Raw genomic sequence first — 141441 nt, 5'->3', positions numbered from 1 at the left:
TAGCTTAGGGTTGAATTAAGGGGGTCCCGGGTGCTCCCTGAGCTGGGTGGTCTTCTTGTAGACGTTGCATGACCCAACTAGGTAGTATTATCAGTGCTGGAAGGGAGTGGGTTTTGGGAGGAGGAGGAGGAGGAGAAAGAAGAAGAAAAGGAAAGAGGAAGAGGAGGAGAAGGAGGAGGAAAATAAGGAGAAGGATGGGAGGGAGAGAGAGGGAGAGGGAGAAAGAAGAAGGGAGGAGAAAAAGGAGGAAGGGAGGAAGGAGAGAGGGAGAAGGAAGAAGGAAAAAGACAAAGAGGAGGAGAGGAAACTGAGAAGGATGGAGAGAGAGCAGGAGGAGGAAGATTCTGGGGGTCCTTGGTGCTCTCTGAGCATGGTTCTTTGCTTGCAGACGTTTCATGACCCAACTAGGTAACATTATCAGTGTTAGAAGGGAGGGGGGGTTTGCTCTCTAATTATATGCAAATGGCTTGCCTTGTTGCTGTTGGTGGCAGTATTCTTCTCCCACTAACACTGACAGGGCAAGCTACTAGTATATAATTAGAGAGCAAACCCCCACACTCCCTTCTAGCACTGATGATGTTCCCTAGTTGGGTCATGAAACGTCTGCAAGAAAACCACCCAGCTCAGAGAGCACCAAGCACCCCACAGTCTTCTTCTTCTTCTTCTTCTTCTTCTTCCTCCTCCTCCTCCTCTCTGCAAACCCACTCCCTTCTAGCACTGATGATGTTCCCTAGTTGGGTCATGAAACGTCTGCAAGAAAACAAGCAAGCGCAGAGAGCACCCAGGACTCCACAGTCCTCCTCCTCCTCCTCCTCTCTCCAAACCCCACTCCCTTCTAGCACTGGAGGACGTTACCTAACGGGGTCACGAAACGTCTGCCCGAAAACTACCAAGCTACCAGACGGCACCGACGGCCACACGGTCACCCGATTTCGGGCCTCGAAAAGAAATCACCCACCGCCTTTGCTGGCTGAGAAAAACCTTCATTATCGCAAAATATCACAGCCTCTGGAAGGCAAGGCTGCTTTCCAAGGTGAGGAGCAGAAAATAGCTGTGTGAGCGTGAAGCTTGCCAAATATAATTTTATTTTATTTTTGGGGGGAAAAAAAAAGGAAGGGGAGGAGAGGAGAGGAGAGGAGAGGGTGGAGAAATTTCTGAAGCCTTTTGGCCAAGTTGTAAGGAATCCCTGGTGGGCTTACTTCATGCACGGGGCTGCAAAGCTCACTGGAATGCGAGCCGGATCCAAGAAGTGACCGCAGGTTGTAAGAATCTGCCTCGCTGGCCGGATCAGCCCAGCCCTCTCTGACCTCGGGGGGGGGGGGGAGAGGGAATTCACCAGGGCTACGGAGAAGACACCTGACCCACTCCCGTTTGTCTAAGGCAGGGGTCTTCAAACGTGGCCCTTTTATGACTCGTGGACTTCAACTCCCAGAATTCCTGAGCCAGCCACGCTGAGGGGAAAGGGAGAGGTTTGCAAGCTGAGCCATGCTGGCTCAGGAATTCTGGGAGTTGAAGTCCATGAGTCATCAAAGAGCCAAAGTTGCCTACCCCTGGCCTAGGTCTGTCTGTCTGTCTGTCTGCCTGCCTGCCTGCCTATCATCTATGGCAGGACTGGGGAACCTTGGCTCTTTTATGACTGGTGGACTTCAACTCCCAGAATTCCTGAGCCAGCATGGGGGAACTATGGCCCCCTCATGACTTGTGGACTTCAACTCCCAGAATTCCTCAGCCAGCATGGGGGAAACTTTGGCCCCTTCATGACTCGTGGACTTCAACTCCCAGAGTTCCTGAGCCTGCCTGGCTCAGCTTGGAAACCTCTCCCTTTCCCCTCAGCCTGGCTGGCTCAGGAATTCTGGGAGTTGAAGTCCACGAGTCATGAAGGGGCCAAGGTTGCCTACCACTAGTCTATGGAGATGCGCCATCATCCAGGTCAGGGTTGTCCCAAAGGAGGCTTTCTTCAGGAGGCAACTGGACTTTCTTATTTTTCTTTGAAGTTGTTTCCCTTCTCCCCCAAGAAGCTTCTTCACCTCTGACTGGATGGTGAGGAATGGAAGGATTTATACTCTTTTGCAGACAGCTGGTCATTTGCATCCTTCTGAAGAGTCGTTGAGGACACTTGGAGGCTTATCTGTGTCCTCAGGGTCTCCTGAGTGGTGCAAATGGGTGTGGGGCCTTCTTGGAAGTGCTGAAAGGAACTGCTTCATAAGGAACTTCTTGGAACTGCTTCCTTTCAGCAGCTCCAAGGTGGCTCCACACCCATTTGCACCACTCAGGTGACTCTGAGGACACACATATACCTCCAAGTGGTCTCAACGACTCTCTAAAACAGCGGTTCTCAACCTATGGGTCGCGACCCCATTTGGGGTCGATCGCCCATTTTTCGGGGGTCGCCAAAGGCGGCGATCCGCCATTTTTCGCGGTGCTGTGGGGGGCCCGTCGCGCATGTGCGTCGCGCATGGGGGCGCTGCCGCGCATGCGTGCCGTGCGTGGGGGCCCCGCCCCCATGCGCGCGGCCCGGCGCATGCGCAGAACGTTTGTGTGACGGGGGTCGCCGTCACACAAACGTTGAGAAGCACTGCTCTAAAAGGAGGCAAATGACCGGCTGTCTGCAAGGAGTATAAATCCTTCCCTTCCCCACCATCCAGTCAGAACTGAAGAAGCTTTTTGGAGGAGAAGCGAAACGTCTTCAAGGAAAAACAAGAAAGTTCATTCTTTCTCTCTCTCTCTTTCTTCCTCCCTTTCTTTCTTCCTCCCTCCCTCACTTCTTTCTTTCTTTCCTTCCTTCCTCCCTCCCTTCCCTCCCTCCTTCCCCCTTCCTCCTTTCTTTCCTTCCCTCCCCTTCTTTCCTCCCTTCCCTCCCTCCTTCCTCCCTTCTTTCCTTCCCTCTCTTTCTTTCTTCCCTTCCTTCCTTCCTTCCCTCTTTTCCTTCCTTTCTTCCTCCCTTCCCTCCCTCCTTCTTTTCTTCCTCCTTTCCCTCCCTCCTTCCCCCCTCCCTTTCCTTCTTCCCTTCCTTCCTTTCTTCCTTCCTTCCCCTCTTTCTTTCCTTCCTTCCCTTCCCTCCCTCCTCCCTTCCCTGCCTCCTTCCTTCCTCCCTTTCTTTCTTCCTTCTTCCCTTCCCTCCCTCCTTCTTTTCTTCCTCCTTTCCCTCCCTCCTTCCCTCCCTCCCTCCTTCCCCCCTCCCTTTCCTTCTTCCTTCCTTCCTTTCTTCCTTCCTTCCTCCCTTCCCTTCCCTCCCTCCCTCCTCCCTCCTTCTTTCCTTCCTCCCTTCCCTGCCTTCCTTCCTCCCTCCTTTCTTTCTTCCTTCCTCCCTTCCCTCCCTCCTTCCTTCCCCCCTCCCTCCCTTTCCTTCTTGCCTAGCACTGAATAGTAACCAAGCGATGCATTTCTCACCCCCCCCCCCTTGAGAGGTTGTGAGATGTATTTTTAGTTTCCATGGGGAGCGTGGCCCAGGCAGGCTTCTCTCAACACAATCACAACAGAGGGAACACACTCGGCCTGTGGGAAAGGACGACGTAATTCTCACCAGGGTTAGGTTGAAGGTATTCCGTCGTTCGGGCCAAGATTTCCGTAACAGCCTTGCTGGTGAGGTCCACTTTCTGTTACAAATAAAAGTCAGGAGTTGACAAAACCACAAAAATGTGGGAAAAAGGGGGGTTCGTTATCGCTTCGTGTTTGGAGGCACAGATGGTCCCTGACTTACAACAGTTCATTTAGTGACCGTTCTAAGTTTCAACCGCACTGGAAAAACGGACTTATGACCGATTTTCACACTTACGGCCGTCACAGCGCCCCCAAGGTCACGTGATTGAAATTCAGACGCTTAGCGACCGACTCGTATTTATGACGGTCGCTGTGTCCCCGCGGGTCACGTGATCCCCTTCTGCGACCTTCCGACAAGCAAAGTCAACGGGGCAGCCAGATTCCCTTAACGACCGTATTACTCACTTAACGACTGCACTGATTCGCTTCACAATTGTGTTACTGACTTAACAATTTTAGTGATCCACTTCACAATTGTGTTACTAAATTAACAACTGCGGTGATTCACTTAAGAAGAGACACACATTTGTCTGAAATGGTATAGGGTTTCCCGCCTGAGCAGGGGGTTGGACTAGACTAGATGACCTCCAAGGTACCTTCCAACTTTATCATCATCATCATCATCATTTAAGAATTGTATTACTAAATTAACAACTGCGGTGATTCACTTAACAACTGTGTTATTAACAACTTTAGTATCCACTTAACAATTATGTTACTACCAACTGCAGTGATTCGCTTAACAATTGTGTTACTAACTTAACAACTTTAGTGATCCATTTCACAATTGTTACCAACAATTGCAGTGATTCACTTAACAATTATGTTACTAACTTAACAACTTTAGCGATCCACAATTGTGTTACTAGATTAATAACTGTGGTGATTCATGTAACAACTGGGTTACTAACAACTTTAGTGATCCACTTAACAATTGTGTTACTAACAATTGCGGTGATTCCCTTAACAATTGTGTTACTAATTTACCAACTTTAGTGATCCACTTAACAATTATGTTACTACCAGCTGCAGTGATCTGCTCATCAACTGCAGCAAGAAAGGTCATAAAATGGGTCATAAAACTCACTTAACAAATGTTTCGCTTAGCGACAGAAAATTTGGGCTCCACCGTGGTCGTAAGCTGAGACTACCTGTACATAATAGGTTTCTTTCTATATGTTTCTGGTTTAGATTAGTGATTTTCAAGAATTTTGCACATGTTCCTAGGGGGGGACCCTGTTCTGGAGTTGGCAAATGCATTTAAAAAAAAAAAAGACAAACTAAATTCAGTGAAGGGGTTTGGCAAACTCCTTAAGATAAAATAATTTTGAGGAATATGTCGTGTCTTTGAAGAGACCGGCAAGAAAATGCATTTTTTTAAAAAAGGACTTTTAAGATATGCAGTACGGGGGCCACAGTTGCATACATTATTTCAGTATTATTTGATGGACTGGTTTTGTCAGGGAACAGATGGATTCGTTTTCCCTGCTTGATCGGCAGATTAAATTGGGAACGTTTGATACACAAATAAGGGACTTATTTATGTAATGTAAACTTATGTCAAATAAACATAAATTTCTGCCTAGTCAACCTCTGCAGTTTTGTCGGCATGCAAAGGTAGTCTTGGCCCGGTGTTTCGACTTTGCAATTCAGACCAGAGGAAGTCCTGACCATACATGAGCCTGGCGATTATGGTCATAAAGCGGGTCACCATGGGACCGTAAGCCAAGGACAGGACATTATTGCCCTGCTTGTTCCTTGTGGTCTCCTTTTTAAGCTTTAACCATGTTTCACCGTGATAAATAAAATTGATCCAATGATGGAATGGTTAACTACAGACATTGTGGCTTCTCCAGTTTTGGAAATTTTTTAGGACAGGAGGTCTTCAGAAGGTTTAAATGAGTTTCCTGGCACATTTCGAAGGCTCAGCATGCCTGGCTGAGGAATTCTGGGAGTTGAAGTCCACAAGTCATAAAAGGGCCAGGTTTGAAGATCCCTGCTTTAGGATGTGGATCCTTATAGGAATTTTTTTAAAAAAAACTGTTATGGATTGTTCGTTTTTTTACATACGTCCATGTTTTTTGCTTTATCATTATTGCTTCTGGCTTTTAAAGGTGTAAGCTGTTCAGATTCGCCTGGAATTGTGCAGCCTCTAAATTGCAAACTTAAAATAAAATTTGATTTTTTTAAAAAATAATAATAATAATTTCAACTCCTATATTTCATGGCTCTGCTAGATTTTGGGGAACAGCCAAGGTCAGCTGAATGCTGTTATGAAGAATTGGAAATAGGTGCTAGAGCAGAGGTTTTCAAACTTGGCCCCTTCATGACTCGTGGACTTCAAATCCCAGAATTCCTCAGCCAGCATGGGGAAACTATGGCCCCTTTATGACTTGTGGACTTCAACTCCCAGAATTCCTCAGCCAGCATGGGGGAACTATGGCCCCTTTTATGACTTGTGGACTTCAATTCCCAGAATTCCTCAGCCAGCATGGGGAAACTATGGCCCCTTCATGACTTGTGGACTTCAACTCCCAGAATTGCTCAGCCAGCATGGGGGGACTATGGCCCCTTCATGACTTGTGGACTTCAACTCCCAGAATTCCTCAGCCAGCATGGGGGAACTATGGCCCCTTTTATGACTTGTGGACTTCAATTCCCAGAATTCCTCAGCCAGCATGGGGAAACTATGGCCCCTTCATGACTTGTGGACTTCAACTCCCAGAATTGCTCAGCCAGCATGGGGGGACTATGGCCCCTTCATGACTTGCGGACTTCAACTCCCAGAATTCCTCAGCCAGCATGGGGGAACTATGGCCCCTTCATGACTTGTGGACTTTAAATCCCAGGATTCCTAAGCCAGCATGGAGGAACTATGGCCCCTTCATGACTTGCGGACTTCAACTCCCAGAATTCCTCAGCCAGCATGCCTGGCTGAGGAATGCTGGGAGTTGAAGTCCACAAGTCATAAAAAGGCCGAGTCTGAAGACCCCTGTGCTAGAGAAAAGCAAAGATGTTGAAGACCATGAGTCTCCAAACTTGGCAACTTTAGGACTTGTGGACTTCAACTCCCAGAATTCCCAGGTTTTGGGGAAAAGTCAAAGTCAGCTAAATGTTATGAGGAACTGGAAATAGGTGCTAGAGAATACCAAAGATATTAGATATCTATTAGATATTAGATATTAGTCTCCAAACTTGCCAACTTTAGGACTTGTGGACTTCAATTCCCAGAATCTCCCAGGAAGCCATGGGAATTCTGGGAGTTGAAGTCCACAAGTCTTAAAGTTGCCATCTTTGGAGACCCCTGAGGTAGACATTGTCCATATCACACAAAACCACTTTTTCATGCATTCTTTTGTTATCCTTACCCACCTTCTCCATTTCTTTGAAGTCCTCATCCAGCTTGGTTCCTTCAGCCCCGCCGACCTTCTCGCTGACCAGCTATGAATCAAAAACAAAAGTTTATTTTTAAAAAGAAGAATGTTTATTTATTACAGCGGGGCCTCGTTTAGAGACTGCCTCAGAGACTGACCATTCGCAGGTTATGACAGTGATGATAAAAAAAGAAGGAACTTTACGATCAATCCTTCGATTTACAGCTATCGCAGGCCGGCCCAGCACAGGAAAGCTGAATTAAGATTGTACGGATGGGAGCAGCTTCAATTAGTGTCCGCTTTGCTTAATGACCTGGTCCAACTGTGGCTGACAAACGAGGACAACCTATACAGGCATGTATTTATTGCAGGTACTTTAAGACCACCCTAATCAATATTTGGCTTACGACAAATATAACAAACCTGCAACAATACGCTTAATACAAAGGATCATCCAGTCAAAAAAAGACCCACCCATCATTTACCCTAAATGCCTAATCAAACTGAATTGTAAATTCTCATATACAGGAAGTCCTTGACTTACAACGCATTTGTTTAGTGGCCGAAGTTACAATAGCACAGAAAAAGGTGAGTTATGACAGTTTGTCACACTTACGACCGTTGCAGCATCCCCACGGTCACGTGATCAAAATTTGGATGCTTGGCAATTCATATTTATGACGGTCGCAGTGTCCCAGGGTCATGTGAACCCCTTTTGCAACCTTCCAACCTGATTCACTTAGCAACCATGTTAATATTTATGGAGATGTTCAGTCATCCAGGTCAGGGTTGTCCCAAAGGTGCTTTTTTTAGGAGGCAACTGGACTTTCTTATTTTTCTTTAAAGACGTTTCCCTTCTCATCCCAGAAGCTTCTTCAGCTCTGACTGGATGGTGGGGAATGGAAGGATTTATACTCCTTGCAGACAGCTGGTCATTTGCATCCTTTTGGAGAGCCGTTGAGCCCACTTGGAGGCTTATGTGCATCCTCAGGATTAAATAGATGTGAAGCCTTCTTGGAGCTGCTGGAAGGAAGCCCAAGAAGCTCCTTATGAAGCAGTTTTTTTCAGCAGCTCCAAGAAGGCTCCACACCCATTTGCACCACTCAGTTGACCCTGAGGATACAGATAAACCTCCAAATGGCCTCAACGTCTCTCTAAAAGGATGCAAATGACCAGCTGTCTGCAAGGAGTATAAATCCTGCCATTCCCCACCAGCCAGTCAGAGCTGAAGAAGCTTCTTGGATGAGATGTGAAACGTCTCAGAGGCTGCCCCAAAGAAGAGGGAGTCAAGCCATTCTCCAAAGCACCTGAAGGCAGGACAAGAAGCAACGGATAGAAACTAAAAAAGAGAGAAGCAACCTGGAACTAAGGAAAACTTCCTGACACTGAGAACAATTAACCAGTGGAACAACCTGCCTCCAGAAGCGGTGAATGCTCCAACACTGGAAGGTTTTAAGAAGAGACTGGACAGCCATTTGTCTGAAATGGTATAGGGTTTCCTGCCTGAGCAGGGGGTTGGACTAGATGACTTCCAAGGTCCCTGATGGAAAGTGATCAAGGAGAGAAGCAACCTAGAACTAAGGAGAAACTTCCTGACAGTGAGGACAATTAATCAGTGGAACAACTTGCCTCCAGAAGCTGTGGGTGCTCCAACTTTGGAAGTTTTTAAGAAGAGACTTGGTCAGCCATTTGCCTGAAATGGTATAGGGTTTCCTGCCTGAGCAGGGGGTTGGACTAGAAGACCTCCAAGGTCCCTTCTAACTCTATTCTATTCTATTCTATTCTATTCTATTCTATTCTATTCTATTCTATTCTATTCTATTCTATTCTATTCTAAGGAAAAACAAGAAAGTCCAGTTGCCTCCTGAAAAAAGCACAACTGCAGTGATTCTCTTAACTGTAGCAAAAAATTGTAAAATTAAGACTATCTTGCTTTGCAACAGAGATCTTAGTCTCAACTGTGGTCGTAAGTTGAGGACTAGCAGTATTGGATACTAAAATAGAATTAAGTTGTTGTTTTTTAAAAATTACATAAGTGCATAAAATTTCAATATTTTAACAGCGGCAAATTTTCTGCTGCTGAGAATACAGACTGCACAACCACTGGTTCGTGTTTTGTTTTTAAGTATTTGAAAATGAGTATTTATGTAGCAACATTAATCCCCCATTAAAGCTTTTCTTTTTCGTTTCCATATCACGGTGCCAAGGGTTTCATCCAATTCTTCACTACCACACTGAGTTGTGAACCTTCAAATGTTTTTTACACTGCCTGTTAAAATACTCTCAGGACAGAGTACATAATAATATGAGACCCCTAATGCCCAACTTTTAATATTTATATGTAAGGGTGTAGGTCAGGGGCAGGCAACCTTGGCCCTTTTATGACTCGTGGACTTCAACTCCCAGAATTCCTGAGCCAGCCACGCTGAGGGGAAAGGGAGAGGTTTCCAACCTGAGCCATGCTGGCTCCGGAATTCTGGGAGTTGAAGTCGACGAGTCATAAAAGAGCCAAGGTTGTCTGCCCCTGCTCTAGAAGTTTCTACTAGACCAAGGGTAGGCAACCTTGGCCCTTTTATGGCTCGTGGACTTCAACTCCCAGAATTCCTGAGCCAGCCATGCTGAGGAGAAAGGGAGAGCTTTCCAAGCTGAGTCATGCTGGCTCAGGAATTCTGGGAGTTGAAGTCCACAAGTCATAAAAGAGCCAAGGGTGCCTACCCCCGCTCTAGAAGTTTCTACTAGACCAGGGGTAGGCAACCTTGGCTCTTTTATGACTCGTGGACTTCAATTCCCAGAATTCCTGAGCCAGCTACGCTGAGGGAAAAGGGAGAGGTTTCTAAGCTGAGCCATGCTGGCTCAGGAATTCTGGGAGTTGAAGTCCACGAGTCATAAAAGAGCCAAAGTAGCCTACCCCTGGGATAAACACAGGTCTAATATCAGATAAAAACCTGTTTTTAAAAAGAGAAATAAGTACAGGTACTCTTAGGCTTACAACAGTTCATTTAGTGACCGTTCAAAGTTACAGTGGCACTGAAAAAAGGTCACTTATGACCGTTTTTCACACTTAGGACCGTTGCAGCATCCTCCACGGTCATGGGATCGAAATTCAGATGCTTGAATTCAATTGACTCATATTTACGATGGTTACAGTGTCCCAGAGTCACATGACAGCCTTTTGTGACCTTCTGACAAGCCATGGGGGAGCCAGATTCCCTTAACAAACTGGGTTACTAATTTACCAGCGGCAGCGATTTATTTAACAACAAACAAAAAAACTCACAGGCCCAGTCTTGATGGACCGCTGGATCAATTTTCTCTGTTTTTAACAGAATAACGAAGTTGGAAGGGACCTTGGAGGTCTTCTAGTCCAGCCCCCTGCTCAAGCAGGAGACCCTCTAGCTACCTACCTACCTTCCTTTCCTTCCTTCCTTCTTTTCCTTCCCTCCCTCCATATATCTGCCTGCCTGCCTGCCTATCTAAATTAACAGAATAAAATAACTGGAAGGGACCCTGGAGGTCTTCTAGTCCAACCCCCTGCTCAGGCAGAAAACCCTATACTTTCCTTCCTTCCTTCCTTCCTTCCTTCCTTCCTTCCTTCCTTCCTTCCTTCCTTCCGTCCTCCCTCCCTCCCTCTATCTATCTAAATTAACAGAATAACATGGAAGGGACCTTGGAGGTCTTCTAGTCCAACCCCCTGCTCAGGCAGGAAACCCTGTACTTTCCTTCCTTCCTTCCTTCCTTCCTTCCTTCCTTCCTTCCTTCCTTCCTTCCTTCCTCCCTCCCTCCCTCCCTCCCTCCCTCCCTCCCTCCATCCATCCATCCATCCATCTATCTATCTATCTATCTATCTATCTATCTATCTATCTATCTTAACAGAATAACATGGAAGGGACCTTGGAGGTCTTCTAGTCCAACCCCCTGCTCAGGCAGAAAACCCTATACCTACCTACCTACCTACCTACCTACCTACCTCCCTCCCTCCCTCCGTCCGTCCATCCATCCATCCATCTATCTATCTATCTATCTATCTAGCTTTCTTTCTTAACAGAATAACATGGAAGGGACCTTGGAGGTCTTCTAGTCCAACCCCCTGCTCAGGCAGGAAAGCCTCTCCCGTTTCAGACAAGCGGCTGTCCATTTCTCTTAAAAACTTCCACAACTTCAATAATTAATTATTTCAACTGATTAAACTGGTAGGCTAGCTGATTCTCAACAACTCTGGCTGGCTATTAACCGTCAAACCGAGAAATTATCAATGTTTTCCTCGGCTCACTGTCACACCCAAGGAGCCTTGTTCCATGTGACTCCTCTAAAACACACACTGTACAGTACACAACCCCAACGTTATCACAAAGGACGTGTGTTATCGATGGTTTAATAAATGAATCATTTGTGCACACAGTGTGGAAGATAACTGGCCCACAAAATTCAGCTCAGCTGTGTGTAGATTATTATTATTATTATTATTTTAGCCTTGGGCTAAATATCCCGGCATTGGAAAAGGAGCAAAGTGGATGAAATACAGGAAGTCCTCAACTTACAACAGTTCGTTCAGTGACCGCTCAAAGTTGCAATGGCACTGAAAAATGTGACTTACGACTTTTTAAGTTTTTTTGGACAGCCATTTGTCTGGAACTAAGAAGAAACTTTCTGATAGTCGGAACAATTAACCAGTGGAACAACCTGCCTCCAGAAGTGGCAAATGCTCCAACGCTGGAAGTTTTTAAGAAGAGCCTGGACAGCCATTTGTCTGAAATGGTATAGGGTTTCTTGCCTGAGCAGGGGGTTGGACTAGATGACCTCCAAGGTCCCTTCCAACATTACTATTATTATTATTATTATTATTATTATTATTATTAAGTTATGACCGTTGCAGTATTTCCCCCCCCATAGTCACGTGATCAAAATTCGGATGCTGGGCAACTGCTTCGTACTTATGACCGTTGGAGTGTCCCCGAAGGTCACGTGATCCATGTTTGCAACCTTCTGACAACCAATGGAAGCCAGATTTGCTTAACAACCAAGTTACTCACTTATCAACTTCAATTTTTTTTTCGCTTAACAATTGTGGCAAGAAAGCTCGTAAAATGGGGGCAAAAGCTCACTTAACAAATGTCTCACTTAACAACATAAATTTTGGGCTCCATTGTGGTCGTAAGCCGAGGACCACCTGTATATTCAACATCTATGACTGAGTTCGCATCTTAAGCCATGATTTGCTGCACGAGACACAGGGGGCTGCTTTTGCACGTGCAGCTGAACTGATGAATGCTTGTTTCTAAGCCGGGTGTTTATGTAGCAACGTTAATCCCACCCAATAAATCTTAAGTTTTCATCGGTATTTCACACTGCCAAGAGTTTTACCCAATTTGTGAGTCAGAGCATCGGGTTTCCACAACGGTGCACATTCAGAGTTTATGACCCACAACTGGGAATCAGAGTTTCTGTGGCAAAATCCCTGTGGTCGCGTGATCAAAATTCGGCCACTTGGCAACCAGCAAGTATTTATGATGGCTGCGGGGTCCCCGGGGGTCCTGTGATCCCCTTTTGCAAACTTCTGACAAGCAAAGTCAATGCGGAAGTCAGATTCACTTAACAACCGTGTTCCTAACTTAACAACGGTGGCCACAAAATTGTCACAAAATGGGACAAAACTCAGTGGACCGTCGTGCTTAGCCACAGAAAATTTTAGCTCCATTGTAGTCGTAAGCTGAGATCTATAATTTAAGGTGGGCTAGAAAACATCAGACAAACTATTCATCTATCCATCCATTTATCTATCTACCTACCTATCAATCCATCCATCCATCCATTTATCTATCTACGTATTCCATCCATTCATCCACCTATCCATCTATTTATCTGTCTACCCATCCATCCATTTATCTATCTTTCATCCATCCATCCACCTACCTACCCATCCATCATTCACCCATCCATTTATCTATCCATCTATCCGTCCGTCTGTCTATCTATCTACCCATCCATCCATTTATCTATCCATGCATCCATCCACCTATCTATCTATTTATCTATCTACCCATCCTTCTATCTACCTACCCATCCATCCATCTATCTACCCATCCATCCATCCATTTATCTATCTACCCATCCATCCATCCATTTATCTATCTATCTATCCATCCACCCACCCACCTACCTACCCATCCATCCATCGCCCTAGTGGTTAGAATATAGTATTGCAGGCTAATTCTGCCCACAGCCAGGAGTTTGATCCTGACCGGCTCAAAGTTGACTCAGCTTTCCATCCTTCTGAGGTCTGTAAAATGAGAACCCAGATCATTGGGGGCCATAGGCTGACTCTGTAAACCACTTAGAGAGGACTGTAAAACACTGTGAAGCAATATATAAGTCTAAGTGCTATGGCTACTGCTAATTATTACATTTATTTGCCATCCATCTAGTTTCCTAACGTCACTGGGTAGCTTACGCCGTTAAAATCAAGCACAAAACACTATCCTAAATCAAGGAACCTTCAAGGACAGAACCACACCCCCACCGACACACACAGGACAAGCCACTTGTGTATAAACAGGGAGTGAACCACATACTCCCCCTTTCACTGATGATGTTACAAGGTTGGACAATGAAATGTCGGGGAGAAAACAACCCAGCCCAGAGAGCACCAGGGGTGCCCCAGCTGCATATATTCTCTATTAGAATATCACAGACGGGTAGTTCTTGACTTATGACCAGTCACTTAAGTCTTAAGAGACTATTTGAAGTGATGACCAATATCCCCAGGGATTATTTATGATCCAGTTCCAAGGGCCAGCCTCCTCCCATGATCACAGGCTGGGCATATGACAGCTGGCCCTGATTTATAGCCATTGGTGATGTCCCAAGGTGACCTGACCGTGTTTTATGAGGCTTTTGCTGAAAATTGGCATTTTCTTCCGATTTTAGGCAAAACCAGCCCACAGCAAACAATTGTTCAGTTAACAACCAATTTAAAAAAATGTCACTGAATGGGGCTGGTTTACATGGATGACCAATTTTACGACTGTCATGGCCAAGCCCCATAATTGGGCGTTAAGTTGAGGACTATATGTCTAATCAATTAATTGAGGGGTGCTTGGTGCTCTCTGAGCTTGTTTGTTTTCATGCAGACGTTTCATGACCCAGCCAGGTAACACCATCAGTGCTGGGGTTTGTGGAGAGGAGGAGGAGGAGGAGGAGGAGGAGGAGAACAATGACTGTGGGTTCCTGGATGCTCTCTGAGCTTGGTAGTTTTCTTGCAGACGTTTCATGACCCAACTAGGTAACGTCATCAGTGCTAGAAGGGAATGTGGCGTTTGTGAAGAGGAGGAGGAGAACTATGGGGTCCTTGGTGCTCTCTGAGCTTACTTGTTTTCTTGCAGACGTTTCATGACCCAACTAGGTAACGTAATCAGTGCTAGAGGGGAATGTGAGGTTTGTGGAGAGGAGGAGGAACGTGGGGTCCTTGGTGCTCTCTGAGCTTGCTTGTTTTCTTGCAGACGTTTCATGACCCAAACTAGGTAACATCACCACTTACACAGTCTTCCTCTTCCTCCCCCTTTTAGCACTGATGACATTAGCTAGTTGGGTCATGAGACGTCTGCAAGAAAACAAGGAAGCGCAGAGGGCACCAAGGTCGTTAAGTGAATCTGGCTTCCCCTGTGATGTTGCTTTTTAGAAGGTCGCAAAAGCGGATCACGTGATCCCCGAGACATGGCGACTGTCATAAATACGAGTTGGTTGCCAAGCATCTGAATTTTCATCACCTGGCCATGGGGAGGCTGCAATGGTCGTAAGAGTGAAAAACGGTCATAAGTCACTTTTTCCCGTGCCGTTGTAACTTTGAACGGTCACTAGATGAACTGTTGTAAATCGAGGACGTGTGTTTGTGTGTGTCTGTCTGTCTGTCTCTATTTATCTATCTATCCATCCATCCATCTACCCATCAGCTCTTTATCTCTCTATCATCTCTATCGTCTCTCTCTCTCTTTCTCTCTCTATATATGTATATCTATCTATTTATCTATTTATCTATTTATCTATTTATCTATCTATCTATCTATCTATCTATCTATCTATCTATCTATCTATCTATCTATCTCATATCTCTATCTGTATATCTATAACTATCTAAGTCTATCTATCTATTATCTATTATCTATTATCTCATATTTCTCTGTATGTATGTATGTATGTATGTATGTATGTATGTATGTATGTCTTATGTCTTGGCGATGTTTCGACGAAGTCCCATTCGTCATCTTCAGGCTGATGTTTTCAGCTTCGTGCTTCAAGCAGCAATGTGTGGTCTTAGCTGTTTCTTCCTTTTAACTGCCAGTGGGGGTATGAACTGATTGGGTGGGAGCTTGGCTGTGTTCTGATTGGGTGGAGGTGTGTTCTGATTGGTTAGGGGCTTGGCTGTGCTCTGATTGGCTGGGGGTTGGTTGTGCTGATTGGCTGGGGGATTGGCTGTGCTCTGATTGGCTGTATATCTATCTATCTATTTATCTATCTCATATCTATGTCTCTATCTGTATATCTATATCTATCTCTATCTATCTATTATCTCATATCTCTCTATCTAATCTATCTATCTCATCTCTCTCTCTATCTCATCTCTCTCTCTCTCTGTATATTTATATCTATCTATCTCTATCTCTATCTATCTATTATCTCATCTCATCTCTCTCTCTGTATATCTATATCTATCTATCTCTAACTATCTATTATCTCCTCTCTCTCTCTCTCTCTCTCTCTCTCTCTCTCTCTCTCTCTCTCTCTCTCTCTCTCTCTCTCTCTCTCTCTCTTATAAGGCTAAAGCAGGAGAAAGAAAGAGAAGAATGCTCTACATCAGGGGTCTCCAACCCCCAGTCCGTGGACCAGTACCGGACCGTGAGCATGCCAGCACAAACAAGCAAAGCCCCATCCGCGGGATGCAGGCAACACACAAAACCACGCACCCTTGGGTCCGTGCAAAAACCTCTCTCCACGGAACCGGTGGTCCCTGGCGCCCAAAAGGCCGGGGACCCCTCCTCTACATGGCTCAATCCACTTCACGTCTCTGAAAGCAGCTTTTCCTCTTCTTTCTCTCAGCCCTTTTACTGGCCTTGGAGTGAAAACAACAGAAACCACAAAGTGCCAAGTGTGGGTGCCGCCGAGATAGAGACAGACAGAGCTGCTGAAAAATCGACCAGGCAACACACAGGCCCTGGGATACGTGACACTGACGTGACATAAAAGGAGGCCGAGGCGCCACCGGTCCCCACCCAGTTTAACCACACGTCTGGAGGAGGAGAAGACCCAGCAATTTGGGAATCTCGGCTGTAAAGGATAACGAAAGAAAGAGAGAGAGAATGAAATGCCTGCAAGAGTCACGGCCGCGTTGCAACGGGTTGCAACACAATGCGTTGCGAAGCAAAGCTCCCACCCAGCCTTTGTGGGTTTTCTTTCTTGGCAACCTCTCCACATTCTCCCCGGCTCCCCGGGCTGGGGACGGGTCCAAGTGTGTCAAGGGGGAAACGCCTACGGACCCCTCTCCCCTGCCCCCCCCCCCCGCATTCCAGCCACTTCAGCTGGCAGAAGCCGGCTGTGTGTTTGCCAAGGACAATCCATTGCTGCTCTCTCTTGCAGAAGTTTGCACACACAATCCTTGGCTGAGCAGGTTTTGCTTGAGAGTCCAGGAATCGAGAAGGTCGCCAGGGATCAGCAGAGATCCCAGGAAGGGACCAGCCTCAAAGGGACCATCCAGGATCCCTCTGGAAATGAGCAATCAGTTGGAGAGAGGCACTTTTTAAGACTTGTGGACTTCAACTCCCAGAATTCCTCAGCCAGCCCGGAAGGCTGGCTGAGGAATTCTGGGAGTTGAAGCCCACAGGTCTTAAAGTTGCTAAGTTTTGTAGACCCCTGAGTTTTGTAGATCCCTGAGCTAGCAGGTTCTGCGGATCTGAAAGACAAGGCTGCGGAACAAACAATTGCTCAATGTGCCTTTCCTCTCCAGGGAACAAGGCAAGAAAACCCGGGGTTCACATTCTCACCCCATAATTTTAGCAAACCATCTTGCCAATACTGGCTCCGGGCCCTGCTTGTAGGAGAAAAAAAAAAGTGCTTTGCTCGTAATAGCAATAGCACTTAGATTTATATACCGCTTCACAGTGCTTTACAGCCCTCTCTAAAGCGGTTTTACAGCGTCAGCCTGTTGTCCCCCAACAATCTGGGTCCTCGTTTTCCTGACCCCCGGAAGGACGGAAGGCTGAGTCAACCTTGAGGCAGTCATGAATGAACTCCTGGAGTGAGTCACAGTGAGTCAATGGCTAACATCCGGCAGCAACTATCATCTTTATTGATTGGTTAGGTTTTTATTCTGCCTTTAATCCGTTGGAAGTGACTCCAAGTGGTGAACTAATACTCCTTCCTCTTTCTATTTTCCCCACAATCACAACATTAGAGGGGGGTTAGCCTGAAAGAGAAGTATTGGCTCCAAGTCACCTATGCCTAAAGCAGGACTAGAACTCATCATCTCCTGGTGATTGGCCCAAAGTCACCCAGCAGACTTTGATGCCTAAGGCGGGGCTAGAACTCACCATCTCCTGATGATTGGCGCAAGGCCACCTAGCAGGCTTTCATGCCTAAAGCGGGACTAGAACTCGCCATCTCCCGGTGATTGGCCCAAAGTCACCATACTTTCATGCCTAAGGCAGAACTAGAACTCACCATCTCCTGCTGATAGGCCCAAAGTCACCCAGCCGGCTTTCATGCCTAAGGCGGGACTAGAACTCACCATCTCCTGGTGATTGGCCCAAAGTCACCCAGCCGGCTTTCATGCCTAAGGCGGGATTAGAACTCACCATCCCCTGGCTATTGGCCCAAAGTCACCCAGCTGGCTTTCATACCTAAGGTAGGACTAGAACTCACCATCTCCTGGTGATTGGTGCAAGGCCACCCAGCTGGCTTTTATGCCTAAGGTGGGACTAGAACTCACCATCTCCTGGTGATTGGCCCAAAGTGACCCAGCTGGCTTTTATGCCTAAGGCGGGACTAGAACTCACCGTCTCCTGGCGATTGGCCCAAAGTCACCCAACTGGCTTTCATGAATTCTGGGAGTTGAAGTCCACAAGTCTTAAAGTGGACAAGTTTGAAGACCCCTGGTATAGTGGAAAACTGTTCTTTTTCCACCAGGGAGAATGACCCAGTGAGCTCAACCCAATTCTTTCAAGAGCTGCAGAGAACCTCCTTCCTCTCAAACTAACCAAGTTTGGAATGTGGGCTAATGCCTTCTTCCCCTTTGCCTCATTTTTTTCCCCCTCTCGTTCATCCAGATTGGAAAATCCTTGGAAAAACCACCCATTTCCCCCCCCCCCAACGGAGGAGAGCCCAGCAACACAAAAGCGGGCAGAGTGTACATAAATAATAGATTTTTCCTTGGTTTGGTCAAAAAAGTTGAGGCGATCGCACAAAGCCGCAGACCCACACAGCCACTGCCAAAACAGCTCAAGCAACGCGTTGCCTAGCAACGTCCCAGCGACTCGGGGGGGGGGGACCCTGGTTTTTGTAGGCCCGTTCTTGTTGCGCTCCTTGGCAGCCCGGCTGGGACGTTGGGCACGCCGAACGTGGTCATTTTAATACACTTAGCAACTGCACACAGGGGCAAAGACCTCGTGGGGGGCTTTTGTGCAACATTTAGCGGCCAATTTGGACGGAGGAGAGAACGGCAACCTTTGCGGTGCCGAGGAGAAAAAGGATTTTGTTCTTGTCTGTCCACCATTTTCTTTACTGAGATCGCAAGGCCACACACCCTGGGAAAAATACACAATACACTCAGCTCTTGGGCGAAGAGCACCTGAGGGAGCCCCACAATGATTACTCCTCAACTTCATTTAGTGACCGTTCTAGGTTACAAAGGCACCAAAGAAAGAGACTTATGACCGTTTTTCATTGTAGCTTCCTCCATGGTCACGGGATCAAAATTCGGACGCTTGGCAACTGACTCGTACTTATGACGGTTGCAGGGTCCCTGGGCTCACGTGATCCCCTTTTGCGACCTTCTGATAAGCGAAGTCCACCGGGAAGTCAGAGCCACTTAAAAATTGGGGGACTCGCTTAACGACCGCAGCGATTCACTTAACGACCGTGGCAAGGAAAGGTCAAAAATGGGGCAAAACCCGTTGAACAAATGCCTCAGTTAGCAACATACATTTTGGCCCCAAATTGTCATCGTACGTTGAGGACTATCTGTACTCAACTCTTGGGCAAATTCCACCGAATAGAGCCTCGCCGTAATTGTGTCTTCGACTTAACAACCATTCGTTTAGTGACCGTTCAAAATTACAACCATCGCAGCACCTCGGATGCTTGGCAAAATGGTTCATATTTATGACGGTTGCAGCATCCCGGGTGGGGTGACGTGATCCCCTTTTGTGACCTTCTGACAAGCAGAGTCCACGGGGGGAGGGGGGGAGCCAGATTCAGGGGTAGGCAACCTTGGCTCTTTTATGACTCGTGAACTTCAACTCCCAGAATTCCTGAGCCAGCAAGGCTCAGCTTGGAAACCTCTCCCTTTCCCCTCAGCGTGGCTGGCTCAGGAATTCTGGGAGTTGAAGTCCACAAGTCATAAAAGAGACAAGGTTGCCTACCTCTGGCCGGACACTATGCCACCTTATGGCTCGCTGAGACTTCAACTCCCAGAATTCATGAGCCAGCATGGTTCAGACTTGGAAACCATCTCCCTTCCCCTCAGCGTGGCTGAGCTCAGGAATTCTGCGTTGAAGTCAAGAGTCATAAAAGAGCCAAGGGTGCTACCTATGGAAAGGCCTAGGCCACTTTTATGAACTCGTGGACTTCATACTCCCAGAATTTCTGAGCCAGCATGGCTTAGATTGGAAACCTCTCCCTTCCTCAGATGGCGGCTCAGGAATTTCTGGAGTGAGTCAAAAGTCATATAAAAGAGCCAAGGTTGCTACCTCCTGGCCAGGCCTAGGCCACTTTATGACTCGTGGACTTCAACTCCCAGATTCCTGAGCCAGCAGGCTCAGCTGGAAAACCTCTCCTTTCCCCTCAGCGTGGCCGGCTCAGAATTCTGGGAGCTTGAAGTCCACAAAGTTAATAAAAGAGACAGGGTGCCTACCCCCCTGGCCTAGGCCTAGGCCACTCTAGGCCGTGGGACTTCAAACTCCCAGAATTCCGAGCCAGGCAGGCTCAGCGGGAAACTTCTCCCTTTTCCCCTCCAGCGTGGCTGCTCAGGAATCTGGTATTGGAAGTCCACAAGTCATAAAAAGAGCCAAGGTTGCCTAATCGGCCTAAGCCTAGGCCACTCTATGGCTCGTGGACTTCAACTCCCAGAATTCCTGAGCCAGCATGGCTCAGCTTGGAAACCTCTCCCGTTCACCTCAGAATGGCTGGGGCCTCCAGGAATTGGAGTTGAAGTCCACAAGTCATAAAAGTACGCCAAGGTTGGTCGCCTACCTCTGGCCTAGGGCCTAGGCCACTTTATGACCTTGGAACTTCAACTCCCAGAATTCCTGAGCCAGCAAGGCTCAGCTGGGAAACCTCTCCCTTTCCCCTCAGCGTGGCTGGCTCAGGAATTCTGGGACTTGAAGTCCACGAGTCATGAAAGGGCCAAAGTTGCCTACCCCTGCACTAACTGAACAACTGCAGTGATTCCCTTAACAACTGTAGAAAAAGAAAAAGTCACAAAATTAAAACTATCTTGCTTAGCAATGGAAATCTGGTGCTCAATTGTGGTCGTAAGTTGAGGACGACCAGTTTGCAGTCATTCTCTTAACAACTCCGGCTCGAAAGGTCGTAAAATGGGGCACGTCCTAACAAGTGTCTCGCTTAGCCACGGAAATTTGCTACTGCAGTCGTTACGTCGAGGACCTCCTGCCTGATCGATCGCGAGAGCCAACGGCGATGGTTATTTTACTGAATTGCAAGTTTCTGAGGGGATTCCAGCTGACTTTCCTGGCCTGAGATTTTAGGGATTAAAGGCCAAATCTCTTTCGCACAGCTCACATCCTTCCCATTTCCTTCCCTCCTTCCTGTCAACAAGAGACAATTTCAGAAAGCGATGAGTCTGCAATTTGAGTGGGATTCCTGGAAGGAAACCGGCTGGATCGAAAACCGGCTGTGCGAAATTAAGAGCCACCGGGGTTGATTTCTAGGAAGAAAAAGGGAATGAGTCATTTCGTCTGTTCAGCAGCTTTTGAATGCCATTTGTAGAGCCAGGAAATTTATTAGTTTACAACCCACTCGTTTAGCGACCGGTTCTCACACTTTCGACCGTCGCGGTAGCCCCACAATCGTGCGATCAAAAGTTCAGATGCTTGGAAAGAGACGTGTATTTATGATGGCTGTGGCACTCTGGGGGGTGGTGTGATTTTGGCTTGCGATCTTCCCAGCGGGTTTCCGAAGAGCAAACAATCAATGGGGGAAAGCAGGATTCGCTTAACGAGGGTATGACGAACTTCACTGCAGTGAAGTTTAACAACTGTTTTGCTTAGCAACGGATATTGAGGTCCCAAGCGGAAGGTCAGATCAGCAGGACCAAATAATGTTCGTGTCAACCCTTTTGCCTTCTGCAGATCTGGATCAGGCCCTCCCAGTTGACAACTCGCTTGTGTCAAAACTCACAGGAAGAATCAGTCTGGTGCAGTGGTTAAGATGTTGGCTTAGAAACCAGGAGACTGTGAATTCTAGTCCCGCCTTAATCATGAAAGCCAGCTGGGTGACTTTGGGCCATCACCAGGAGATGGTGAGTTCTAGTCCAGCCTTAGTCATGAAAGCCCACTGAATGTCTTTGGTCCAATCAACAGGAGACGGTGAGTTCTAGTCCCGCCTTAGACATGAAAATCAGCTGGGTGACTTTGGGCCAATCACCAGGAGATAGTGAGTTCTAGCCCTGCCTTAGGCTTGAAGGCTAAGTGGGTGACTTTGGTCCAATCACCAGGAGACGGTGAGTTCTAGTTCCGCCTTAATCATGAAAGCCCACTGGGTGACTTTGGTCCAATCAGCTGGGTTACTTTGACCCACCACCAGGAGATGGTGAGTTCTAGTCCAGCCTTAGTCATGAAAGCCCACTGGGTGTCTTTGGTCCAATCACCAGGAGATGGTGAGTTCTAGCACCACCTTAGTCATGAAAGCCGGCTGGGTGACTTTGATCCAATCAACAGGAGACTGGGAGTTCTAGTCCTGCCTTAGACATGAAAATCAGCTGCGTGACTTTGGGCCAATCACCAGGAGATAGTGAGTTCTAGCCCTGCCTTAGGCTTGAAGGCTAACTGGGTGACTTTGGTCCAATCACCAGGAGACGGTGAGTTCTAGTCCTGCCTTAGACATGAAAATCAGCTGGGTGACTTTGATCCAATCAGCATGAGACAGTAAGTTCTAATCCCACCTTAGACATGAAAATCAGCTGGGTGACTTTGGGCCAATCACCAGGAGACGGTGAGTTGTAGCCCTGCCTTAGGCTTGAAGGCTAACTGGGTGACTTTGGGCCAGTGGCTCTCTTTTTGCCCAACCCACTTCACAGGGTTGTTGAGGTGGGGAAAATAGCAGGAGGAAGGAGCATGTGGGAGGGGGTTGCTGCCATGAGTTACTTATAAAAAGCAATAAAAGCGAGATAAAAATCTGATAATTGGATGGAGACTTCCTTTTGTCCCCAAACTAACATGCCTACTTCGTCATTTCTAGATTCGTAAGATCATGAGGTGGCTTGTTGATCAGACTGAATCTTTGCAGGCGCCCCTGAGGGGGGGCAGCCTCCTGCCCCTCCCCCTCCATTGAGGTAGTCCTCAACTTTCCACAGTTCGTTTAGTGACCGTTCCCATTTACAACGCCAGTGAGAAAAATGACTTTTTCACGCTGAGGACCATCGCAGCACCCCTGTGGTCCCGCGATCAAAATTCAGATGCTTGGCAACTGATTCAGATTTATGACGGACGCAGTGTCCTGGAGGGGTCACGTGGTTCCCCTTTTGCGACCTTCTGACAAGCGAAGTCGATGGGGAAGCCAGATTCACTACAACAAGGCTGTAAAATGGGGCAAAACACACTTAACAACTGTCACGCTTAGTGACAGAAATTTTGCACTTAATCGGGGTCGTACGTCGAGCGCTACCTCCCCTTCTGAACGCAGAAAAAAACACGTCCAGGTTGAATTCACAGAGGTTAACCAGCTCGCTTTCTGTGGTTAATTTAGGGTGCGAACTAATCCAGGTTTGGATTAGCCTGGATCAAATCCAAGCAGCTGAGACTATGTAGTTGTGCAAATATTGGCGTGGCTTTCGTGGCGAGGAGATGCAAGTGACTCACAACTCCAATTGTGGCTAATCCCTTTTTAAAGCCATCCTTCCTTCACGTGAAGTGTTAATACCACTTTACAAGGCCTTGGTAAGGCCACACTTGGAATCCTGCATCCAGTTTTGGTCACCACGATGTAAAAAAAATGTTGAGACTCTAGAAAGAGTACAGAGAAGAGCAACAAAGATGATTAGGAGACTGGAGGCTAAAACATATAAGGAACGGTTGCTAGAATTGGGTATGTCTAGTTTAATGAAAAGAAGAACAAGGGGAGACATGATAGTAGCCTTCCAATATCTCAGGGGCTGCCCCAAAGAAGAGGGAGTCAAGCTATTCTCCAAAGTACCCGAAGGCAGGACAAGAAGCAACGGATGGAAACTGACCAAGGAGAGAAGCAACCTGCAGCTAAGGAGAAACTTCCTGATAGTTAGAACAATTCACCAATGGAACAACCTGCCTCCAGAAGCAGTGAATGCTCCAACACTGAAAGTTTTTAAGTTTTTAAGAAAAGACTGGACAGCCATTTGTCCAAAATGGTATAGGGTTTCCTGCGTGAGCAGGGGGTTGGACTAGAAGACCTCCAAGGTCCCTTCCAACTTTGTTATTCTATTCTATTCCAATTTCACAGGTAGGCAGGCAATGATGGCCCCTTTCACAACCTGTGGACTTCAATTCCCAGAATGCCAGAGCCAGCGATTAAGCGGCCCAGCATGCGACTGTGTCCGATTTTCCCACCTGTTTTGAAACAGTCCTTAAGTGAACACAGTGGTTATAAAGGGAATGCCACAGCCGTTAAGCGAATCCAATGGTCGCAACGGACTTTTTTTGGCGGGAAATTGGAATACTAGTTTCTGGGGAGGGAAATTAGAAATCAAGGTCACATGACTGAGAGCCAATGCAAATGCTGTAAATGCAGGCTGATTGTCAAAAATGTGATCAGGTGACTGAAAGGTAAGGAGGGAGGTGGGGGGGGGCTAGCCATCGTAACTTTGAATCCAGTCGTAACTTGTCGTAACTTCGGACTGTAAGCAACCAGTTGTAAGTTGAAGATTACCTGTATTTTGCCATTTTACAGTGTATCGGTTTTGAAAGGCTGGTTGGAACGAAGGAAAAAAGTCATTTGACCCGAGATGGACGGCAAATAAATATCAAAATAAATGATGAGAGAGAGAGAGAGAGAGAGAAGTGAGGGAGGAAGAAAGAAAGGAAGAAAGAGAGAGAGAGAGACAAAGAGAAAGAAAAAGGGAGGAAGGAAGGAAGGAAAAGGGGGGAAGGAAGAAAGAAAGAAAGAGGGAAGGAAGGAAGAAGAAAGAGGGAGGGAAGAAGAAAGAAAGAGAGAAAGGAAGAAAGAAAGAAAGGAAGAGAAGAAAGAAAGAAAGAAAGAAAGAAAGAAAGAAAGAAAGAAAGAAAGAAAGAAAGAAAGAAAGAGGAAGGGAGGGAGGGAGAGAGGAAAGGAAGGAAGATAAATGCAATATTTGACATGAGATGGCTGGTAGATGGATGGATGGATGGATGGATGGACGGATAGAATGTTCCAGCCCTTTGACTGGGAAACTAACTCCAATCAAGCCACCATTGTGAACAGAAGCTGTGATCTCCTTGCTACCTTGGAGGCAACATAGGCGGGTTATGAAAGCAACTGTGCCCTAGATGGTAAATGAGTCAACTATGAATAGATGTTGCACCTACACACCAGCTAGTTATGGTCAACTGACCGAGGCTCGGTGTATGTGGACACAGCCAATGTCTACACAACAACAACTTAGCCAATGGTGACTTGTTCAACAGAGAAGCCTCACCGTGTTGTGCAAGCCCGGCCTTCGTATTGACCAATACCAGAGGGTTCTATAAAAACAGGGCTTCTTTCTCAAAATCAAGAATCCTTTTCATGGAAAAAGCAGAGATGAGACATTTTCTGAGAACTGACCGCTTGGAACATATTCCACGCCACGTCACCGGACGTACAGATTTTTGAAAAGGCCAGAGCTAAACACGGCAACCAGAGGGAACCGATCAGGGCTAGAAATTGCGATCTGCAAAACGCGGTTTGTTGCCAACAAGTCAGTTCCTGCTTCAGCAGCGTTTCCTCAAGTGTTGCAATGACCCAGGGACTGCCAAAGGGAACATTCTGTGGCCCGCACACAAAACCATGATTGATTTATTTTTGCAAGCAACGTGAACATTTGCAAACGTTTTCCGGGTTGTTTTCTAGTTTGAAAAAGTTTGTGTCTTCCATGAGAGATCCAGACCATCAGCAAATTTAGAATAGAATAGAATAGGAATAGGAGCTGGAAGGGACCTTGGAGGTCTTCTAGTCCAGCCCCCTGCTCAAGCAGGAGAACTTATACTGTCTCAGACAGGTGATTGTCTAGTCTCTTCTTAAAGATCTCCAGTGATGGAGCGCCCACGATTTCTGGAGGCAAGCTGCTCCACTGGCTAATTGTCCTCCCTGTTAAGATGTTTCTCCTTAATTCCAGGTTGCTTCTCTCTTTGATCAGTTTCCAACCATTGTTTCTTGTTCTGCCCTCTGGTGCTTTGGTGGACAACCTGGTCCCCTCTGCCTTGGGGCAGCCCCCCAGATAACTGGAAGACTACTATCATGTCTCCCCTATTTCTTCTTTTCTTTAGATTGGCCTAACCCAAGTCCTGCAGCCGTTCTTCATATGTTTTAATCTCCAGGCCTTGGATCGTCTTAGTTGCTCTTCTCTGAATCTTCTCTGAATTACTTGCTTAGTTTCAGAAAAGTTACCGAATGTGAGTTTTACAGTGAGACCCCGAAGAGCGGGCGACACACCGGCAGAATCCAGAGCAATGAAGAACCAAGATGTTCCCCCTGGGCAGGGCTGTCGCGGTAGGGAAAAATGGAAGGAGGGAACATTATATGTGCTTCTTTGAGCTCCTGAACGTAAAAGCAGGATGTTAACTCCAGCAAACAAATGACGTTTCTTAAACCACACTTGACTGATTTCAGCAAAATTTCTCCCAGCCCAGCCCTGAAGTTGGAAAGAAGACGATGGGAGGGTCAATTTCCAATCTGGGAAGGATTCAGGATGCAGTTTTGCAGACTCAGTAAAAAAAAAAAGACCTGCCTGTTTGCCACTTCGCTGAAAAGCCATCAGAAAGAAAATATGAAAGTCTTTTAACAGAGTTTCCGTCTGTTATTTCTTGTCCTGCCTTCATATGCTTTGGAGCAGGGGTCTTCAAACCTGGCCCTTTTATGACTTGTGGACCTCAACTCCCAGAATTCCTCAGCCAGGCACACTGGCTAGGGAATTCTGGGAGTTGAAGTCCACTCCTCTTAAAGTCTCTATCCGGGGTCTTCAAACTTGGCCCTTTTATGACTTGTGGACTTCAACTCCCAGAATTCCTCAGCCAGGCACATTAAATTTACATTTTTATCATCATCCAGAAAGGAAAAACACAAGATAGTCAGGCAGATCCTGAGGTAAATCAAACAGTATACAGAACACACAGAGGAAAAAAGGTGGAAAAAGGGAAACGCCCCCTTCATGCCCACAGCAACCAATCAGAGTGTAGATTGCCTCATGCATGAGTCAGTACTCTCTAATTTAGGGGTCTTCAAACTTGGCCCTTTTATGACTTGTGGACTTCAACTCCCAGAATTCCTCAGCCAGGCACGCTGGCTGGGGAATTCTGGGAGTTGAAGTCCACTCCTCTTAAAGTCTATATCAGGGGTCTTCAAACTTGGCCATTTTATGACTTGTGGACTTCAACTCCCAGAATTCCTCAGCCAGGCACGCTGGCTGGGGAATTCTGGGAGTTGAAGTCCACTCCCCTTAAAGTCTATATCAGGAGTTTTCAAACTTGGCCCTTTTATGACTTGTGGACTTCAACTCCCAGAATTCCTCAGCCAGGCACGCTGGCTAGGGAATTCTGGGAGGTGAAGTCCGCTCCCCTTAAAGTCTCTATCAGGGGTCTTCAAACTTGGCCCTTTTATGACTTGTGGACTTCAATTCCCAGAATTCCTCAGCCAGGTACACGTGCCTGGCTGAGGAATTCTGGGAATTGAAGTCCACAAGTCATAAAGGGCCATGTTTGAAGACCCCTGCTTTGGAGAATAGGCCAATGTCTCTGTGGCAGCCTCTCAAGTAGTAGAAGACTGTTGTTATCTCTCCCTTGATACAACCTAATATTGTGTTGGCCTTTTTGGCAGCTGCCGCATATTTAAGAGATTGGGCTCCAAGATCCCTCTCTGCTGTTGTTACTGTTGTTGTTAAGTTAGTAACAAACACAGTTGTAAATTTGAATTGGAGTTCCCCACTGACAATTCAGATGGTCGCAAAAGGGGATCACACGATTTCGGGATACTGCAAGGGTCATAAATACATGCCAGTTAGCAAGCATCTGAATTTTGATCAGGGACCATGGGGATGTTGCAACGGTTGTTAAGTATGAAGAAATGGTCCCAGGTCCCCTTTTTCACTGCCAATGTCAGTTGGAACGGTCACTAACTGATTGATTGTGACTACCTGCAGTTTAGCTGCTGAAGCCCTTGTAAGATGATGCCATTCCCCTTTCATAAATCTTGTTAAGAAGAGTCTGCACAATTGGGAAAAGCATAACTTTGTGTTCAAGTCAACTGTGTGGGCCAGGGGTGGAGAACCATGTCCCTTTTATGACTTGGGGACTTCAAGTCCCAGAATTCCCAAGAATTCATAAAGGGAGGCCATTGTTCCCCCATGCTGACTCAGGAATCCTGGGAGTTTAAGTCCACAAGTCATAAAAGGGGCCATAGTTCCCTCATGCTGGCTCAGGAATCCTGGGAGTTGAAGTCCACGAGTCATAAAAGGGGCCATAGTTCCCTCATGCTGGCTGAGGAATCCTGGGAGTTGAAGTCCACAAGTCATAAAAGGGGCCATAGTTCCCTCATGCTGGCTGAGGAATTCTGGGAGTTGGAAGTCCACAAGTCATAAAGGGGGGCATAGTTCCCCAACGCTGGCTCAGGAATTCTGGGACGAAGTCCACAAGTCATAAAGTGGGCTATAGGTCCCCCATGCTGGCTCAGGAATCCTGGGAGTTGAAGTCCACAAGTCATAAAAGGGGCCATAGTTCCCTCCTGCTGGCTCAGGTATTCTGGAAGTTGAAGTCCACAAGTCATAAAGGGGGCCATAGTTCCCCAATGCTGGCTCAGGAATTCTGGGACTTGAAGTCCACAAGTCATAAAGTGGGCCATAATTCCCCCATGCTGGCTCAGGTATTCTGGAAGTTGAAGTCCACGAGTCATAAAGGGGGCCATAGTTCCCTCATGCTGGCTTAGGAATTCTGGATTTGAAGTCCACAAGTCATAAAGGGGGCCATAGTTCCCCCATGTTGGCTCAGGAATTCTGGGAGTTGAAGTCCACAAGTCATAAAAGAACGAAGGTTCCTCACCTCTGGTCTGGGCCCATGCCAAGATCTGGAAGGAGAAACCTGACGAGAAAGCTATGTTTTGCTTCCAGGCTGAAGGTTGAAGAACAGAAGAATCTTGCAAAACTTGTCGAGGAGTTTCAACTTTATGGCGAAACAAACAACTATGCACCCTTGTTTGCGCGGTACACACTCCACCGGGAGAGCTAACAGGCTCTGCAGCCCCGGTCAAGGTGATGTAGGCCGAAGCTGGCTAAGCTTGTTTCAAGGGTTGGACGCCTTTAAACACAACAATCCTCCTATTTTAATAATAGTTCTCTCCTTTTTCCAAGCACAAAACAGGTAGTCCTTGACTTACGACGGTTCATTTAGCGACCGTCCGAAGTTACAAGGCACTGAAAATAGTGACTTAAGACAGTTTTTCGCAGTTATGATTATCCCCATGGTCACGGGATCACAATTTGGATGCTTGACAACTGGCTCGCATGTATGACGGTTGGAATGTCCTGGGATCATGTGATTGCCTTCTGTGACCTTCTGACAAGCAGAATCATTTCTGATGATTCATTTAACAACCGTGTGAATAGAATAGAATAGAAAATGGAATGGAATAGAATAAGAGAATAGTAGAATAGAATAAGAATATAATATTTAATATATAATATAATATAAGAATAGAATAGAATAGAATATAGAATACAGAATAAAATAGAATAGAATAAGAATAAAATAGAATATAGAATATATTATAATAGAATAGAATAGAATACAGAATATAATATAGAATAGAATAGAATAGAAAATAGAATAGAAAATAGAATATAGTAGAATAGAATAGAGAATATAATGGAATGGAATGGAATGCAATGGAATGCAATGGAATAGAATAGAATGGAATGGAATAGAATAGAATAGAATAGAATAGAGCAGTGGTTACGACCTTACTTGCCATGGTTGTTAGGACAGCGGTTCTCAACCTGTGGGTCGGGACCCCATTTGGGGTCGAACGACCATTTCACGGAGGTCGCCAAACAACGCAGTCTGCCATTTTTTCTTCCCTTTTCCTTAGCTGTGCTCCTCCCTTTTATTCTATTGGCTTTTGAAAGCCAATAGAAGAGACTCTCTTGAATAGAGTCTAATTCTATTGGCTTTCAAAAGCCAGTAGGAATTGTCCAGGCTGTCTCTGCCCTGCTGAGCCCGCCAAAAGTCCCATTCTGCAAACGGTGCTGCACCAGTTGAGTAGTCCTCGACTTAAGACCGGTTGAGTAGTCCTCGACTTACGACCGGTTGGGAGTCGCGGCATTAAAAAGGTTGAGAACCACTGGAATAGAGAATAGAATAGAATACAGAATAGAATAGAATAAGAATAAAATAGAATATAGAATAGAATAGAATACAGAATATAATATAGAATAGAATAGAATATAGTAGAATAGAATAGAATAGAATAGAATACAGAATATAATATAGAATAGAATAGAATATAGTAGAATAGAATAATAATGGAACGGAATGGAATGGAATAGGATAGAAAATATAATAGGCAGCACCATCTAAAGGTCTCCAGGGCCCTGCCCAGGAGAAACAGAAGGTGTCTCCAGCCCACAGATGCTTTGACGAACACGGTAATTCAGCCCCATATAATTCTTCCCCACAAGTTTCAGTGCCGTTCAATTAATGGGTGAATCAAGTTTCGAAACCTCCCTCAAAAGCGGAAACACCAAAAAGAAGGACTAGGGGTGACATGATAGCAGTCTTCCAACATTTGAGGGGCTGCCACAAAGAAGAGGGGGTCAGGATCCAAAGAGGGGGTCAAGCTATTCTCCAAAGCAGCTGAAGGCAGAACAAGAAGCAATGGATGGAAACTAATCAAGGAGAGAAGCAACCAGGAAATTTCCTAACAATCAACCAGTGGAACAACTTGCCCCCAGAGGTTGTGAATGCTCCAACACTGGACGTTTTTAAGAAGAGATTGGAGAGCCATCTGTCAATTGTGGTCGTAAGTTGAGGACTTCCTGTAACGTGCCAATGACTGTTTTAAAACTGATTGCTGCCTTGTACAGAATAGAATAGAATAGAATAGAATAGAATAGAATAGAATAGAATAGAATAGAATAGAATAGAATAGAATAACAGAGTTGGAAGGGACCTTAAAGGTTTTCTAGTCCAACCCCCTGCTCAGGCAGGAAACCCTATACCATTTCGGACAAATGGCTGTCCAGTCTCTTCTTAAAAACTTCCAGTGTTGGAGCATTCACAGCTTCTGGAGGCAGGTTGTTCCACTGGTTAATTGTTCTCACTGTAAGGAAGTTTCTCCTTAGTTCTAGGTTGCTTCTCTCCTTGATCAGTTTCCATCCGTTGCTTCTTGTCCTGCCTTCAGGCACTTTGGAGAATAGTTTGACTGCCTCTTCTTTGTGGCAACCCCTAAGATATTTGAATACTGCTATCATGTCCCCCCTCGTCCTTCTCTTCATTAAGACTAGACATTCCCAATTCCAGCAGCCGTTCCTTATATGCTTTAGCCTCCAGTCCCCTAATCATCTTTGTTGCTCTTCTCTGTACTCTTCTAGCGTCTCAACGTCTTTTTGACATCGTGGTGACCAAAACTGGATGCAGGATTCCAAGTGACGCCTTACCAAGGCCTTGTAAAGTAGTATTAACACATCTTGACTATCTCTCTGTTCATGCAGCCAAGCCAATTTTGTGTCATCTGCCAAACTGGCCTTCACACACTGTGCTGGCCTTGACATGGTTTGTTTCGCACACTGTGCTCAGAACAGGAAACGGGGCCTCATCCCAGGAAGTCCCTTTTATCCTATCTGAATCTTGCTCCATAGGCATTTTTTAGTCAAACAAAAACATTAAGAGGATCAAAAAAATAATAATAATAACAAGAGTTAAAAGGCATCAACTCGCAAATGGATTCTGCCTTTTGATCAAAACTGCGAATTGAGGAAGGGGCTACCGGATTCCTCTGGATTTATTACCAACTCAGACCACCGTGGGCTTCCGACAACGGTTAAGACAGGATTCACACACTGCTGTAACTCCTAAGGAGATTTGCCTGTCAGTACTACGAGAGCCTAGTCAAGTGAGTTTCTCAGCTTTGGCCACTTTAAGACATCTGGACTTCAACTCCCAGAATTCCCTAGCTCAGGGTAGGCAACCTTGGCTCTTTTATGACTGGTGGACTTCAACTCCCAGAATTCCTGAGCCAGCCATGCTGAGGGGAAAGGGAGAGGTTTCCCAGCTGAGCCATGCTGGCTCAGGAATTCTTGGAGTTAGTCCACCAGTCATAAAAGGGCCAAGGTTGCCTATCCCTGGTCTAGATGATAGATAGATAGATAGATAGATAGATAGATAGATAGATAGATAGATAGATAGATAGATAGATAGATAGATAGATAGATAGATAGATAGATAGACCTAGATCAGAGGTAGGCAACGTTGGCTCTTTTATGACTCATGGACTTCAACTCCCAGAATTCCTGAGCCAGCCACGCTGAGGGGAAAGGAGAGGTTTCCAAGCTGAGCCATGCTGGCTGAAGGATTCTGGGAGTTGAAGTCCACCAGTCATAAAAGAGCCAAGATTGCCTGCCCCTGCACTAAATGAATAGTTAGGTTGAAGTTTACCTGTAGAGAATTATTTATTTATTTATTTATTTATGAGACTTATATACCGCTTTAAGTGCAAGCACTCTCTAAGCGGTGTACACCAGTAAGCAATGTATATATATATATATATTTACATTGCCCCCAACAATCTGGTCCTCAGATTAGGAACTCTACCGCACTTTTTAATTTTGCATGTTGGACACTTCCAAGTCACAGAAGGTTAAACTGTAAACCATAATCTCTGATTCTGCCTGATAAATTAAATCCTAGTTTTTCAATCTCGGCAACTTTTAAAGTGTACGGACTTCTTGAAGCCCGTACATCTTAAAAGCTGCTGAAGTTGAGAAACGCTGCACTAAATTGAAACAAACCCGATTAGGGATTAAGGCAGAGTCCAGACGTAGCCCACCACCCGGCCAGGATCAAGTGGCTCTTGAAATCTGATTTTCTCAGATTAATCCAAAGTTCTAATTGCTTCCCTCCATTATAACCCCTTGCCCTCTGCACGGATCTGACTCGCCTGCATGTATTTTTTGTTTTTTTTTAATCAGATCTGTTTTATTTGATAAGGAAAGCTCCTCCGCCCTCTCTTTCATCAATACTTCAAACAAACTCCAGGAAGAAGGGTGGAATGGACATTGCATAACTGTTTTTAAAATAAACCCAACTGCAAGTCCCATGCGAAAAATAAATAAATAAATGTGATCGGGGATCTCTCTGCAGGAAGCCAAGGGATTAAATGTCCCTGCTGCCTCAAGAGACTGCAAAAAAAAATTTAATTAATTAATTCTGAACTGAGATGCAAACAACGATAGCAACAAACTCCGCAAATACGTGCCATTGGCAAGCTCCCACTTCCTGTAATGTAGAAGAGGTGTAAGAAAATTGCAGCAAAGACACAACCAAGCGATTGCAGTCACACAGCGCTAGAAAAACCTGTTCCGTGTTTCTGGGGTGTTTGTAAACAGCATCTGTGGCTGTTCTTTTCCCCAACGCCCTGATTTTGCTCTTCCTGCACCATTAATTTTAAAATACGATTAAAATTGGGTTACGTGATCCTCGCCATTACCCTACCGAAAGCAGTTTGCTTTCTGCTCTTCGGCAATAAAGCTGATTCCCTGCCTGTGAGGTTTCATTCTGCAACGTAAATAGAGGCAAGGAGGCGGGGGGGGGGGAGAGGAAAGAACTGCACACTCTTTAAAGCAGGGCTTTTCAATCGGTGGTACGGGTACCACCTGTGGTACATTGGCACCTGGCAGGTGGTACGCGACCATCCTAGAAAAATGGTAGCAGGGGAGGGGAATGAGCTGAACCGGTGGCAGCACCGCACAAGCCTGAGCAAGAGACGGCTGGAGCTGCAGGGCTGTCAGGACTCAGCAGAAGCGCCAGGATTAGTGCCACTTTCCAGCTTATCGGCGCTTCTTTGGGGCTGTCAGGGCTCAGTGGAAGCACTAGGATCAGCGCCAGGCTCCAGCTGGAGCTCGGCACTGATCCTGGCGCTTCTGCTGAGCCCAGAAGAAGCGCCGATCAGCTGGAATGTTGCAGCATCTCCAGGGTCTTGTGATTTACATCCGGATGCTTGGCAACTGATTCATATTTATGACGGTCAGTGTCCCAGGGTCATGTGAAGTGACCAAAACCTGCTGCAACCACCCAGCAGACGGGGGGGGGGGGGAAATAAAAAGCAAACACCCCCCACCCCATCACACTCCCACTGCCAATCCTCAACAGAAATGCTCATAACAATGAAAACCTTGGACAGGAGGGCAAGTTTCTTGCCCCACTGTGGCTTGGGGGGGGGGCACTTTTTTCAGTGCCATTGTAACTTTGAACAGTTACTAAGCAAACTGTTGTAAGTCGACTACCTGTACTTCATTACTTTTTTCATTTTTTTTTTATGGGTCATCGCGTTTTTGACCCCTTGCTAGGCGACTGGTGGTACTCGGATGTCGCCATATCCTAAACGTGGTACAATGGGTGAAAAGGTTGAAAAGCCCTGCTTTAAAGGAGAGAGATATAATTGGAATTTCACAGCGAGGCGGCTGGCCCTAATCTTTACAACGGAATAAAAATGAGGTTTTCCTCAATTCTCCTTTCAACCTGGACCTGGTACTCTGTTTTGAACAAGGCTTTGCAAGAATCGCCAGCCTGCCTGACCGGTTTGTTACCTCAACATCATTGTTGCTTAACCAACCAATCCCTCAGGAATTTGTGATGGTGTGCGAAATGTTTTCCTTATTGCCAGATTAAATAAGCCGGCTACCTCTCCTTAAAAGGACAGGGAAGCACAGGGAATCCTTGACTTACAAACACCCGCTTAGCGACCGTTTGAAAGATTACAAGGCACTGGAAAAAAAAAGCAATTTATGGCCATTCTTCACACTTAGGACGGTGGCGGCATCCTCACATGGTCAAATCTGGACGCTTGGCAACTGGCTCATACTTATGACGGTTGCAGAGTCCTGGGGTCACGTGATGCCCTTTTGTGACCTTTTGACAAGCAAAGCCAAGGGGTAGGGGGTCACGTGACTGTAGGATGCAGTAAACGCCGCCATGTTGCCAAGGGACAGAAGTGTGTGTGTGTGTGTGTGTTGTGTGTGAGACCGTGAGAAGTTCGAATCATAAGTAGACCCAAGTCATAAGTAGACCCAAGGTAGGTCTGTCGTAACTCGAAGTGGTCACTAAAGGACCGGTCGTAAATCAAGGGCTGCCTGTACCAGGCTCAATCCATGACGAGTCTAGGAAGAACTTAAGCTATTGGAAGTCAACCTAAGGCAGTGGTTCTCAACCTTTTTAATGCCGTGACCCCCAACCGGTCGTAAGTCGAGGACTACTCAACTGGTGCAGCACCGTTTGCAGAATGGGACTTTTGGCGGGCTCAGCAGGGCAGAGACAGCCTGGACAATTCCTATTGGCTTTTGAAAGCCAATAGAATTAGACTCTATTCAAGAGAGTCTATTCTATTGGCTTTCAAAAGCCAATAGAATAAAAGGGAGTAGCACAGCTAAGGAAAAGGGGGGGGGGAAAATGGCGGACTGCGTTGTTTGGCGACCCCAGTGAAATGGTCGTTTGATCCCAAATGGGGTCCCGACCCACAGGTTGAGAACCACTGTCCTAAGGGATTCTAAAGAGATGGACCTTGTCCAGGCCAATGTCTCTCAACCTTAGCAAGCCAAAGAAACCATGGTTTAGCCCAGGGGTAGGCAACCTTGGCCCTTTTATGACTCGTGGACTTCAACTCCCAGAATTCCTGAGTCGAGGACCACCTGGGGTATAGGTTTCTGCCCAGAGTTGCACATCCATTATGCAACACACACCTCCTCAGACTTTTGTAAACCTGGGGGAACACAGACCCCCTTTTAATTTTCTGAAGTTAAGGGGGGGGAGAGAAATGCAAAGTTTAAATCTGCTCCAAACAACGTCCAGTTTCCACACCTACGTGATCAGCAGTTCCTAGCAGATAGAAAGGACAGATGGTTTAGTTCATTCATTCCTTCACACACACACACACACACACATAAACACACCCGTAGCAAAGCTGGAGATTCGCTCAGAGAGCAAAGGGAGAGGAGGAGGAGGAGGAGGAGGAGGAGGAGGAGGAGGAGGAGGAGGAGGAGGAGGAGGAGGAGGAGGAAAACAGCAAGTAAACAATTGGTAGCCATCTGCTCAAACGGGCACGGCCCACTCTCAAACCCAGGCAGCAGAAGCAAAGCTGGTTAAATTAGACTCTGCACAGGGGTCACAGAAGAGCCACGAAAGACTGATGGGGAGCATCTGTCATCACCAGCTTAAAGCCAACTGGCATCTGAGGTCTGGGGTCTCAGGTTTGGGGGGGGGATCTCCCTCCCCGTTGCAATTTGCAAGAAGCCAGGCAGCCCACATGGCACCAAAGCCAAGCTGGAAACAGGGAGAGTCAAGGCAGAATCTTCACATCAAGATTAACACTTAGAATAACAGAGTTGGGACCTTGGAGGTCTTCTAGTCCAGCCCCCTGCTCAAGCAGGAGACCCTATATGCCACCAGTTCAAAAGAAAGAAAAAAAGAAAGAAAAAATACTATGTTACTTGAGGGCCTCATCATCCCTCTTAAACTAACATTCATTTATATCCAAAATCTTTAACCGTATTCCAACAGATGTTTAATTTTTAAATATTCCCTCTGATAAATCCCATCATCTAATTGCTTAATTCTCACTTTAGCCTTTTTTTTTTTTTGGCCAAACATCTTTCCTGATCAATAGGCTCCGTTGAATCAAACAGTCTTCCCATAGTCTTGTAGATGTTGTAGGTACAAAAAGCAAATCAAGTAGGACGTTTTTATGGGAATAAAAATATTTTACCAAATATTAAGGTGATTAGGTTAAAAAAAATCAATAAAACATATTTTAAAAAAAATAAAATACTTCAAAAACAAGATTAAAAAATACAATACAATCCTGTAAAAAATACACCCAAATCACTCAGGAAGATGTCATCCCGTAATAATGTAACAAGGGTTGGAAACAGAGGTTGACTCTGAGTGAACCTGGTTAATAATATCTCTGCAATTAAGGCACGACTTAAATTATAGGGGTGGGCTGTCATCGCTTTTTCTTATGAATCAGATTCGAGACGAAAATAGCCGGGGACTTGCAGTTGCAGGAAAGAGGAACTGCAGATGGCAAAGTGTTGGGAGCAATGATATAATATAAAAACTAATCCAGAGGAAAGAGGGAGGCAGTACTGAAATGATATTAATTTTTTTCTTCTTTTCGCGAAATAACCGGAATTAAACAGGAAGCCATGATAGGCATTAAAACACGGGTGTCGAACTCGCCGCGTCACGTGACGTGTCCAACACTGGAAGTTTTCAAAAAGAGACTGAACAGCCATTTGTCTGAAATGGTATAGGGTTTCCTGCCTGAGCAGAGGGTTGGACTAGATGACCTCCAAGGTCCCTTCCAACTTTATATTATTATTATTATTATTATTATTTGAAACTCAACATTAAGAAAACCAAAATCATGGCATCCGGCCCTCTCAATTCCTGGCAAATAGATGGGGAAGAAATGGAGGTAGTGACAGATTTTATTTTTCTGGGCTCCAAGATCACCTCAGATGGGGGACTGCAGCCAAGAAATTAAAAGACGCTTGCTCTTGGGGAGGAAAGCTATGGCAAATCTAGACAGCATACTAAAAAGCATAGACATCTACCCTGCAACAAAAAGTACGTATAGTTCAATGCCTATTAGGTTTTCCCAGTTTCAATGTATGGCTGTGAAAGTTGGACCATAAGAAAGGCTGAGCGCCAAAGAATTGAGGCCTTTGAACTATGGTGCTGGAGAAGACTCCTGCGAGTCCCTTGGACTGCAAGGCATTCAAACCGGTCGTCCTAGAAGAGATCAACCCCGACTGTTCTTTAGAAGGCCAGATCCGAAGTTGAAACTCAAGTACTTGGCCACCTAATGAGAAGGAAGGACTCACTGGAGAAGAAGCCGCGTGCTGGAGAAAGATGGAGGGCAATAGAAGAAGGGACTACAGAGAATGAGACATGCTGGATGGAGTCACTGAGCAATATGCGTGAAGGCTTAATGGACTCCTATAAGATGGGAAGGACATAAGACCTGGAGGAATGTTGTCCATGGGGTCGCGATGGGTCGACACGACGTCGCAATTAGCAACACAACAAAATGTATTATTAGGATCATCGCACAGTCAAGCCAGAATGTCAGTACTGATTTGGCATTTTGTCTACCTATCGAGTCCTTACCCAGGACCTGGGATAGGCAGATGTTTGATGGTATTACAGATATCGTCGCAGGATGGAAGCAGTTCCTAATAAAGCTGCCTTTTGCAATTGACTAATAGCGAATTTGTCAATGCCAATGGTGTTCAAGTGGTGCTCCAGTTGTTTTGGGATTGCACCCAAGGAGCCTATTACGATTGGTACTACCCTTGCTTGCTTTTGCCACAGTCTTTCTATTTCTATTTGTAGGTCTTTGTATTTTGTTATCTTCTCCAGCTCTTTCTCTTCTATTATGCTGTCTCCAGGCACTGCCACATCCACTATCCAGACTTTTTTGTCTTTCTTATCGACAATTGTTAAGTCTGGGGTGTTATGTTGCAGGTGCTTGTCTGTTTGAATTCTGAAGTCCCAGAGCAGTTTAATTTTATCATTTTCTATGACTTTCTCTATTTTATGATCCACCAGTTTTTGCTTACAGGCAAATGATATTTTTTGCAGATCTTCCAATGCACCATTGTTGCTACTTTGTCATGCCGCTGCTTGTAATCAGTCTGTGCAATCTTCTTGCAACAGCTTACCAAGTGGTCCACTGTTTCTTCAGCTTCTTTGCATAGGCGGCACTTACTGTCTGTTGCTGTCTTCTCAATTTTGACTTTGTATGCATTTGTCTTTAAGGCTTGGTCTTGTGCAGCCAGAATTAGTCCTCGGTCTCTTTCTTCAATTTTCCTGCTCTTAGCCATTGCCAGGTTTTATTATTATCTGCTTTCCCAGCTATTTTTTTCATGTATTGGCCATGTAGTGCTTTGTCTTCCCATGCCTCTATTCTGTTCTTCATTTGGTCTTTCTTGTAGGCCAGTTTGGTCTCTCCAGTAGTTAGTAAGCCTTCCTGATATACTAATTTCAGTGCATCTTCATCATTGTTCTTCAGATATTCTTCCAAAGCCATTTTTTCTTCTTCAACCATCTGATGTACTTGTAGCATTCCACGCCCACCTATTTGCCTTGGTAGATAAAGTCTATCAATGTCACTGCGTGGATGAAGGGCATGATTCATTGTCATTATTTTTCTGGTCTGCCTATCCATTGCTTTTAGTTCTGCTTGAGTCCAGTCCACTATTCCAGCTGTGTACCTAATGACTGGGATTGCCCAGGTGTTGATTGCCTTTATGGTATTTCCTCCATTGAGTTTGGACTTTAAGATCTTCTTCACTCTCTTGATGTATCACCTCTAATCTTTTTCTTGACTTCAGGTGGTTTGATGTTGTCAGCTTGAAGGATACCCAAGTATTTTGTAGTACTCTTCCTCATCCAGACTCTTAATGTTATTTTCGTGGGGCATCTTGATTCCTTCAGTTTTCACTATTTTTCCTTGTTTGATAGTAAGTGTGGCACATTTGTCCAAGCCAAACTCCATTACAATATCTTGGCTATATATAAGGACAGTGTTGAGCAGCGATTCTATTTCAGATGATGTTTTCCATACAGCTTCAGATCATCCATGTAAAGGAGGTGGGATAGTCTGGCAGATGTTTTTGATGTTTGATAGCCATGTCCTGAGTTATTCAGTATTGTTGACAGAGGAAACAGTGCAATAACAAATAGTAATGGTGATAATGAATCTCCTTGAAATATTCCTCTTTTGATATTAACCTCTCCCAGCCTCTCACCATTGATCTGCAACTGTGTCTTCCATTGTGCCATCGATCTTTGCACAAATGTTCTGATGTTTCTACTGACTCCTGTTATTTCTAGGCACTTTATTATCCAATCATGTGGCAGAGAGTCAAATGCCTTTTTGTAGTCAATCCATGCCACATTCAGGTTGGTCTTCCTTCTATTATTATTATTATTATTATTATTATTATTATTATTATTATTATTATTATTATTGATCATCGCACAGTCAGCCAGATGTTCAGACTGGATTTGGCATTTTGTCTACCTATCGAGTTCTTACCATATTATTATTATTATATTATTATTATTATTAAATGCGAGTAGATCAATAGATACCACTTCAGTGGGAAGGTAACAGCATTCCATGTGCCTTTGGTATATAGCAGTGGTTCTCAACCTTTTTAATGCCGCGACCCCCAACCAGTCGTAAGTCGAGGACTACTCAACCGGTCGTAAGTCGAGGACTACTCAACTGGTGCAGCACCGTTTGCAGAATGGGACTTTTGGCGGGCTCAGCAGGGCAGAGACAGCCTGGACAATTCCTATTGGCCTTTGAAAGCCAATAAAATTAGACTCTATTCAAGAGAGTCTATTCTATTGGCTTTCGAAAGCCAATAGAATAAGAGGGAGTAGCACAGCTAAGGAAAAGTGGGAAAAAAATAGCGGACTGCGTTGTTTGGCGACCCCCGTGAAATGGTCGTTCGACCCCAAATGGGGTCCCGACCCACAGGTTGAGAACCACTGGTATATAGTCATGCTGGCCACATGACCACGGAAATTGTCTTCGGACAACGCTGGCTCCCTTGGGCACAACTGACAGAGAAACCTTTACCTTTTTAAAAAAATACGTATATATTCATATAAATACGTTTAAAAAACAGGAGCATGACGATTCTGGAACTTGTTACAGGTAGTCCTCAACTTCCGAACACAGCTGAGCCCAAAATTTGCCTTGCTAAGCCAGACAGTTGTGAAATGAGCCTTGTCCCGTTTTACGACCTCTCTTGCCACTGGTGTTAAGTGAATCGTCACATTGTTAAGTGAATCACAGGGTTGTTCAGCCAATCTGGCTCTCTCATTGGCATGTCGGACGGTCGCAAAAGGGGGAATCACGTGACCCCGGGATGCTGCAACCATCATAAACACATGCCAGTGGCCGAGCATGTGACTTTTGGTCACGGGGATGTTGCAACGGTCGTACGTGTGAAAAACAGTCGTAAGTCAATTTTTCAGTACCACTTTCACTTTGAACAGTCACTAAATGAACAGTTGTAAATCGAGGACTACCTGTATATATTAAAAGTAGGAACTTTTAATAGAGAGAAGTCTCTCATTACTTTCCAAAGTTACCAAAGAAAAGAGGGTTAAAATCAAATCTAGAGCTTCTACAGCAGGGATCTTCAAACTTGGCCCTTTTATGACTTGTGGACTTCAACTCCCAGAATTCCTCCGCCAGTGTGCCTGGCTGAGGAATTCTGGGAGTTGAAGTCCACAAGCTGGGGTCTTCAAACTTGGCCCTTTTATGACTTGTGGACTTCAATTCCCAGAATTCCTCAACCAGCATGCCTGGCTGAGGAATTCTGGGAGTTGAAGTCCACAAGTCATAAAAGGGCCAAGTTTGAAGATCCCTGTTATACAGCCTACAGCAGGGGTGTCAAACTCACAACATCACGTGATGTGTTGCGGGGTTTCAGCGGGACCCTCTGTAGGCCGGCAGTTTGACACCCCTGGCCTACAGGAAGAATTGTCACCTCATCCCCGCACGTGTGGGAGAATGAACTCGGATGGATTTATCAAAGGTGTGGGAAATAATTTAGCAGAGAAGGAATTGTGAGCTGTAAAGTCTAGCGCCTATCCTGAAAGAGCTGATCGCAAACCAAGAGAGACCACCAACTTAGACAAGCGTGTACTCCGGATTTGCAGGAGATTAAACCAGATTAAGCCACTCCGCAATCCGGCTACTTTCCCGAATACTTCCAGGGTTGGCATGAATGAAATTTAATTTTTGTTTCGATGCTAAGGCCTCCATATACTTTTGGGATTTCCTGATGACACACAAACATCCCGCCAAGCAACTTTGCATTTGTCTTCATTCTGTCGTTGCATAAGCCAATTTTAAGTTTCTAATGAAAACCTCACCCCTTGTTTTGCCACCTCAGCTCTGCTGGGTCCGATTTCTACCTACCTGCCTCCTTTCCCAAGACTAACCTACATGGGTAATCTCAAAAGTTAACTTGCTCATATCATCTTTGGCAGACAAAGCCAAAAGATGTTGGTCAAGAATTACCAACGGAGGAAGAGTTAATCAAAAAAAATTCTAGATTGTGCAGAAATGGACAGCCTGACACTGAAAATGAAAGAGAAAGAAGATTCAGAATACTTTAGAACAGTGTTTCTCAACCTTGACCATTTTAAGGCATGTGGACTTCAACTCCCAGAATTCCACAGCCAGCATTGCTGGCTGTGGAATTCTGGGAGTTGAAGTCCACATGCCTTAAAATGGTCAAGGTTGAGAAACACTGCTTTAGAACATGGGATACTTTTTATCCATGGTTAGAAAAACGAGGCAGAGAGAAAGGAACTTAATATATATTAGTAAGTTAAATATTGGAACCCAGACAATATGCTGACAAAGAATTAAAGAGAGACTAGTATAGCTATTTCGAGCTATTTAGCTCTCATCAGCTAGCCATACCCTTCTAACAAGCGGCCCAGGTTCAAATCTCAGAAGGGTATGGCTAGCTCAGGGGATAGGCAACCTTGGCTCTTTTATGACTGGTGGACTTCAACTCCCAGAATTCCTGAGCCAGCATGGCTCAGCTTGGAAACCTCTCCCTTTCCCCTCAGCATGGCTGACTCAGGAATTAGTAATAGTAATAGTAGTAAAGTTGGAAGGGACCTTGGAGGTCATCTAGTCCAACCCCCTGCTCGGGCAGGAAACCCTACACCATTTCGGACAAATGGCTGTCCAGTCTCTTCTTAAAAACTTCCAGTGTTGGAGCCTTTACTGCTTCTGGAGGCCAGCTGTTCCACTGATTAATTGTTCTCACTGTCAGGAAGTTTCTTCTTAGTTCTAGGTTGCTTCTCTGGGAGTTGAAGTCCACGAGTCATAAAAGAGCCAAGGTTGCCTACCCCTAGGCTAGCTGATGAGAGTTAAATAGCTCAAAATAGCTATACTAGTCTCCCTTTAACCCTTGTGAGCAAAATCTAAATTTATATATATAAATAATGAGTTAACTTATTTGGAAGGGGCCTGGCCAATGTGAATGCATTGACCCAAGGGTGGGCTACAACCATTTTTTTTCTCTTTACAACCCTGTAATCCCTTTCATCGGTGTGGAGTCGGAGCGACTGAATGGAACTGAGCATTTACTGGCTGGATGCCCTTCCTGATGCCTATACAGAGTTCGCAGCAAATATTTTCCCCTTGTTTCCTTGACAGAGAAACATCTGTCGCTGCCTAAGATCGAACTCTCGACCTCTCAAGTGTGAGGTGAGCAGTGTGAGGCCACCACACCGCTTGGTGGGCTACAACCAATACAGTGACTAAATCAGGCGTGTCTAACCCACAGCCGCATGAGGCCCTGGACAGCTAGTAATGCAGCCCCTCAAGAGAGTAAAAAATATGACAAAAATAAAGGAAGTTTGTTAATTGCATCCCATTAATTGTATTCAATATTTTATATGCAGCCCAAGACGATTCCACTTCACTCATTGTTGGCCCGGGCAAGCCAAAAGGTTGGACGACCGTGTTCTAAACTATCATTGTTATTTATTTTTATCCCGCCTTGATAATTATTTTTAGAAATAAATCAAGTTGACAAGCATAGCTGATACTCCTTCCTATTTTCCCCATAACATCAAGCCTGTTAGGTGGATTGAGCTGAGAGTGACTGGCCCAAAGTCACCCACCTGTCTTTCATGCCTAAGGCGGGACTAGAACTCACTGTCTCCTGGTGATTGGCCCAAAGTCACCCAGCCAGCTTTCATGCCTAAGGCGGGACTAGAATTCACAGTCTCCTGATGATTGGCTCAAAGTTACCCAGCCAGCTTTCATGCCTAAGGTGGGACTAGAACTCACCCTCTCCTGGTGATTGGCAAAAAGTAACCCAACTGGTTCTCATGCCTAAAGCAGGACTAGAATGCTTTGTCTCCTGGTTTAGTTCAAAGTCACCGAGCCAGCATTCATGCCTAAAGTAAGACTAGAATTCACAGTCTCCTGGTGACTGACAAAAAAGTCACCCAGCTGGCTTTCATGCCTAAGATGGAACTAGAACTCACCATCTCCTGGTGATTGGCCCAAAGTCACCCATCTGGCTTTCATGCCTAAGGTAAGACTAGAACTCTCCGTCTCCTGGTGACTGGCCCAAAGTCACCCACCTGACTTTCACGCCTAAGATGGAACTAGAACTCTCCGTCTCCTGGTGACTGGCCCAAAGTCACCCACCTGGCTTTCATGCCTAAGATAAGACTAGAACTCTCCGTCTCCTGGTGACTGGCCCAAAGTCACCCCAGCCTCTTTCATGTCTAAAGTGGGACTAGAACTCTCCATCTCTTGGTTTTGGTGCCTTAACTAGCAGACCAAACTGGCTCTCCAAGGCTTCAACTCTTAGAGCTCAGGATTAGCTGTGCAAAGAGCGAAAGGACCGTGAGGTATTGCGGAAAGAATTCAGAGAGACACGCTCTCTCCGGGGAATTAAAGCAAGAAAGCGGAAGGCTGCACTCAAGTTAATGGGTCAAAAGTCCTCCCCGTCGATTGACACCGCGTGTAGGAAAATCCTGCTTGCCGTTGGGGTAAAGGCAGAGAAAGCAGCAAAGAGGCTGGCAGACTTTGGCCTCGCCACGTGGACAAGCAGCGCGAGAGGGAGCAGGGTTTACCTCAGCCCAAGAACGCCATTTAAGGGACAACGGCACCATCTTCCCCCTGCCGTATTTCACACGGCGATCAAACAAGCCGGATCTGGACTGCGAAACTGCAATCCAAGAGGAAGGAGAGAGCCCCCCCACTCCTGGAGAAAGTCCCCCCACACACACACAAAAAGGAAAGAATTCCTGGGTGCAGAGAAAGGGAGAGCGCGCATGGTCTCGCACCCAGGCCTCCGCTTTAATTTGGAAACGCTGTCTGAAGCTTTGGCCCTGTCACTGACGTGGAGGGTGTGCTCCCTTGGATGAATTTGGAATGTTATTTGGCAAGGGGTGGGCTCCTAGGCTCTGAAAAGGATTTGGACAGTCGAAAGAGACAGATTTTTTCCGAAAGGAAAAAAAAAAAGAATCGGGGGGGAAAGGAGAGAGAGAGAAAGAGAGAGAGAATAAGAGAGAGGGAAAGAGAATGGGAGTGAGAACAACAGAGAGGAATGAGAAAGAGAGAGAATGAGAGAGACAGAATGAGGAAGAAAGAGAAAGAGAGAATGAAAATGAGAGGGAGAATGAGAGAGACAGAATAAAGAATTAGAGAGTAAGAGGGAGAAAAAGAAAGAAAGAAAGAAAGAAAGAAAGAAAGAAAGAAAGAATAGGAGAGAATGAAAAAGAGAGAGAGTGAGAGAGAGAGAATTAGGGAGAATATGAGACAGAATGAAAGAATTAGAGAGTAAGAGCGAGGGAGAAAGAGACAGAATAAGAATGAATGAATGAAAGAAAGAAAGAAAATAAAAGAGGAAAAATGATAGAATGAAAGAGAATGAAGAGAATAGGAGAGAGAATGAAAGAGAAAAAGAGAGAAAGAGTGAGGGAGAATGAGGGAGAAAGAGAGAGAATGAGAATAAAAAAAGAAAAGATGACAGAATGAGAGAGAAAATAAGAATGAGGGAGAGAAAAAGAGAGAAAGAGTGAGAGAGAATGAGGGAGAATGAGAGAGAATGAGAATGAAAAAGAGAAGATGACAGAATGAGAGAGAAAATGAGAATGAGGGAGAGAAAAAGAGAGAAAGAGTGAGAGAATGAGAGAGAATGAGAATAAAAAAAGAAAAGATGACAGAATGAGAGAGAAAATAAGAATGAGGGAGAGAAAAAGAGAGAAAGAGTGAGGGAGAATGAGGGAGAATGAGAGAGAATGAGAATGAAAAAGAGAAGATGACAGAATGAGAGAGAAAATGAGAATGAGGGAGAGAAAAAGAGAGAAAGAGTGAGAGAATGAGAGAGAATGAGAATAAAAAAAGAAAAGATGACAGAATGAGAGAGAAAATAAGAATGAGGGAGAGAAAAAGAGAGAAAGAGTGAGAGAGAATGAGGGAGAATGAGAGAGAATGAGAATGAAAAAGAGAAGATGACAGAATGAGAGAGAAAATGAGAATGAGGAAGAGAAAAAGAGAGAAAGAGTGAGGGAGAATGAGGGAGAAAGAGAGAGAATGAGAATAAAAAAAGAAAAGATGACAGAATGAGAGAGAAAATAAGAATGAGGGAGAGAAAAAGAGAGAAAGAGTGAGGGAGAATGAGGGAGAAAGAGAGAGAATGAGAATGAAAAAGAAAAGATGACAGAATGAGAGAGAAAATAAGAATGAGGGAGAGAAAAAGAGAGAAAGAGTGAGAGAGAATGAGGGAGAATGAGAGAGAATGAGAATGAAAAAGAGAAGATGACAGAATGAGAGAGAAAATGAGAAAGAGGGAGAGAAAAAGAGAGAAAGAGTGAGAGAGAATGAGAGAGAATGAGAATAAAAAAAAGAAAAGATGACAGAATGAGAGAGAATGAAAATGAGAGAGAGAAAAAGAGAGAAAGAGAGTAAGCTTTCATTAAAAAAAACAAACAATGAGTGTTTAAAGTAAGTTTATAATATTAAATATAACTGAACTTAGAGCTGCTGTGAAGAATACTGGAAGCCCTCTCTTTATATCATTCTCTCTCTTTTTTTGTGGCCTGGTTCTGTTTTCCTTCCTATTAGCTTTCCCTGCTATTTCTACTTTTTTTCATTTTTCCCTGTTTCTAACTCAGGGAAAAACAGACAAACCCAAAGTCGGAAATGACATTCCTTTTTCTTAGTGCTCTTAAAACTTCAAATAAAAATGGTATGCAAAAGAAAGAAAACGATCGTTATCGGGATTTTTTTAGAAAAAGCTGCAAAATATAACGGGAACCCCGTTTTTATTTATTAAACCTATTCAGTCATTGATTGATTGCTGGGGTCTCCTCACAATTCGCACACTTACACACCCATACACACACACACACAGAAACAGAGAGATACACAAATAACCCCTAGAGCAGTGGTTCTCAACCTGTGGGTTGGGACCCCATTTGGGGTTGAACGACCATTTCACGGGGGTCACCAAACAACGCAGTCCGCCATTTTTTTCCCCTTTTCCTTAGCTGTGCTACTCCCTTTTATTCCATTGGCTTTTGAAAGCCAATAGAATAGACTCTCTTGAATAGAGTCTAATTCTATTGGCTTTCAAAAGCCAATAGGAATTGTCCAGGCTGTCTCTGCCCTGCTGAGCCTGCCAAAAGTCCCATTCTGCAAACAGTGCTGCACCCGTTGAGTAGTCCTCGACTTACGACCGGTTGAGTAGTCCTTGACTTATGACCGGTTGGGGATCGCGGCATTAAAAAGGTTGAGAACCACTGCCCTAGAGCCACAATAAAAGCTGATAACAAAAGCAGTTAAGCTGATAACTAAATCCCTGCACTAAGTGGCCTGTTCCTTAAAAACACGTTCAAAAGCCAGAGACAGGATACAACCCAGCGGGGAACAGATTTTCAGAAAACCAGGAGCAATGCTAATCATGAGGAATTAATTAACATTGGGGAGCCCCTTCAGACAACGTCAAGGAAAAGGAGAGATTAAGGCAGTGGTTCACAATTTTTTTAATGCCGCACCCCCCAACTGGTCATAAGTCGAGGACTACTCAACCGGTCGTAAGTCGAGGACTACTCAACTGGTGCAGCCCCGTTTGCAGACTGGGACTTTTGGCAGGCTCAGCAGGGCAGAGACAGCCTGGACAATTCCTATTGGCTATTGAAAGCCAATAGAATTAGACTCTCTTGAATAGAGTCTATTCTACTGGCTTTCAAAAGCCAATAGAATAAAAGGAAGTAGCACAGCTAAGGAAAAGGGGGAAAAAATGGTGGACTGCGTTGTTTGGCGACCCCCGTGAAATGGTCGTTTGACCCCAAATGGGGTCCCGACCCACAGGTTGAGAACCACTGGATTAAGGAAAGGTAGAGAGAGAGAAAAAAAAAATCTCCAAAGTCATGCAGGCATAAATTGTGCTGGACTTTCAAATTATTCTTCAGGATTTGCCCTTCAGCTGGTGCCAAGCGTGTACTTCCAGTATAAGAGAACCCGTTTGGTTAAGAGGAACCAGGCTAGAAACTGGGAGACTGTGAGTTCTAATACCAGTCTAGGAAGGAAAGCCAGCTGGGAGATCTCGGGCCAATCACCAGGAGATGGTGAGTTCTAGTCCGGCCTTAGGGATGGAAGTCAGCTGGGAGACTTTGGACCAATCACCAGGAAACTGAGAATTCTAGTCCTACTTTAGGCATAAAAGCTGGCTGGGTGACCTTGGGCCAATCACCAGGAGAGGGTGAGTTCTAGTCCGGCCTTAGGCATGAAAGCCAGCTGGGAGACTTTGAACCAATCACCAGGAGACTGGGAATTCTAGTCCCTCCTTAGGCATGAAAGCCAGCTGGGTGACTTGGGGCCAATCACCAGGAGACAGGGAATTCTAGTCCCACGTTAGGCATAAAAGCTGGCTGGGTGACTTGGGGCCAATCATCAGGAGATGGTGAGTTCTAATCCCTCCTTAGGCATGAAAGCCGGCTGGGTGACTTGGGGCCAATCACCAGGAGACAGGGAATTCTAGTCCCACTTTAGGCATAAAAGGCGGCTGGGTGACTTGGGGCCAATCACTAGGAGATGGTGAGTTCTAGTCCCGCCTTAGGCATAAAAGCCAGCTGGGTGATTTTGGGCCAATCACCAGGAGACGGCAAGTTCTAATCCCTCCTTAGGCATGAAAACTTGCTGAGTGACTTTGGGCCAGTCCCTCCCTCTCAACCCAACCCACAGGGTTGTTGTTGTGGGGAAAACAGGAGTAGGAAAGTGTCTTGACTATGTCGGCCGCCTAGCGTTATTTGTAAAAAGGCCTGACACACACACACACACACACACACACACACACAACAACTAAATAAAAATCAACGCATAACATCCCCTCCTTTTTGAACTCTTCCAGAGACCAGCTTAGCTGCTGAGCTCGGTGCCAATCAAGGTCTCCGGTCTGGGCACAGGAGCGCAATTACTACACTGGAGGAATCAACTATGGAGGTCACCACTGCGAATAGAGCAGTGGTTCTCAACCTTTTTAATGCCGCGACCCCCAACCGGTCGTAAGTCGAGGACTACTCAACTGGTGCAGCACCGTTTGCAGAATGGGACTTTTGGCGGGCTCAGAAGGGCAGAGACAGCCTGGACAATTCCGATTGGCTCTTGAAAGCCAATAGAATTAGGCTCTATTCAAGAGAGTCTATTCTATTGGCTTTCAAAAGCCAATAGAATAAAAGGGAGTAGCACAGCTAAGGAAAAGGGGGAAAAAATGGCAGACTGCGTTGTTTGGCGACCCCGTGAAATGGTCGTTCGACCCCAAATGGGGTCCCGACCCACAGGTTGAGAACCACTGGAATAGAGGCACAGATCAACCCTCCCGTCTGGCACCCGACAGTGTGTTGTCGTCTCCGGTGGGAACTTTCGCCCTCTGCTGAATAATTGAAGACTCGAGAGAGCCCGCTTATTGATTGGGACGTGAAACAGAGACACCTGACAGAAGGTGCTTCCCCAGGGAGGGAGGAGAAAACAAATTTAGAAGAGACAAGACAGCAACAGGGGAAAAAAAAAAAAAAAAGGCTGGCGCAGACCGGCTCAGTTCAGCTTATAGATAGGAGGTCCTCGGCTTACGACCAGCTGGGAGCAGAATTTCCACGACTGAGCGAGGCAGTGGCCCAGCGAGCCCGGCCCGATTCGACGACCGTTTGGCCAGGCGTACTAAGCGAATCGCTGCAGACGTTAAATGAGCCACGGGGCCGTTAAGTGAATCTGGCTTTCCCCCTGCTCCCCCCCCCGTTGACTTTGCTTGTCGGAAGCCGACTGAGAAGGCCGCGAGCGACAATCACACAACCCTGGGATGCTGTAGCCGTCCTAAATGCAGGCCGGTTGGCAAGGGCCTGAATTTCGATCACCTGATCGTGGAGATGCTGCAAGGGGTGGTTAAGCGTGAGAATCGATTGCAAATCCCTTTCTTCACTGCCGTTGTAACTTTGAATGGGCATTAAACACATGGTTGTAAGTTGAGGACTACCTGTCGGAGGAGGAAGAGAAGGGGACTGTGGGGTCCTTGGTGCTCTCTGAGCTTGCTTGTTTTCTTGCAGACGTTTCATGACCCAACTAGGTAACATCATCCTTGCTAGAAGGGAGTAATGTTTGTGGGGAGGAGGAGGAGGAGGAGGAGGAGGAGGAGGAGGAGGAGATGACGACAATTCCCTGGAACTCTTTTCTGCACCTCCTACTTGGGGGTGCAAATATATGCAAGCAATTGTGTAAAGACCCGAGAAAAACCTTAATTTTGCCTTTTGGCGAATTAGGAATAATGACTCATATTATACAATGCATGCACTTTGGCATGGTCCAATCTCTTGCAGAATAAGATCTGTCCTCTTGTCCTCCCCTATCTGTAGCTTTGGAATAATTTGGACACAGGATGGAGGCAGGAGAGAGAAAAGGAAAGATTTGGGAAAACACTTTCACCACACGCGAAGCACCTGGCTAAGCACTACAAAATCCCGAGATGGCTTAGAAAATGCTACTATTGTGGTTACAGGGGAGGTGGATTTACAAAATATTGCAGTTCAGTATATCAAGACTTGTAGCAGCGAGCCCTGAGTTCAAAGCCACTGTAGCGACAGAGAATCTCAACCTACCGTGGGTAGTCTGCAAAACAGGAGACACAATCCAACATTTTATTTTGCCTTCGCAAAGATTTGGCATTATTTCTGCCAGTGTCCCAATGATTCATTTTTTAAAGTGTTGTTATATCACATGGTCAATAGTCAATAGTTCGGCAACTTTATGATGGGTGATGGGTGAACTTCAACTCCCAGAATCCCCCAGCCAGCATTTGTGGACTTCAACTCCCAGAATTCTGTATTCAGCATCTGTGGACTTCAACTGCCAGAATCCCCCAGCCAGCATCTGTGGACTTCAACTCCCAGAATCCCCCAGCCAGCATCTGTGGACTTCAACTCCCAGAATTCCCCAGCCAGCAGTTGCGAACTTCAATTCCCAGAATTCTCCATTCAGCCTCCACTCCCAGAAGTCCACCCATCTTAAAAGTTGCCGAAGTTGAGCAGCATTTTGAGGAAGTTTAGATATTTGCAGAAATCAACTTGCAAAGATGGCGAAAACTCTTTACTTGCCGAAAAGGGCTTCTGAGGAGAACAGGGCAGAAAGCAAGAGTTTAAAAGCGAGTGTCTGGAACGAGGACTATACACCACACGGTGCTCGTCCGTAAGCCCCACGTGGAGGGATGGCTCCTCTATTGCCTAATTTTTCTCTGGAAAGCAGAAGTTCATGGCTCTGGCAATGCGGCATTGTCGTATCTGCAGGCGGCACACGGGCTCTAAATGTCTACGTGCAGAACACCAACAACCGGAGGGGCGGGAATATTTTTAGATATTGATGGAAATGAATGTATTTTGCTTCAAAATAGCCCCCCCCCCCCGTCTGCCCTGTCGCTTCTTAAAAACACAGGGCCAAACCTCCATTGGAATGCCTTTGCACGCTCTCTCTCCCCCCCCCCGTCTTTCTCTCCCTCTCTCCCCCTCTCCTCTTTCTCTCTCCTTCTCTGTCTTTCTTTCTCCTCTCCCCCTTCCCTCTCCCTCCTCTCTCTCTCTCCTCCTTCACTCCTCTCCTCTCCCACTCCTTGTCTTTCTCTCCTCTTTCCCTCTTCCTCTCCTTCTTTCCCTTTCTCTCCCTCTTCCCTCTCTCCCTTTCTCTCCTCCTCTCCTCTCCCCCTCCTCTCCCCTCTCTCCTTTCCCCTCCTTCTCCTTCTTTCCCTCTTTCTCTTCCCCCTCTCCTCTCCTTTTCCCTCTCCTTCCCTCTCTCCCTCTTTCCCTCCCTCTCCTCTCCCCCTCACCTTCTTTCCCTCTCCCTCCCTCCCTCTCCTTTCCCCCTTCTTCTCCTTCTTTCCCTTTCTCTTCCCCTCTCCTCGCTCCTTCTTTCCCTCTCCCTCCCTCTCCTTCTCTCCCTCTCCCCTCCCTCTCCTTCTCCCCTCTCTCCTTTCCCCCTCTCCTTTTCTCCCTCCTTCTCCTTCTTTCCCTTTCTCTTCCCCCTCTCCTCTCCTTTTCCCTCTCCCTCCCTCTCTCCTTCCCTCTCTCCCTCCTTCTCTCCCTCCCTCTCCTCTCCCCCTCACCTTCTTCCCTCTCCCTCCCTCTCTCCTTTCCCTCTCCTTCTCTCCCTCCATCTCCTTCTTTCCCTCTTTCTCTTCCCCCTCTCCTCTCCTTTTCCCTCTCCTTCCCTCTCTCCCTCCTTTCCCTCCCTCTCCTCTCCCCCTCACCTTCTTCCCTCTCCCTCCCTCTCTCCTTTCCCCCTCCATCTCCTTCTTTCCCTCTTTCTCTTCCCCCTCTTCTCTCCTTTCCCTCTCCCTCCCTCTCTCCTTCCCTCTCTCCCTCCTTCTTTCCCTCCCTCTCCTCTCCCCCTCACCTTCTTTCCCTCTCCCTCTCCTTCTCCCCTCTCTCCTTTCCCCCTCTCCTTTCTCCTTCTTTCCCTCTTTCTCTTCCCCCTCTCCTCTCCTTTTCCCTCTCCTTCCCTCTCTCCCTCCTTTCCCTCCCTCTCCTCTCCCCCTCACCTTCTTTCCCTCTCCCTCCCTCTCCTTTCCCCCTCCATCTCCTTCTTTCCCTCTTTCTCTTCCCCCTCTTCTCTCCTTTCCCTCTCCCTCCCTCTCTCCCTCCTTCTTTCCCTCCCTCTCCTCTCCCCCTCACCTTCTTTCCCTCTCCCTCTCCTTCTCCCCTCTCTCCTTTCCCCCTCTCCTTTCTCCTTCTTTCCCTCTTTCTCTTCCCCCTCTCCTCTCCTTCTTTCCCTCTCCCTCCCTCTCTCCTTCCCTCCTTCTTTCCCTCCTTCTCCTCTCCCCTTCTCTCCTTTCCCCCTCTCCTTCTCTCCTTCCTCCTCCTTCTTTCCCTCTTTCTCTTCCCCCTCTCCTCTCCTTCTTTCCCTCTCCTTCCTTCTATCCTTCTCTCCCTTCTTTCCCTCCCTCTCCCTCACCTTCTTTCCCTCTCCCTCCCTCTCCTTTCCCCCTCTCCTTCTCTCCCTCCTCCTTCTTTCCCTCTTTCTTTCTCTTCCCCCTCTCCCTCCTCTCTCCCTCTCCTTCTTTCCCTGTCCCTCCTCTCCCCCCTCTCTCCCTCTCCTTCTCTCTCCACTGTTCTCTCTCCCCCTCTCCCCTCCTCCTCCTTCTCTCTCTCTCTCTCTCTCTCTCCCCCCACACACACAATTTTCAATGTAGAAATAATTATAGCAATCTTCCTCACAGGGCTGACAAAAGGATTACTGAGGTGTCTTGCAGAGAAGCTTCAAAGACTTTGCTGCACGTGATTAAAAAAACAAGCTTGCATTTCATGGGGGCCCTTTCAGACAAAATGGTAGGCTTGGCATCCTTGGGAGACCCAAAATCAGCAAATGGTGTTTTAAGCCTGCCCAGGGACGGCAGGGTGCGAAGAAGAAGAAGGAGGAGGCAGGGGAAGGAGTCCGTTTAGAGCCCATTTGCCACTGAGCATGTCGCGGGCGCACTCACAAAATGGTTGCCACGGGAGACTCGCCTGTTCAAAAAAAAAATAATAACCTCACCCTCCCAAAATACTTATTGGTTAGAAAGCGAATGACACGCCTTCCTTGGCATTCTTTCTACCCATCCGGAAGGAACTTCGGACAGCCTGAACTTATGGCTACAAATAAACACCACAAAGACTAGATGACCTCCAAGGTCCCTTCCAACTTTATTATTATTATTAAGACAGATGCCCCACATCACCCCAGCTTCCGATCCGTGTTTTCATCTCCATAACCTTCCCCAAAATAACGAAGGGCTACATTTATGATCCAGATGAGAACCAATCTGGTCTACTGGTTAAAGCACCAAGCTAGAAAGTGGGAGGCCGCGAGTTCTAGTTCCGCCTTAGGCAGGAAAGCCAGCTGGGTGACTTTTGGGCGAAACTCCAGGAGAGGGCCAGTTCTAGTCCTGTCTTAAGCATGAAAGATGACTGGGTGACTGTGCCAATCACCAGGAGACAGTGAATTCTAGTTCCATCTTAGGTATCAGTTGGGTGACTTTGGGCCAATCACCAGGGGACGGTGAGTTCTAGTCCCGCCTTAGGCATGAAAGCTGGCTGGGTGGGTCAATCACCAGGAGACGGTGAGTTCTAGTCCCGCCTTAGGCATGAAAGCCGGCTGGTTGACTTTGGGCCAATCACCAGGAGACGGTGAGTTCTAGTCCCGCCTTAGGCATGAAAGCCGGCTGGGTGACTTTGGGCCAATCATCAGGGGACGGTGAGTTCTAGTCCCGCCTTAAGCATGAAAGCCAGCTGGGTGACTTTGGGCCAATCACCAGGGGACGGTGAGTTCTAGTCCCGCCTTAGCCATGAAAGCCGGCTGGGTGACTTTGGGCCAATCATCAGGGGACAGTGAGTTCTAGTCCAGCCTTAAGCATGAAAGCCGGCTGGGTGACTTTGGGCCAATCACCAGGAGACGGTGAGTTCTAGTCCCGCCTTAGGCATGAAAGCCGGCTGGGTGACTTTGGGCCAATCACCAGGAGACGGTGAGTTCTAGGGTTAGGAATGCAAACCAGCTGGGTGACTTTGAGTCAACCCTTCTCTCTCTCAGCCCACTCCGCCCCAAAGTTGTGGTAGTTGTGATGAAAATAACAGGAAGAAACAGTGCTGGGATTCTTTAATCCCAACTAAAACTAGGGACGTTTGCCATCTTGAGTCATTTGTCGAAATAATAAAAGTCGGGATATAAACAAATAAATTCATCACAACAGAACTTTGGCGCATCGCTAATACCGCCCCAATTCTTAGAAAACTTGTCTCAAAAGAGCCATTTAGAGTTCACCGCTTAGACTTGGAAACACCATTTCACACAAGTGATTGTGGTTTCCCCCCCCCCTTTTGTGCAGAGAGGGTCCCAAATAATAATTCAGCTGCTTTGCAAAATGAACCGTGCCTAGCTGTCTCTCCTCTGCCCAAACAACCCCTTGTAAGCTTTACACAGCGCCGTGGAAAAATTTGAATTCTCACTGCCAAGTTACTGTTTGTGTCACAAATCACCAGCATTCCCTGACAGGAAACAGGTTGCAGGTGTATTGACAAACCTGTTTGAAAGCTGCACTGAGGCAATTCAGGATATTTATGGGGTTCAAGACACATTTCACCAAATATTTCACCCCATCCCCTCTTGGGCCCGACTGCAGCTACACAAAGACCACTGGCACACAGACACAACCAAACTTAACTTTTTTTTTTTTTTGCAAAACAAGAGCTTTAGATCCTGGTGGCCCATCCCAAGACCAGATTCTCCCCCCCCCACCCTCCCCATTCCAGCAAACCACGGTTTGGAAAAGTCACCCCGTCCGTCCAAACGAGCAAGAGGGCAATAGAGTCGAGTATGGGGTTTGTTTTTTTTTCAGGAAGAAAACAGCCGAACATCTGGAAAAAAAATCTCAGCCGCCACATCTGGAATGTCTCTTTTGCTCACCTGGCTGGCTTTGTAGAACTGCTTCTTCAACCCTGCCACAGACATGATGAGGAGGAAGAGGATGGTCCTCGGGATTTCCGCCGGAGTCTGCTGAGGAAGCTGGACCCCAATTTGGGGCAAGGCGATGGTGGGCTGGTGTGTGTGGGGGAGAAAAAGATCAGAGGGGGGCAGAAAAAGATCAGAGGGGGGCAGAAAAAGTGGGGCAGGAGGATCCCAGCACTGGCATGAAGGGGTCAGCAGCCAGGCAGGGCAGGGGTGGGGGGTGTCAGGCAGATCCTGGCCACCCAGGAGAGATACTCTAGCCTTGGGGAGAATACAGGGTGGCCCCCACAAAAGAGGCTGGGGTCTGGATCAGAGCAGCCCAGGAGCACCAAAGCAGCCCCTTCCCCAATGAACCAGCTCTCCCTGCTCAAGGGCAAAAAACAGCCAAAAAAACCCCCAATTTAAATGCCAAAAACCACGGAGAAGCTTCGAATGGGGGGGGGGCTCTGCCAAAGACAGAGGGAGACTGCCTGGCTGAGAGGGGCTGTTTTAAGAAGCCGAGAAAGGCAGCCACTGCCCCCAAATCAAAACTGGCTGGCGGTTTGAACCGGCTCAAGAGACTAGTCCTCAACGAGGCCAAAGGAGAGCAGAGCCCTCCGGCGGGCGGAGGAGCCGGCTTAAAGGCTTGAAAATGATGTTTTGAGCAGGGAGGGTGGGAGTTGTCCCTTTTTCCCCTTCTTCCTTTCCCCGAGAAGGGCAGCCGAAGAGAGGGAACGAGAAAGGGAAGCAGGAGGAGAGCAGACGGGGCGGAGGGAGGAGAAGGGAGGGCGGAGGGACACACAAAGTAGCTCCCGGAGCAGACGGACCAACGGGCGGGGACAAAGGGGAAGGAGGGAGACGAACGACGCCCTTCGGCTCCCGCGGAGCTCCGAGCTCAGCCCCGCTCGCCCTCCGCGCCCCTCGGGATGCTACACGGCCCGTTTGCCCAGTTCCGTCCCCCTCTGCGCCTGCGCAAAAACGCTCTTATGTCCCTCGGCGGAGGGATTCCATTTAAAAAAGCCAGAGCGGGAGGGAGGAGGAAAAAAAGAGGATCCGGTTCCACGCTTTCCACCATAGATAAATAAAGGATAGAGCGTTCGCGTCTATATTCGCGTCCCTTCGCGAGGGGCAGAGAGAGCATCAAGGAAAGCGCCAGAGCGCCCCCTAGCGCTTTTAACCCACAATGCACAGTTGGGGCGGTATTATTCTATTTGCAGTCCGCCCAGCCACGTGTTTTAGGACAGAATAACAGAATAAGCCAGTGGGAAGGGACTTCGGAGGTCTTCTAGTCCAACCCCCTGCTCAAGCAGGAAACCCTATACTGGTAGGCCTCGACTTACAATAGTTCGTTTAGTGACCGTTCAAAGTTACAACAGCAGTGGGAAAAAAAACTAACTTGTGACCATTTTTCACACTTACGACCTTTTTAGGCACCCCATGATCATGTGATCAAAATTGAGACACTGGACAACTGGCTCATACTTATGACCACTGTTGTGTCCCAAGGTCACGCAATCCCCATTTGCGACCCTTGGGCAAGCAAAATCAACGGGAAAGCCAGATTCACTTAACAACCGTGTTACTAACTTAACAACTGCAGGGATTCACTTAACAACTGGCAAGAAAGGTCATAAAATGGGGCAAAGCTCACTTAACTGTATCAGCAATGGAAATATTGGACTCGATTTTGTTCACCATGATGTAAAAAAGATGTTGAGACTCTAGAAAGAGGGCAGAGAAGAGCAACAAAGAGGATCAGGGAACTGGAGGCTAAAACATAGAAGGAACGGTTGCTGGAATTGGTTATGTCTCCTTTAACGAAGAGAAGGACGAGGGGGGACATGATAGCAGTCTTCCAATATCTCAGGGGCTGCCACAAAGAAGAGGGAGTCAAGCTATTCTCCAAAGCTCCTGAAGGCAGGACAAGAAGCAACGGATGAAAAAAAAGAAACAACGGATGGAATCTCATCAAGAAGAGAAGCAGCCTAAGAATTAAGGAGAAACTTCTTGACAGTGAGAACAATTAACCGGTGGAACAACTTGCTTCCAGAAGCAGTGAATGCTCCAACACTTTATATGTTACTTACATGTGAGGGTGTAGATCTATACATATGTTGTATACATAGCATGCTTTAAATGTGTGTTATGTATGTGCACTCTTGGAGAGCAAGCAACTAAATTTCATGTTTAATGTGTGCCCATCATAAAAAGTGGCAATAAAGGTTAAACTAAGAGACTGGACAGCCATTTGTCTGAAATGGTATAGGGTTTCCTGCCTGAGCAGGGGGTTGGACTAGATGACCTCTAAGGTCTCTTCCAACTTTATTATTATTATTATTATTATCATTAATCATTGCACAGTCAGCCAGATGTTCAGACTGGATTTGGCATTTTTGTCTACCTATCAAGTCCTTCCCAAGGACCTGGGATAGGCAGATGTGGATGTTTGATGGTATTACAGATATCGTCGCAGGATGGAAGCAGTTCCTAGTAAGGCTGCCTTTTGCCATTGACTAATGGCGAATTTGTCAATGCGGATGGTGTTCAATTGGTGCTCCAGTTGTGTTGGGATTGCACTCAAGCCGCCTATTACTATTGGTACTATTATTGGTACTATTATTATTATTATTATTATTACTATTAATCAAGGACTACTGTATGTGACACTTAAGAGTGCATGTTCATGAGATATTTGTATGTGTGTGTATCTGTGCATGCACCTTCAAGTCAGTGCTGTGTCCTGGGGACTGCCTAGACCAGGGGTGTCAAACTTGCAATGTCATGTGATGTATGTGACTTTTTTTCCATTGCCGGCAATGGGGTGGGCGTGGTTTCGCTATGATGCATCCGGCCCGCGGGCCAGCAGTTTAACACGCCTGACCTAAACAAATCCCTGCAGTTTCATTTTATGGATTTATTTGGGGGGCATGCAATAATGGGATGCACGAGACATCCGCACACAGTATCTTTCCGGTTTTCTGGAAGAGTGTGTCGTGCCCGATTCGGATCTGAGCCTGGTGCTGAGGCGGTTGAAGAACACCAGCGCTCCAAGAAAAGGGATCCTGGCCAAAATGCCAAGGAATCTCGAAGCAGAGAATTAAGAATTAACAGTGCTGCACCAGTTGAGTGGGTTGACTTACGACCAGTTGTGGGTCGCGGCATTAAAAAGGTTGAGAACCACTGCCCTATACCATTTCAGACAAATGGCTGTCCAGTTTCATCTTAAAAACTTCCAGTGTTGGAGCATTCACAACTTCTGGAGGCAGGTTGTTCCACTGATTAATTGTTCTAACTGTCAGGAAGTTTCTCCTTAGTTCCAGGTTGCTTCTCTCCTTGATGAGTTTCCATGTGTTGCTTGTCCTGCCTTCAGGCACTTTGGAGAATAGCTTGACTCCCTCTTCTTTGGGGCAGCCCCTGAGATACCGGAACACGGCTATCCTGTCTCCCCTCGTCCTTCTCTTCATTAAACTAGACAGACCCAATTCCAGCAACCATTCTTTCTATGTTTTAACCTCCAGTCCCCTGATCATCTTTGTTGCTCTTCTCTGTACTCTTTCTAGAGTCTCAACATCTTCACAGTCACAGAATGGATCCCACTGGATCAAAAGCATCCATGAAAGAGACCTTAAGCAAGATGGATCGATTGGGCATTACAAGCCCAATTGGCAAAAGGAAGCTCGGGATCGTCTAGATTGGCAGAAGAAGCCTTCATCCTGCTGTGGATAGACGGTGGCTAAATGATGGTGAAGAAAAGTAATCTTATCTTTATTATGTCAGTGTCAGCAAGACTTCTACAGAATGGCAGTCAACTGAAGAAGCCGATTTTGACAGGAAAAGGCAGCGACTTTAAAAAAGTATAGACCAAGCTAGAACTGTTTCTTTAGGCATAATAGGAGGAAACCATGAGAAAGATTGCATATACTTAATTTTACATGTATTAACTGCAGCAAGAATTGTATTTGCCCAATATTGAACTACGGTGCTGGAGAAGACTCCTGCGAGTCCCCTGGACTGCAAGGCGATCCAACCAGTCAGTCCTGGAGGAGATCAACCCCAACTGCTCTTTAGAAGGCCAGATCCTGAAGTGGAAACTCAAGTACTCTGGCCACCTAATGAGAAGGAAGGACTCACTGGAGAAGAGCCTGATGCTGGGAAAGATGGAGGGCAAGAGAAGAAGGGGACGACAGAGAAGGAGGTGGCTGGATGGAGTCACTGAAGCAGTAGGCGTGAGCTTCAATGGACTCCAGAAGATGGTAGAGGACGGGAAGGCCTGGAGGAATGTTGTCCATGGGGTCGCGATGGGTCGGACACAACTTTGCAACTAACAACAACAATATTGAAAAAATGAAAACTTACCAACTGAGGAAGAACTAATTAAGAAAATATTAGACTGTGCAGAAATGGACAGATTGACATTAAAGAGAAAAGAGAAAGAAGACTCAGTGTACTTTAGGATATGGGACAATTTTTACCAATGGCTAGAAAAGTAAATTAGAAAGAAAGGAACGTGATATGTACTATGTAACATTGAATATATACTAGTAAGAAGTAGATTATTGAGCGATTAACTAACATATTGATTATGATATTATAGAAATTAACCCTTATTTATCTTTTAAATACGTGAACCCAGATGCTGTTTGCTAACCATTAAGATATGTTATTTAAAAAAACCCTAACCCTAACCCTAGAATAATTAATAAAATATATACAAAAAAGACAGCGATTTCATGGGTGACTTTTAGATTTTTATTTGACTTTCACCAAATCCAGGCCATAAAAGACAGCCCTCAGCTCATGACATTACCTGCCTCCTCCAGGGGTACCCAGCAACATTAATTAAAAAATTGCAAACATGTATTAAACAGGATGCCCTGAAATTAAACCCATGAGTGAGTACCTTATTATCATATGTGGTGGACATGTGTTAAAGCAAGGAGATATGGGACAGTAATACATACTGATTAGAAAAAATGTTAAGAGAAATACATAGACTATAAATCTGATATTTTTTTTTAACTAGGTATAATGCCAGAAAAACTTGATAAGCAAAGTACATATTTGATTCTACGTGTGATAACAGTGGCGAGAATTATATTTGCACGATATTGGGAGAACGAAGAAATGCCACCAGAAGAAGAAATAATCAAAAAAATATTAGATTGTGCGGAAATGGACAGACTTACTTTAAGGTTGAAAGAAAAAAGAAGAGAAAGAATATTTTCAAACTTGGGACCTATTTTATCCATGGTTAGAGAAAAGATTTAGGGATTAGGAATTTAATTTGGATTAACGAATAAGATATTCAGACAAGACTTTTTTTGTTGAATGATTATTATTGAACTCTGTTTAAAAACAATAATAATAAAACTTAGAAATAAATAAATAAATCCATTAGTGAGACTTATTTCTCCCTAGAGCAGTGGTTCTCAACCTTTTTAATGCCGCGACCCCCAACTGGTCGTAAGTTGAGGACTACTCAATCGGTCGTAAGTCGAGGACTACTCAACTGGTGCAGCACCGTTTGCAGAATGGGACTTTTGGCGGGCTCAGCAGGGCAGAGACAGCCTGGACAATTCCTATTGGCTTTGGAAAGCCAATAGAATTAGACTCTATTCAAGAGAGTCTATTCTATTGGCTTTCAAAAGCCAATAGAATAAAAGGGAGTAGCACAGCTAAGGAAAAGGGTGGGGGGAAATGGCGGACTGCGTTGTTTGGCGACCCCCGTGAAATGGTCGTTCGACCCCAAATGGGGTCTCGACCCACAGGTTGAGAACCACTTCCCTAGAGTCTGCTTACCCTGACTCTCTTCATAGAGGAGCCTTTAAAACCTGGTTTATTTACACCCTGGTTTAGAATAAGTGGTTAGACTCCTTAGGTTTTTTTTTTTTTTTTTTAATACCAGTCTGAATTTTCATGAATGGTTACTTAAGACGCCCGGGTCGTAGCTCCTTCAAATCCTCAGTAGGCAACTTTTAAAACTTGTGGACTTCCACTCCCAGAATTCCTCAGCCACATGGCTAGCTAAGGAATTCTGGGAGTTGAAGTCCACAGGTCTTAAAAGTTTGAAGACCCCCCCCCCCCAGCCCTAAAATAAAATTTCTTTGGTTCCTCAGTAAGCACAATAAAGGATCCACGTGCAGACCATTCATTTAATCGGGAAATGAAACGTGGAGATTCCACTTTCTGGCTTCACTTTAGAAACTTTGCATTCCGACCAATCAGGAGCACGCGTCTCTGCGCTGGCCAATAGGAAGGCAGCAGATTTTGACCAATCAGATTTTGACCAATCAACTGTTTTGCCCTTTCAAGTTTCAGGCTGCGGACTGAGCCATAGAGGTAAAGTTAAAAAAGGAAGGATGGAAAGCCTTGGGCGCCGGAATTAAAGCGGCAAATTCATAAAATGGGGCAAACCTCATTTAACGACCGTTTTGCTTAGCAACGTAAATTTTGGGCTCGGTGGTGGTTTTCGTCAAGGATTACCTCCAGAAGTTGTGAAAGCTCCAACACTGGAAGTTTTTAAGAAGAGACTGCACAGCCATTTGTTCAAAATGGTATAGGGTTTCCTGCCTGAGCAGGGGGTTGGACTAGATGACCTCCAAGGTCCCTTCAACTTTATTATTTATTTTTATTATTATTATTATTATTATTATTATTTGTACAATATCAGAAAGGGAGAGGAAATTCTACAATGGCTACGTTTTCTCTTATAAGATAATCTTTATTGTCATTTATAAAATAAAATTATCTCTATTGTCATTTTTTACTGGGGTTGTTTTCTCAGGGGCTGCCCCAAAGAAGAGGGAGTCAAGCTATTCTCCAAAGTGCCTGAAGGCAGGAAAAGAAGCAACGGATGGAAACTAACCAAGGAGAGAAGCAACCTAGAACCAAGGAGAAACTTCCTGACAGTGAGAACAATTAACCAGTGGAACAACCTGCCTCCAGAAGCTGTGAATGCTCTATCACTGGAAGTTTTAAAGAAGAGATTGGACAACCATTTGTCTGAAATGGTATAGGGTTTCCTGCCTGAGCAGGGGGTTGGACTAGAAGACCTCCAAGGTCCCTTCCAATTTTATTACTACTACTACTACTGTGGGCACACTGGCACACATTAAAAATGAAATTGTTACCTGCTCTCAAAAGTGTGCTCATACATAACCCACGTTAACAAGCTATATACAACGTATGTATATACCTACACCCTTATATATAAATGTATATAAATATTAATCACTGTCCATCTTGAATACACAGCAGAAAGAGGAAGCTTGACAGTTCACAAAAGTAATACTATGAGAACTATCAAAAGGGAGAAACTTTCCAAAGAGTCTCAAAAGATGTTGAGTTCAGAGAAGAGCAACAAAGATGATCAGGGGACTGGAGGCTAAAACATACAAGGAACGGTTGCTGGAATTGGGTATGTCTAGTTTAATGAAGAGAAGGACAAGGGGGGACATGATAGCAGTCTTCCAATATCTCAGGGGCTGCCCCAAAGAAGAGGCAGTCAAGCTATTCTCCAAAGCCCCTGAAGGCAGGACAAGAAGCAACGGATGGAAACTCATCAAGGAGAGAAGCAACCTAGAACTAAGGAGAAACTTCCTGACAGAACAATTAACCAGTGGAACCACCTGCCTCCAGAATAGAATAGAGCTGGAAGGGACCTTAGAGGTCTTCTAGTCCAGCCCCTCGCTTAAGCAGGAGAACCCTATATCATCTCAGACAAGTGGCAGTCTAGCCTCTTCTTGAAGTTGTGAATGCTCCAGCACTGGAGATCTTTAAGAAGAGATTGGACAACCATTTGTCTGAAATAGTATATAGGGTCTCTTGCTTGAGCAGGGGGGTTGAACTAGAAGACCTCCAAGGTCCCTTCCAATTCTATTAGTCTGTTAAATGAAATGTGCCTTCAGCTTTCAGGGATGATAATAGTAGTAGTAGTAGTAATAATAATAAAATTGGAAGGGGTCTTGGAGATCATCTAGTCCAACCCCCTGCTCAGGCAGGAAACCCTATACCAGGGGTAGGCAACCTTGGCTCTTTTGTGATTCGTGTACTTCAACTCCCAGAATTCTGGGAGTCCACGAGTCATAAAAAAGCCAAGGTTGCGTACCTTGCCGTATACCATTTCAGACAAACGGCTGTCCTGTCTCTTCTTAAAAACTTGCAGCGGTGGATCATTCACAGCTTCTGGAGGCAGGTCGTTCCACTGGTTAATTGTCCCCCCCCCCCTTTCCCAAGTCTTGGAATACAACCCCTTTCTGGAAAATTTGGAAAGATCAAAGCAATCCAGCAGCGGGCGCCCGGCTTTCCCCCCCCCGCAACCTTTCATTCCCCCTCTCCAGAACCTGAAGTAGAGACGCGTCGCTTTTTCACCCGGATCTCTACAGCCTCCTGGGAGAGGTGGAGGCAGGCGGAGCGTCCCGTTCGGGGCTGTTCTCGCGAGATCTGGAGCCGCCGCTTCCCGCTCCCTCCGCGCGCCTCCCTCCCTCGCGCACAGCCGGCAGGGTCACGTGGGCGCGGCGTCCCGCCCTATCAGGGCGCCGGAGCGCGAAGGTCGGCCGAACTCCCGCCAAATACGAGCGAGCCGACGGGCGGTTGGGCGCAGGGCGAACCGGACGGGGCCGGCCGCGGCGGGGCTTCGCTGTTCCCGGGGATGTGACGGGGAGCGTCGGCTTCCCGCCGCCCGGCCGCTCTTCTCCTCGGGCAGGTGAGGGGCTAGAGCGAGCCGCGGGGGGGGGGAGCGGTGAGGGAGAGGGAAGGGGAGGGGAGGGGGAGGGGAAGAGGAAGGAACCCTGACGGGAAACTGAGGCAGAGAGGGAAGAAAAAGGAAAGGAGGGGTCTCTAAGCGGGTACTGAGGGGAAACTGAGGCAGGGCGAAGGGTCTCTCTGGGGGAAACTGAGGCAGGGAAGGGAGGGGTCTCTCTGGAGGAAACTGAGGCAGAGAGGGGAGGGGTCTGTAAGGGGAAAAAGGAGGGGTCTCTGAGGGAACTGAGACAGAAGGGAGGGGGGGTCTTTAATGGGTGAGACAGGAGGGGAGGGGGTCTTTCGGGGAAACTGAGGCAGGGAGGGGAGGGGGGGTCTCTAAAGGGAAAGGCAAGAGGGAGGGGTCTCTGGGGGAATCTGAGGCAGGGAGGAAAGGAAAGGAGGGGTCTCTAAGCGGGTACTGAGGGGAAACTGAGGCAGGGAGAAGGGTCTCTCCGGGGGAAACTGAGGCAGGGAGGAGAAAGGTCTCTGGGGGAAACTGAGGCAGGGAGGGGAGGGTCTGTAAGGGGAAACAGGCAGGAGAAAAAGGAGGGGTCTCTGAGGGAACTGAGACAGAAGGGAGAGGGTCTCTAATGGGAAACTGAGGCAGGGAGGGGAGGGGGTCTCTAAAGGGAAAGGCAAGAGGGGGGAGTCTCTGGGGGAAACTGAGGCAGGGAGGGGAGGGGTCTCTAAAGGGAAACAGGCAGGGAGGGGGAGGGGGTCTCCAAAGGGAATCTGAGGCAGGGAGGGGGGCCTCTAAAGGAAACAGGCAGGTCTCTCTGGGGGAAACTGAGGCAGGGAGGGGAGGGCTCTGAGGGGAAACAGGCAGGAGAAAAAGGATGGGTCTCTGAGGGAACTGAGACAGGAGGGAGGGAGGGAGAAGGCAAGGGATCTCTAAAGGGAAACTGAGGCAGGAGGGAGGGGCCTCTGAGGGGGAACTGAAGCAGGAGGGGAGGGGTCTCTTAGGGAACTGAAGTGGTAGGGAGAGGGGAGGGGTCTCTAAAAGGAAATTGAGGCAGGGGTCTCTTAGGGGGAACTGAGGTGGTGGGGAGAGGGGAGGGGTCTCTAAAGGAAACTCAGGGAGGGGAGGAGTCTCTAAGGGGGAACTAAGGCAGGAGGGAGGGGTCTCTAAGGGGGAACTGAGGTGGTAGGGAGAGGGGAGGGGTCTCTAAAGGGAAACTGAGGCAGGAGGGAGGGGTCTGTGAGGGAAAACCCAGGCAGGGAGGGAGGGGTTCTTTCAGGGGAAACGGAGGGAGGGGAGGAGTCTCTGAGGTGGGAGGGAGAGGGGGCTGGTTCTGTAAAGGGAAACTGAGGCAGGGAAGGAAGGACTCGTCAAGCAAAACTGAGGCAAGCAGGAGGGTCTCTGAGGGGCCACTGAGGCAGGAAGGAGGAGTTGCTGAGAGGAAATGGAAGTAGGAGGGGCAGGGACCTCTGAGGGGAAACTGAGGTAGGCAGGGGCCACAAGAGGGCAGAAGAGCCTTGTATCAGAGGCTTCACCAGCTTTGGGGGGCTTCACCTGTAGGTTTGAGACTGGGGTTCGAGGCATTGTGTGAACCCTGAGCAGGGCTTAAATCCTGGGACAGGTTAAAAGTATTGGGGGAAACCTCACTTGCATATCACACTGTTGGGGGAACTGAGCAAAGGAAGCAGCGATAGGCCCAGGGAGGGGAATGGTAGCCAAATCAGATGCTGGTGGGGGGGCTTCACTTATTGAAATGCTGCCACCCGGGGGTTCCTTCAGCGCTTTCAATCGGCTTGCAAATTTCAGTGGCTGGCTTCAACTAAATCCAACCAAGGTACAGTACTTGATATGTTAGGTGAATCAGAAACAGAAACTGTTAATAATGTGTGTGTGTGTGTGGTTTAATGATAAGGGGGATTTGGCATGGGGTGGCTAAAACTGAGTGATCACAAGAAGGATTGGGTGAAGGCCAGTATTAATCTGAGGTGAACAATATTACATTTGTTCTGAATATCTGCAGAAATTTAATGATTATCTGCCTTTGCTAGGCAACTATGGAGTGTCGAAATAAAACTGGAGTTCCAGCCCGGAAGCTAATCCAAGGTACCTTGTTTTCTCTTCAAATATGTAATCTGGTTCTTCAACTTTTTATCTTTTTCTTATTACTTGGATTTGTAATGCTATTTGCATTCAATTCTGTGTTTCGTACCTTTATCCTTTCACGGAGTTGCAGAAACTAGAATGCAAAGAGACCCAGAGGGAATGATGGTTCTTTTTATGCTATTCACTTTGTTGAATGGTGTGGCAAATATTAATTCATCTTGGTTTTGTTGAACTGCAGTCCTGAACAGCGCTGATCTAGTCAGTGACTTGAGAAGAGTCCCCATTAGTGCATCTGCAGTCAGGAGCCTAAGCCTCCTTTAAAACTGCATACAGGTAGTCCTCAACTTACAATCAAAATTGAGCCCAAAATTTCTGTTGCTAAGTGAGATGGTTAAGTGAATTTTGCCCCATTTTGTCATCTTTCTTGCCACAGTTATTGTGAATCTGGCTTCCTCATTGACTTTTCTTGTCAGACGTTTGCCAAAGGAGATCATATAGTCCCGGGACACTGCAACTGCCATAAATACATGCCAGTTTCCCAGTGTATAAATTTTGATCATGTGACCATGGAGATGCTGCAATGGTTGTAACTCTGAAAAATGGTCATAAATTAGTGCCGTTATAACTTTGGACACTAAACAAATGGTTGTAAGTCAAGGACTACCTGTAGTTGCTTGAGCTGTGGGATGGGTGATGATAGCTCACTGTATCTAAGAATCTAAGGACTCCTATTAACAGGTCAAACATTAACATTATATCATAATTTAAGTATGTGGAATAACTAGAGTAAGTTGGGTTCATTCCTGTCACTAAGCAGTATTAAATCATGGTTTCATAATGTCTGTGTCCTAGTTCATAGAACAGTCAAAAAAAAGCAATTACATTGCTTAATGTTATGTCTGAATTCAGCTATATTATTTGCCTCTGGTATGGAGAAATTATTGTGAATACAGAACCACCAAGCTCATGGCTGGTATTGATAGTTTTATGTTTTTGAATTTGTCAAAATTCCCCTTTGGAGCTAAATTAACAGCATTCTCTGTGTCTTATAGTAATAAATTTAATTGTCAATAACGCTTGGATATATTTGCATGGCTATTCATAGATTTCTGGGTGGCTTACAAAGCCAAAAGCCAAAATACAATGTAAACATTCAATAATATTTCCTCCTAACTGAAGACAGAATCAAACAATTATTCCAGAATGAGAAACTACAGTAAATTAGAATCTAGGCTTAGTTAAAATTTAAATTATGTTCTAAAAGGCTCTGGGGATTTGAAAGATACATGTGCTTTCAAAAAGGACGTCCTTTGTCTCCAATTTTCTGTGTTTCAGACCAAAAGCCTTTCTCATCCAGCATCTTCCCGCATTGTTCAGGCAGATGCTGTGGGAAGCCCAGTGTGATACGCACCCACTTGTGTTCCCTAGTTACTCCTACCAAGAAGCTTTAATGATAATATGCATCTGTCATCCTTAACAGCCTTCAACCTCTTCATTTTTCGTGAATTTGTCTCATCCCCCTTCAGAGTTATCCAATTGCCATTTTATAGTTTAAACCAGGGGTAGGCAACCTCGGCTCTTTTATGACTCATGGACTGACTAAGGAATTCTGGGAGTTGAAGTCCATGAGTCATAAAAGAGCCGAGGTTGCCTACCCCTGGTTTAAACCATGATTTAATTATGCCTTTTAAAAAAAAAGTACCTTTTCGGACTCTTCGTTTAATTATTTTGAATGACTCTAGTTTCTAATATTTTAAGAGAAAAAAGGTTGCCCATATTTGAACTGTGCGCCCCCCCCCTTAGCCTTATACTATAAATTTTTGTCAGAGATGTTCCACGTATTCAAATTTAGTTATCTGTAGTCTGTGGTCCATTGATGGGCTGCGAGAATACATTCATAAATATTGGTTGCCAGGCTGACAAAGAATCTGGAGGACTGTAATCTTAACAGCTACTGCAAGCTTCTCTGTTGTTAGTGAAGAAATCTTGATGGATTACAGGTAGAAAGAAGTCAGAAACTTTTGTCAGGTCCCACAAACCAAGAGCAACACCTGGGATAACTTCTGAGTAGTTTTGTTCGCCTACAGACAGAATCTTGTCAGACTAACACAACTATCTGCACAACTATAGATACATCTGTGAACTGTTAGGGAGGGTTCGTCTTTGCCCTCTTCCTAACAGACTTTCCAAGTTTTGCTGCCCTCTGGAAAGCAACCCTTCCCTCTGGGACTCCAGACCACATTTCACTACACACACACAAACACACACACACACACACACACACACACACACACACACACTGCCGTAATACACATGAAACTATATTGTTTTAAAAGGGAGACAGTTCTGTTGCTAGAATTTTTGCAGTCCCGTCTTTACTCCATAGATCTTGATTAATGAGAACCCTGTGAGAATTCTGCTTGGAAAAGAATCAGTTCCCCAAAAGCCTGACAATTTAAGTAGCCCCGAATATAAGTGTCAAGCAACCAAAATATTATTTGTCTAGGCGGGAACACAAAGACCTCTAGGGATTTGGCAACAACCACGTTAATTTACGGTCTTGAAAAATAAAACGTTTAATTTGAAACTTTGCACGAAGTTTGGATGTCAGCTGAAAAGGACGTACGTGTAATATCTGCAGGCTTTCTGTTGCTGATCTTTAGCTTGTGTGATAATCCTCTAAAGCTTTTGATCACATTGGTGATAGTCCAAGGTTGTGAATCTGTCTGGCACCATTTAGTTGCCTTATTTCGATAGTAGTCTTTTTATCAAGCATTTGTACAAGGGTAATAAATGTCGACAGCTTCCATTCAGGATCCCCAGTGTGGCATTTTCCTTTTTAAGAGGAGCTTGTACCATAAATGCCGGCGTACAAGGCGACCCGGCGTATAAGACGACCCCCGTCTTTATAGCCGGGCCGCATTCCTAGAACGTCGTCTTATACGCCGGAAACTACCAGTATTTCCGGCGTGTAAGACGACTCGGCGTATAAGACGACCCCCGTCTTTGGCGCCGATTTCAGCGCTCGCGGAAGTCGCCTTATACGCCGGCATTTACGGTAGCTTTTAGTAAACATTCTTTTTCCACTACAAGATTCCTTTCTTGATCAGATGTCAAGGGACTGTTCTGTGCCAGAAAGATATATATTTCGAAGTAAGAATTATTAACATCGTTACTTTTTTTATTCAGTCTTTTTGTGAAACTCAAGGTGGCAATATATAGCAATAGCACTTGGACTTATATCCGCTTCCCAGTGCTTTACAGAGTCAACATATTGGCCCCAGCAATCTGGGTCCTCATTTTACTGACTTTGGGAGGATGGAAGGCTGAGTCAACCTTCAGCGCGTGAGGATCGAACTCCTGGCAGTGAGCAGAGTTAGCCTGCAATGCTGCATTCTAACCACTGCATCACCACAGCTCATGAACATACTTAATACCTTATTTCCCCGAGAACAACAATCCTTTGAGGTGAGTTGAGCTGAGATAGAGAGAGAGACTGGCTCAAGGTCAGCTTTCATGTCCAAGGAATCAAGTTCTCTAATGTACGCAAAGCACACTAAGCCATATCAGAAATAGTGTGATGCCGGTGGTTTAATTTTCCATTTTTATAAAGGTGATGGACCTGCATGTTAACACACACATAATTTGAGATAGGAAATAGAAATCATTGCAAACCACCCCATGGATTGAGCTGATAAAATGCTGCTGCTGCTGATCGCAATTATTATTATTAATAATAATAAAGTTGGAAGGGATCTTGGAGGTCATCAAGTCCAACCCCTGCTCAGGCAGGTAACCCTATACCATTCCGGACAAATGGCTGTCCAGTCTCTTAAAAACTTCCAATGTTGGAGCATTTACCGCTTTTGGAGGCAGGTTGTTCCACTGGTTAATTGTTCCAACTGTCAGGAAGTTTCTCCTTAGTTCCAGGTTGCTTCTCTCCTTGATTAGTTTCCACCCGTTGCTTCTTGTCCTGCCTTCAGGCGCTTTGGAGAATAGCTTGACTCCCTCTTCTTTGGGGCAGCCCCTGAGATATTGGAACACTGTTATCATGTCCCCCCTCGTCCTTCTCTTCATTAAACTAGACATACCCAATTCCAGCAACCGTTCCTTGTATGTTTTAGCCTCCAGACCTCTAATCATCTTTGTTGCTCTTCTCTGCACTCTTTCCAGAGTCTCAACATCTTATTTACCTCATGATGACCAAAACTGGACGCCGTATTCCAAGTGTGGCCTTACCAAGGCCTTGTAAAGTGGTATTAACACTTCACGTGATCTTATTATTTTAAAATGAGTGTTGATCATTTTATATGTTTGCATATCGGTTTGTTTTATCGGATTGTTGCTTTTTTTTTTTGCGGTGAGCTGCTTAGATTAGAGGGGCAGCCGTACAAATTAAATAACGGTAATATTCATTTTGTTGATCTTGTTATTCCAGCTCGGCTGCCCTTCAAGCGCTTGAACCCCATACCAAAGGAGAAGCACGACACCGACCCCGAAGTCAAGAAAGCCAGGAGCGTGCAGCACCTCCTCAATCAAAACACACCCCACCCCGCCTCACCGCACCCATTATCGGACAATGTGGAAAACAGTTGTGAGGAAGAATCGGAATCCCACGTTCCAAAACTGGTTAACGGCAAGGGCCCTCTGGATAACTTTGTGCAGAAAAGTAAAAAAAAGGAGACGATTCCGTCTCCGTTCTTCATAGACTTGACGGACAACCCTCCTCACAGACCGAATGATAACATGGGTGGCACCAAGCCCAACGTCAAAATAGCATCTTCTGGGGAAACCTCGAAGGAGAAAGGAGGCCAGGCTGATCCCCCAAATTCCTCTTGTGACCCCCAAGGAGATCCCTGTTTAGAAACTGGCTTAGACGTAACAGATAAGGAACTTCCAAATGCGGGGTACGCTGGGATCCAAACCAATACCTCCAAAGAGGATAAACCTCCAAATGTCATATTTGAACGGAAAATGCCGGTCGTGGTTCTGGAGGACATCTTGGCCAGCAGGTCTCCTCCAGCTGCAGCTTTGGAAAGGAGCGTGACATCTGAAAACGAAACCATGGAGTCTTGTCCCGAAGAGGACGACACGCCTTGTACAAATTCCTCCTCCAGTTCTCTCTCTCTCACCAGCTCTCCTGAGTCTCGGGCGACCACGGAGCACGACGTCGCTCCGATAGCTGCTTCAACGCCGATTTGGCAGGTGGGTATCCGCTTCAGGAAAGCCACCTCAGGGTAAATATATCAAGTGGTCCTTTAGTGACCGTTTGAAGTTACAACGGCGCTGAACAAAAGTGACTTGTGACGGTTTTTCACACGAGCATTGCGGCACCAGTCACGTGATCAAAATTTAGACCAGTGGGGGCGAACCTGTGGCACGGGTGCCAGAGGCGGCACTCAGAGCCCTCTCGGTGGGCACGCGTGCTGTCGCCCCGGTCCTAGGCCTTCAGCTGGGTTTTATAAAACCTTTTCGCTTTAGGCCTCCGCCGCCATGAACAAAAAAAAAAAAGGTTCAATCAATCAGTCAGTTTCAACTTCTCGCGGGGAAAAAAAAGATCTCGCAAAGTTGGAATTGATTGATTGAACTTTTTAGTCCCATCCAGTCTACCGTTACTACCACAGCAGTGCCCACCCAATGGGCCACGCCCACCCAATGGGCCGCACCCACCCAGCACCCAACAATGCATAAGTGGGTTTTGGGTTGCAGTTTGGGCACTCGGTCTCTAAAAGGTTCGCCATCACTGATTTAGACGCTTGGCAACAGGCTCATATTTGTGATGGTTGCAGCGTCCTGGGGACACGTGATCCCCTTTTGCGACTTTTTAAAAAAAATATATTTTATTGATTTTTTTTTTTACAATAACAATCTTTAGTGCTTAGTAAACAGCGTGTTGTCTGGGTTCATATATTTAAAAAACAATCAATTAATTTCTTGTTAGTGGCGAAGTCGTGTCCGACCCCTTGCGACCCCATGGACAATGTTCCTCCAGGCCTTCCTGTCTTCTACCATCTTCTGGAGTCAATTTAAGCTCACGCCTACTGCTTCAGTGACTCCATCCAGCCACCTCCTTCTCTGTCGTCCCCTTCTTCTCTTGCCCTCAATCTTTCCCAGCATCAGGCTCTTCTCCAGTGAGTCCTTCCTTCTCATTAGGTGGCCAGAGTACTTGAGTTTCAACTTCAGGATCTGGCCTTCTAGAGAGCAGTCGGGGTTGATCTCCTCTAGGACTGACCAATTGGATCTTCTTCAGCACCATAGTTCAAAGGCCTCAATTCTTTGGCATTCAGCCTTTCTTATGGTCCAGCTTTCAAAGCCATGCATTGCAACTGGGAAAACCACAGCCTTGACTATACCTACTTTTGTTGGCAGGGTGATGTCTCTGCTTTTTAGTATGCTGTCTAATTAATTTCTATAATTCCATAATCAATGTATTAATGATATATTTCCTTGATCTTCTTCCAGTAGTATTCTCCTTTTGTCAACATTAAATAATAGTTCTTAATACTTTCAGTACATACAAGGTTAGATATAAACATTTTTCTTGTGTTTGTACAAATAATAGTAGCATCAGCATATATCTTTTCTGATTGGCTTATGTTTCAATTGTATTTGAAAAAGTCACCATTAAGTCACTATCCTGTTTTCAAGATTCTTATTTAAGTTTATTTTCCCTTCTGATTATTCTTATCAGTCATAATTTTTTCACAATTTAAATATCCAAACTTTTCATTCATTTCTACCATCCCAATATTTTTACATTTCATATAATAATAATTAATAATAATAAAGTTGGAAGGGACCTTGGAGGTCATCTGGTCCAACCCCCTGCTCAGGCAGGAAACCCTATACCATTTCAGACAAATGGCCGTCCAGTCTCTTCTTAAAAATTTCTAGTGTTGGAGCATTGAGAGCTTCTGGAGGCAGGTTGTTCCACAGGTTAAAAAATACTGTACTACTTGTATATCTTATCCCTCTTATTGTAGGGCTCCTTTATATCCATAATTTATCTATTCTTTTAACCATATTCAAAAAGTGCTTAATCATATAGTACTCGATCTGGTAAGTCGCATTAAATCTCTTGAATGTAACTCTAGCCTTCTTCTTTTGCCAAGTAGCTTTCCAAGTCAGTGTGTTCAGCTTGCCAGGGGATTTTTCCTGTATTTTTATAAATGTTGCTGGGAATTGGAAAGACAAATTAAGTAGGATGTGCGTTTTTTTGTCTCCCAAACTCTAATGATTCTCCTGGCTGCTCTATAATCCATTTTGTTAGATCTTCTTTCTTATCTTCAAGTTTGTTTTGAAGCCCTGCAAAATAAAATATCTTTTCCATTTCCATTGTTGTAGCAAAATCTTGTAAGTTTTCTTTCTCTTCTTAAAAAACCTGTTGCATAAAGTTCAGAAGCCTGCTAAGATACTATGAGATACGATGATGCTTTTTTTTTTTAAACTTGGAAATTGGTTTTGGTTTCTTGCTAAGTGTAATAAGGTGCTGACAGATCTTTTATGAAAGGGTTGCACTATTCTACACTTTTAAAAATTGAAAACATTTTGTGGATATTTCTGTGGGGGAAAAAGAACACGGAATGGAAATGTTTTCACAGGAACACATAGGATTAGAAAACCATCAAATCCGAGTGCCCCTTTGTAGAATAATAATTTATTAAATTTATACGCTGCCTGACTCCCAGCACCTAAAACGGCTCAAGAGTTTCTGAGCTGGCCTCAACCTGTCCCAATGATTGGATTTGATCTGGAGAATGAGAATGGAGTTTATGGCGCAAGAAGGAATACGGTTTGAGTGACATCTTGAAAATCTGCAGCGGAGGAGGTGTGCTGTGTTAACAAAGTGTTTGCGTGGGGACTCGCCTTCCAGTCAGTGTTGACTCTGCTTGGATAAGTCTCTGCCCTTTTTTTTTTTTTTTGCAAAATTTCAGAAGTGCCTCCTTACTAGGGCTGAGAGTGACTGGTCCAAGATCACCCACCTGGCTTTTTGTCCAGGTCAGGACTAGAACTTATGATCTTCTAATTTCCAGCCTGTTGTTTTAACTACTAAACTAAATTGACTGTCGATATAGCAGAGTGGTGGTGAACCTATGGCACGAGTGCCAGAGGCGGCACTCTGTGGGCACACATGCCGTCACCCCAGCCCCGCCTCCCCCCCGCAGCTCCCTCCTCATCAGCAGCCCCTCCCCGGAGGAGAGTCACCCCCAGGTGTGGCCCGGGCAGAGCAGCACAGCCAAATACATGGCAGCTGGGCAGCAGATGGAGGGCGTGACCCTCCTAACAATTACCAGAGCACTCCGAATTTCTTGGCGATGTCCATTTTGCTCTATGGGTTTATGGTGACCTAACCCTAACCCTTAATGGAATTTTCCTCCAATGGGATTTTCCCATGTATTTTGCCAGGAAACACGGAAAAGGCAGCCTAGAAAAGTCAGTACCCTCCTAACCATTCCCAAGCACTCAGAGTTTGTTGGCGATGTCCATTTTGATCTATGAGTTCATCATAACCTAACCCTAACCCTAAGTGGAATTTTCCTCCAATGGGATTTTCCCATGTCTTTTACTGGGAAACATAGGGCAGCCTAGAAAAGACAGTATCCTCCTAACCATAACCAAGCACTTTGAGTTTGTTGGCGATGTCCATTTTGATCTATGAGTTCATCGTAACCTAACCCTAACTGGAATTTTCCTCCAATGGGATTTTCCCATGTCTTTTACCAGGAAACATGGAAAAGGCAGCCTAGGAAAGTCAGTACCCTCCTAACCATTCCCAAACACTCAGAGTTTGTTGGCAATGTCCATTTTGATCTATGAGTTCATCGCAACCTAACCCTAAGTGGAATTTGCTCCAATGGGATTTTCCCAAGTCTTTTACCAGGAAACATGGAAAGGTCAGCCTGGAAATGTCAGTGCCCTCCTAACCATACCCAAGCACTCCGCGTTTGTTGGCGATGTCCATTTTGCTCTATGGGTTCATGGTGACCTAACCCTAACCCTAAGTGGAATTTTCCTCCAATGGGATTTTCCCATGTATTTTACCAGGAAACATAGATAGGGCAGCCTATAAAACACAGTCCCCTCCTAACCATAACTAAGCACTCTGAGTTTGTTGGCGGTGTCCATTTTGCTCTATGAGTTCATCGTAACCTAACCCTAACCCTAAGTGGAATTTTCCTCCAATGGGATTTTCCCATGTATTTTACCGGGAAACATAGATAAGGCAGCCTAGAAAAGACAGTATGCTCCTAACCATAACCAAGCACTTTGAGTTTGTTGGCGATGTCCATTTTGCTCTATGGGTTCATGGTGCCACCATGGCGCTGCGGGGCCACCTGGGCGATCTGCAGCGGGCCGCGGATGGCCCTGAGAGCAGGCAGGGTGAGGATGGAGCAGGGCGGGTGAAGCGGGGGCAGCCTGGGGGCGGGGGGGTTTTGGGCACTTGGTCTCTAAAAGGTTCGCCATTACTGATATAGCATTAATGTGTTCATAAAAGAAAAACTAACACAGCCAGTGTGCCCTGTTGAGAACAAAGCCTCAAAATCTTCCGTTTCCCTGGAGCAAAACCCCAGGGAGGTTTCCATAGAACTAGCTGTTCCACAAGAACAGATACCACGTCGGCGGGACAGGGAAGGAAACAGCCCCAAAGTGAGCAGGTGGTGGTGTGGAATTTCTCTTTTCAATCCCAAAGATTATGGCCATTAAATGCTATCTATAGATAACTTTCTAGTGGAATAATGTGACTCAGTGTTTTTTAAACACTGGGGGAAACAATTCGGACATTCTTTTGTAGGAATGTCTGAGCTACCAGCCAAAAATAATTTACTAGGTGAAGAGTAAGAAGATGGTATGCTACAAGCCAACTTGATAGTTTTGGGTTTTTAGGGCTTGTTTTCTTTAGAAAGGTCTATAGGGAACGTAGTTCTAAATCAACAGACGTACCCTCTATAACAGGGCTTTTCAACCAGTGGTATGGGTACCCCCTGTGGTACATTGGCACCTGGCAGGTGGTATGCGACCATCCTAGAAAAGTGGTAGCGGGGGAGGGGAATGTGCTGAACCGGTGGCAGCACCGCAGAAGCCTGAGCGAGAGACGGCTGAAGCTGCAGGGCGGTCAGGGCTCAGCGGAAGCGCCAGGATCAGCGCCAGGCTCCAGCTGGAGCTCGGCGCTGATCCTGGTGCTTCTGCTGAGCCCTGAAGAATAACCAATCAGCTGGAAAGCAGCACTGATCCTGACGCTTCTGCTGAGCCCCGAAGAAGCGCCGATCAGCTGGAACATTGCAGCATCTCCAGGGTCTTATGATTTACATTCAGATGCTTGGCAACTGATTCATATTTATGATGGTCCCAGTGTCCTAGGGTCATGTGAAGTGACCAAAACCTGCTGCAACCACCCAGCATACAGGGGGGAATAAAAACCAAACACCCCCCGCACCCCCCCCACTGCCAATCCTCAACAGAAATGCTCACAATAATGAAAACCTCGAACAGGAGGAAGAGTGCCGCCGGGCGGGCAGGCAGGTGTCTTGCTCGGCTCTGGCTTGGGGGGCACTTTTTTCAGTGCCGTTGTAACTTCGAACAGTCACTAAGCGAACTGTTGTAAGTCGAGGACTACCTGTACTTTATCAAGTTTTTGACCCCTTGCTAGGCGACTGGTGGTACTCGGATGTTGCCATATCCTAAAAGTGGTACAATGGATGAAAAGGTTAAAAAGCCCTACTCTATAAGATAAAGATAAGATAAGATAACCTTTATTGTCATTTTTATATTTATTTATTTATTTATTTATTTATTTTTATTTATTATTTTTACTATACAAGTAGTCCTTGGTTTTGTTGAAGGAGAAGTCTTCATCAGGGTTCAGTCCAAGCTGGGAATAAATAACATGGCGGCTGCTTTGGAAAGAAGGTGGCAGTTTATTGAAGAGGAGAGCCAGACAGAAAGATGGCTCTGGAAGAAAAGAGAGAGAGCACATGTAGGGAGTGGGTTTTTATACCCTCTGGAGCAGCAGTTCTCAACCTATGGGTCGCGACCCCATTTGGGGTCGATCGACCATTTCTCGGGGGTCGCCAAACAAGGCGATCCGCCATTTTTCCCCCTCGGGGAGGTGGCGCCGTGCATGGGGGTGCCGCCGCGCATGCGCACCGTGCATGGGGGGCGCCGCGCATGCGTGGCACGTTTGTGTGACGGGGGTCGCCGTCACACAAACGTTGAGAAGCACTGCTCTGGAGCCTTTTGTTTGGAATTGTTCCTGTGGCATGAACTTTGACCTGAGTCTGAGTTTGCCCTTTGGCGTCTGTGGGTTAATCTTATTACGTCCTGTCTTAAGAGTTTGGGTGGGGCGTGTAGATTGTAGGCGTCTTCATCTTCCTAAGCTTCTAGCTGGAGGGCTCTAACCTTCCTGAATGGATTATTACATCGGCATTTCTACACAGCTGGTTTCTGCTTGGGAGAGAGAGACTTGGGGGCGGGGTTGGTTTCTGCCTTTAAATCCTTTAGGGAAATATATTCTGTCTCTTATATTTCCAAAAATATTTATTTCTCGGGGGGGGGGGTTGACTTCCCACAGTTTACAACCACAATTCAGCCCAAAATTCCTGCCCAAAATTCAGCAAGGCAGTTCTTTAGCGAGATGTGCCTCATTTTACAACCTTTTTTTTTTGCAACAGTTAAGTGAATCACTGCAGTTGTTAATTGAATCGTGTGCTCATTAAGCAAGCCTGGTTTCCCCCCCCCCATTGCTGGTCGGAAGCCGGCTGGGAAGGTTACAAATGGTGATCACATGACCCCGAACAGTGCAGCGGTCACAAATGCAGGCCAGCTGCCAATCACCCGAAGTCTAATCGGATGACCACGGAGACGCTACAACGGGTGGTAAATGGGAAAAACGGTCCTGTCACTTTTTTCACTGCTGTTATGATTTGAACGGTCACTAAACGAACGGTGGCAAGTCAAGGGCTATGGTAGTGATGGCGAACCTTTTAGAGACCGAATGCCCCAAAACTGTCCCTGCCCCCGCTCTGCCCCCCATCCCCTGTCCCACCTGCCCACAGGACCACTCACCGCCTCCAGGGCCCGCCCCAGATCGCCCAGGCAGCCCAGCAGTGCCATGGCGGCCACATCCTCTGCCCACGCCCTGCAACATCAACTGTGCACAATGGGGTGTGAGGGCAGAGTCTTGTCTACGCTGCCTGGCTGCCATATCCTTGGCTGTGCTGCTCCGCATGGGCCACGCTCGGGGGCGACTCTCCTTCAGGGGGGCTGCTGGAGAGGAGGGGGTCATGAGGGGAGGCGAGGCTGGGGCAACGGCACGTGTGCCCACAGAGAGGGCTCCGAGTGCCGCCTCTGGCACCCGTGCCATAGGTTCGCCACCACTGGGCTATGGGCATCAAGAAAAGCACACACTCCATTTGCTAAATGTCTCCCTGTAAAATGTGAAATGAAATTTACAGAGAAGGCATCCACTGCTACTTAGTAAACACCTATGGCTCTGTTCTGCTACACTAAAAACCATACTTTTTGCTCCTTAAAACCTTCCCCTTTATAGCAGAAACACTCAAAGGCTTGAAAATTACATCCCTAACCTAACCCCACATAAGCAGACAGGCAGCTGCATCCACTGAATATGAGTCAAGGTTCACACACACTGCTGACTTACTGTATTGCATAAATTGGTATGTTGCACGTCAACTTCTCCAAGGGGGTTCTGTATTGCAGTGTGTGTGTGTGTCTGTTTTAAAAAGCTGCTCTGTTTTGTTATTGTGTCTCTGAATTGCCTGTGCAATGTGGCATCTTGCCCATTGTGTACGTGCGTGGGTTTTGTTCAAAGATACCTATTATATTATGAAGCTCTCCAGCTAATACTTAAAAGTGTCCCGTATTGTTTCTGGGAAATAGTTTATTCACCAGCCTTTGGGATTCGTTTGTTGCCGTTCCTTAGTGTGAAACAAAGAGCTGAATTGTTCTGTTGGCCAAAACGTAGTTAACTGGCAACTCTTGTTTTCTTGATTTCAAATAAGAATGGGGAAGTCTTGGAGGCGCCAGTACGATTTGCACTTGTGGCAATCCTAAGTTGGTTTACTGCCTTTTTGTTGTTGTTCTTCAACAACTCCTGGGTCCAGGGCTGGAATTAACCATGGAAAGAACTGGAGAAGATTCTTGCCTGAGTATAAATTCAGATCAAGTTGTGTTGGGTTAGTTCTTTGCTGCAATCCGAAATATACCTCTTTTACTGGCCCCGTTTAAAAGTTTAAAGTTAAACGGTTTAATGTTAAAGGTATGTTTTCTCGTTCCAACCAGCTACAATTGGGAGACGGGATTATTTTTTCATTTGAAAGATAGCCAGAAGAGCAACTCTCAAACATTACAGACTATAATCTCTATTCATCTCCCTCCAAAACGTTCAATTTTAAACCCAGTTCAAATAAGTATGTTTAGTTTGCCTATTTGCCATGATGATAAAATGGAACTTGTATCTATTTATATAGATGTTTGCGTTCACTTTACAGCATGGTGACTCAGCTGATGGTTGTTGCAAAAATGGTTGTAAGTATGAGTCCAATCACTTGGTGCCTCGACTTATGACCCCAATGACTTGCAACCAAAATTCCAGGCTCCGTTGTGGTCATAAGTAGCTGCTAAATAAGAATTTCTGAGCCAGCCATGCTGAGGGGAAAGGGAGAAGTTTCCAAGTCATATAAGAGTCAAGGTTGCTTTCCCCTGATCTAGGGGGATCCACTGGCCATATAAGAAGGCCTGATCCCTTGATCTAGGGCAGGGGTCTTCAAACTTGTTATGACTCATGGACTTCAACTCCCAGAATTCCTGAGCCAGCCTGGCTCAGCTTGGAAACCTCTCCCTTTCCCCTCAGCATGGCTGGCTCAGGAATTCTGGGAGTTGAAGTCCACGAGTCATAAAAGGGCCAGGTTTGAAGACCCCTGCTGTTAATCTTCGTCCTAGGATAGGGGAAGGCAACCTTGGCTCTTTTATGACTGGTGGATTCAACTCCCAGAATTCCTGAGCCAGCCATGCTGAGGGGAAAGGGAGAGGTTTCCAAGCTGAGCCATGCTGGCTCAGGAATTCTGGGAGTTGAACTCCATGAGTCATAAAAGGGCCAGGTTTGAAGACCCCTGCTCTTAATCTTCATCCTAGGATAGGGGTAGCCATCCTCGGCTCTTTTATGACTCGTGGACTTCGACTCCCAGAATTCCTGAATCAGCATACCCCTGTCCTAGCCCATCTCTGATCGCTTTTAGATTTTCTTATCCATGTCGTAGGGCTGGAATTCATTGCAGACTTCATGTGTCAAAGTTGCTTTTCTAATCATCTTACCTAAAATCCAGCTTTTTGTATTATGATTTCTGAAGGTAGGTAGAAAATAATGACTCTAACCTCACCTGACTCGGGGCTTCCCCTGTTTCCTTAAAGAACAGATGAGGAAATCAGGTCACTGCATTACGCCGTAATATATCTGTCCGTCTTTGAACATGCCCAAAGTGACTCTTTGGTCTGACTCGTACTAAACCAGAATTCCCTTAACTGTGGTTTGTTGAATGATGCTATAACAGTGGTGGCGAACCTATGGCATGCTTGCCAGAGGCGGCACTCAGAGCCCTCTCTGGGGGCATGCACGCCATCGCCCCAGCCCCATCTACCCCCGCGGCCCACTCCTCACCAGCAGCACCCCCAGAGGAGAGTTGTCCCCAGCGCGGCCCATGTGGAGCAGCGCAGCCAAGGACATAGATTCCGCCCTCGTGCTCTGTCGCGCACAGTTGATGCTGCAGGGCGCGGGTGGAGGGCTGGCTGCCATGGCACTGCTGGGCCGCCTGGGCGATCTGCAGTGGGCCGTGGAGGTGGTGGGCGGCCGTGGGCGCAGAGCGGGGGCGGTTTTTGGACACTCAGTCTCTAAAACAGGGCTTTTCAACCAGTGGTACATTGGCCCCTGGCAGGTGGTACGCGGCCATCCTAGCAAAGGGGTAGCGGGGAAGGGAATGAGCTAAACCGGTGGCAGCACCGCACAAGCCTGAGCAAGAGACGGCTGGAGCTGCAGGGCTGTCAGGGCTCAGTGGAAGCGCCAGGATCAGCGCCAGGATCAGCACCAGGATCCAGCTGGAGCACAGCATTGATCCTGGCGCTTCCGCTGAGCCCAGAAGAAGCGCCGATCAGCTGGAATGTTGCAGCATCTCCAGGGTCTTGTGATTTACATTCGGATGCTTGGCAACTGATTCATATTTATGACGGTCACAGTGTCCCAGGGTCATGTGAAATGACCAAAACCTGCTGCAACCACCCAGCAGATGGGGGGGAATAAAAACCAAACACCCCCTCACCCCACCCTCGCTGCCAATCCTCAACAGAAATTCTCACAACAGTGAAAACCTCGGACAGGAGGAAGAGCGCCGCTGGGCGGACAGGCAGGTGTCTTGCTCGGCTGTGGCTTGGGGGGCACTTTTTTCAGTGCCGTTATAACTTCGAACAGTCACTAAGCAAACTGTTGTAAGTCGAGGACTACCTGTACTTTATCACTTTTCATTTTTAGGGGGGAGGGGGTCATCAGGTTTTTGACCCCTTGCTAGGTGACTGGTGGTACTCGGATGTTGCCCTATCCTCAAAGTGGTACAAGGGGTGAAAAGGTTGAAAAGCCCTGCTCTAAAAGGATCGCCATCGCTGCGCTATAAGTTGCAGCTTGCAGAAGGGCAGGACTTTCCACAACCCCAGACATCCCATGATGATTTGTGCTCTGTATAAATCCTAATCTCAGTTTGGATTGCTTAAAAAGAAATGCTGATGGCCTAACTTGCTCCATCCTTGCTATTTCAGGCTTCTCCAAAAGTCCATCGAAGTTCAGAGGAGAAGGAGAAACTCAGGCTACAGAGGGTGAGATGATTCCACTGACTAGCTGGATTCCCTTGCTGACAAGTGAAAGTGTTCAGGCCTTAAGAAGCTATGTGGAAGGCAGCCTTTTTTTCTCTCTCTCTCTCTTTTTATTTTATTTTATTTTTAACCAACAAAACAAAGCAAAACATAACACACATACACACACAGTATATACTCCTCCCCCCCCTTTTTTAACAGCGATTACGTAACGGTAATCTTCTATTATTTACATTTCCCCCCCTTATTCTTCTTTAGAATATTTGTCCTTATTGCCCCGTTGTTTCTTATTTACATTTTTCTTCCTTCCTATTCTACTTCTTACTAAGAATAATTCATATTATTATTATTATACATTATTATACACATATTTTTTGACCTTTTCATATTTATTCTCTATTATTTCTAGTCTCCAACCAGTCATACCACTTGTTCCATGTTATATAGTACTCTGTGTCTTCCTTTTCTTTTATCTCTTTTGTTAATTTGTCCCTCTCAGCACAGTCCAGGATTTTTCTTATCACTTCTTCCTCTGATGGTATATTCTCATTTTTCCAGCACTGTGCATATTCTATTCTTGCTGCCGTTATTATATGTAAAATTAAGTACCATATTTCTTTACTATATTTTCTGTTTAAAATACCCAGCAAAAAGATCTCTGGTTTCCAGTCTACGGGTTGGTCTATTATTTCTTCGATCCATCTTCTTATCTTGGTCCAGTATTTTTTCGCAGCTGTGCATGTCCCCCATAAATGATAATATGCTCCATGTACTTTTTTACATTTCCAGCATGTTGGCGAATTGTTCTGGAACAGTGGTTCTCAACCTTTTTAATGCCGTGACCCCCCAACCGGTCGTAAGTCGAGGACTACTCAACTGGTGCAGCACCGTTTGCAGAATGGGACTTTTTGCGGGCTCAGCAGGGCAGAGACAGCCTGGACAATTCCTATTGGCTTTTGAAAGCCAATAGAATTAGACTCTATTCAAGAGAGTCTATTCTATTGGCTTTCAAAAGCCAATAGAATAAAAGGGAGTTGCACAGCTAAGGAAAAGGGGGGAAAAATGGCGGACTGCGTTGTTTGGCGACCCCTGTGAAATGGTCGTTCGACCCCAAATGGGGTCCCGACTGACAGGTTGAGAACCACTGTTCTGGAACATCTTGGCAAGCTTTGCTGGTGGAAGATGGGAAGGCAGCCTTAAGTGGTTTTAATGACGCTACCTCTTTGGTCATCACCAATGCAGCCTCAGGGGGTGTTTGGGTTTTTTTTTTTTTTTGTAAAGCTTTCATGAAAGCCCATTAAAATTTGAGCTCCTTTAATTACAAGTTATCATCCTGCAGAAGAATTATCTCCGGTTGCTAAGAGATGATGACACATTGCCAGTTACTTTAGCACTCTGGCTGCTGAAGCCCAGAAGCCTGAGGAAGATCTGTTTTTATCAGCAACAGATATTTTCTGTTTATTTGAAGGGCTTGTTCCATAGCATTTTTCAGGCATGCGCATCCCTAATAAATTGCAAATTTTGTCTACCGGAACAGCTCAGCAGACCTACCCACAGGCAGAAAAAGCCCTAGTTTCTATGCCAGCCTCTCCAGCTAGGCCAGAAAAGATCTAAATTCCAAGGAAGACGATATTAAATCAGGTGGAATGTGGCCGGACTTAAAAGGCCTTTTCCATCATCCCATATCTTCCAGGGATTCATGGCTAACATACTACCTTGAAAGATGTTGTTGTTATAACAGCTATTTCTGAACTTGGCAGTATCCAGGGATATTGGGACATCACCTGTTTTAGTCTGTTTGGGGGTTGGCTGTTGTCGTGTTTGGATGATGTGATTGCCAATCAAAGCAAGACACCTGCTAAACCAGGGGTCTTCAAACTTGGCTCTTTTATGACTCGTGGACTTCAACTCCCAGAATTCCTGAGCCAGCCATGCTGAGGGGAAAGGGAGAGGTTTCCAAGCTGAGCCATGCTGGCTCAGGAATTCTGGGAGTTGAAGTCCACGAGTCATGAAGGGACCATAGTTCCTCCATGCTGGCTCAGGAATTCTGGGAGTTGAAGTCCATGCCTCATAAAAGAGCCGAGGTTGCCTACCCCTGGCCTAGATGATAGATAGATAGAGAGAGAGACAGACAGACAGACGGATGATAGATACACCTAGATCAGGGGTCTTCAAACTTGGCTCTTTTATGACTGGTGGACTTCAACTCCCAGAATTCCTGAGCCAGCCTGGCTCAGCTTGGAAACCTCTCCCTTTCCCCTCAACATGGCTGGCTCAGGAATTCTGGGAGTTGAAGTCCACGAGTCATAAAAGAGCCAAGGTTGCCTATCCCTGTCCTAAACTGATTGTGTAAAGAAAAGATCTATGTTTCTATTTGAACATTGCTTCTATTTGAAGCCATCGTTGGGCCTCTTGCTAGAAATGGAAAGAAATGAAGATTTAATTTTGGGATTTGATGACCCGCACTGTTTATGTTTATAGAAACAACTGTGTATTGTTAGTTTTAGAGTAAGAGGTCAATGTATTTTACATCTGTACTGAAGAAAGTTGGGGTTTTTTTTTAAATTTCTTTTCCTCCTTTTTTTTTTTCTTCTTTTGCCCTCCTGGTTTTGCTTGCTTTTTAACCTCTGTTTTGCTTTTTTTGTATTTTATCTTCTGCTGAATACATTTTTTTAAAGCAAGATGCCTCCTTGAGGTTGCTACAGAAACAATGATTTGGGAAGTGAGGGTGGGGTTAGAAGGAGAGGTTGGAATGGGCTTCAGAGTGAAAACTTCCTCCTATGAAAGTGACAGAGTGAAGAATATCTTTAGTGCCAAGGAAGGCAAGGATTGGCTGAACGTTACGCCATGAAACAAAATTTGTAACCCCTTTTAAGTCACTTAATTATTTCTTTGTTTCAATGTTAACAAAGTGACAGTGTTCTTTTGAGTCTTCCAGCTACAATAGCCACGTTACTTCCCACAGCTATAAAAACAGAGAATTTTTTTTAAAAAAATAGCAAACAGGACAGGATTTGAGGGTGGCAACTATGCCTGTGCTTCTTTCAAGATCTCCCGACGTTAATAGAATGTCATTTTAATTTTGAAGGACAGATACTTTAAAAAAGAGGACCGAAGGAATAGGTGAAGCAGAAAGCTGTGTGAGTTTAAACCTTTCCATTGGGTTATGATATAGGGCAGGGGTAGGCAACCTTAGCTCTTTTATGACTCGTGGACTTCAACTCCCAGAATTCCTGAGCTGGCCATGCTGAGGGGAAAGGGAGAGGTTTCCAAGCTGAGCCAGGCTGGCTCAGGAATTCTGGGAGTTGAAGTCCACCAGTCATAAAAGAGCCAAGGTTGCCTATCCCTGGCCTAGATGATAGATAGACAGATAGATGATAGATACACCTAGATCAGGGGTAGGCAACCTTGGCTCTTTTATGACTTGTGGACTTCAACTCCCAGAATTCCTGAGCTGGCCATGCTGAGGGGAAAGGGAGAGGTTTCCAAGCTGAGCCATGCTGGCTCAGGAATTCTGGGAGTTGAAGTCCGCGAGTCATAAAAGAGCCAAGGTTGCCTACCCCTGGTATAGGGTTTCCTGCCTGAGCAGGGGGTTGGACTAGACGACCTCCAAGGCCCCTTCCAACTCTGTTATTCTGTTACCTATCATGTGGAAAGTTTCATTCATTCAATCTATGAATATGCAGGTAATCCCCAACTAATAACCTTTTGTTCAGTGGCCAGAGTTAAAACAGCACTGAATGAAGAGAATTACGTCCGTTCCTCCAAGTTCCCGTCGTTGCACCACCCACACAGTTATGCAAACAAAATTTGGGCCTGGCTGCATTTACGACCCGCCTGCCCCGTCTCCCCCAGCTGACTTGCCTCCTTCATCTGATTTCCCTCCGTTGGGCTCACCATCCTGGTCACGCAGAGGGGAGGAGCTTGGGAAACATATACAGTTAGTTCTCGACTTAACGACCACAACATCAGTTAAGTGAATCACACATTTCTTAAGTCAATCCAGCTTCCTCCACTGACTTGGAAGGCAGCTGGGAAGGTCGCAAATGGTGATCACGTGACCCCAGGATCTTGCAACTGTTATAAACGGATCCCGGTTGCCAAGTACCCAGGTTTTGATGAAGTAACCATGGTTGTAAGTCCGAGGACTGGTGATAAGTCACATTTTTCAGTGCAGTTGTAATACTGAATGGTTGCTAAACAAATAGTTGTAAATGGAGGACTACCTGTAACCCGTTAACACATACTGCTTGACTGTGGGGACATGACAGTGTCAAGAATATCTCCTTAAAGACTTTTCTGGTTTTTTGTTTTTTTTTAAGGACCAAGAACGTGCAGAAAAACTTCAGAAGCTGCAAGCTGAGCAGGAGGAGAAGAGACAACTGAAAAAGGAAGCCAAAGCTGCCAGAGAACGTGCCCGCGAGGAGGCGAAGAGGAAGAAAGAAGAAGAGAAGGAGCTGAAGGATAAAGAAAGGAGAGAGAAAAAGGAGAAAGACGAAAAGGAGAAAGCTGAAAAACAACGAGCAAAAGAAGAAAAACGGAAAGAGAGACAGGAAGCCCTGGAGTAAGTAAATTATCACATGGGACAGTATTTAATATTTATCTCTTACGCCTATGTAGGGGGGTGGGTCTATACCAGTGGTTCTCAACCTTTTTAATGCCGCGACCCCCCCCAACCGGTCGTAAGTCGAGGACTACTCAACCGGTCGTAAGTCGAGGACTACTCAACTGGTGCAGCACCGTTTGCAGAATGGGACTTTTGGCGGGCTCAGCAGGGCAGAGACAGCCTGGACAATTCCTATTGGCTTTTGAAAGCCAAGAGAATTAGACTCTATTCAAGAGAGTCTATTCTATTGGCTTTCAAAAGCCAATAGAATAAAAGGGAGTAGCACAGCTAAGGAAAAGGGGGGGAAATGGCGGACTGCGTTGTTTGGTGACCCCCGTGAAATGGTCGTTCGACCCCAAATGGGGTCCTGACCCACAGGTTGAGAACCACTGTTCTATACATATGTTGTATATAGTATGTTTAGGTGTGTGTCATGTATGTGTTTCACTTTGAGAGCAGCGGGCAACTAAATTTCATTTTTGATGTGTGCCGTTGTGCCCACAGTAAAAAAATGACAATAAAGATTATCTTATCTGATATGCTGGGTTTCTGCTACCTGGACTTGGCTGCTGTTTTCTCTTGATAGGATCGTATTCTACTGATTGGCTGCTTTGCTTTAATGCTGATCTTCCTTCTTTCCTTCCTTCCTTCCTTCCTTCCTTCCTTCCTTCCTTCCTTCCTTCCTTCCTTCCTTCCTTCCTTCCTTCCTATCTCACCCACATGATCTGTGCTCCATTGCAATTTGCTATCCAGTTATGGATATTTTCAAGGATGCCTTTTGGACTTCTTGATCGTAAAATGGATTTGAATTAGAAATTCAGATGGAAGCTTTTCCCACAAAAAGTGCCTTTTAAACAAAGGATCTGCGAAATGTTCCTGGACTGGAACACCCTTATCCCGTGTTTTGGGGCCTGGAGACTATCTGAGTCATGTTTGAATGCTCCCGATGCTGTTTTTTTTTTTTTTTGTAAACCCGGACTATATTTTCCTAAACCTGGGTTTTATTTTTGAAGGGCAAAATTAGAAGAGAAAAGAAAAAAAGAAGAAGAAAAACGCTTAAAAGAGGAAGAGAAGGTAAAAACAGCAGCACTTTTTTGGGGGGTTGTTCTATTTCAGCAAGAATGCAGAGCTCAAAAGACGTGCTTTTGACATCACACAATGTTTGCCTTCTCTGTGTTAAAGGAGGCTTTGTCTGCAGTAAGGTTCTTCATCTTCATCATGGTATAGGGTTTCCTGCCTGAGCAGGGGGTTGGACTAGATCAGTGGTTCTCAACCTTTTTAATGCCGTGAACCTCCCCCCAACCGATTGTAAGTCGAGGACTACTCAACTGGTGCAGCACCGTTTGCAGAATGGGACTTTTGGCGGGCTCAGCAGGGCAGAGACAGCCTGGACAATTCCTATGGGCTTTTGAAAGCCAATAGAATTAGGCTCTATTCAAGAGCGTCTATTCTATTGGCTTTCAAAAGCCAATAGAATAAAAGGGAGTAGCACAGCTAAGGACAAGGGGGGGGGGGGAAATGGCGGACTGCGTTGTTTGGTGACCCCCGTGAAATGGCCGTTTGGCCCCAAATGGGGTCCCGACCCACAGGTTGAGAACCACTGGACTAGACGACCTCCAAGGTCCCTTCCAACTTTATTATTATTATTATCATCATCATCATCTTATGGATGGTAACTTATAATCTCGTCAATTTTCTGATTCTAGCGCCTCAAAGCAGAAAAGGCAGAAATCACCCGGTTCTTTCAAAAACCAAAAACCCAGCCTGCTCCAAAAGTAAGTCTTCTCATCATTTTTGTATACCGTTGAGGTGTTCAAAGCTATTAGTGTTTTTCCTGGCTAATACCATAAAAATACCTGAATTAGAAGGTCGTCATGAGGTTTGGGAACGACTTTGCTTTGAGCAGCAAAATGCTGGCCTTAGAATGGTAATATATTTCAGGGTGGAGGTTCATTCTCCGAGCTTTTGTGGGTTGGTTTCTGAACGTTTCGCTACCAGGCTAGGTAACATCTTCAGCGGAGTGTGGAGGGTGTCAAGGTCGGTGTTTTTCTGTTTACAAGGGCTTCAGGTATGGGTATGTAGCATATTTTTTTTCCGAAGGGTGTGGTTTTTCTGGGCTTCAAAGATGAAACGTCCCTCTCAGGTTACGAACAGCGTGATAAAAGTTTGGCCTCTCGTTTTCAGACTCTCGCGGGCTGGTGTGGAAAGTTTGCTCCCTTTGAGATCAAGGAGAACATGGTCCTCGCTCCGCTTTGCCGGGTGCCCTTTGATCAGGACCTCTTCGACCGAGTAGACCGGTCCGTGCAAGAGCAGAGCGGCGACTCTTCTTTCTTGGAAGAACTGAAGGGTCGGGATCCTAGGAAATCGGAGCCCACCCTTGTCGGCAGCCCCGATGCTGACGGGATTAATAGGTGAGTTAACCTTCGTGGGAAGGAGGTCCATCCTAGGACAGACGTGGCTTTAGCACAGTGGTTCTCAACCTTTGGGTCGGGACCCCATTTGGGGTCGAACGACCATTTCACGGGGGTCGCCAAACAACGCAGTCCACCATTTTTTCCCCCTTTTCCTTGGCTGTGCTACTCCCTTTTATTCTATTGGCTTTTGAAAGCCAATAGAATAGACTCTCTTGAATAGAGTCTACTTCTATTGGCTTTCAAAAGCCAATAGGAATTGTCTAGGCTGTCTCTGCCCTGCTGAGCCCGCCAAAAGTCCCATTCTGCAAACGGTGCTGCACCAGTTGAGTAGTCCTCGACGTACGACTGGTTGAGTAGTCCTCGACTTAACGACCGGTTGGGGGTCGCAGCATTAAAAAGGTTGAGAACTATTGCTTTAGCAAAACACTTGGGATAAAAATAATGGTTCAAGAACAGAAGGACAATAGCAATCGCACTTAGACTTATCGTATATACCGTTTCACAGAGCTTTACAGCCCTCTCTAAATAGTTTGCTAAATCAGCCTATTGGCCCCTAACAATCTGGATCCTTCTTTTTACCAGCCTCAGAAGGATGGAAGGCTGAGTCAACCTTGAGCCGGTCAGGATCGAACTGCTGGCAGTGAGCAGAGTCAGCTTGCAATGCTGCATTCTAACCACTGGGAAGGAAGGGAAGGAAGGAAGGAAGGAAGGAAGGAAGGAAGGAAGGAAGGAAGGAAGGAAGGAAGGAAGGAAGGTTAATAGCAATAGCACATAGACTTATATACCCCTTCACAGTGCTTTACAGCCCTCTCTAAATAGTTTACTAAGTCAGTCTATTGTTGCCCCCACAACAATCTGGGTCCTCATTTTATCCACCTCGGAAGGAGAGAAGGCTGAGTCCACCTTAAGCTGGTCAGGATCGAGCTGCTGGCAGTGGGCAGAGTCAGCCTTCAATGCTGCATTCTAACCACTGGGAGGAAAGGAAGGAAGGAAGGAAGGAAGGAAGGAAGGAAGGAAGGAAGGAAGGAAGGAAGGAAGGAAGGAAGGTTAATAGCAATAGCACATCGAGCTGCTGGCAGTGGGCAGAGTCAGCCTGCAATGCTGCATTCTAACCCTACCTTCTCTGCGCCACCAGATAAGCGCTCCTGGGATTTAAGGAGGGTGTCAACGCTGCAAATCTTGTATATTCTTGCTTTTGACAATATGCAGAATTGTCTGGTAATTATGGGGTTAATACAGAGCAGAAGGTGGGGGGGTTTGGGGGTAAAGCCCCGGAAAGAAAGAGGAAGAAAACCTTTGACCTTCACACTAATTGGATAATGTGAGATATGACAGGCTAATTTAGGGAGGGAACATGCTGATAATTGAACTGCTCAGAGGAAGAGAACTTAGATCCTAGCATCCCTCCGTTGTGCCTGTGCCGGACATTTTGTAACAAGAAAAGACTTTTAGGAAAATCAATGCCTGGAAGTTCTTTGGAATGTTTCATTAGCTGGAACCACAACAGAGGGTGAGGTCTCCACCACTTCCTCCTCAAAGGGGCTCCACCCCAGCCACTCTCTTAACTCCACCCCCAACTTCAGTTGCTGGTTCCACCCCAGGCCGTGATGCTTCGGGTGGAAAGGCCAGCCAGGAGACCTGCTGCCTTCTCCGACTGGAGCGTCACGGCTTCTCTAACCTGACACAAATGAATAGCGGCAGCACGAAGACTTATATACCGCTTCACACTGCTTTACAGCCCTCTCTGAGCGGTTTACAGAGTCAGCCTCTTGCCCCCCAACAATCTGGGTCCTCATTTTACCGACCTCGGAAGAGTGCCTGACATTTTATGCGTCCAGTATAGAAAGCTCCAGTTCTCTTCCCCTCTCACTGGTCTCCCACCCCTTCCCCATTTCTCTTTGATCTGGAGCGCTTTGCAGGACACAGCTTCCTTAACGTTCGCTGTCTCTTTTTTTTTTAATCTGTGACGTTCACCGTTTCAATTTTAATTGGAGCCTCTCCAAAGCAGTGTTTCTCAACCTTGACCATTTTAAGGCGTGTGGACTTCAACTCCCAGAATTCCACAGCCAGCATTGCTGGCTGTGGAATTCTGGGAGTTGAAGTCCACACGCCTTAAAATGGTCAAGGTTGAGAAACACTGCTCTAAAGAAACGGACAAAAGTCACTTTCTTGTTAGTCAAGCATTATCATCATATTGTGTTTCTCTGAAAAATAAGATTGGGTCTTATATTCATTTTTGCTCCCAAAATACACATTAGGCCTTATTTTCTGGTTAGGGCTTATATTTTGGGAAAATACGATACTAAATACGTCCGTCTGGCTGATAATCTGAACTGGGGCTTATTTTGGGGGTGGTGCCTTATATTACGAGCATCCTGAAAAAAATCATGCTGGGGTATATTTTCCGGCTGGGTCTTATTTTCAGGGAAATACGGCAGCACTAATTAGGAACTTGGTTTTAATGGAGCACAAGGGCGACTTTCAGCTCCCCTTCCCCCCCCTTGCCCCCTTCTCCCTCCAACTGGAACCCCAGGGGGCAACTTCCAAGGCTGAGCACGCTGTTTTTCGGTTCAACAGCGATGTCGTTATTGTGGGTAGCAGCCAGGCAGAAGATGTGCCTGAAAGGAAGAAATTTGGAAGAATGAAGTTACTGCAGTTCTGTGAGAATCATCGGCCTGCCTACTGGGGCACGTGGAACAAGAGGTCTTCCTCAATAAGGCCCAGAAACCCTTGGGCCAAAGATATGGTAAGCTCGGAACATTACATCCCTTAGGGCAGGGGTAGGCAACCTTGGCCCTTTTATGACTGGTGGACTTCAACTCCCGGAATTCCTGAGCCAGCCATGCTGAGGGGAAAGGGAGAGGTTTCCAAGCTGAGCCATGCTGGCTCTGGAATTCTGGGAATTGAAGTCCACGAGTCATAAAAGGGCCAAGGTTGCCTATCTCTGATCTAGGTGTATCTATCATCTGTCTGTCTGTCAATCATCTAGGTCAGGGATAGGGAACCTTGGCTCTATCTATTTATCTATCTATCTATCTATCTATCTATCTATCTATCTATCTATCTATCTATCTATCTATCATCTAGGATAGGGGTAGGCAACCTTGGCTCTTTTATGACTCATGGACCAACTCCCAGAATTCCTGAGCCAGCCTGGCTCAGCTTGGAAACCTCTCCCTTTCCACTCAGCGTGGCTGGCTCAGGAATTCTGGGAGTTGAAGTCCACCAGTCATAAAAGCCAAGGTTGCCTATCCCTGCCTTATATTCTTCATACAGGTTAAAAGGCCGCTGGGGCCAAGGGGATATTAATGGAAGGAGAGTAAATCTTATGTGGAAAGAAAGCATCCCAAGCTAGCTGGGGAATTCTGGGAGTTGAAGCGCACAAGTCTTAAAGTTGCTACATTTGGAGAACCCCGGTCTGGGCATCTTGCACTATAGCAGCAGATTGAATAACAATAAACAGAGTTGGAAGGGACCTCGGAGGTCATCTAGTCCAACCCCCTGCTCAAGGTTCAGGAAACCCTACACCGTTTCAGACAAACGGTTCTCCGGCGTCTTCTTAAAAGCCTCCAATAATGGAGCGGCCACAACTTCTGGTGACAAGCCGTTCCACTGGTTGATTGTTCTAATAGTCAGGAAGTTTCTCCTTAGTTCCAGGTTGGTTAGTTTCCATCCATTGTTTCTTGTCCTGCCTTCAGCTGCTTTGGAGAATAGGTGGACCCCCCATCTTTTGGGGGGCAGCCCCTCAAATATTGGGGTTTACTGGCTTCTAGGATCCTTTTCAGCTCTTCTGTGTTTCTACTTTGTCGTTAATACTGTTTTCAGCCAACGTCTCTCCCCACCCCCTTTGGCCAGCCCTTGAAGCCCTCTTGCTGAGCTTCCACTGTCTTGCTTCTTTCTTGCAGAAGCTGCTGGACTATGAAGTGGAGAGCGATGAAGAGTGGGAGGAGGAGGAGCCGGGCGAGTCCCTCTCTCACAGCGAAGGGGTAAGTGCTTCTTCGAAGAGAAGAAAACTCTCGGGGAGAGAAAGTCACCACCCTACGTTGTCTTTGTGATTGAAACGTTGAAGACAACATTTGGAATCAAACACGGAAATTGGCCATCCACAGCTCCCCTGTCTTGATGCTCTGGAACACGGGTGGGCAATTAATCTTCCCAAGGGGCCACATGTGAAATGGACTGTTGTGGGGGGCTGAACCAATAGGACCCACACAGACTCTCTCTGTCAGGGAGATGGATGGATGGATGGATGGATGGATGGATGGATAGATAGATAGAGATGATAGGTAGGTAGGAGGTAGATAGATAGATAGATAGATAGATAGATAGATAGATAGATAGATAGATAGATAGATATGGATGGGATGGATGGATGGATAGATGATAGATAGATAGATAGATAGATAGATAGATAGATATGGATGATAGATAGATAGATAGATAGATAGATAGATAGATAGATAGATAGATAGATAGATAGATAGATAGATAGATATGGATGGGATGGATGGATGGATGGATAGATGATAGAGATGATAGATAGATAGATAGATATGGATGATAGATAGATAGATAGATAGATAGATAGATAGATAGATAGATAGATAGATAGATAGATAGATAGATATGGATGATAGATAGATAGATAGATAGATAGATAGATAGATAGATAGATAGATAGATAGATAGATAGATATGGATGGGATGGATGGATGGATGGATAGAAGATAGAGATGATAGATAGATAGATAGATAGATAGATAGATAGATAGATAGATAGATAGAGATGGGATGGATGGATGGATGGATGGATAGATGATAGAGATGATAGATAGATAGATAGATAGATAGATAGATAGATAGATAGATAGATAGATAGATAGATAGGGATGGATGGTTGGTGGATGGATGGATGATAGAGATGATAGATAGATAGATAGATAGATAGATAATAGATAGATAGATAGATATGGATGGGATGGATGGATGGATAGATGATAGAGATGATAGATAGATAGATAGATAGATAGATAGATAGATAGATAGATAGATAGATAGATAGATAGAGATGGGATGGATGGATGGATGGATAGATGATAGAGATGATAGGTAGATAGATAGATAGATAGATATGGATGAGATGGATGGATGGATGGATAGATGATAGAGATGATAGATAGATAGATAGATAGATAGATAGATAGATAGATAGATAGATAGATAGATAGGGATGGATGGTTGGTGGATGGATGGATGATAGAGATGATAGATAGATTGATAGATAGATAGATAGATAGATAGATAGATAGATAGATAGATAGATAGATAGATAGATAATAGATAGATAGGGATGGATGGATAGATGGATGGATAGTAGATGGATGGATTATAATGATAGATAGATGGATGGATAGATAGATAGATAGATAGATAGATAGATAGATAGATAGATAGATAGATAGATAGATAGTCAGACAGACAGGGATGGATGGATGGATGGATGGATGATAGGTAGGATAGGTAGGTAGGTAGGTAGATGGATGGATGGATAGATAGGTATGAGCAGTGTGGTGGCCTAGTAGTGAAGACACTCGCCTCTCACTTGGAAGGTCAAGAGTTCAATCCTAGGTAGCAGCAGATGATTTCTCTCCTACAGCACAAAGAAAAAAACACCTGCAGCGAACTCCGTGTGGCATCAGGAAGGATATCCGGCCAGTAAATACTCAGCTCTATCCAGTCACCCTGACTCTAACCTGAATTAAGGATTACAGAATTGTAAAAAGGGGATGGACGGACAGATAGACAGATTACCGTGAGCACAGATTCACAAACATAAATTGAAGAAAATAAATACATAGCAGTTGCTTTTGAAATAAAAACAATGCAGCTGTATTGCGTGCACGGAGTATGTATTTACCTATTGACCTCAAATGACCCAGAGAGGGACAGCCCAAGGGCCAGATGTGGCCCAGGAGCTATAAAACGCCCAGATCTGCTCTGGAAGGAGATGATTGGCGCCGTGTCTAACAGTTATAGCCAGAAAGATTTCTTAACGTTCAATTGTGTCCAGTTATCGGAGGCTGCCGGTGAAGTTCCTGCTTTTTTTCTCAGCAAGGTTTTTTTTTTAGAAGTGGCTTGCCATTGCTTCCTTCCTAGGGCTGAGAGAAAGGGATTGGTTGCCCAGCTGATTTAGTACCTATGGCAGGACTAGAACTCACAGCCTCCTGCTTTCTAGCCTAAGGCCTTAACTGATTCTCCAGCATGGTTAATCTTGACTTGGCATCAAGATCTATTATATCTGGGGGGTGAAAAACACGAATCAAACCAGTTCTGATTTGTGATTTTCCAACTGCTGCTGCCTTGTAATTGGAACCTATCTCTTCCTTCAAGCTCTGATATACCTGAAGGCCGGCACAGACCTCTTGAGAGAGGGGAGGGTGGGGAGGAGAGAAGGGGGAAAGGAGCATCCTTAAATGGGAGAGGTGCATATCTTTCAAAAAACGGCAAATATCAGCAATTCTCTTGACACAACAGATTCCTTTCGCTTCCCAATTCTCTCTTTTTTTCAGCTGAAGTTGTTTGTTAAAAAATGATGCTTTTCCAAACCTGCTTTGTAATCTGCTCCTGTTTTCCTGTCGTTCAGGATGAGGAAGAAGATGGAGGAGAGGAGGAAGATGAGGACGATGGGTTTTTTGTTCCCCATGGATACCTTTCGGAGGACGAAGGCGTGAGTGAAGTAAGTCCCGAAGAGAAGGGGGGATTTTCCTAAGAGGCTGGAAAAATGAGCTATTTAGTAGAGGTTGATCTACTGGTAACAATGTACTAGTCCTCGGGATTGTTGTTATTGCGAAGTCGTGTCCGACCCATCGCGACCCCATGGACAACGTTCCTCCAGGCCTTCCTATCCTCTACCATCTTCTGGAGTCCATTTAAGCTCACATCTTCAGTGACTGCATCCAGCCACCTCCTTCTCTGTCATCCCCTTCTCTTGCCCTCCATCTTTCCCAGCATCAGGCTCTTCTCCAGTGAGTCCTTCCTTCTCATTAGGTGGCCAAAGTACTTGAGTTTCAACTTCAGGATCTGGCCTTCTAAAGAGCAGTCGGGATTGATCTCTTCTAGGACTGACCGGTTTGAACGCCTTGCAGTCCAGGGGACTCGCAAGAGTCTTCCCCAGCACCAGAGTTCAAAGGCCTCAATTCTTTGGCGCTCAGCCCATAATATCGACACTACATAATCAAAGCCAAAAACTGAATTCCTCTCCCCTGGGCACATAGAATCAAAGCACAATTCCCTCCTCCAATTAACAATCATAAATCACATTCCCCAATTAGCTTGAAGTGCAGGCTTCCTCTCCAGCTCTCCAGCCCGCCAGTTTTTTTATCAGCTCTGATGTCAATAACCTTGATTCTCACGCTAGGTTTAGTGTTGTTATGTCTAGCTGGACTCTCCATTCACACACACACACACCCTCTCAGCATCATCTAACTCAGTGTTTCTCAACCTTGACAATTTTAAGGCATGGGGACTTCAACCCCCAGAATTCCACAGCCAGCAATGCTGGCTATGGAATTCTGGGAGTTGAAGTCCCCATGCCTTAAAATTGTCAAGGTTGAGAAACACTGAATTCTAACTCTAAAAGCAGATGGCTACATTTCCATCTGTTGTCAATGCGAAACATCCGATGTTAGCAGCGTTGACACAGCGCTGATTCACTTAACCACTGTGGCAAAAAAAGGTCACAAAGCGAGGCAAAGCCAAGCCCAGTTGCCTTTGGAGAGAAAGCACCTTTGGGACAGCCATGACTTGGAGGATTGAGATTTCCATAACCTGCTAGAGGAGGCTGGCTGAACCTTTAGAATAATCTTTAGCACGTATTAAGTTGTCAATTGAAACCTTTTATTGTTTCGCGAGTCTGGTGCCGCAACGCTCCGCCTCTTCAATCTCCCCTCTCCCCTCCCTCCTTATCCAGGAACGTGATCCCGAAAACCACAAAGCTCGCCAAAAGCTGAAAGCCAAGGAGTGGGACGAGCTGATCACCAAGGGGAAGAGGTTCCGCGTCTTGCAGCCGGTGAAGATCGGCTGCGTTTGGGAAGGCAAGCCGAGCAGCGCCATCAGCGCCGCAGAAATGGGAGTCCTGCAGCAATTTGAAGCTACTTTCCTGGAGTCCGGCTTTGCCGAGGAAGACTTGATCGAGAAAAGCAACAAAAAGAAGACAAAAGACCAGCAAAGTAAGCGGGCGGGTGGGAGGGAGGAAGCAAAGGATGGCGTTTCCTGCCCAGAACAGGGGGTCCTTTGTGGAAAGTGCAGTGACCATGATGATGATGATGAAGAGGAAGAAGTTGGGAGGGACCTCAGAGGTCATCTAGACCAGGGCTTTTCAACCTTTTCACCCATTGTACCATTTTTAGGATATGGCAATATCCAAGTACCACCAATCACCTAGCAAGGTGTCAAAAACCTGATGACCAAAAAAAAAAGGGGGGGGAGTGATAAAGTACAGGTAGTCCTCGACTTACAACAGTTCGCTTAGTGACTGTTCGAGGTTACAATGGCACTGAAAAAAGTGCCCCCCAAGCCACAGCCGAGCAAGATGCCTGCCTGCCCGCCCGGCGGCACTCTTCCTCCTGTCGGAGGTTTTCATTGTTTTGAGCATTTCGTTGAGGACTGGCAGCAGGGGTGGGGTGGGGGTGTTTGCTTTTTATTCCCCCCGTCTGCTGGGTTGTTGCAGCAGGTTTTGGTCACTTCACATGATCCTGGGACACTGTGACCGTCATAAATATGAATCAGTTGCCAAGCATCTGAATGTAAATCACAAGACCCTGGAGATGCTGCAACATTCCAGCTGATTGGTGCTTCTTCAGGGCTCAGCAGAAGCGCCAGGATCAGCGCCGAGCTCCAGCTGGAGCCTGGCGCTGATCCTGGTGCTTCCGCTGAGCCCTGATAGTCCTGCAGCTCCAGCCGTCTCTCGCTCAGGCTTGTGCTGCCACTGGTTCAGCTCATTCCCCTCCCCCGCTACCCCTTTTCTAGGATGGTCGCGTACCACCCGCCAGGTGCCAATGTACCACAGGTGGTATCCGTACCACTGGTTGAAAAACCCTGGACTAGATTATTATTATTATTATTATGGATCATCGCACAGTCAGCCAGATGTTCAGACTGGATTTGGCGTTTTGTCTACCTATTGAGTCCTTACCCAGGACCTGGGATAGGCAGATGTGGAAGTTTGATGGTATTACAGATATCGTCGCAGGATGGAAGCAGTTCCTAATAAGGCCGCCTTTTGCAATTGACTAATAGCGAATTTGTCAATGCCAGTGGTGTTCAAGTGGTGCTCCAGTTGTTTTGGGATTGCACCCAAGGCGCCTATGACTATTGGTACTACCCTGTCTTGCTTTTGCCACAGTCTTTCTATTTCTATTTGTAGGTCTTTGTATTTTGTGATCTTCTCCAGTTCTTTTATCTTCTCCCGGTTCTTTATTATTTATTTATTATTATTTATTTATTATTATTATATATTATATATTATTTATATTATTATTATCATCATCATCAGATAGATAGACAGACAGACAGATAGATGAAGGTAGATAGAGGTAGGTAGATAAGTAGATAGACAGATAAAGAGAAAGAAAAAAGGAAACGAGGGAAGGGAAGGAAGGAATCTACACATGGAAAAGTGAGTGTGGCTGAGATGAAGCCCTTGCCTCTCTTCCTGGGCTGTCCCAGAATGCCTCTTTTAAAAACCCAAACGATTTCCCGTAAAGGCCAGCGATGCTTGTAGGGCTCCAGCAGCCAGGGACGCTGGACCTTGGTGTGACTTAAGATTCTCCTTTCTGCCTCATTGCAGTTCTGGCCCAGCTGCTCCCGCTACTTCACGGCAACGTGAACGGGAGCAAAGTCATCATTCAGGAGTTCCAGGAATGTTGCCGCTTGGGGTTGCTGTCGGAGCCCAGCAGTCCGGAGCCCTCCCTGGGCAGCGGAGATGCCAGCCCCAAGGTCTGCCAAGGGCAGACTCCGGCCTGCGAGAACGCCCTCCCTTCCAAAGCCAGGCTGAAGAGGATCATCTCCGAGAACTCCGTCTACGAGAAGAGGCCCGAGTATCGGATGTGTTGGTACGTCCACTCCGAGGTCCTGAAGAACTTTGGCCAGGAGCACCTGCCCGTGCCCTGTCAGTGGAACTACAATACCCAGGGTCCATCCGTGGCCAGGGAAGAAGCGGGCGGTTTGCAAGGAGGGGCGGCGGCCCAGACCCCCCCAGTCTCCGCAAAACGGAAGTCAACGCAAAGCATGTCGATAACCAAGTTCATGAGGAGACCTGCGGGGACCGAGCAGGTAAGGATGGCCCCTCCCACTTCGCCTTAGCCAGCTGTGCCACCCTCGTCCTTTGCTTCATGTTTTGTTTAGCAATTGTGGAGATTCAGACTCTCAGGCCCAAATTCACTTAGGGTACGGCCATAATTGAGCCTGGTAATTAAGGTTGCAAAGCTAGTCATCATGTAACTGACCAACTTCACAACCTGTCTGTCTGTCTGTCTGTCTTTATCTCTTTATCTTCCTGTATTTATTTATCTATCTCTTTATATCTATCTTTTATTTTTGTCTGTCTGTCTATATACCTGTCTGTGCCTGCCTGCCTATCTATCTATCTATCTATCTATCTATCTATCTATCTATCTATCTATCTATCTATCTTCTACTTTATCTTTTTCTCTTTATCATCTATCTCTATCTATCATCTATCTTCTTTATCTCTTTATCTTCCTGTATTTATTTATCTATCTCTTTATCTCTATCCTTTATTTCTGTCTGTCTGTCTATATACCTATCTGTCTTGTCTGTCTGTCTGTCTGTCTGTGCCTGCCTGCCTGCCTGCCTGCCTATCTATCTTTTTCTTTCTTTCTTTCTTTCTTTCTTTCTTTCTTTCTTTCTTTCTTTCTTTCTTTCTTTCTTTCTTTCTTTCTTTTTCTTTCTTTCTTTCTTTCTTTCTTTCTTTCTCTTTCTTCTATTTTATCTCTTTTTCTCTTTATCATCTATCATCTATCTTTATCTCTTGATCTATCTATCAATCTATCTATCTTCTTTATCTCTTTATCTTCCTGTATTTATTTATCTATCTCTTTATCTCTATATTTAATTCCTGTCTGTCTATATACCTATCTATCTTGTCTATCTGTCTGTGCCTGCCTGCCTGCCTGCCTATCTTTCTTTTTCTTTCTTTCTTTCTTTTTTCTTTCTTCCTTCCTTCCTTCCTTCCTTCCTTCCTTCCTTTCTTCCTATCGATCTTACTATTTTCATTTTATTGTGACAGTCATTAAACGAGCCCAGTTCTCTTAAAAGAAAACCCCTTGTGAAGTTACTTACAGTTCTCAAGTTGCGACCATAATTAAGCTCGGCAATTATGTCATGACAGCTGTCATCGGAACCGACCCAATTTCACAACCTACTTCGGGCACGAAAAACTCCGATCCGGCTTAGCTTCAGCGTAACCGCTTGGCTTTCGTGAAGCGCCCCTTTGCTAACCACGGATTCGAGAGTCTTTTCTTTTCTAACTGACACCCAAGTTTGACAGGCCTCTTTTTTGTTCAAGACCGAAACCGCAGAGATGGATGGATTTCAGGCAGACACGGAGGAAGAGGATGACGACGAATGCATTATTATAGATGTACAGCCAAATCCAGGCAAGCCGGCTGACTCAGGTAGATCCTTGCTTGTTCAAAGGCCCACAGCCAGAGGGGGGAAATCAAGCTGGCTAAACGTCAGTGTTGCGTAAAAATAAATTCATCGGACCCAACTAAGTTGAGAAAGACCTCCACCCAAATTAGTTGAGACCCACTGCTGGCAGTCCCAGAACAGTCATGTGTATTGAACTGCATATTTTAATTTGTATGAAAAGAACCTTCCAGTGATAGTTTCAGGCATCACAATTCCACCCCCTTGCTCCTTTCTTTCGTCTGTATGGAGACTTCAGATAACTACATGAAAGGTAAATAGCTCTCTTTTGTCATGGTAAGGTTCTTTGATGCTATTTACATTCAAAGTCTCTCTTTGATGTTGCAATAAACACATTCAGCTCCTTAGAAGTCTACTGAAGGAAGTGAGGGCCATAAAGCCCCTTTGTTCTCCCCCTTCTCTCCCTCTTATGGCAGAATCCAGAGAAGGCAGAATTGGGAGTTTCTATATTTGATAATTAAAGATGAAATATAATTGGATTCTGACATCCGGCCCCTCTTAAAAATAAGAGAGATCCACCCGCAAGAAAACAAAACCGGTATAAAAGTTAGTTAGGCTTGTTGGGATACTCTGTGTGAAACTTCTTCAATAGCTTCGGGGCTCTGACATGACGTTTATTTTTGCAAAATCCCCCGGCAAGGGTCTCCCTTCCAGGTGGATTAATTCTGTCTTCTTAAGATGCAAAGTGGGATGGGTCCTTACACCGTGGTGGCGTAGTGGTTAGAGTGCGGTACTGCAGGCTACTTCTGCTGACTCCCGACTGCCAGCCGTTTGGCAGTTCGATCCTGACCGGCTCAAGGTGGACTCAGCCTTCCGTCCTTCCCAGGTCGGCAAAACAGATTTTTGCAGGGCAATAAGCTGACTCTGTAAACCACTTTGAAAGGTCTGTAAAGCACCGCGAAGCAGTATATAAGTCTGAAGCAGTATGTAAGCCTAAGTGCTATTGCTATAAACCAGCAGTGTCAGTTTGGTGTGGTGGTCAAAAGAAAACAGGAGGCTGCGAGTTCTGGTCCTGCCTTAGGGATGAAGCCAACTGGCTGTCCTTGGGCCAGTCCCTCTCTCTCAGCCCCCCAAAAGCAGGCAAGGGCCGAACCACTTCCTCAAATCTTGCCAAGAAGCCTGGACATGTAATTAATCCAGGTCAGGGGTCTTCAAACTCGGCCCTTTTATGTGCCTGGCTGAGGAATTCTGGGAGTTGAAGTCCACGAGTCATAAAAGGGCCGAGTTTGAAGACCCCTGGTCCAGGTAGTCACCCGGAATCCAGAGTCACGCAATGCAATAAAGAAAATTGGAAATAAACAAGAAATAAAGTTCAATTCAACTACAATTCAGCTCAAATACATTCAAAGCATGGATGGGATCCTTTTTGTTCTGAGCTGCAACCATCCCTCATCTTTTCAGAAGCTGCTTGCAATATTCAACAAGCAGTGAGGTTAAAAAAAAAAAAAAATGCAACCGCCCGCAAAAGGCAGGAAATTCCTTCAAGGTATAGCGGTTAAGGCATTGACCCACCAGGAAACAGAAGTTCTAGTCCCACATTAGGCCTGAAAGCCAGCTGGGTGATTCTGAGCCAATCACCAGGAGACAGCGAGTTCTAGTTTTGCTTTAGGCATGAAAGCCAGCTGGGTGATTCTGAGCCAATCACCGGGAGACGGTGAGTTCTAGTCCCGCTTTAGACATGAAAGCCAGCTGCGTGATTCAGCCAATCACCGGGAGACTGTGAGTTCTAGTTCTGCTTTATACATGAAAGCCAGCTGGGTGATTCTGAGCCAATCACCGGGAGACAGTGAATTCTAGTTCTGCTTTAGACATGAAAGCCAGCTGGGTAATTCAGCCAATCATCGGGAGACCGTGAGTTCTAGTTCTGCTTTAGGCATGAAAGCCAGCTGGGTGATTCTACACACCATACAAGGCTAGTAAAATAAAAACAGCATCCTCTCTTGGGTTGATCTCCCACATTCATCCTAGAGTTCCCATTTTCACAGTGGGCGCCATGGCAAAGATGCTGGGCTTCCCCCGTCATCCTGCGTGCCTTATAGAAATGGGAAGCCGTTTTTTTTTTTTTTTTTAGTGAAATCCCAAAGGTGCTTTTTTTTTTTTCAGGAGGCACCTGGAACTTTCTTGTTTTTCCTTTAAAGACGTTTCGCTTCTCCTCCCAGAAGCTTCTCCAGCTCTGACTGGATGGTGGAGAAGGGAAGGATTTATACTCCTTGCAGACAGCCGGTCATTTGCATCCTTTTGGAGCAGCGGTTCTCAACCTGTGGGTCGGGACCCCATTTGGGGTCGAACGACCATTTCACGGGGGTCGCCAAACAACGCAGTCCGCCATTTTCCCCCCTTTTCCTTAGCTGTGCTACTCCCTTTTATTCTATTGGCTTTTGAAAGCCAATAGAATAGACTCTCTTGAATAGAGCCTAATTCTATTGGCTTTCAAAAGCCAATAGGAATTGTCCAGGCTGTCTCTGCGCTGCTGAGCCTGCCAAAAGTCCCATTCTGCAAACGGTGCTGCAAGTTGTCTGCAGCGAAGGCGAGCTGTCCGGAAGCTTCCACCCCTCCCTGCTGAGCAACTACAGGGGTTGTAGGGCCAGGGGTGGGAGGTGGGAGGCCGGCGGGTGCAGGGAGGGTTGCTGGCGCGCGTGGGGCCCAGCGGGTGCCTTACCTCCCTTGGGCTGGGCCAGCTGGTGGCCCAGCCGGTGGTCGCCCTGCGCCGTCGCTGCCACTTGCCAGCTATGCCTCGGCCGGTGCAGGGGGCGGCACCACGCATGCACGGCACTCCCGGGCAGGGAAAGTCCTCGACTTACAACCGGTTGGGGGTCGCGGCATTAAAAAGGTTGAGAACCACTGTTTCGGAGAGTCATTGAGGCCACTTGGAGGCTTACCTGTGTCCTCAGGGTTACCTGAGTGGTGCAACTGGCTGTGGAGCCTTCTTGGAACTGCGGAAAGGTAGACTGGAGATCAATGGTGTCGGATCCCTCCCCCTCTGTTGAGGGCGGGCGGTTCAGTTTTGACACAGATGGCCTCTTGGATCCCCCCCTTTCAAACCAGCGGTCCTCTCTGCCCAGGACTACCCCGAGCCCATTTGCACCACCCAGGAGACCCTGAGGACAACAGGTACACCTCCAAGCGGCCACAACGACTCTGTAAAACACGGGTGTCAAACTCACCGTATCACGTGACGTTATACGTCCCGACTTTTTTTGGCATTGCCGGAGCTGGGGTGGGCACGCCCTCCGTATGATGCCACTGCAGTTTGACACCCCTGATCTAAAAGAAGGCAAATGACCGGCTGTCTGCAAGGAGTATAAATCCTTCCACTCCCCACCATCCAGTCAGAACTGAAGAAGCTTCTTGGATGAGAAGCGAAACGTCTTCAAAGAAAAACAAGAAAGTCCAATTGCCATCTTTGGGACAACCTGGATTGAATAAGCCTCTCCATAGACCTCTTGAGTGAAATGTTGTGTGTCTTTGCAGCACCTGGACGGAGGACCCCTGAAGCAGAACCAGCGGCGGCGGCGGGCAGCAACTTCCCCAAGGCCTTTTGATATACACACCCCTACTCTTCCTCTCCCCCCCCCCTTTTGTACGTATGTAGAATTCTTTTAGCTTGCTGTAAAACCCTTTGTGTACCTTTTGTGTGTTTTTTTTTGGGGGGGAGACGAGATACTTGAACATTCTGTGTTCCTTGTAAAGAGAAGACAGCACTTTGTTCTGCTTCGGACTGGTGGAAGCTCAAGACAATATGTTAGAAGGGGGGGGGGCTGTAGGTGAATAAAATATAGGGCATATAATCTCTCTAATAAAAGCATTATTGAGTTTTTGAAGGGCTCTGTAGAGGATGCAGTGGTGTTTTTTTCCTCCCCTCTCCCCCGCCTAGATTGAAAAGTGTGTTTAATCTTTGGTTTATGGCTGCTCATATGAAAATGTCTGCTTCTAAAACAAGAGATTCTTTACACAATCAGTTTAGGACAGGGGTAAGCCACCTTGGCTCTTTTATGATTCGTGGACTTCAACTCCCAGAATTCCTGAGCCAGCCACGCTGAGGGGAAAGGGAGAGGTTTCCAAAGTGATCCATTTTGGCTCAGGAATTCTGGGAGTTGAAGCCCACGAGTCATAAAAGAGCCAAGGTCCCCCACCCCTGCCATAGACCAACTCTACATCTGGTGGAACTACTGGTTTGTACCTTTAGAGCAGGGGTCTTCAAAGTGGGCCCTTTTATGACTTGTGGACTTCAACTCCCAGAATTCCTGAGCCAGCCACGCTGAGGGGAAAGGGAGAGGTTTCCAAGCTGAGTCATGCTGGCTCAGGAATTCTGGGAGTCATGAAGTTCACAAGTTATAAAAGAGCCAAGGTTGCCTAGCCCTGGTGTAGATTTTCCACAAGCATCCTCGGCCACATCCCTCCCCAATCAGGCAGGAAAAAAAAAAGAAGAGCAGTGAGTGAAGAGATCTAATTCAGTCACAGACGTTCTGGTTTACTTCAGCTGTGTTCAAGGAAGCTCTGAATGTTTCAAGCCCTTGGTTTATCTAGCCCTGTGCTGCTCAACCTTGGCCATTTGGAGATAATCTAAATATAATATAAATGGGATAGGGTTTCCTGCCTGAGCAGGGGGTTGGACCAGATGACATCCAAGGTCCCTTCCCACTTTATTATTATTACTTCAGCTTCCAGAATTCCCCAGCCAGTCCTACTGACGTAGGGCATGATTTAGCCTGCTCTGAGATCAAGAGTGATCTTTGCAAAGATGCCGCTGCAAGAAAACCCAGCTCAGAGACTACCCAAGAACCCCCCCCCCCAGTTCTTTTCCTCCTCTCCTTCTCCACTCCCCAACCCCCACACTCCCAAAACTGATGGTATTACTTAGTTGGGTCACAAAAGCATCAAGGACCCCCCCCCCCCCGGTTCTTTTCTTCCTCCTGTAGGCTGCATCAGCAGAGGGAGAGAATCAAGATCACGTGAAGTGTTAATACCACTTTATAAGGCCTCGGTAAGGCCACACTTGGAATCCTGCATCCAGTTTTGGTCACCACGATGTAAAAAAGATGTTGAGACTCTAGAAAGAGTACAGAGAAGAGCAACAAAGATGATCAGGGGACTGGAGGCTAAAACATACAAGCAACGGTTGCTGGAATTGGGTATGTCTGGTTTAATGAAGAGAAGGACGAGGGGGACAGGATAGCCGTGTTCCAATCTCTCGGGCTGCCCCAAAGAAGAGGGGGGTCTACCTATTCTCCAAAGCGCCTGAAGGCAGGACAAGAAGCAACGGATGGAAACTAATCAAGGAGAGAAGCAACCTAGAACTGAGGAAAAACTTCCTGACAGAACAATTAACCAGTGGAACAACCTGCCTCCAGAAGCAGTGAATGCTCCAACACTGGAAGTTTTTAAGAAGAGACTGAACAGCCATTTGTCAGAAATGGTATAGGGTTTCCTGCCTGAGCAGGGGGTTGGGCTAGATGATCTCCAAGGTGCCTTCCAACTTTATTATTATTATATTATTATTATTCTCCTTCTCCACTCCCCAACACTGATGGTATTATCTAGTTGGGTCACAAAAGCACCAAGGATCCCTGCAGTTCGACACGGAGCTTCAAGTATTCCCTTGTATCGACAGAAGACTTGATAGACGAGTCACCAGTGAAGTTCCAGCACCTCGGCCTGTAGCTATTTCGTTTTCTTACTTTATTAAAAGGAGCCGTGGGGGGGGGGTGTCTCAATTCCAGGAACAGAAACCCTGGTTTTTGTGCAACTCTTGGGACTAGCCATTGCAGCCATTAAATAATTAACCAACAACACCCCCCCCCAGCACATACAGCCAATTCGACATTTTAAACCGCTGCCTTTCTTTTAAACGTCATCCAAACGATATTAATTGTACAGTTTTAAACACCTCACACGTTGGTATGAATCTGCTTGAAAAAAGAAAAGACAAGACTTGAATCCAGAAAGAAAAAAAGGTGGGTTTTTTGGGGGTTGGGGGGGGGGGAAGAGAAGGACCACATTTTTTTGCAAGTGACTTTCCACAGGCTGCATTTCAACAGGTTAAGAGTCCACTTTCCACAGAACAAAGGGAGAAGAGGTTAGAAATAAAATAAAATAACCCCCGTTTAATGTGTATCTTTGTATATCGTTAAGAGTGGCATTTATCTCCCCACTGAACTCCGACTGGCCGAAACGAAGACTATTGCAGTGTTTCTCAACCTTGACCATTTTAAGGCATGTGGACTTCAACTCCCAGAATTCCACAGCCAGCATTGCTGGCTGTGGAATTCTGGGAGTTCAAGTCCACATGCCTTAAAATGGTCAAGGTTGAGAAACACTGCTCTATTGGATAAGAGTGGAACCACCAACAAAACCAAAAATGGTTAACCCCAGACTGCTAAAATGGGGTGGTGGGGGTGTGTGCGTGGCTCTACCTTTTAATTTCAGCTACTTGTCCTGCCCCACCACCCCCAGCAGCGTGGAAGAAAAATCTGAACCCAGGTCTAAAGCAGCATCCCTCGTTCCTTGTAGGAACGAGCAGAGGAAGCAGGCAGGAACACGCAAGTCCACAAAAACGGGGCAGAGAGACTCACAATAGCTTGCACTGCTCCGAGGGATTCGCTCCAACAACTGGAAGAAACCCCCTCCCAACGTCAACAGCTGCACAGGATTTTATTTTAAAAAAAATGTGTATTTCTTGCAACAATTCCTGCCCCAAAACAGCCTCTGTAAAAATACTGGAGGGGGAGGCAGGGGGGAAAGCTACGGGATCCTTTACAACTCTTTTCCCACAACCTATAACTTAAAGAGCAGCAAACACGCAGGTCGGCGACTGTAATGTACGTACATTCCTTCTCCCATAAAGCTAACGGCTTATCTATGTCCTAAAACAAAAAAAAAATAAAACCACGTGATTCAGGACCTCGTGCAGGCCTAAAAGTGCTCGGCAAAAACCATGATCGGCCAGCGTAAACCGCGGATTGTTTTTAAGCAAACAACTCTCCCGTTTGCTGGGCCTCGCCCTGATGCCATGCCTCTTTTCCCACCCCAAAAGGTGCTTTGAAGCTAGAAAAAGACCAGCACGATGGAGATCTGTGAAACTTCCCAAAAGAAAAAAAAAGAAAAGAAAATAGAAGCGGCTACGCTGGAAAAATATCCTTTTTTTGCCTTCCCAGGTTGAGCGCTCCGCCTGCCAAGCCTGGGAAAGCCAAAATCGGCTCTTCTCCTGGGTAACTGCCCTCTCGCCAGCCAGCTCAACAGCCGGCTAGGAAAGTCACGTCTGTGTCTCTTTAACGGGCGTAGAAGACCAGGCGCAGAGGGAAGTGGAGAGGCTGGCTTCAGGAGAGTCGGGGAGCACACAGGAAGGAGCCGATCCAACCCCATGGCGCCTTTTATTTTCAGGAGAGCATCTGCACCGTGAGCAGCAGGTCGGGCTTCAGCACGCTTCCCATGTGCTCGCCCCGGGAGGCTTGGATATCCGCCATAACCTCGGCGTCCCAGACGAAGGTCAGCAGCGCGGAGGGCACCTTGGGAAGGAAGAAGGGAGGGGAAAAAAAGAGAAAAAACTTAGCAGGGGTTTTTCGAGGCACCAGCAGGGAACCAGGGAGAGTTAGATTATGGCCGAAAAAGTCATAAAATGGAGCAAGACCCAAGAAATGGAAAAATTTGGCCTCGGTTGTTAAGTCCAGAACAACCTATTATACAACCTTCGGTGGAAAGCGTCTTAAACCAGGGAAATATTCAGAGATGTATCTGCCTTTTTTTTTTAATTGAAAAATTTATGAACTTTTTACAATAAAATACCTCCCCCCCTCCCACCCCCCATGACCCCCCCCTCCTTTCCAGAGCTGAATACAGGGTTAAAAAAACAAACAAAAACAAAAACATACCAGTTAAATGAACATCAATCAACTATACATACATCCAAAAAATTTAAAGTACTTTAATTCCAATACATAGAAACAACAAGTCCAACCATAACATAACAATAAAAAAGAAATGTATCTGCCTTGAAAGTAACCCCTGTAATTAGATTATCACAGAACTTTGTAGGACATAATACAAAATGTCCTATAACATTTAGAGCAGGGGTCTTCAAACTTGCCCTTTTATGACTTGTGGACTTCAACTCCCAGAATTCCTCAGCCAGGCACGCTGGCTGAAGAATTCTGGGAGTTGAAGTCCACAAGTCATAAAAGGGCCAAGTTTGAAGACCCCTGTTTTAGAACATCTGGAAAGAGTGCAGAGAAGAGCAACCAAGACAATCAGGGGACTGGAGGCTAAAACATATAAAGAACGGCTGCTGGAATTGGGTGTGTCTAGTTTAATGAAGAGAAGGATGAGGGGGGACAGGATAGCAATGTTTCCAATATCTCAGGGGCTGCCCCAAAGAAGGGGGAGTCAAGCTATTCTCCAAAGCCCCTGAAGGAAGGACAAGAAGCAACGGGTGGAAACTAATCAAGGAGAGAAGCAACCTGGAACTAAGGAGAAACTTCCTGACAGTTAGAACAATTAATCAGTGGAACAACCTGCCTCCAGAAGCGGTGAATGCTCCAACACTGGAAGTTTTTAAGAAGAGACTGAACAGCCATTTGCCTGAAATGGTATAGGGTTTACTGCCTGAGCAGGGGGTTGGACTAGATGACCTCCGAGGTCCCTTCCATCTCTGTTTATTCTATCAACCTAGACTGGACTTCCAGAAGCCAGCTGGTTCTCCGAATTCAGGTAAATTTAGCTACCGGTTTTCCCGAACTGGTGCGAACCGGCTGAATTCCATCACTGCCTGTAACGCAACTGCCCACCTTGAGAGGGAGTTGAAGCCTCAATTGTTTCAATTCCCACAACTCCAGAGAACAGTTCCGTACAGCGTTAACCTTGTGCACTCTTTTAAGCTTCCTCCTTCCATTATGTATTCAAAATGGACAGTGAATAACCTTTATATGTGACTTATATGTGAGGGTGTAGATCTATACATACGTTGTATACATAGCATGCTTTAAATGTGTGTTATGTATGTGCACCCTTGGAGAGCAAGCAACTAAATTTCATGTTTAATGTGTGCCATTGTGCCCACTGTAAAAAATGGCAATAAAGGTTAATCTCAGAGACTGGACAGCCATTTGTCTGAAATGGTATAGGGTTTCCTGCCTGAGCAGGGGGTTGGACTAGATGACCTCTAAGGTCTCTTCCAACTTTATTATTATTATTATTATTATTATTATTATTATTATTATTATTATTATTATTATTATTATTACTATTATCGATCATCGCACAGTCAGCCAGATGTTCAGACTGGATTTGGCATTTTGTCTACCTATCGAGTCCTTACCCAGGACCTGGGATAGGCAGATTGGATGTTTGATGGTATTACAGATATCGTCGCAGGATGGAAGCAGTTCCTAGTAAGGCCGCCTTTTGCAATTGACTAATAGCGAATTTGTCAATGCCAATGGTGTTCAAGTGGTGCTCCAGTTGTTTTGGGATTGCACCCAAGCAGCCTATGACTATTGGTACTACCCTTGCTTGCTTTTGCCACAGTCTTTCCATTTCTATTTGTAGGTCTTTGTATTTTGTGATCTCCAGTTCTTTCTCGTCTATTTTGCTGTCTCCATAAAAAATATGGTGAGACGCAAATAATAATAATAATAATAATTGCAAAAGGCGGCCTTACTAAGAACTGCTTCCATCCTGTGACGATACCTGTAATACCATCAAACATCCACATCTGCCTATCCCAGGTCCTAGGTAAGGACTCGATAGGTAGACAAAATGCCAAATCCAGTCTGAACATCTGGTTGACTGTGCGATGATCCTTAATGTTGTTGTTATTATTATTATTATTATTAATAATAATTAATCTAATCAGAGACCTCCCCCTCCCTCCAAGGAACCTGGATACTTACCAGTCCACACTCGTTGAGGGCCAGGCCCTCGTCGGCCAGCTTGTGGCCACCGGGGGCCAGCAGCTCAAAGGGCAACCAGTCGTTCTGCAGAGTCTCCCGCACAAACTGGAACAGAGCGGAAACCGGCTCTCGGGCGTAAAACGTCCCTGCAGGGGCGGGAAAAAAAAAAGACGTTTCATCTCCAGCTGCCTTTCGTAGCTTGGATAGGAGCTGTGTTCATTTAACGACTGCAACATCTGCTTAAGGACATCCTAAACAAAAAACCTCGCAAAGTTAGGCACAGGCCCACGGCAAGGACAGATAGTCCCCGGCTTACAACGGTTTGCTTAGCGACCGTTCGAACCTACGACGACCCTGAAAAAAAGTGACTTACGACCGTTTTTCACACTTACAACCTTGGCAGCACACACACACCCCATGATCATGTGATTTACATTCCGGAGGGTGGAAAACGGATTCATATTTATGACGGGGGTCACGTGATTCCCCTTTTATGACCTTCTGACAATGGGGAAAACAGATTGACTTAACGACCATCTTACTAATTTAACCTCTGCAGTGATTCACTTAATAATCGTGACAAGGGAAGCCGTAAAACGGGACAAAACTCGCTTAACAAATGTCTCACTTAGCTACATAAATTTCGGCCTTAGTCGTGGTCGTAAGTCGAGGACTAACTGTAGCTTAACAATCGGCATGACTTAACAACCGTAATTCTGGACTCAATTACGGTCGTTAAGTCGAGGACCATCTGTTAAGTAAGGACTAGACCGTAGAGATCAGTGTGGTTCTTGTTCTGTCCCAGCCTACACATGTCCTTGTTACTTCACAAAGACAACCCCTCTTTTAACAGTAGACTGGAAAATAAACCCTTTTTATTTGAGTTACAGACCTGATAATTGTCCCAGAAAACGAAAACAACACAACACTTTTCCAACACTTTTTCCAAAAGTAAAACGGAGCACGAGTCAAACACAAGTCACAAGCAAAATAAACAGACCACAGTCTGTTGCAACTGGTTGCCTCCAGCAACTGGCCCTACCCACACATTCCCTTTGTTACGCAGCCCCCAAGGCGTGGCTTCTCACTGCTTTCTCCTCTTCCCCTGGAGTCGCCCCATTGCCTCCCTCTGTCCTACTCGTGTGACCTGTCCACGTTTACGAGTGTCTCTGAGGTCTTCCAGCTGTGCTTCCTCCGAGTCCGACTCAGCTTCCCAGCACAGCTGGCTCTCAGCTTGATCACGAGTGGACGGACCAGCCTCTTCATTAGTTTGTAAGTCCTGCACCTCATCAGAGCCTCCCTCCGACTCTGATGGCTCTCCTCCTCTTCCTCCTCCTCCGATTCCCCAGACTCAACTACCGGTATCACAGGCTGGCACGGAATCACAACGGTTCTTCAGGATTTCACATTGGACAGGGCTTTCCAAACTTGGCAACTTTTAAAACTTGTGGACTTCAACTTCCACAATTTCTGGGTGCTCCCGGACTAGGTGCATTGAACACCTGACTCCAGTAAGCCTTCACTCACTGGGGACCGACAACAGGTAATCCTCGACTTATAACTGTTTATTTCGGGACCGATCGAAGTTACAACTACGCAGAAAAAAGTGATTTATGACAGGTTTTCACACTTAACGGCCGTTGCAGCATCCCAGGATCGCATGATCGAAATTCAGAGGCTTGGCAACTGGCTCCTATTTAGGACAGTCGCAGTGACCCAGATCACCTTTTGTGAACTTCTGACAAGCAAAGTCAATGGGGAAGCCGGATTCACTAACAATTGTTAAGAACTGGGATGGCCCAGTGGTTAGAATGCAGTCTTGCAGGCTAATTCTGCATTCCCACAGCCTGGGGTTTGATCCTAACTGACTCAAGGTGGACTCAGCCTTCTGTCCTTCTGAGGTTCGTAAAATGAGGACCCAGATTGTTGGGGGGCCATAGGCTGACTCTGTAAACCGCTTAGACAGGGCTGTAAAGCACTGTGAAGCGGTATATAAGTCTACTGCTATTGCCCTTCCTTCCTTCCTTCAAATGTAGTATTGCAGGCTGATTCTGCCGACTGCCAGCAGTTCAATCCTGACCAGCTCGTGGTTGATTCAGCCTTCCGAGGTCAGTAAAATGAGGACCCAGATAAGCTGACTCTGTAAACCGCTTAGAAAGGGCTGTCTAAAGCACTGTGAAGCGGTATATATTACTCTAAGTGCTACTGCCATCTATCTGTCTGTCTGTCTTCTGCCTATCTACAATATCTGCCTAACACTGCCTATCTATCTGTCTTTCTGTCTATCTGTCTATCTTCTCTCTCTCTCGACAGCCCTGGTGGCGCAGTGGTTAGAATGCAGTCTTTGCAGGCTTACTCTGAATTCCCACTGCCAGCGGTTCAATCCTGACGGGGTCAAGGTTGACTCAGCCTTCCGTGCTTCCAAGGTGGATAAAATGAGGACCCAGATTGTTGGGGGCAAATATGCTGACTCTGTAAACCACTTAGGGAGGGCTGTAAAGTACTGTGAAGCGGTATATAAGTCTGAGTCCTGTTGCTATTGCTAATTGTGACAAGAAAAGTCATAAAAGGGGGCCAAGCTCACTTAAGAACTGCCTTGCTTAGCAGGAATGGATGGATGGATCTATCTGTCTGTCTGTCTTTTATGTTCTGTCTATCTACAAATATCTATCTATCCATCTATCTTCTCTGTCTCTCTCAAGAGCCCTGGTGGCGAAGTGGTTAGAATGCAGCATTGCAGGCAGACTCTGCTCTCCGCCAGCAGTTCGATCCTGACCGGCTCCAGGTTGACTCAGCCTTCTATCCTTCCGAGGTCGGTAAAATGAGGACCCAGATTGTTTGGGGGGGGGGCATAGGGCGTCTCTGTAAACCGCTTAGGGAGCGCTGCAATGCAGTGTGAAGCAGCATGTTGCTACTCTCTTATGAACGGCAGTGATTCGCTTAACAACGTTGGCCAGAAAGGGGGTTAGAATGGGGGCAAAATTCATTTCACACCTGTCCCGCTTAGCAACAGAAATTTTTTCGGGCTGGCTGGTGCTCCTACGTTGAGGACGACCTGTTCCACGCAGCCAACCGCCAGCCCGCCCCCCTTTACCTTGCAGGATGTACCCGTCAGGGAAGCGAACGCGCAGGAGGGTGTAGTTGTATCTGCGCAGCTCCCGTTGCTCCTCCTTCTCTCGCATGGCCTTCGTCCTCAGCATGGAGGCCTTTTCAATCGCTTCTGTCCTTCAGAGAGAAGAGGAGAGGGTCAAGAGGGGAAAGGGCAGATAGGTCCTCGACTTAATAATAATAGTAATAATGAAGTTGGGAGGAACCACTGTCCAACTCAAACTCCCAGCACAGCTGCGTCTCAGCCTGAGCGCGAGTAGAGGGGCCAGGCTCCTCGTCCGACTGTAAGTCTTGGAGCTCCGCAGCGCCTTCCTCTGACTCCGATGTCACTCCAGGCCCCTCCTCCTCTGATTCCCCAGACTCGGCTGCCGGATCCACTGGCTGGCAAGGAATCACGACTCCCGCCGCCAGATCCCAACCGAGGTGGTCGCTCACCGCATCCTCTGCTCCCGTCTCAGCTCCTCCGCCGTGAGGTTGAAGAAGTCGTTCGGCAGCTCGAAGCGAGACGCCTGCGGAGACGGCTTGAACACTCGGAGTTGGCGGTCCAGCTGGGCCCTCACCGGCTCGCCGGTCAGCAGCTGCTCCCTGTGCTCTCTCAGGTCCTCCAGCTTCTCCAAGGCTTCGTCCTTCAGCACGTAGAAGTCCTCCGTGGCCTCTTCTGCAAGAAAAGCAGACGTTGTTTCAGCCTGATGCTACGACTTACGACCGCGGGGGAGCCCACAATTTCCATGGCTTAAGTGAGACAGTTGTTGCTATCTTTTTTTTTTTTTTAAAGAAAGTATTTTATTAATTTTCCAATTTTACATTTAGGTATTTTAAAAAGCCACGTGGTGACCGGGTTACTCAGTCGTTCGATAACAAAATCTTTAGTACAAATCTCAAATGGCAACATCAAATATTTCTTCTCTTGTTCCCTTAACATTGACTGTCTTGTATTCAGGCTAGTCCAATTCTTATTATGTCAACTCAATCAAAACATCATTATTGCATTTATCAATAAATGTTTAGCTAATACGTGTCTTAATTACATTCCATCTCCATAGACAATCCATATCCTGTTATTAATTTCTACCCAATTTTTAGTTTCTCATCAATATTCCAATTTAATCTTTGATATTTATAATTTTCAAGCCTTAGGTAACCAAAATTTCTCTTATCTCCATAATAATAATAATAATAATAATAATAATAAAGTTGGAAGGGACCTTGGAGGTCATCTACTCCAACCTCCTGCTCAGGCAGGAAACCCTATACCATTTCAGACAAATGACTGTCCAGTCTCTTCTTAAAAACGTCCAATGTTGTCTAATATCCAAAATACATTTTATCTATTTGAATATAATCTTGTTCTATTTCCTAAAAGTTATCTATTTCCCATATTAAATCATCTACTTAATAATACAATATCCCCTTTAATAAATCAAAACCATTATGTGTATTACCTGGGTTAATCAATAAATCAAATACACATTCATAATAATTAATTTTCATTTTCCTTTTAGGTCTAATTTTTAAATATTAAACAGATAAAAGCCCTTATTTTCAACTAATTTCCAAGTATTTTAAATCTAACGAGCAGAATTCCCCTTATCTCAACTTCTCCCTTTAACTCTCTAATTAATAACATGAAATCCCCTCTAACAAATCAAAACCCCAATTTTCTTCAGCCTTATTCTGGCTTTCTTCCTTTGCCAACTAGCCTTCCATGTCAGTGCTTTTAGATCACAGTTGTTGCTAACTTTATCCCCATACACAAAACGCAATGCAAGGACTTGTAACCACAAATGAGCCCAAAAGTTCCGTTGCTAATCAGGACAGTCAAGTGAGTTTTGCCCCCATTTTGCGACCTTTCTCGCCACACTTGTTAAGGGAATCCGGCTTTCCCATCCATCCACATGGCTTGTCCGAAGGTCGCCAAAGGGGATCGTGTGACCCCAAAGGGACCCTGCGACACGACGTCGTAAATGCGAGTGTCTGAATTTTGATCACATGACCACGGGGATGCTGCAACGGTCGTGGGTATTTGTGACAGTTGTGGCATCCCAGGGTCGTTTGTGATCACCATCCTGAACTTCCCCAGCCGGCTTGCGACAAAGTAAAGTCCATGGTGGGAAGTCACATTCCCTTCATAACTACGTGATTTGCTTTACAACCGCAGCGATTCACTTAACAGCCGTGGCAGGAAAAAAGTCACAAAATCAGGCACGATCCGCTCAACAACCGCCTTGCGTAGTAATGGAAATTGTGTGATTTTTAAGTCGAGGATTACTTGTACCCCGTGGCTGTTTATGAAAAGACACCCAAAAAGCAGAGAGAGAGGACCAAATGAAGCGCCCTGAAAGAGAGGATAGCCACAGCGATAGCACTTAAGACTTATATACTGCTTCATGGTGCTTTAGAGCCCTCCCTAAGTGGTTTATAGAGTCAGCCTTTTGTCCCCCCCAATTTTATTGACCTCGGAAGGATGGAAGGCTGAGTCAACCTTGAGCCGGTCAGGATCAAACTGCTGGCAGTGGGCAGAGTCGGCCTGCAATAACGTGTTCTAACCACTGTGCCACCAGGGCTCTTGAAATAGATAGATAGATAGATAGATAGATAGATAGATAGATAGATAGACAGACAGACAGACAGACAGAGATAAGATATTGTACAGACAGAAGGTAGAGATAGACAGAGAGATATGATAGATAGACAGAGATAAGATATTGTACAGATAGAAGGTAGAGATAGACAGAGAGAGATGATAGATAGATAGATAGATAGATAGATAGATAGATAGATAGATAGATAGATAGATAGATAGATGATAGTTAGCAATAGCAATACACTTAGACCTATATACCGCTTCACAGTGCTTTACAACCCTCTCTAATCGGTTTACAGAGTCAGCCTGTTGTCCCCAACAATCTAGGTCCTCATTTTACCGACCTCGGAAGGACGGAAAGCTGAGTCAACTAAGCAGGTCAGGATTGAACTCCTGGCGATCAGCAGAATTAGCATGCAATACTGCATTATAACCACTGCGCCACCATAGATAAATGATAAATAAGATAGATAGACAGACAGACAAATAAACAGACATAGATATTGTAGATAGAAGATAGATATATATGAAGATATAGTTATAAATAGCACTTAGACTTATACAATGCTTTACAGCCCTTTCTACGCGGTTTACAGAGTCAGCCTATTGCACCCCCAACAACCTGGGTCCTCATTTTACCGACCTCGGAAGGACGAGTCAACCCTGAGCCAGTCAGGATCAAACTCCTGGCAGTGGGCAGAGTCAGCCTGCACTACTGCATTCTAACCACTGGCCACCATGGATGATGGAACAGGAATAACAGCCAAAGGAATTTCATCAGGGTTAAGGAACACTAGTCCACATGAAGCCTTACCTTGTCCTGCGACATTCAGAGTGACTTTTTCGAACCCAACCGCCTGGAAAAAACTGTCTGCTCCTTCCAGACAGTGGATTCTTTCCTAAAGGGAGAAGAAAACCCCAAACCTCAGAGAAGATTCATGAAGGCTTCTTTTGACTGAGCTTTTTTTTATTTTTTATTATTAAAAGTTTTACAAATGTATTACAATATAATCCCCCCACCACCCCTTCCCCCCCTCCCCAGAGCTGATTACAGGGTAACAAATAAACAAACATAAGCTAACTAACATAAACCAATTATACTATCAATCAAAACCGTAACACACTTTAACTCCTTCTCAAAACAAATATTAACAAATTAAAACAAAAATAATAATATCATTAAAACTATTAATAGTTATCTAAGGCAATACTATTCAGTTTCATATTTCTTTTGAATATAATCAATCCATCTTCTCCAAACCATAATGTATCTTTCTTGTGAATGGTCCTTCAAGTAGGCGGAGATTTTCGCCATTTCTGCTAAATTGTTGTTGTTGTTAATTGTGAAGTCGTATCCGACCCATCGCGACCCCATGGACAACGTTCCTCCAGGCCTTTCTGTCCTCTACCATCTTCTGGAGTCCATTTAAGTTCACACCTACTGCTTCAGTAGCTCCATCCAGCCACCTCATTCTCTGTCGTCCCGTTCTTCTATTGCCCTCAATCTTTCCCAGCATTAGGCCCTTCTCCAGTGAGTCCTTCCTTCTCATTAGGTGGCCAAAGTATTTGAGTTTCAACTTCAGGATCTGGCCTTCTAAAGAGCAGTCGGGGTTCATCTCCTCTAGGACTGACCGGTTTGACCGCCTTGCAGTCCAGGGGACTTGCAGGAGTCTTCTCCAGCACCAGAGTTCAAAGGCCTCCATTCTTTGGCACTCAGCCTTTCTTATGGTCCAACTTTCACAACCATACATTGCAACTGGGAAAACCATGGCCTGAACTATACGCACTTTTGTTGGCAGGGTGATGTCTCTGCTAAATTAGACACCTTAAATATCCATTCTTCCAAAGTAGGCAGTTGAGTTTTTCTTCCAATATTGCCCCACCAATAATCTTGCAGCTGTTATAAGATTCAACATCAAATTGATTTCTTTAACATCAAAATCTACAATAATGCCCAACAAAAATAATTGCTGAGCTTTATCCCAACTTCTACCAGGAAAATAAGAGCTTGAGAGACCAGGATCCTCTTATTTGCTGTGACATCTTTTTTGACCAACAGACAGCAAAAATACAAATTGTTTAGGAGAACCCACAACAACACCAAGCACGGATGGGGAAATACCTGGATGGCAGACACCTTTGGGCCAGGGGCAAGAGCCCTCATCCTGAATGTCTTATTTAAAAAAAAAAAAAATCTCTGAAAACAGGTAGTCCTAGGCTTACGACCACAATGGACCCCAAAATTTCTACCATTAAGCGGAGATATTTCTTCAGCGACTTTTGCCCCGTTTTACGACCTTTCCCACCACGGCTGTGAAGTGGATCACTTGCAGTGGTCGCAAAAGCGGGGTGGTGTCGCACGACTCCCGCGACGGTCCCGCGACCGTCGTAAATACGAGTCAGCTGCAAAGCTTCTAAATTTGTAACGCACCATCGTGGGGGTGCTTGAAAGGTCATCACTGTGAAAAAGGGGTCCCTTTTTCTGTTCCTAGCGTTCACTCTGAATGGCCACTGAACGAACTGTCGTAAGTAGAGGACCACTCGTCCGTAAGAACGCGTCCTGCAGATTTTTTTTTTAATATATATAGAAAGAACTTTCATAGATGTTTCTAACTTCCTCCAGCCGAGAAGAGAATTTAAAGCTGTGTTTCTCAACCTTGGTGGCTTGACGATGGGTGGACTTCAACTCCCAGAATTCCCTGGCCGGGGAATTCTGGGAGTTGATGTCCACCCATCTTCAAGCTGCCATGGCTGAGAAAGACTGGTTTAAAGAACTAACATACAGTCTACCGGTTCAAAATTTTGCACTGTCTTTCTTAACGTGCATAGATACAGTTAAAAATATAAAGGTAACAAGAGTCCCGGCAGACTTTGCTCTGCTACTCGTTGGTGACTCTAGGGGGCGCTGCGCATCTCCGTTTCAGGACTATCGAGCTAGCACTGCCCGAAGATATTTCCGCGTTTCTGTGGCCAGCATGACGTCATGGAGGGCTGTTTGCCTTCCCACTGAAGTGGTACCCATTTATCTACTCATATTTGCCTGCTTTCGAACTGCTGGGTTAGCTGGAGCTGAGGACGGGAGCTCACCCCGTCCAGTGGTGCTCGGGTCTCAAACGGGTCTCAAACGGCTTTCTAGCTGACAAGCCCAGCTTCTTAAACGCTGAGCTGCCAGGCTGTCCCGCTTAGATCAGGGCTTTTCAACCAGTGGTACGGGTACCACCTGCGGTACATTGGCACCTGGCAAGTAGTACACGACCATCCTAGAAAAGTGGTAGCGGGGGAGGGGAATGTGCTGAACCAGTGGCAGCACCGCACAAGCCTGAGCGAGAGACGGCTGGAGCTGCAGGGCTGTTAGGGCTCAGCGGAAGCCCCAGGATCGGTGTCACTTTCCAGCTGATTGGCGCTTCTTTGGGGCTGTCAGGGCTCAGCGGAAGTGTCAGGCTCAGCGTCAGGCTCCAGCTGGACCTCGGCGCTGATCCTGGTGCTTCTGCTGACCCCAGAAGAAGCACCAATCAGCTGGAAAGCAGCACTGACCCTGGTGCTTCTGCTGAGCCCAGAAGAAGTGCCGATCAGCTGGAATGTTGCAGCCTCTCCAGGGTCTTGTGGTTTACATTCAGATGCTTGGCAACTGATTCATATTTATGACGGTCACAATGTCCCAGGGTCATGTGAAGTGACCAAAACCTGCTGCAACCACCCAGCAGACAGGGGGAATAAAAACAAACACCCTCCCACCCCACCCCCACTGACAATCCTCAACAGAAATGCTCACAACCATGAAAACCTCGGACAGGAGGAAGAACACCGCCGGGCGGGCAGGCAGGCGTCTTGCTCGGCTGTGGCTTGGGGGGCACTTTTTTCAGTGCCACTGTAACTTCGAACAGTCACTAAGAGAACTGTTGTAAGTCGAGGACTACCTGTACTTTATCACTTTTTTCTTTTTCTTTTGGTCATCTAGTTTTTGACACCTTGCTAGGCAACTGGTGGTACTCGGATGTTGCCGTATCCTAAAAGTGGTACAATGGGTGAAAAAGTTGAAAAGCCCTGCCTTAGATGACTCCGGTCAAGATGGAAGAAAGGAAGAACTGAAACGGTGGGCCTTTGACCCTTCACCCTCCTGGCTTCGCCCCCTGTCTCTTTTCGTTGGCCGTCGGCCAAAGTGCAACAATCTTCTGCCCCTGTCACTCAAATGACTCTGGAAGGCTTGCCCCCACATCAAGTCACAAAGGGCTAGCTTTGGGTTCTGGTCCTAAAGAGCGGAAGGTCTAAACTCCAGCCAGTTTGGGATCTGCTCAATCCTTCCTTTGTTTTGCAAAACAGCCCTCCGTCAACACGAGAGGGAAAAACAGAACATCCAGAATTGACAGCCGTCGTTCTCCAGAGCAGCGGTTCTCAACCTGTGGGTCGGGACCCCATTTGGGGTCGAACGACCATTTCACGGGGGTCGCCAAACAACGCAGTCCGCCATTTTCCCCCCCTTTTCCTTAGCTGTGCTACTCCCTTTTATTCTATTGGCTTTTGAAAGCCAATAGAATCGACTCTCTTGAATAGAGTCTAATTCTATTGGCTTTCAAAAGCCAATAGGAATTGTCCAGGCTGTCTCTGCCCTGCTGAGCCCGCCAAAAGTCCCATTCTGCAAACGGTGCTGCAAGTTGTCTGCAGCGAAGGCGAGCTGTCTGGAAGTTTCCACCCCTCCCTGCTGAGCAACTACTACAAATGTAAGTAAAAGAGGGCCAGGGGTGGGAGGTGGGAGGCCGGCGGGCGCAGGGAGGGTTGCTGGCACGTGTGGGGCCCGGCGGGTGCCTTACCTCTCTTGGGCTGGGCCAGCTGGTGGCCCAGCCGGTGGTCGCCCTGCGCCATCGCTGTCCCTTGCCAGCTACGCCTCGGCCGGCGCAGGGGGCGGCACCACGCATGCACGGCACTCCCGGGCAGGGAAAGTCCTCGACTTACAACCGGTTGGGTAGTCCTCGACTTACGACCGGTTCGGGGTCGCAGCATTAAAAAGGTTGAGAACCACTGCTCCAGAGGGAACTAGCCCCTGGAATCCTGGCGCCAAAGGTTCAGCTTACCTGGAAAACTCTGTTCTGCACCTTGATTTTTCGATATTTCTCCTCCTCCGGGTGGAGGTGGATATTATCAAGATACCTGGGAAGGAAAAGTAATAAAGCTGTGTGTACGCTGACATTGGCGCATCCCTTGCTTTTAGTGGGGGGTTGGACTAGAACAGGGGTCCCCAACCTGTGGGCTGCGGTCCGGTAATGGGCCGTGGCCTGCTGGCTACTGGGCTGTGGGACAGCCTGGCCACGTATGTGCCCCCCCCCACACGTGCTAGTGTTGCAGCGCACAAAAAAAGGATGCTGTGCCACAGGGTGCAAAAATGGGACGCCGCTGCACCGCGGGGCACGAAAACAGCCCAGCGCCGCGCTGCGGGGTGTGAAAATGGACCGCCACTGCACCTCAGGGCGCAAAAACAGGTGCCACGACGCTGCAGGGCACGGAAACGGGGCACTGTGCCGTGCTTCCCCCTCCCTTTATCTCCGGTCCACGAACCGAGAAAAGTTGGTGACCTCTGGACTAGAAGACCTCCAAGGTTCCTTCCAACTCTGTTATTCCTTGGTCTCCCATTTCTAACCAGGATTGATTACATGATATACGATGGAATCCTTGGTCAGTGCGATTGACGTTTATCAGAAAAGCAGACCAGACTTGGAGTGTCTTATAGAGCAGGGATTCCCCAACCCCTGGGCCGTGGACCTGCCACGGGCTGCGGCATGGCAGAAACTGGGCCACGCAAACAAGTGAAGGTCCACCTGTATTTCCTGCCACCTTCCTTCGTCACAAAAAACCCTCCTGCACAACAGACTTATTTTTTTCCCATTGTGGTCTTGACGCCCCATAGAAATGGGCTGTCCTCTCACCCCATTCTGCAAACATTGGAATCAAGCCACAACGAAAAGCCAGGATGCCCCGCCAAGGAAGGAAGGAAGGAAGGAAGGAAGGAAGGAAGGAAGGAAGGAAGGAAGGAAGGAAGGAAGGAAGGAAGGAAGGAAGGAAAAGTGAGGTTCAGAGGGAAAAAAGAAGGGAAGAAGGGAGGAGGATGTGGGGAGAGAGGAAAGAATAAAGGCAGGAAATCAGGAAGGAAGGAAGGAAGGAAGGAAGGAAGGAAGGAAGGAAGGAAGGAAGGAAGGAAGGAAGGAAGGAAGGAAAAGTGACAGGGAAGTTGGGAGGGAAAAAGGAAGGGAAGAAGGAAGGAGGATGTGGGGAGAGAGGAAAGAATTAAGGCAGGAAGTAAAGAAGGAAGGAAGGAAGGAAGGAAGGAAGGAAGGAAGGAAGGAAGGAAGGAAAAGTGAGGTTCAGAGGGAAAAAGGAAGGGAAGAAGGGAGGAGGATGTGGGGAGAGAGGAAAGAATTAAGGCAGGAAGTAAAGAAGGAAGGAAGGAAGGAAGGAAGGAAGGAAGGAAGGAAGGAAGGAAAAGTGAGGTTCAGAGGGAAAAAGGAAGGGAAGAAGGGAGGAGGATGTGGGGAGAGAGGAAAGAATTAAGGCAGGAAGTGAAAAAGAAGGAAGGAAGGAAGGAAGGAAGGAAGGAAGGAAGGAAGGAAGGAAGGAAGGAAGGAAGGGTGAGGTTCAGAGGGAAAAAGGAAGGAAGGAAGGAAGGAAGGAAGGAAGGAAGGAAGGAAGGAAGGAAGGAAGGAAAAGTAAGGTTCAGAGGGAAAAAGGAAGGGAAGAAGGGAGGAGGATGTGGGGAGAGAGGAAAGAATTAAGGCAGGAAGTGAAAGGAAGAAGGAAGGAAGGAAGGAAGGAAGGAAGGAAGGAAGGAAAAGTGAGGTTCAGAGGGAAAAAGGAAGGAAGGGAAGAAGGGAGGAGGATGTGGGGAGAGAGGAAAGAATTAAGGCAGGAAGTGAAAAGAAGGAAGCGAAGGAAGGAAGGAAGAGAAGGAAGGAAGGAAGGAAGAAGGAAAGGAAGGAAGAAAATGAGGTTCAGAGAAAAAAAGGAAGGGCAGAAGGGAGGAGGCTGTGGGGAGAGAGGAAAGAATTAAGGCAGGAAGTAAAGAAGGAAGGAAGGAAGGAAGGAAGGAAGGAAGGAAGGAAGGAAGGAAAAGTGAGGTTCAGAGGGAAAAAGGAAGGGAAGAAGGGAGGAGGATGTGGGGAGAGAGGAAAGAATTAAGGCAGGAAGTAAAGAAGGAAGGAAGGAAGGAAGGAAGGAAGGAAGGAAGGAAGGAAGGAAAAGTGAGGTTCAGAGGGAAAAAGGAAGGGAAGAAGGGAGGAGGATGTGGGGAGAGAGGAAAGAATTAAGGCAGGAAGTAAAGAAGGAAGGAAGGAAGGAAGGAAGGAAGGAAGGAAGGAAGGGTGAGGTTCAGAGGGAAAAAGGAAGGGAAGAAGGAAGGAGGATGTGGGGAGAGAGGAAAGAATTAAGGCAGGAAGTGAAAAAGAAGGAAGGAAGGAAGGAAGGAAGGAAGGAAGGAAGGAAGGAAGGAAGGAAGGAAGGAAGGGTGAGGTTCAGAGGGAAAAAGGAAGGAAGGAAGGAAGGAAGGAAGGAAGGAAGGAAGGAAGGAAGGAAGGAAGGAAAAGTGAGGTTCAGAGGGAAAAAGGAAGGGAAGAAGGGAGGAGGATGTGGGGAGAGAGGAAAGAATTAAGGCAGGAAGTGAAAAAGAAGGAAGGAAGGAAGGAAGGAAGGAAGGAAGGAAGGGTGAGGTTCAGAGGGAAAAAGGAAGGAAGGAAGGAAGGAAGGAAGGAAGGAAGGAAGGAAGGAAGGAAGGAAGGAAGGAAAAGTGGCAGGTTGGGAGGGAAAGAGGAAGGAAGGAAGGAAGGAAGGAAGGAAGGAAGGAAGGAAGGAAGGAAGGAAGGAAGGAAGGAAGGAAAAGTGGCAGGAGGTTGGGAGGGAAAAAGAAAGGGAAGAAGGGAGGAGGAGGGAAGAGAGGAAAGGCAGGAAGTCAAAAAGGAAGGAAGGAAGGAAAAGTGGCAGGTCGGGAGGGAAAAAGGAAGGAAGGAAAAGTGGCAGGAGGTTGGGAGGGAAAAAGCAATGGAGGATGAGAGGAGGATGTGGGGAGAGAGGAAAGAATGAAGGCAGGAAGTCAAACAGGAAGGAAGGAAGGAAGGAAGGAAGGAAGGAAGGAAGGAAGGGAGGAAGGAGACATTTTGGAAGGGAACAGACCCACAGCACCTACTTTGCGATCGTCTCCACACCGAGTTTGACCTTCTCCCGGTCCCTGTTGAACGTGTGGATCTGCATGATGGAGGCGGCGACGGGATCTCTGGCAGAGTACTAGAGGAAGAGGAAGAGCCGGTGAGACAAGCAGTCGACAAAGATCCCCCCACAATCCTCAGAAGAACAAGCTTCACCTCCAGGATGGCGTTTCTGATCTGCGACTCCCTTCTGTCTTTTCGGATGGTGACGCCGGTCAACGGGCAAGTGAAATAGACGCCCGAGACAGACAAAGAGGAAGGGTCTTCTTCTTCAACATCAAGTAAGGAATTCTAACCAAAAAAAAAAGGAATTAAAATTACAACGACGTCTCTCAAACCACTTTGAGATGGGTGGACTTCGACTCCCAGAATTCCTCAGCCAGCGATGCCAAAAAGAGGGGAGAATTCCTAGCTGAGAGAATTAGAAACCAAGACCGTGGAGAGAAAGGGTTGACTCTTTTGTCCAGTGGGACCACGAGGATGCTGCGACGATCATGAAGCGTGAAAAATAGTCATAAGTCCCTTTTCTTCATGGCTGTTGCAATTTCAAACACTCACTAAACCAGTGTTTCTCAACTTGACAATGCTGGCTGTGGAATTCTGGAAGTTGAAGTCCACATGCCTTAAAATTATCAAGGTTGAGAAACACTGCACTAAATGAAGAGATGTAACACGGGAAGTGTTAGTACCACTTTACAAGGCCTTGGTAAGGCCACACTTGGAATCCTGCATCCAGTTTTGGTCACCACAATGTAAAAAAGAGGTTGAGACTCTAGAAAGAGGGCAGAGAAGAGCAACAAAGAGGATCAGGGGACTGGAGGCTAAAAGTTATAAGGAACGGTTGCTGGAATTGGGTATGTCTAGTTTAACAAAGAGAAGGACGAGAAGGAACATGATAGCAGTCTTCCAGTATCTCAGGGGCTGCCCCAAAAAAGAGGGAGTCAAGCTATTCTCCAAGGCGCCTGAAGGCAGGACAAGAAGCAATGGATGGAAACCAATCAAGGAGAGAAGCAACCTAGAACTAAGGAGGAATTTCCTGACAGTTAGAACAATTAACCAGTGGAACAACTTGCCTCCAGAAGTTGTGAATGCTCCAACATTGGAAGTTTTAAAGAAGAAACTGGACAGCCATTTGTCCGAAATGTTATATAGGGTTTCCTGCCTGAGCAGGGGGTTGGACTAGATGACCTCCAAGGTCCCTTCCAGCTCGGTCATTCTGTTATTCTGTGGACTGCCTGTCTACAGCTTGCAAAACAGTCGTCATGGCCTTCCAGCCTTAATATAGTCCAGGGGTAGGCAACCTTGGCTCTTTTATGACTCGTGGACTTCAACTCCCAGAATTCCTGAGCCAGCATGGCTCAGCTTGGAAACCTCTCCCTTCCCCCTCAGCACGGCTGGCTCAGGAATTCTGGGAGTTGAAGTCCACGAGTCATAAAAGAGCCACGGTTGCCTATCCCTGATATAGTTGCTTCGGATTCTCAGCAGTTGTGCCCACTGTGAGCTGAGGCATTAAGATGCAGGGTTTAAGGCCTGCAAGCTGGCTACCCCTGTCTTCCAGTATTTGAGGGGCTGCCCCAAAGAAGAGGGAGTCAAGCTATTCTCCAAAGGGCCTGAAGGCAGAAGCAACGGATGGAAAATCAACCTGGAGCAGCAGCAGCTCTCTGCTGCTAGAGCAGAGAAGACCTAGCCTTTCCTTGCCACCTGGAGATCTTCCTGCGTATAAAAGAGATGTGTCAATGCTGCTAAACGCATGTTTTTGCACTGACAACAGATGGAAATGCAGCCCTTTCCTTCTTTTTGCTTTTAGAGCTAGATGATGCTAACTCACTGGTGGCGAACCTATGGCACGGGTGCCAGAGGCGGCACTCGGAGCCCTCTCTGTGGGCACGCGTGCTGTTGCCCCAGCCTCACCTCCTCCATGACCCCCTCCTCTCCAATAGCCCCCCTGAAGGAGAGTCGCCTCCAAGCGTGGCCCACGCAGAGCAGCGCAGCCAAGGACATGGCAGCCAGGCAGTGTAGACAAGACTCTGCCCTCACCCCATCGCGCACAGTTGATGCTGCAGGGCGCAGGCAGAGGGCGTGACCACCATCGCATTTCTGGGCTGCCTGGGCGATCTGCGGCAGGCCCTGGAGGCGGTGAGTGGCCCTGCGGGCAGGCGGGGCAAGGGATGGGGGGGCAGGGCAGCGGCGGGGCAGGGGTGGAGTGGGGGCAGGGCCAGTTTTTGGGCACTCGGTCTCTAAAAGGTTCGCCATCACTGGTCTAGCTTGACATAACAACACTGGACCTAGTGTGAGAACCAAGGTTGTTGAAATAAGAGATGATAAGAATTGGCCTGCCCGGAGAGCAGTAAACTAATTGGGGAATGTGATTTATGATGGTTAATTGGAGGAGGGAAGTGTGCTTTGATACTATGTACTCAGGGGAGGGGAATTCAGTTTTTGGCTTGGACTATGTACCTGCCGACGCTATGCTACTCAAATAAAGATTCTTTAAGGTAAACAAGGCCTCAAAGTTCTTTGGAAGAGCTTCATCTGTCGGAACCATGACAAGATGTCTCTTCCCACCGTAGAAGACCTACTCCAGTGGTTCTTCACCTTTTTGAACGAATCGCCCCCTTGAGCCAATGAGGAAGTTGTCATCGCCCCCCTCCCCCAACATAACCTCTCAATCACAACATAGGAAATAATTCTTCGATTTATGCAAACATTTTTTTTGTTTTCTTTAAAATTGTCATCAGGACATATCGATGCAAATAATTTATTTCCAGTCTGTTCCCCATATCTCCCATATTCTGGCCAATGGCGCGTCACTGTATGGGTAGAGGCTGCTGCGCAACGGGCATGAAGGTAAGCGATGCGTATTCACATACATACGGCGTTCTGTACTGAAGCTAGCTGGAGGAACATTTGAAAACACAATTCAATCCACTAAGAGCGAGCGATCTGATGTTTTTGTACGACAGATATACAGCCATTCACTGTACGAAAAAGTCTCAAAAGTGTCCCCAAAACCTCTCACTCCATCGCCCCCATATCGCCCTCTTTTCGTTCCATCGCCCCCCTGAAAAATGAAATCGCCCCCTGGGGGGGGCGATATCGCCCAGGTTAAGAACCACTGTCCTACTCAACCAAGTTAGGCCGTTCTATGGCAGGGCCCATTAAAACTCAGGCATCTCTCAACAGTCTTTTCAAAGGCAGCCACTCCTCCCTCGTTTCCCGTACCTTCTGATCCACAGGGATCCCCTTATCGCTCGCCGCCGCTTCAGCCATAAGCTCCTTTTTCACTGCAGCACAAAAAAAGAGAAACGGGCTGATAAGGAACAGATTCAGAACGGAGGAGGCAAAGGACAGGGAGTCCCCAAGTTACGACCAAATGGGGCGACTGTCAGCGGAGCCGTGTCGGAGTTTGTTAAGCAAATCACGGCGGCGACTGTTTGAGTGAATCCGGTGGTTGTGAAGAAAACCCGGCTTCCCCTGTTGACTTTGCCGGTCAGAAAACAATCGCAGGGCTACACAACACCGCAACCATTGTAAACACACGCCGGGTGCCGAGTGCCCCGATTCCGATCACGCGATCGTGGGGACGCCACGACGAGGGTCGCAAGGGCGAGGACTGATCGCTGAGTCCCTTTTTTCAGTGCCGCTGTTCAACTCTAAACGGCCACTAAAGCGAATCGTTCTACGTCGAGGACTACCTGGACTGGGCAGACCCCGAATTACGACCGCAACCGAGCCCAAAAATTTGTCGTTAAGTGAAAACGTTGGCGAAGTGCGTTTCGCACCGTTTTACGAGTTTTCTTGCCAGTTTTTTTATTAAAAGTTTTAAAGATTTTATACAATATATATCCTAAATCCCTCCCACCCTACCCCCCCTCCCCCACTTCCCAGAGCTGATTACAGGGTTACAAATAAACAATCATAATCTAACTAACGTTACCCAACTATACTAACAATCAAATCCATAACATACTTTAACTCCTTTTCAAGATAAATATTAACAAATTAAAAACAAAAATAATAATATAATTAAACCGTAATACTAAAACTAATATAAATTCGACCATATTAAACTATTAATAATAACCTAAAATTTACTCATAAGCTAGATAATACTTTTTAGTCTCATATTTATTCTGAATATAATCTATCCATCTTCTCCAAACCGAAAGATATCTTTCTTGTGAATAATACTTCAAATAAGCTGAAATTTTTGCCATTTCTGCTAAATTAGACACCTTGAGTATCCATTCTTCCATAGTAGGCAAAGAATCTTTCTTCCAATATTGCCCCACCAATAATCTTGCAGCTGTTATAAGATTCAACATCAAATTAATTTCTTTAACATCAAAATCTACAATTAACACCTAACAAAAATAATTGTGGCATAAACTTTATCTTTCTCTTAAAAATCTTTTGAATGTTCCACCAAATCTTAATCCAAAAAGCTTTTATATTTGTACAAGTCCACCAAACATGAAAATAAGTTGCATCTAAGCTTCCACATGATTTTTAGAAGTTTTCTTGCCAGTTTTTAAGTTAGATCGCTGTGGCGGTTAACTTAGTGACACGGTTCTTATGTGAGTCTGGCTCCCCCCCCCCTCCATTGAGTTTGATTGTCAGAAGGTTGCACAAGGGGATCACGTGAGACAGCAACCGTCTTAAAAACAGGATAGTGGGCAAGCCTCCAAATTTTGATCACGTGACCGTGGGGATGCTGTGACGGTCATAAGTGTGAAAAATGGACTCAAGTCATTTTCTCCAGTGCTGTTAACTTTGAATGGTCACTAAATGAAGTATTGTATTTTCTACACCCTTCCATCGCTACAGAGAAATGGCTTATAAAACAATCTGTACTTCCTTGTATTGAGTGTGTGCATTTCCTACCACTCTCCATCGCTACAGAGAAATGGCTTAAAAAAACGATTTATTCCATCAACCAGGATGAAGGCAGACCAAGGTTTTTGCTCACGACTTCAGAACCAGGTTGTGGAAAGATTTTGAGCGGCTGCCGTCCTGCAGCAGCTGAAATCCTCCAGCTCTGCCGAACATTTTACCCTGATTCCGGATGGCGTCTTGGGACGAGGGAGGACGGGGTTTGGGCTTCTGTTCCAGCCGAGCCAAGGCAGCGGCCGCAGCCATCTGAGCCTCGTTGGTGGGGCCTTGCCGACATTTGGGAGCGTCCGGTTTGGGTTTTTCCTTGGTGGATTTTTCCCTGTTGGAAAACAAAGGGAGAGCGAAGGGAGTCAGAAGATTTGAGGAGCACCCAGGAAAAGGCTGGGAAGCTCTAGCTCAGGGGGTCTTCAAACGTGGCCCCTTCATGACTTGTGGACTTCAACTCCCAGAATTCCTCAGCCAGGCACGCGTCATAAAAGGGCCAAGTTCGAAGACCCCTGCTCTAACTCTATGTATTAGTCTATTATTCTATCCCAGGGGTCTTCAAACTTGGCCCCTTCATGACTTGTGGACTTCAACTCCCCGAATTCCTCAGCCAGCATGGGGGAACTGGCCCCTTCATGACTTGTGGACTTCAACTCCCAGAATTCCTCAGCCAGCATGGGGGAACTGGCCCCTTCATGACTTGTGGACTTCAACTCCCAGAATTCCTCAGCCAGCACGGGGGAACTATGGCCCCTTCATGACTCGTGGACTTCAACTCCCAGAATTCCTCAGCCAGCACGGGGGAACTATGGCCCCTTCATGACTCGTGGACTTCAACTCCCAGAATTCCTCAGCCAGCATGGGAGAACTATGGCCCCTTCATGACTTGCGGACTTCAACTCCCAGAATTCCTCAGCCAGCATGGGGGAACTATGGCCCCTTCATGACTTGCAGACTTCAATTCTCAGAATTCCTCAGCCAGAGGGCCTGGCTGAGGAATGCTGGGAGTTGAAGTCCCCAAGTCATAAAATGGCCATGTTTGAAGACCCCTGTTCTATTTTAAAGAGAGAAAAAGACAAACCTATTCATATAGAGGGGGTAGTCCCAGGCAATTCACAGGACACTTTCCAGGAGCAAATACAAAGAAATGAACCGAAGAGGGGAAGTAACATGGGGGCCTGTGGCTCATTCTGACATACCCAGGCTGAGCAAACAAGCCAATGCAATGTGGCCCCTCTCCAAGCAGCTGTGTTTCCCCCCCCTCCCATGTCACACCTCTCCCGACAGCATCATAAAGGGTCTACTTTTAAATTGTGCAGTCTAGTTTTTAAATTGCTAGCAACCCAGCATGCCAGCTGGATTAAAGATCGACAGTGGTGAATGAAGTTTTTAAGAAGAGACTGGACAAACTTTTGTCCGAAATGGTAGAGTTTCCTTCCTGAGCAGGGGGTTGGACTAGATGACCTCCAAGGTCCCTTCCAACTTTATCATCATCATCATCATCATCATTATTATTATTACTCCTGCTTGAGCAGGGGGTTGGACTAGTCCAGGGCTTTTCAACCTTTTCACCCATTGTACCACTTTTAGGATGTGGCAACATCCAAGTACCACTAGACGCCTAGCAAGGGGTCAAAAACTTGATCAAAAAGAAAGAAAGAAAGAAAGAGTGATAAAGTACAGGTAGTCCTCGACTTACAACAGTTCGCTTACTGTCTGTTTGAAGTTACAATGGCACTGAAAAAAGCGCCCCCCAAGGCACAGCCGAGCAAGGCGCAACGCTCTATCTCCTGTCCGAGGTTTCCATTGTTGTGAGCATTTCTGTTGAGGATTGGCAGCGGGGGTGGGATGGGGGTGTTTGGTTTTTATTCCCCCCTTCTGCTGGGTGATTGCAGCAGGTTTTGGTCACTTCACATGACCCTGAGACACTGTGATTGTCATAAATATAAATCGGTTGCCAAGCATCTGAATGTAAATCACAAGACCCTGGAGATGCTGCAACATTCCAGCTGATCGGCGCTTCTTCTGGGCTCAGCAGAAGCGCCAGGATCAGTGCCGCTTTCCAGCTGGAGCCTGGTGCTGATCCTGGTGCTTCCACTGAGCCCTGACAGCCCCAAAGAAGCACCGATCAGCTGGAAAGCAGCACTGATCCTGATGCTTCCGCTGATCCGTGACAGCCCTGCAGCTCCAGCCGTCTCTCGCTCAGGCTTGTGCGGTGCTGCCACCAGTTCAGCTCGTTCCCCTCCCTGCTACCCCTTTGCTAGGATGGCCGCGTACCACCTGCCAGGTGCCAATGTACCACAGATGGTACCCTTACCACTGGTTGGAAAGCCCTGGACTAGATGACCTCTAAAGTCCCTTCCAACTTTATTATTATTGTTATTATTATTAAAGCTCTGAAATTAAGACTTCTCCTTCATAAGAGACCACCACCGACATAGTTTGGGCTCCTGTATCCCAAAGAGGAAGAGAAGATCGCTCTCTTTTTAAAACAATTGTATTAAAGGTTAGGAAGATAAAGCTACAAAGTTTAACACAAAACAAGGAAAACATAAAATAAATACAAGGAGAACAGACATAATACTTCTCCTTTTTTTCCGCACAACAAAATCCTCTGAGAGCAGAACTGGCTCAGAGTCCTTCACGTGGCTTTCATACCTAAGGTAGGACTAGAACTAACCGTCTCCTGGTGATTGGCCCAAAGTCACCCAGCCGGCTTTTATGCCTAAGGCGGGACTAGAACTCACCATCTCCTGGTGATTGGCACAAGGCCACCCAGCAGGCTTTCATGCCTAAGGCGGGACTAGAACTCACCATCTCCTGGTGATTGGCCCAAGGTCACCCAGCTGGCTTTTATGCTTAAGGTGGGACTAGAACTCACCATCTCCTGGTGATTGGCGCAAGGCCACCCAGCAGGCTTTTATGCCTAAGGCGGGACTAGAACTCACCATCTCCTGGTGATTGGCCCAAGGTCACCCAGCTGGCTTTTATGCTTAAGGTGGGACTAGAACTCACCATCTCCTGGTGATTGGCGCAAGGCCATCCAGCAGGCTTTCATGCCTAAGGCGGGACTAGAACTCACCATCTCCTGGAGATTGGCCCAAGGTCACCCAGCTGGCTTTTATGCCTAAGGCGGGACTAGAACTCACCATCTCCTGGTGATTGGCGCAAGGCCACCCAGCAGGCTTTCATGCCTAAGGCGGGACTAGAACTCACCATCTCCTGGAGATTGGCCCAAGGTCACCCAGCTGGCTTTTATGCCTAAGGCGGGACTAGAACTCACCATCTCCTGGTGATTGGCGCAAGGCCACCCAGCAGGCTTTCATGCCTAAGGCGGGACTAGAACTCACCATCTCCTGGTGATTGGCCCAAGGTCACCCAGCTGGCTTTTATGCTTAATGTGGGACTAGAACTCACCATCTCCTGGTGATTGTCCTGATAGAAATAAAGGAAAGCTCTTCAAAATTTAATATTGAAAGAGAAATTTAAAATTGAACTTGCTGCAGTGGAAATGTACGGAGTAGAGAGAAAACCTATAATATATGGGAACCAGGAAAGGAGAGCATAAAGAGAGGAAGTAAGATAAACACACAGGCAAAATTAGCTGGGTCTTAGAGTGGGAAAGGAAGAAGCAGCTATAAAAAATATAGCTGTAAAAGGAAATGGCTAGTCAGAAGAAAGGCACACTGAATTGAAAATCAGGAAAGAACCTACTGTTCTAAAAGGGGGACATAAATATATACTGAGTTTAAAATAACCATTTAAATGTCTAATTTTTCTTATTATTGTATACGTAAATATGATTTAATATGTGATCAGGAAATGTGTATAAGTGGACGGAAAGAGTGTAACCTCATAGTAGTACCTCAGCCAATGGGGAAAGAGGAGGGATGTAGCGGCCGGTGATAGGGATGAATAAAAGAAGGAGATATTTTGGGTTAAAACTTTGGAGAGAACCAAGCTTTGATAGCTTCTCCCCCCCCCATTATTGCAATAAACAAAACAAAAGGCCTTCACTGTGTCTTGGCTGGTTATTGGTCAGGCGAGCTCGCCTCTAGTTAGGAAGGAAAGTGGCCAGGAGCACATAACAGCCTCAAAGTTTTTTGTATAATTTTTTTTTTGGGGGGGGGTTTGAATACTGCATCCAGTTTTGGTTATAAAACACATTACAAAAAAGGTGTTGAGACTTTGGAAAAAGTGCAGAGAAGAGCAACTAAGACGATTAAAGGCCTGGAGACAAAAACATATGAAGAACGGTTGAAGGATTTGGGTTTGGCCAGTCCTAGAGAAAAGAAGGACGAGGGGGGGACATGATAGCAGTCTTCCAGTATTTGAGGGGCTGCCCCAAAGAAGAGAGCAGTCAAGCTATTTTCCAAAGCACCAGAAGGCAGGACAGGAACTAATGGATGGAAACTGATCAAGGAGAGAAGCAACCTGGAATTAAGGAGAAACTTCCTAACAGGGAAAACAATTAACCAGCTTGGTTTGCCAACAGAGGTTGTGGGTGCTTCATCACTGGAGCTTTTTAAGAAGAGACTGGATAGCCACCTGTTTGAAATGGTATAGGATCTCCTGCTTGAGCAGGGGGCTGGACTAGAAGACCTCCAAAGTCCCTTCCAGCTCTATTCTGATTAAGTCCGCCAAACCATTTGCCTTCCTAAGGTGGGAACAGGCACCTGCTGCCCACGAGGAGTTCAAAAGTGAGAGCAGAGAAGCCCATTCAGAGTTGCAAGATTTGTTACTGTAACCCCATAATAAAAACAACCTGTAGTCCTCCACACTCATTTGCCCCACTCAGGTGACCCTGAGGACACAGACAAACCTCCAAGTGGCCTCAACGACTCCCTAAAAGGAGGCAAATGACCAGCTGTCTGCAAAGGAGTATAAATCCCTCCGTTCCCCACCATCCAGTCAGAGCTGAGGAAGCATCCTGGATGAGTAGTGAAACGTCTTCAAAGCAAAACAAGAAAGTCCAATTGCCTCCTGAAAAAGCACCTTTGGGACTCTTCTTGAACTATTCCCCTTTCCCAAATTCTGTTTTCCCCTCCCTTCTCTGTTGCTTTGATGGCAGCATGCCAGCAAGGCGGCAAGCTGAAAATGGTGGTTCTGACGCATATATGTAAAAAGACACGTGTATATAGCCAGGGTGCATCAAAAAACACTCAAGACATATCTCCTCCCCTGTTTCTTCCCTCCCTGATACAGCTGACAAAGTGAGAAAGAGCCTGTGGCCTAAGGGTCAACACAGCTGCCTAACTGGCAAGCAGCCCAGGTTCAAACCTCAGAAGGGTATGGCTGGCTGATGAGAGCTAATCACTTCAAAACAGCTATCCCAGTCCCCCTTTAACTCTTTGTTAGCAATCCAAAAAATTTTTGCGCATACACACACACACACACACACATCTCTGTAAATTTAGATTTTGCTGACAAAGAGTTAAAAGGGAGACTAGTATAGCTATTTCGAGCTATTTAGCTCTCATCAGCTAGCCATACCCTTCTGAGATTCGAATCTGGGCTACTTGCATGTTAGGCAGCTGTATTAACCTCTAGGCCACAGGTTCGCCTCACTTTTGTCAGCTGAAACCGGGGAGGATACATAGTAAGTTTCTAATAGAACACCTGGTCTACTGTTATGATTACTATATATACATACATACACACACACACACACACACACACACACTTACATTGATCTATGTTATCTATTAGCATTGGGGAGGGAGGGAGATTGTATTTTAATATTTCAAACTTTTCCTTCTAAGGTCTCAGAGATTATCCATCATCCAGGTCATGGTTGTCCCAAAGGTGCTTTTTCCAAAAGGCAATTGGACTTTTTTGGGATGATGATGATGATATTATTATTATTATTATTATTTGAAAACATTTCTCTTCACATACAAGAGGCTTCCTGGATTCAGTTTTTACTTCTCATATTAGCCAGATTAAAGTGTGAGTCATGGGGGGGAAAAAAACACAAATGAGGTCAGGAGCAGAATGAGTGGCAGCTTCCCTTCCTCAGATGCATTTCAAAAAGGGGCCACACAGCCCAATCTGGGTTGCTTCACTGGGTGGTGGAGGGCTGGACTGGATGACCTCAAGGGGGGGGTCTTCCACCCTGCCCTATAAATCCCTCCCCTCCCCTAATCCTTTCTACTCAGTTTCCCCTCCACACCTGTGGTTGGAGGGACCCCAACTCCCAGGACTGGGAAAGGAGCAGGGGAGGCTCTCTATAGAACAGGGGTCTTCGGACTTGGCCCTTTTATGACTTGTGGACTTCAACTCCCAGAATTCCTCAGCCAGGCACGCGTGCCTGGCTGAGGAATTCTGGGAGTTGAAGTCCACAAGTCATAAAAGGGCCAAGTCGAAAGACCCCTGATATAGACTTTAAGAGTGGACTTCAACTCCCAGAATTCCTCAGCCAGCATGCCTGGCTGAGGAATTCTGGGAGTTGAAGTCCACAAGTCAAAAAAAGGCCAAGTCTGAAGACCCTTGCTATAGAAGCCAACCCCCTCCGAGGGCGCCAGGTTGGGGAACCGACCGGGACCTTCCCTCTCTTTAGAATGGGCGGGGCCGTTACCTAGGCGACTCGGCGAGTTTCTGGCCCGGGCCGGCCGTCTTAAACTTCAAATCCGCTTTGATTTCCTGGAAGAACTTCTTCATGGCCGCCTCCCGCCCGCGGCCTCCGAAGCCCACCCGAAACGAGCACAGCCGACCCGGCAAAGGCAAAAGGCGGGCGGGCGGACGGGGAAGTAAATAGCAGGAGCGAAAACAGGAAGCGGAAGCCCGAGAAGAAAAACAAACAATCTAGCTTCCGGTCACATGCCGACGCCGCATCTGACGCCATCTTGACTCGGAGCGGCGATAGGGGGAATGGAAGGGAACCCTCGCGGCGCGTGCGGCACGCTCTGTAAGGCGGAAGTCGCCGACCGAGGGGTGGGGCGGGGTTGTCGATGGACAGGAAGCTTCGCTGATTGGATGGCCTAGAGGCGAATGCGCGGCCGATCACAGATCTAGGGTGACGCTCTAGGCAAGGGGAGGTCCTTCTCTAAGGGTTCTCTCAAAAGCTCATTAAAGAACAGCAAATAAAACGCCGGGCTTGGGTTTTTTTTTTTTTCAATCGTTCCCTTTCTCGTTCTACTTTTATTTGGTAAAATGTCGTTAACGAGTGATGCTAAAACTCAATGAATAATATTAAATAACGTTTGGTATTATGTATTTATGAATGCTTTGCTTCCTAGTTCCCTTTAAATACAACCTTTGGAGCAGGGGAATAAGATTGTGACTGTATATCTATCTAATCTATATCTATACATTTATATGTGTACGTTTATGTTTATGTATTTTAGATAGATAAATAGATTATAGGTAGATAGGTGGATGGATGGACAGATGGATAGATAGATAGATTATAGGTAGGTGGATGGAGGGAGGGATGGATAGATATATAGGTAGGTAGATGTGAAGTAAAGTTATGCTTAAAATCCTACAAGCTAGACTCCAGCAGTATGTGGATCGAGAACTACCAGAAGTACAGGCAGGATTTCGAAGAGGCAGAGGAACTAGAGATCAAATTGCCAACATACGCTGGATCACGGAGAAAGCTAGGGAGTTCCAGAAAGACATCTACTTCTGCTTCATTGACTATGTTAAAGCCTTTGATTGTGTGGATCACAACAAATTGTGGCAAGTTTTTAAAGAGATGGGAGTACCAGACCATCTTATTTGTCTCTTGAGAAACCTATATGCGGGTCAAGAAGCAACAGTGAGAACTGGACACGGAACCACTGATTGGTTCAAAATTGGAAAAGGAGTCCGGCAAGGCTGTATACTGTCGCCCTGCCTATTTAACTTATATGCAGAGCACATCATGAGAAAGGCAGGGCTAGATGAACAAAAGTTGGAATTAAGATTGCCGGGAGAAATATCAACAACCTAAGATATGCAGATGATACCACTCTAATGGCAGAAAGTGAAGAGGAACTAAAGAGCCTCTTGATGCGGGTGAAGAAGGAGAGTGCAAAAGTTGGCTTGAAACTCAACATTAAGAAAACCAAAATCATGGCATCGGCCCTCTCAATTCCTGGCAAATAGATGGGGAAGAAATGGAGGTAGTGACAGATTTTATTTTTCTGGGCTCCAAGATCACCTCAGATGGGGACTGCAGCCAAGAAATTAAAAGACGCTTGCTCCTGGGGAGGAAAGCTATGGCAAATCTAGACAGCATACTAAAAAGCAGAGACATCACCCTGCCAACAAAAGTGCGTATAGTCCAGGCCATGGTTTTCCCAGTTGCAATGTATGGCTGTGAAAGTTGGACCATAAGAAAGGCTGAGCGCCAAAGAATTGAGGCCTTTGAACTATGGTGCTGGAGAAGACTCCTGCGAGTCCCTTGGACTGCAAGGCGTTCAAACCGGTCAGTCCTAGAAGAGATCAACCCCGACTGCTCTTTAGAAGGCCAGATCCTGAAGTTGAAACTCAAATACTTTGGCCACTAATGAGAAGGAAGGACTCACTGGAGAAGGGCCTAATGCTGGGAAAGATTGAGGGCAATAGAAGAAGGGGACGACAGAGAATGAGATGGCTGGATGGAGTCACTGAAGCAGTAGGTGTGAACTTAAATGGACTCCAGAAGGTGGTAGAGGACAGGAAGACCTGGAGGAACATTGTCCATGGGGTCGCGATGGGTCGGACACGACTTCGCAATTAACAACAACAAAGATGGATGGATGGAGATTATTGGTAGATAGATAGATAGACCAGATGATTGATAGATAGATAGATTATAGCTAGCTAGCTAGCTAGCTAGCTAGCTAGCTAGCTAGCTAGATAGATAGATAGATAGATAGATAGATAGATTATAGGTAGGTAGGTGGATGGATTGATAGGTGGATGGATAGATAGTTTATAGGTAGGTGGATGGATAGAGATTATTGGTAGGTAGATAGATAGATAGATAGATAGATAGATAGATAGATAGATAGATAGATAGATAGATAGATAGATTATAGGTTGGATGGATGGATATAGATAGATGGATTATAGGTAGGTAGGTAGATGGATTGTTGGATGGATAGATAAATTATAGGTAAGTAGATGGACGCATGGATGGATAGATAAACCTAGATAGATAGATGGAGGGAGGGATGAAGGGTAGAGATAGATGATAAATAAGGAGATGATAGATGATAGGTATAGAGATCAGAAACCTAAAATATTTAAAATAAAATTATATGTTGGTAGATACATGTAAGATAGATAGATTATAGGTAGGTAGATGGATAGATAGCTAGATGGATGGATAGGTAGGCGGATGGATGGATAGATTATAGGTAGGTGGATGGATGGATGGATAGAGATGATAGATAGATAGATAGATAGATAGATAGATTGATTGATTATAGGTAGGTAGGTTGATGGATGGATGGATGGATAGATATAGATGGATAGATTATATGTAGGTGGATGGATGGATGGATAGATAGACCTAGATAGAGGGAGGGAGGGAGGGAGGGAGGGAGGGAGGGATGAAGGGTAGAGATAGATGATAAATAGGGAGACATAGACAGATGATAGATGATAGGTGTAGAGATCAGAAATTTAAAATATTTAAAATAAAATTTTATGTTGGTAGATACGTGTAAGATAGATAGATAGATAGATACCTGTAGATAGATAGATAGATAGATAGATAGATAGATAGATAGATAGATAGATAGATAGATAGATAGATAGATAGATAGATAGATAGATATGATTGGATTTCATCCATGATGCAGGTCTAATTGTTTATGTCATCACATTACAAAAAAGATGTTGAGATTTTGGAAAAAGTGCACTCATTCTGTTCAAAGGTGGGAAGCTCAAAATTCTCCCTATGATTAAAAATACAGGTAATCCTCAACTTACAACAGTCCGTTTAATGACCGTTCAAAGTTATAACAGCAATGAAAAAAATTGGCTTACAGTTTTTCACACTTAGGATTGTTGCAGCATCATCGTGGTCCCGTGATCAAATTTGGAACGCTTGGCAACTGGTTCTTATTTACGACGGTCGCAGCACCCCCCAGGGTCACGTGATCCCCTTTTGCGACCTTCAGAAAAGCAAAGTCAATGGGGGAAGCCAGATTCACTTAACAACCATGTGACTGACTTAACGACTGCAGTGATTCTCTTCACAACTGTGGCAAGGAAGGTCGTAAAATGGGGGGCAAAACTCACTTATCCAGTGTCTCACTTAGCAGCAGAAACTTTGAGCTCACTTGTGGTCGTAGGTTGAGGACTACCTGTACAACCATTTTTTTTTGTTTTCCCAGTTGAGTTGCTGTTTTTCTTCTTAGTTTTAAAGAGGCACACATATAGGAAGAAGGGTAACAGGAGGCTATGTGCCCAGATGCCAGTCTCCCATGTGGCTTGTTTGATGCCTGCCTGGCATGTGATCCGAGCTTGGCTGTTCCAATTTGCGTGCCAGGGAGACGGGCTCAGCCTGGAAACAGCAGTTTATTTAATTAGGTCAATCCCATCCGGAGGGAAGAGGGAAGGAAGCCGGGAAACCGGTTGGGCAATGCCAAAGTCAATTATTTCCCGGGCTTTGTTTTTCCTCTCCTTTGCCAACTCCTGGGTAAGCAAAGGAAAACATCCTTTTCATAGCCGGGAGCAAGTTTGCAGTGGGTGTGGAGGCCACCAGGAGAAGCCATTATCAATTTTGCACCCTTGGGGTCCGTGAGCAGCAAGGCAGCTCTCGCTACAGACATTGGTCGGGCCTAGATCGCTCATGGGCCAGGATTACCAGGAGGCTGGACTACATCTCCCATAATCTGCCAGATTCAAAGATGATTAGGGGACTGGAGGCTAAAACATAGAAGGAACGGCTGCTGGAATTGGGCATGTCTAGTTTAATGAAGAGAAGGACGGGGGGGGGGGGAGACATGATAGCAGTGTTCCAATATCACAGGGGCTGCCCCAAAGAAGAGGGAGTCAAGCTATTCTCCAAGGCGCCTGAAGGCAGGACAAGAAGCAATCAAGGAGAGAAGCAACGTAGAACTAAGGAGAAACTTCTGACAGTTGGAACAATTAACCTCCAGAAGCGGTGAATGCTCCAACACTGGAAGTTTTTAAGAAGAGACTGGACAGCCATTTGTCTGAGATGGTATAGGGTTTCCTTCCTGAGTAGGGGATTGGACTTGATGACCTCCAAGATCCCTTCCAATTTTATTATTATTTTGGATCATTGCACAGTCAGCCAGATGTTCAGATTGGATTTGGCATTTTGTCTACCTATTGAGTCCTTCCCAAGGTCCTGGGATAGGCAGATGTGGATGTTTGATGGTATTATAGATATCGTCGCAGGACTGAAGCAGTTCCTAGTAAGGCCGCCTTTTGCAATTGACTAATAGCGAATTTGTCAATGCCAATGGTGTTCAAGTGGTGCTCCAGTTGTTTTGGGATTGCACCCAAGGAGCCTATGACTAATGGTACTACCCTTGCTTGCTTTTGCCACAGTCTTTCTATTTCTATTTGTAGGTCTTTGTATTTTGTTATCTTCTCCAGTTCTTTCTCTTCTATTCTGCTATCTCCAGGCACTGCCACGTCCACTATCCAGACTTTTTTGTCTTTCTTATCGACAATTGTTAAGTCTGGGGTGTTATGTTGCAGGTGCTTGTCTGTTTGAATTCTGAAGTCCCAGAGCAGTTTAATTTTATCATTTTCTATGACTTTCTCTATTTTATGATCCCACCAGTTTTTGCTTACAGGCAAATGATATTTTTTGCAGATCTTCCAATGCACCATTGTTGCTACTTTGTCATGCCGCTGCTTGTATCAGTCTGTGCAATCTTCTTGCAACAGCTTACCAAGTGGTCCACTGTTTCTTCAGCTTCTTTGCATAGGCGGCACTTACTGTCTGTTGCTGTCTTCTCAATTTTGACTTTGTATGCATTTGTCCTTAAGGCTTGGTCTTGTGCAGCCAGAATTAGTCCCTCGGTCTCTTTCTTCAATTTTCCTGCTCTTAGCCATTGCCAGGTTTTATTATTATCTGCTTTCCCAGCTATTT

General features: G+C 46.2%; 3 protein-coding genes across 6 annotated transcripts in view; 1 reads left to right on the top strand and 2 right to left on the bottom strand.

The window, feature by feature from the left end:
* The window catches only part of SH3GL1 (SH3 domain containing GRB2 like 1, endophilin A2), a 71972-nt gene extending 15681 nt beyond the window's left edge, over nucleotides 1-56291 (bottom strand). For 2 of the 3 annotated variants that reach the window (XM_039332836.1, XM_039332837.1), the window contains exons 1-3: nucleotides 55308-56290; nucleotides 6913-6981; nucleotides 3524-3596 (exon numbers count right to left, since the gene is read on the bottom strand). In XM_039332836.1, the coding sequence (XP_039188770.1) occupies nucleotides 3524-3596; nucleotides 6913-6981; nucleotides 55308-55352 (187 nt within the window). In that variant the 5' untranslated portion in view covers nucleotides 55353-56290. Of the gene's footprint in view, nucleotides 1-3523; nucleotides 3597-6912; nucleotides 6982-55307 lie in introns of all 3 variants that reach the window. The other variant, XM_039332835.1, reaches the window with a different exon arrangement.
* A 7602-nt stretch (nucleotides 56292-63893) lies between these two features.
* CHAF1A (chromatin assembly factor 1 subunit A) lies at nucleotides 63894-104709 on the top strand. Of its 2 annotated transcripts, none has more exons than XM_039332861.1 (15): nucleotides 63894-64032; nucleotides 66078-66132; nucleotides 70571-71337; nucleotides 81952-82008; nucleotides 86328-86569; nucleotides 87625-87685; nucleotides 88318-88386; nucleotides 88796-89022; nucleotides 91603-91771; nucleotides 92931-93011; nucleotides 95669-95761; nucleotides 96995-97253; nucleotides 98873-99357; nucleotides 100613-100703; nucleotides 104227-104709. In XM_039332861.1, exons 2-15 carry the CDS (start codon nucleotides 66084-66086, stop codon nucleotides 104295-104297), a joined length of 2721 nt encoding a protein of 906 aa, XP_039188795.1. In that variant the 5' UTR covers nucleotides 63894-64032; nucleotides 66078-66083; the 3' UTR covers nucleotides 104298-104709. The 2 variants fall into 2 exon arrangements, with proteins under 2 accessions (XP_039188795.1, XP_039188793.1); XM_039332859.1 differs by having other exon boundaries at nucleotides 100613-100721; nucleotides 104227-104705.
* Nucleotides 104710-106730: 2021 nt separating this feature from the next.
* UBXN6 (UBX domain protein 6) lies at nucleotides 106731-136180 on the bottom strand. The gene is made up of 11 exons (XM_039332843.1): nucleotides 135970-136180; nucleotides 129569-129726; nucleotides 127737-127798; nucleotides 124671-124805; nucleotides 124496-124593; nucleotides 121401-121476; nucleotides 117146-117230; nucleotides 114183-114405; nucleotides 113734-113864; nucleotides 110640-110785; nucleotides 106731-108260 (listed from the first exon to the last, which is right to left on the bottom strand). Exons 1-11 carry the CDS (start codon nucleotides 136050-136052, stop codon nucleotides 108132-108134), a joined length of 1326 nt encoding a protein of 441 aa, XP_039188777.1. The 5' UTR covers nucleotides 136053-136180; the 3' UTR covers nucleotides 106731-108131.
* Between the last annotated feature and the right edge of the window lie 5261 nt (nucleotides 136181-141441).

Source organism: Crotalus tigris, unplaced genomic scaffold (assembly GCF_016545835.1).
Source record: "Crotalus tigris isolate CLP2741 ecotype Arizona unplaced genomic scaffold, ASM1654583v1 scf7180000024465.619267, whole genome shotgun sequence".
Lineage (NCBI taxonomy): Eukaryota > Metazoa > Chordata > Lepidosauria > Squamata > Viperidae > Crotalus > Crotalus tigris.
The sequence above is the reverse complement of the archived record's forward strand: the minus strand, read 5'-3'. Positions and strand labels throughout refer to the sequence as shown.

What these genes read in the sequence shown, in the direction of transcription:
- CHAF1A (XM_039332859.1), top strand. Translation starts at nt 66,084, where the DNA reads ATGGAGTGTCGAAATAAAACTGGAGTTCCAGCCCGGAAGCTAATCCAA. An exon ending in GACCTGCGGGGACCGAGCAG is followed by an intron (nt 99,358 to 100,612) that starts GTAAGGATGGCC and finishes TTTTTGTTCAAG; the next exon opens with ACCGAAACCGCAGAGATGGA. An exon ending in AGGCAAGCCGGCTGACTCAG is followed by an intron (nt 100,722 to 104,226) that starts GTAGATCCTTGC and finishes GTGTCTTTGCAG; the next exon opens with CACCTGGACGGAGGACCCCT.
- UBXN6 (XM_039332843.1), bottom strand. Translation starts at nt 136,052, where the DNA reads ATGAAGAAGTTCTTCCAGGAAATCAAAGCGGATTTGAAGTTTAAGACG. An exon ending in TGACGGGTACATCCTGCAAG is followed by an intron (nt 110,786 to 113,733) that starts GTAAAGGGGGGC and finishes CCGCCCCTGCAG; the next exon opens with GGACGTTTTACGCCCGAGAG. An exon ending in CCCTCAACGAGTGTGGACTG is followed by an intron (nt 108,261 to 110,639) that starts GTAAGTATCCAG and finishes TTCCTTCCCAAG; the next exon opens with GTGCCCTCCGCGCTGCTGAC.